The 144,179-nt window shown below is 35.6% G+C and overlaps 1 protein-coding gene across 1 annotated transcript; it reads right to left on the bottom strand.

Annotated features, from left to right (window-relative positions):
* Positions 1-54,801: 54,801 nt before the first annotated feature.
* Positions 54,802-123,105, bottom strand: TACR3 (tachykinin receptor 3; the record flags this gene model as incomplete). Its single annotated transcript, XM_079709502.1, has 5 exons — positions 54,802-55,114; positions 56,538-56,734; positions 95,014-95,164; positions 96,912-97,100; positions 122,561-123,105. The coding sequence occupies 5 exons, from the start codon at positions 123,103-123,105 to the stop codon at positions 54,802-54,804; spliced, it is 1,395 nt and encodes a 464-aa protein (XP_079565628.1).
* Between the last annotated feature and the right edge of the window lie 21,074 nt (positions 123,106-144,179).

Genomic DNA, 144,179 nt, shown 5'->3' with positions numbered 1-144,179 from the left:
TGATTTAAATTACTTGCTTTAATATCTTGGAACACATGGTACTTATGTGGAAGACTACAGAGAATACCAGGGACCTAGGTAATCTGGCCTTGAAGATCCTGCTCTCTTACCTTTAGATTATAGTTCACAACTTCATGAGTTGCTAGCCTCTCTCCAAAGAGCTAATGCCTTTTAAAATTCTGTCCAAGATGCCACACATAGCACTGTGTACGAAGTATCTAGAATCATGTCTAGAGCATATTAAATAGTCAAGAAATATTTGTTGAATGAACGAATGTATGAATAAGTGAATTATTCCTGTGTTATCTTTTAGTACTTTAGAAAGATGCAATCCCATAGTATTAGCATCCTTGAATATAATATTATAGCTCTTGGGATTTTAGATTTTGGATCTATCCTTTTCCAAACGTTTACTTTCTCTTCCTTTATTTTCTCCTTATGTGTATGTCTCTCTTGCTCTCCATATTGCCCTGTTTCTTTATAAAGTGTTTGACAAAATTGTTTATGCTTCTTGCCTATCTTCAACTTAAAAAATTCTACTTTCAAATTTTTCTATATTTCTTCCCAGTCTGTTTTCTAAAATAGATCTGTGTGATAAATATTTTGGAGGAGGTATTCTTTTCCACCATAACAAGGAATAGGAGAATTTAAGTGTTACAATTATAATTTCTATGGAATATGTTTCACTTATTAGTACTCCATTAAAAACCAAACAGTTGTTCCTATTAACTTGATGCTACTTGTTAGTTTAAATGAGGAAATTGACACTGGATATTGGGAAAATCCATGGTAAATCTGTAATACTACTTTCCTGTGCTTTGCCGAAGATTTACTAGGGAACACTTGCTACAGATTGGGCTTCACATGTTTTTCCTTGAGTCCCATAAACATCTTCTTTCTTTCTGAATGTATTTAGATTAGCAAAACACTTGGTGGATTCCCACCATGTAGATCAATGTCAGTAACAAGCACATAAGATTTTCATTTAATCGAGGAGAAAGATGTAAAGTGCTTCAGTGATTTATCTATGTTTCCATAGTTAGTGACAAAAGTAGGGTTAGACTCTGTCTCTTTGGACTCTGAGTACTTTTTCCCACTATATACATGGAAGAAGCTGGGTGTTTTGTAATTGGAGAATATTTGCTTTCCTTTGGCATCCTTGTGGCTTGAACAATAATTCATGGTTCTTTTTCTGTTTTCTTTCTCTCAGTCTGGAATCCCTAAGATCTCAAAAGGTACACTTTGATCATGATGACCTCCAAATCCGAAACTGTGTTTCTCTGAGCTCCGAGTTTTGGGGTAAAAATCTCTATGTATATTAAGGGTAAATTATTTAAAAATTCTCCTTAGTATTTGGAATAAGAATTAAAGTTAAGGAAGTTAGGCCTAATGACATTTGAAGTAAGCTTTAAATTGGATTTGTAATATTTAGAAATATTTTAATTATTTAACCACTGGCTACTAATTTAAAATAAAGTATACATGAATAAACACAACATTAGACCATCAAAAGCCAAGGAACCTAACCATTAAGACAAACTTAGGAGAATCATGGGAAGGTTTGCAGGTACTGAAGATTTTGAATTGAAAAAAATAAATTAGAATATGTGGTATTTGAGTAGATTCTTAGATGTAAGAGAAAATAGTTTTTTCAGATCTTCCAAATTCCAGAAAAAAATTAATACCTGTATATGAGAGAAAACCTTTTCTAAAAGATCTTTTAAATTGATTTCCCCATTGGGAGAATAACTTTTCTAATAGTATATGACTTTGAATAGGTTGTGAGTGTAAGGTGACTTCTGAAAAGTCTACCGAAATTGTATTGTACAAGAGATTTATTTATAGGGTTAAATTTGTGTAAAAATTTTGCTGTCATCTCATATAAATTAATTTTATAAATGGAAATTAAAGTTTTAGTGTTTACTATTGAATAATGATATAACTATTAGAATGGCTAAAGTTAAAAAAAAACCCTGACAACAATAAATATTGGCAATGATGTGGAGGAACTGGAAGCCTCATACATTGAAAACGTTGCAACTATTGTACTTTGGAAAACACTTTGGTAACTAAGAAGTTAAATGGAGTATTTACTATGCCATTTTATTTAAAGGACTTGAGCATCTGTGGATTTTGGTATCCTCGGAGGTCCTGGAACCAACCCTCCATGGATACCAAGGGACAACTGTACTTGAATGAAATAACCTTTGAGGAGAGCAGTATCTAATAAACAATTTTAGGATTTTTATTGAGACCTCATTCTGACCCTTTTATATTTATTAAAGTTCATTTCATGTACATATGTGATTGTGTGAGGTTTTTTTCTATCTTGCATAGGTATGTGTGTGCATATATATATATGTGTGCTTCTGGGCACGCATATGTGTGTGCTCACAAATGTGTGTGTGTGTGCATGCATGTGTGCCCGTGTGTGTAATCCAGTAAAGATTAATGCTCTTGATTAGATAATCTCTTTGAGGGCTAAAGACAGCAAAAGCATAACCATGAGAACTTGTATCCCAGCAATCTATATACATTTTGGTGATATTTGACTTCCTTAGGATGTAAAATATGGTTTCTAGTCCATAATATTTATTAAATATCTTATAAGGATAGTCAACCTTAGCTGCCATCCAGGTTATTATAGCATTAGCATTCTTCAAGGAGACACAACTAGAAACATCTTCATCATCAATTATTCATTTTATCATTTAAAAATATTTATTGTGTGATCTGTTTACTAGTACTGTGTTATTTGTTGAAGATACAGTGGAGAACAAAACAGATATATGTTATTTATTATGCTGTAACAAATCATCCTGAAACCTAGTGGTTTAACAAACAACCATTTCATTTACTTACAATTCTGTGGGTCAGCAGATTGGGTTTGGGAACTAAGCTCAGCTGAATGGTTTTTCTGTTGGTTTTATCTGAGGTTCTTCATGTAACTGTAGTCAGCAGGTGGCTAAGTTGGAAGCTAGTTGATCTAAGGGGTCTCAGGGGAGATAGCTTGTCTCTTCTCCATATGGTCTCATTGTTAAAGAGGCTAGCCTGGCTTCTTTATATGGTGCCAGAAGGATTCCCAATGAACAGCAAGGCAGCCAAGCTGGAGAATGAAAAATATCTTTAAATCCTCTGCTTGTATTACATTTGCTGGTGTCTCATCAGCCAAAACATGTCACACTGCCAATGGCTGAGCTCAGGGTTAATGTGGAGGGGACTTCACAAGAACATGGATACAAGGAGGTGTCATTCATTAAAGGCCATTACTATAATAATCTACCATAATCAGCATGCTCTTTTCCCCACATTAAATGTATAGACCTCAATTCCATCATTCAACTGTTTAATTTTTTCTTTAAAATTATTCATTCCCTTCTTTCCATTCCATATGCCTCTGCCTTAGTTCACATTATTAGTTCACATTTTTACTTTCCTGGACTCTTAGAAACGCCTCCGAATTCATTTCTCTATGTTTATTCTTTTCCTTTCTAAGCCCACCCGACCTTCATTCCACCACTGGAGTTATTTACTTAAAACTGGATTTATTTTAGCATGATGGGTGGTTTGTGCTTTGGACTCAGACTGACTGTGATAGGAATCTCTCCTTGGTCAGTTTGCTGCTTGATCTTGTATGAATCATTTAAACAAGTTTACTTGTGTTTAAAATAGGTATATAATTAGGAATTAATACATAATTAAACAATGAAATGATATATGAAATATCTTAGCACAGTACCTGATGTGTAACAGTCAAGATATTAATTTTAGAAAAATTACAGGGTCAGTTCAGTGAAATTAGATCAAGGCTGAATTCTTCTTTCAAGGAATGAGATGGTTTCCATCTCTGTTACTTTTTGAGGATATAAGACACTTGGTATGGAATGGGGAGGTCAGAAAAGAAGAAGCAGTTGATATTGTATTGCTGATTTAAGGCACACGTAGTTATCAAAGTGATGAGGAAGTTAGAGTAACACAGTCATCTCATACACAGATATACTTTCTGGCTTCCAACTCAAGTATACATTATTTAGGCATATTGACAGAGAGAAACAAAACCCAAAGAAATGTAGTATGGGACCAACTCATGAATAAAATGTATATGATATATCTTTTATGAATTCATTTGATGTAAAAAAAGATTCAGCTTGTTTTTTTAAATAAATTTATTTATTTTATTTATTTATTTTTGGCTGCATTGGGTCTTCGTTGCGGTGAGTGGGCTTCTCATTGTGGTGGCTTCTCTTGTTGCAGAGCACGGGCTCTAGGCATGTGGGCTTCAGTAGTTGTGTCATGCGGGCTCAGTAGTTGTGGCTCGCAGGCTCAGTAGTTGTGGCTCACTGGCTCTAGAGCACAGGCTCAGTAATTGTGGCACACGGGCTTAGTTGCTCTGTGGCATGTGGGATCTTCCCTGACCAGGGATAAAACCTGTGTCCCCTGCATTGGCAGGTGGATTCTCAACCACTGCACCACCAGGGAAGCCCAAGATTCAGCTTTTTAAAATAGCAAAACTAGCAAAACAAAAGCAAAACAAACAAAACCCCACTCAGTATTTAATTCCAAGAGAATTTTAAAATAGATAACCCAAGATGTGGCATATATATACAATGGAATATTAGCCATAAGAAGAAATGAAACTGAGTTATTTGTAGTGAGGTGGATGGACCTAGAGTCTGTCATACAGAGTGAAGTAAGTCAGAAAGAGTAAAACAAATACTGTATGCTAACACATATATACGGAATCTAAAAAAAAAAAAGGTTCTGAAGAACCTAGGGGCAGGACAGGAATAAAGACGCAGATGTAGAGAATGGACTTGAGGACATGGGGAGGGGGAAGGGTAAGCTGAGACGAAGTGAGAGAGTAGCATTGACATATATACACTACCAAATGTAAAATAGATAGCTAGTGGGAAGCAGCTCCCATGTTTGTCATATTATAAGCAAATGCAAACGATTCTCTCCTTGTCCATCCTACTTAATGATTTCAAAATATCAGTTCGAGAACGGTTCCTTCTAATACTTAAGGCTAATCTAATAGATTCTAAACAGAGGTTACAAACTCAAATGCCCCAGGTGCCAGCAGGAGAGATTAGAAACCCACCCCATTGGAGTGGGCACTCTGTCTAGACTGAGTTCATGCCCTTTTTATAGAAGGCAAATGCTTGCTGTTGTCTGGGAATGGCAACAAGTGAATCTCCAATATTATTAAGTAGTCTGATTTTGAAAGAAAAGACAGAAATGTTGATGTCTTTATTTCTACATTGTTAAATTTCAACCATTTACAATTTATAAAAGCACCTTGTAAATTAAATTAAACTGATTGGTAGGCCAGAGTCAGCTGTTGGTCTGCCACTTTGCAACTATAGTAAAATAGAGCAGCTATAACTATTTTTCTGGTTGAGTGCACTCTCTTCTTCCCCTGCCCTGGATTCACTTATTTTTTCAATCACATTTTTTGCTCAGGTCTGTGTTTCCTGTCTGAGAAGCCCTCTGTGACCTTGCCTGACTCTGCCATCCTAGCTTAGCCTGCTTCTCCCATTAAAGTGGCTTTCTTGCAGTCCACTGAACAGCTTTGGCAATGTTTTGCTGTACAGTTTTGCTCCTGAAGTTGCATCTACGACTGTGTCACATAGTGCAAAGAGACTGGATTTGGATTTAAATAAACTTGTGTTTTCACCCTAGCTCAGCCACATTCTCTTTTTGAGCTTCTAGCTATGTTTCTTTACCCCTCTGAATCTTAGAATCCTGACTCTACAATAGTACTAACATTCTGAAGTCTAAATAAAATAATGTAATGAAATACATAACATAGTGCTTGACACATAATATGTGGGCAATAAAATATGCTCCTGCAATTATAGATCCAAGCTCTCATTTTTAATTATCTCACTCACATTCTATCTTCATCTTAATGTCTTCTCTGTCAAGCCACTCCCTCCACTCTGAACTGCTGTAGACCTTATTTTCTCCATGGTATATTTGCCATCTTGAACAATTATGTAACTTCTGCGCCAACTTTTCCCATACTTGTCATCACTCTAACCACAATGTAAACTTCTGAAGACAGAAATAGCAATAAACCATTTTGAGTTTCTTGGAATACTTTATAGTCTTTTATACATCCTCTACATCTAGGTATATGCCAACTAGTTTCTCTAGGTCTTAGAGCCTCCAAATTGTAGGATAGAAAGAAATCTTAGAGATTATTACTCCAACTGATCATTTTATAGCTGAGGAAATTAAGTCCTCCTATCAAGGTGCCATGGATGGGGAGGGACAGCACTGTAGAACTGGAGTTACACATTAAAACATTTCAATTTGTTCACTCTTAGAATAATCTTAGTGTAATGATTCATAGCATTGGCTCTGGAGTGAAATATTCCATTTTAACTCCTCCCCTTACCAGCTATGTGAACTTGGGCAAGTTATATAATATTTATGAGCTTCAGTTTCTTAATTTCTCAAGGGGGATTATTAAAACCTAAGGGTATTTTTTTAGCATAAATGAGGTAAAATATGTAAAGCATTCAGCACAGTGCTGGTATATACCAAACATTCAGTACATTCTTCAATGATGATAAAAATGAGAATGATACCAGTTCTGCTGATGTATTTATGTTTGCTGACTCTGTCATTTAGGGAATTAGAAAATGATTGTTGCCATCCTTTGTTTTAAAGACTCTGCACCTTTACAACATAATAAATTATTTTCAACCATTGGTTCTTCAGGTTGAAAAGTTTCGGCTCACATAATCTTTCCCAAGATATAAGATTTTCAAACCCGTAATATTTTTATAGCTCTCCTATAAACTTTCTTTACAACTTTTTCTCATTCTTTAGAATAAAATACATTATATTTTAAAGCAGGGTTATTGCACTCATTGTTGGTATGTTCTAATTCATTGTTTATAATGATTGTTTTAACTATCTTTGAATATGAATTTTTGGTTTGTATTTATTTTGATTTGTTATTATTATGACCTTTTGATGGTTGTAATACCAACTTGCTGAATACTTCTGCTGAAGAAGTATTAAGTAACCACTAGTCTGTATTCCTATCTTAAAGTGTTACTGGTATAAACATTTCTTGATACTCTGGAATACTGAAGATGCTTTCTGCCAAACATAAATAGATTGTCAGAAAGCTAGACCCTGAGCTCTGCAAGAAAACACAGTAGGCCATTCAGAATAGAGAGAGATCCATTTAGTTCAGAAGTAGTTTTCATTGTCACGTAAATATTGTCAAGTAAACAGTTCATCAGTAGCCTCAAGCATGTACTTCCTGTGTGAAAGTCTGAGACTTTGTAAGTTTGAGGGAATAGATTAGATTTCTCAACCTCCTCCTTTCCAGTGTGATTCCCTTACACTTTTTTTCTACTCTTCCCATTAATAATCCATAACAGTTAGCTCTGTCTATTAAAATACTCAATAAATATTTTTTAATAAATGAATCAATGAATAAATGTATAATATCCTAACAGTTTCTTCACTTCTGTCTCAATTCTGTCTATTCCCATTTTAGACATCAAGGATATTTACACATGTTACTAATGTACAAAATACTATATTTTTTCTGTTAAATGAACCCATACTCTAATTCTTTAGTCTATTGAGATGCTTGAAAAAATATGACATTTCTGGCCTAGACTTTTGTGAAAAATGTGTATTAGCTGCATCCCCCCAAATCTGGCATATTTTGAAAATAATGTGCTCAAAGGGAAGAAATGCCTCAAATCCCCAAAACACAACTTGAAGTACTGTCATTAAATTGTGATTTGCTGGCAGAAGAAGGCAGAGGGAATAGCAGTATGCCATACAGAAAATATAAATGGAACGGACTATTTTCTTAGAAAATAGAGATGGAGTGGACCAGCAAAGTGAAGGCAAGTCTGGAAATCAAAGTGATCAAATGGATGGATCTAGAGGGTAATTTAAGAGCACAGGCTTTGGAATCAGAATGCCTGAATTTGTACTCTCTTTTATACCACTTGCTAGCAATACACTAGCTATGCACAAACTTCTCCTGATTTAGGTTCTGATCAGTATGGTGGGAATAATAGTACTTACCTCATATGGTTGTTTTAAGGATTAAGAAGGCACATAAAGTACATAATAGAATACCTGGCACATACTAAGAATTGTTCTTTTTATAGAGGCTATAAATCAGAGGATTCTCACACTTGAGATTTGTAAGGCTTCTCTGGTGAACTCACGTATATAGAGCAAGATCATTGGAAGCATCTTTGCATATAATTTTGTGAAATGAATATATTATTGATTATAGCTTTCAAGATCACATAGCTATTAAGCCTTAACTAAATTATTCTTACTTGCTCTCCTTTCTCCTCCCTTCTCTCCCTTCTTCCCTTCCTTCCTCCCTTCTTTCCTCCTTCCCACCTTTTCTTCCTGCCTTCCTCCTTCCTTTTTCCCTGTCTTCCTTTCTCCCTTCATTTCTACCAGCATTTATACTTAATGAATATGTTCCAGATTATCCTAGGTACTGAGAATACTTGCTTTCTTTCTGTCATTAATCTCTCTCTTTTTCTATTTGTCATCAGCCTAAATATATGTATGAAAAGGGAGTGGCTGATTCTAATTGAGTCATTAAAAGACTTCATAAAAGAAATAATGCTTAAATTAAGCCTTGATTTTTGTGTTCTCCAGTTGTTTGGTAGACTGAGGAATGGAATGGGGAAAGATGAAAACGGTAGAAGGTGTAGAATTACAAGAGACAGAGGCATGAAATAACACGGTGGTATTTAGTGGTATGGATAGAAAAAAATGACTTCATTGAAGATTTTGGACATTATCTTGAAGATCCTAATGTTTTCAGTGGGAGAGTGACATGATCAGGTTCACCGTCTGGCAACAGTCTAGAAGATGGATTAGAAGCAGGAGGAAGATTTAAGGGTATTATGGTAATAGTTCCAATGAAATACTCTCTAGTCAGAAGTAGTCAGAATGAAGAGAGTAAATAGGTGATGGAAAGGGAAAATAGGTAGGATTTGATAACCAGTTAAACGTACAATAATTATATACCATCTATCAGACTGTGTTTGCCTGTGGGAAGCCAAGAGCTGATTCCCATGTTCACATGCTTGACTCTCCTTGACACGGGGGTGATTCAAGGTCTCTGCCTCCACCTGGTACTGAATAACATCCTTCCCCCGCTGTTGTTCTAATCAATATCACCAGCATTGCTGGGGTCTCATTTGTGGCTTTAGCTGCTCTTGCCCCTTCCCTTGGTCTAATTTTTGTGGCTGTTTCTACTGGTTCTAGTTCAACACCATTATTATTGTTGCTGCTTTTGCTGGCTCCACTGACACCATGGTCACGGGCAGTCCCCAGATTTTCCAGGACTGTTGTGCTGATCATAATTGAAGCCTCCAGCTCATCTGCAGTAGCTGGCCCTGATCTTGTTTTACTATGAACATGGAATATAGAAAAATAATGGGCTTTTCAACCAATAAAATTGAGATTTCATTCTTAACTCTTCCACTTACTAATTTTGTGACACTTTGGGTAAGTTACTCAAACTCTGAGTCTTATTTTCTTTATCCTTAAAATTAGGATAATACTACCTATCATATAGGGTTGTTCTGAGGATTCAATGACTTCATGTAATTAAAATTCCTGACAGGGCTTCCCTGGTGGTGCAGTGGTTGAGAGTCTGCCTGCCGATGCAGGGGACACGGGTTCATGTCCCAGTCCGGGAAGATCCCACATGCTGTGGAGCAGCTAGGCCCGTGAGCCATGGCCACTGAGCCTGAGCATCCGGAGCCTGTGCTCTGCAACGTGAGAGGCCCGTGTACCGCAAAAAAAAAAAAAAAAAAAAAAAAAAAAAAAAAAAAAAAAAAATTCATGACATACTGTTTATATATAGCGTGGCATAGGGTAACTACTTTTTATTACTATCTTAATACTTATCACGGGCCTACTTGAGTTCCATCACCACTTTTACTCTGTTCTGCCTACCAAAGCTGGCTGCAATTTTGTTTCCTCAAAGCTCTTGCTTCCCCAGAGTTCTTCTTGTGGATAACAGGTTAAAGAGATCATTTACATAACTCCAACTAGAACAATATCTGTAATATATGGTTGCCTGATACATGTTAATCTCTCTCCCATCCCTGTTGTAGCACGCTCTCGTTGGGTTGCTTTTCCTTAGGGTGGTTTTCCACAAATTCTGTCCTTTGGTACTGTAATCCATCTATTTGCATTCTCTTGTGGAGGTCTGAACCTCAATGTACAAATTCATCCTGTCATGTAATGCTAACAACCAAGTAGTCATTGATTAAAATTGATTATAATTATAGTTATAGAGGGGAATGGGATGGAAGCCAGGCTGAGCAGAACTGTGGTTGGAGAAATTAAATGGGTTATACCAGCTGAACCTTGAGGCAGTTGAAGGGTTATTCAATGCACTACCCAAAGAGAGTGGCAAGCTCAAATGGGATCTGGACATTTGTTCTAAGCTGGAAGGCTAATATGCTGATTCTAGTCATAAGAAAAATGCAGTCATAGCTGATGCCTCAAATCAAGTGGGCCATAGCATTAAAGTTTAGAGCCAGTACTATACTCATAGAAGAACCCTAGACTGTGACAGACAGCACAGGAACTGCATATGGGAGATCCCTCTCCATCCCAGGTGAGGACAGTTGTTAAGAGGTAATATGGTCTCAGACACCCAAAAAGGCAAGAGTTCAAGGAAGAAGTCATTCCTAATGAGGCACAGTGTAATGCTTAGGAGCGTGGTCCCTAGGGCTAGATTACCTGGGTTCAAATCTCAGTTATACTACTTACAGTGACTTTGGGAAACTTACTTAACCTCTCTGTGCCTCAATATCCTCATCTGTGAGATGGGGATAATGTTACCTGCTTCATAATGTTGTTGTAAGAATTTAATAGATTAATGAATGTTAAATGCTATGGAAAATGCCCAGCATATAGTTGACACTCAACAAATATTTGCTATATTATTGTTACTTCCACTAGGTAGGGAACCAAGATAAAAGAATCCCAAAGATGGATTCAGTAGATTCTTTGAGTGGAAGAAAAAGAAAATTCAGGGCAAATTTGCAGCCTGAAAACTGCTGGAGTGTACTCATGTCTGGCACAATAACAATCACATTATGTTGGTGGGGCAGAGGTTGTTGTTGTACAGTTAGTTGACCTTTGAACAACGTGGGACTGAATTGTATATGTTCAGTCACTCACAGATATTTTTCAGTGAATATATTGGAGATTTGTGACAATCTAAAAAAACTTATAGTCAAATAATATAGCCTAGATGGGACTTCCCTGGTGGTGCAGTGGTTAAGAATCTGCCTGCCAATGCAGGGGACACGGGTTCGAGCCCTGGTCCGGGAAGATCCCACATGCTGTGGAGCAACTAAGCCCATGAGCCACAACTACTGAGCCCCCGTACCACAACTACTGAAGCCCGTGTGCCTAGAGCCCATGCTCCCCCACACAAGAGAAGCCACCGCAATGAGAAGCCCGCGCACGGCAATGAAGAGTAGCCTCTGCTTGCCACAACTAGAGAAAGCCCGCGTGCAGCAACAAAGACCCAATGCACCCAAAAATAAATAAACAAATAAATAAATAATTTTAAAAATTAAAAAAAAGAAGTCATATATCCTGGGAAAATTGCACGAGTTAAGAAAAATTAGGTATGTCATGAACGCATAAAATATATGTAGACATACGTAGCCTTATATAGGCATAAGGTGAGTGATGTTTGGTACAAAATTAATAATGTGTTAGTTTTCTTATGGTTTTATAACTTTGCTTTCAAAGAATTATGTTATTGCACAGGATGCCCCTCTCTCATAATCGTGGAAACTGTGCATAAGCCTATCATCACAGGTAAGTGGCTTTTAAAAAAACTGTAACAATGTTTCTAAAACTATACTATGAATATGACTGTAATACCATATGCCATATAATTTTTATAATGATTCATTCATTAGTATATAGGTTAGGCTATGAAGCAATAGTATCAGTTGCACTAGGGTACCATAAGTAATCATATTGCTGCTTCCTTGTTATCAATGTATGCATGACTGTAAATACACATACATTTCTTTTCACACTATCTTTTCATTTTTGATGTCTAGTGTTAGTAATACATATAGCATCTACAATGCTTTGTATCATATGAGACAATATTGATGTAGATACTGATAGGAAGACTATTCATCTTGTAAACAGATGATGTAAACTTATGGTATTGATAAATACAATACGGTACTGTAAAGGTATTTTCTTTTCTTTATGATTTTCTTAATAACATTTCTTTTCTCTAGCTTACTTTATTATAGAATACAGCATAAAACACATATAAATACATATAACAAATACAAAATACATATAACATAAAATACATATAACAAACAAAATATGTGTTAATCAACTCTTCATTATTGATAAGGCTCCTGGTTAACAGTAGGCTATTAAGTTTGGGGGAGTCAAAATTTATACATGGATTTTCGACTGTGCAGGGTTTGGTACTCCTGATGCCTGTACTCAGATAAATTCACAGTATTTTGTTTCTTGGGAGTATTTTTGGACTGAGCAACAAGTAAACTTTATGTTCTACATAAAAGGGTAATGGTAAATAGTCTAAATTAAGCAATGCGAAGTAAACAGCTTTAGTACAGTCTCAATACAGAAATAATATGTAAAATTCCAATATTTTTTATTATTATAAATATATTTAAGATTCTAGAGTTTATAAACTACCATTGATGATATTATTAAGGTACAACATTGTTTTCTCAAGTGGTTTGACTATTCAAAGGTGTTTAAGTTAGATTATAAGTTGGCAAATGTTATCATACACATTGTTAAAAATGTTTAATATTTTCAAATGTCACAAGAGAACCTGGAACTGTAATATCAAGCATTGCACATTTGGGATTTAGTTTTGTAGTTCTTTGTGACATTTACCTTGCTAATCTTTGTATTAATCTCCTTCTTTTTGGTTTGATTTGCTTTGGGTAAAACTTTAAAACATCTTTTATTTTGTATAAAATCTATAGTTTATATTTGAAACATAGAATTTCTACTTTGGCTTCCCAGTTGTGTATGTATATCAGATCACTGAAGCTTTCAAGCCTGAATTATACATAGAATAAATTTATCTGAAATAAATTTATTGGATAAAGCCAGCTGATATGGTCCAACGATGTGATCTACACTTTCACATACACATTACTGTATTTTTCATTATTTTCTGAATGTTTAACACAGTTACCTAATAGAGTATAAAGAAAATTTTAGTAGTTTTCTTACTAATTTTGCTTTCTTGTACTGTGTGCCCACACTCCAACACAAATTGTGTTTATTTTTTCAGGGAAATTTTAAGATAGAAACTTGAATATTTTGGGCTACCAATTTTAATTTCCTCAGGAAGTACTATCCTCACAGGCATCTCAAATATTTTCAGTTTATAACTATAATATTGGTTTATAATATTTAAGCAATGCTAAAATATTTTCAAATCTCTATGTTGGCATTTTGAAAATTATTTTATTCTTTAGTACCTCTTCATAGATTTTTCTTGGGAAATATTTTATTGAAAAAATTTTCACTTTCAAAAAATCTACAAACAATAAATGCTGGAGAGGGTATGAAGAAGAGGGAACCCCCTTATACTGTTGGTGGGAATGTAAATTGATACAACCACTATGGAGAATAGTATGGAGGTTCCTTTAAAAACTAAAAATAGAACTGCCATATGACCCAGCAATCCCACTACTGGGCATATACCCAGAGAAAACCCAAATTCGAAAAGACATGCACACCCCAATATTCATTGCAGCACTATTTACAATAGCCAGGTCATGGAAGCAACCTAAATGTCCATCAACAGAGGAATGGATAAAGAAGATGTGGTATATATACAATGGAATATTACTCAGCCATAAAAAGGAATGAAATTGGGTCATTTGTAGAGATGTGGATGGACCTAGAGAGTGTCATAAAGAGTGAAGTAAGTCAGAAAGAAAAACAAATACCGTATATTAATGCAGATATGTGGAATCTAGAAAAACGGTATAGATGATCTTATTTGCAAAGCAGAAATAGATACACAGATGTACAACGAACAAATATACGGATACCAAGGGGGAAAGGGGGGAGTGGGAGGAATTGGGAAATTGGAATTGACATATATACACTGTTGATACTATGTATAAAATAGATAACTAATGAGAACATACTGTATAGCACAGGGAACTCTACTTGATGCTCTGTGGTGACCTAAATGGGAAAGAAATCCAAAGAAAACTATATATATATAGCTGATTCATCTTGCTGTGCAGTAGAAACTAACACAACATTGTAAAGCAACTATACTACAATAAAAATTAATTTAAAAAATAAAGTTCACAATATTGTTACATAATAATACATTTGCATATCTCAGTATTTGGAACCACAATGCCTAGGTTAGAATTTGAGCTCCACTACTGGCGTGCACCATCTTGGCAATGTTACTTCATCTATCTAAACTTCAGTTTTGGGGACGGAGGAAGATGGCGGAAGAGTAAGATGCGGAGATCACCTTCCTCCCCACAGATACATCAGAAATTCATCTACATGTGGAACAACTCCAACAGAGCACCTCCTGAACGCTGACAGAAGACCTCAGACCCCCCAAAAGGCAAGAAACTCCCCACATACCTGGGTAGGACAAAAGAAAAAAGAATAAACAGAGACAAAAGGATAGGGACGGGACCTGCACCAATGGGAGGGAGCCGTGAAGGAGGAAAGGTTTCCACACACTAGAAGCCCCTTCGCGGGCGGAGACTGCAGGTGGCGGAGGGGGAAAGCTTCGGAGTAGCGGAGGAGAGCACAGCAACAGGGGTGTGGAGGGCAAAGCGCAGAGATTCCAGCACAGAGAATCGGTGCCCTCAGGCACACACCAGCCCGAGAGGCTTGTCTGCTCTGCCGCCGGGGCGGGCGGGGCTGGGAGCTGAGGCTCGGGTATCGGGTTTCAGTCGGAGCGCAGGGAGAGGACTGGGGCTGGCGGCAGGAAGAGAGCCTGAAGGGGTTAGTGCACCACGGCTAGCCCGGAGGGAGTCCGGGGAAAGGGTCTGGAGCTACCGGAGAGGCAAGAGACTTTTTTCCCTTTTGTTGCCTGGTGCGTGAGGAGAGGGCATTACAAAGATCAACCAAACTAAAAGCTGGTTCTTTGAGAAGATAAACAAAATTGACAAACCATTAGCCAGACTCATCAAGAAAAGAAGGGAGAAGACTCAAATCAGTAGAATTAGAAATGAAAAAGGAGAAGTAACAACTGACACTGCAGAAATACAAAAGATCATGAGAGATTACTATAAGCAACTCTATGCCAATAAAATGGACAACCTGGAAGAAATGGACAAATTCTTAGAAATGCACAACCTACCAAGACTGACTCAGGAAGAAATAGAAAATATGAATAGACCAATCACAAGCACTGAAATTGAAACTGTGATTAAAAATCTTCCAACAAACAAAAGCCCAGGACCAGATGGCTTCACAGGCGAATTCTATCAAACATTTAGAGAAGAGCTAACACCCATCCTTCTCAAACTCTTCCAAACAATATCAGAGGAAGGAACACTCCCAAACTCATTCTACGAGGCCACCATCACCTTGATACCAAAACCAGGCAAGGATGTCACAAAGAAAGAAAACTACAGGCCAATATCACTGATGAACATAGATGCAAAAATCCTCAACAAAATACTAGCAAACAGAATCCAACAGCACATTAAAAGGATCATACACCATGATCAAGTGGGGTTTATTCCAGGAATGCAAGGATTCTTCAATATACACAAATCAATCAATGTGATACACCATATTAACAAATTGAAGGAGAAAAGCCATATGATCATCTCAATAGATGCAGAGAAAGCTTTCGACAAAATTCAACACCCATTTATGATAAAAACCCTGCAGAAAGTAGGCCTAGAGGGAACTTTCCTCAACATAATAAAGGCCATATATGACAAACTCACAGCCAACATTGTCCTCAGTGGTGAAAAACTGAAACCATTTCCACTAAGATCAGGAACAAGACAAGGCTGCCCACTCTCACCACTCTTATTCAACCTAGTTTTGGAAGTTTTAGCCACAGCAATCAGAGAAGAAAAGGAAATAAAAGGAATCCAAATTGGAAAAGAAGAAGTAAAGCTGTCACTGTTTGCAGATGACATAATACTATACATAGAGAATCCTAAAGATGCTACCAGAAAACTACTAGAGCTAATCAATGAATTTGGTAAAGTAGCAGGATACAAAATTAATGCGCAGAAATCTCTAGCATGCCTGTACACTAATGATGAAAAATCTGAAAGTGAAATCAAGAAAACACTCCCATTTACCATTGCAACAAAAAGAATAAAATATCTAGGAATAAACCTATGTAAGGAGACAAAAGACCTGTATGCAGAAAATTATAAGGCAGTGATGAAAGAAATTATAGATGATACAAATAGATGGAGAAATATACCATGCTCCTGCATTGGAAGAATCAATATTGTGAAAATGACTCTACTACCCAAAGCAATCTACAGATTCAATGCAATCCCTATCAAACTACCACTGGCATTTTTCACAGAACTAGAACAAAAAATTTCAGAATTTGTTTGGAAAAACAAAAGACCCCGAATAGCCAAAGCAATCTTGAGAACGAAAAACGGAGCTGGAGGAATCAGGCTCCCTGACTTCAGACTATACTACAAAGCTACAGTAATCAAGACAGTGTGGTACTGGCACAAAAACAGAAAGATAGATCAATGGAACAGGATAGAAAGCCCAGAGATAAACTCACGCACATATGGTCAACTTATCTTTGATAAAGGAGGCAGGAATGTACAGTGGAGAAAGGACAACCTCTTCAGTAAGTGGTGCTGGGAAAACTGGATAGGGACATGTAAAAGTATGAGATTAGATCATTCCCTAACACCATACACAAAAATAAGGTCAAAATGTATTAAAGACCTAAATGTAAGGCCAGAAACTATCAAACTCTTAGAGGAAAACATAGGCAGAACACTCTATGACATAAATGACAGCAAGATCCTTTTGGACCCACCTCCTAGAGAAATGGAAAAAAAAACAAAGATAAACAAATGGGACCTAATGAAACTTCAAAGTTTTTGCACAGCAAAGGAAACCATAAGCAAGACCAAAAGACAACCCTCAGAATGGGAGAAAATATTTGCAAATGAAGCAACTGACAAAGGATTAATCTCCAAAATTTATAAGCAGCTCATGCACCTCAATAGCAAAAAATGAAACAACCCAATCCAAAAATGGGCAGAAGACTTAAATAGGCATTTCTCCAAAGAAGATATACAGACTGCCAACAAACACATGAAAGAATGCTCAACATCATTAATCATTAGAGAAATGCAAATCAAAACTACAATGAGATATCATCTCACACCAGTCAGAATGGCCATCATCAAGAAATCTAGAAACAATAAATGCTGGAGAGGGTGTGGAGAAAAGGGAACCCTCATACACTGTTGGTGGGAATGCAGAATTTTACAGCCACTATGGAGAACAGTATGGAGGTTCCTTAAAAAACTAAAAATAGAACTACCATATGACCCAGCAATCCCACTACTAGGCATATACCCTGAGAAAACCATAATTCAAAAAGAGACATGTACCAAAATGTTCATTGCAGCTCTATTCACAATAGCCCAGAGATGGAAACAACCTAAGTGTCCATCATCGGATGAATGGATAAAGAAGATGTGGCACATATATACAATGGAATATTACTCAGCCCTAAAAAGAAACTAAATTGAGTTATTTGTAGTGAGGTGGATGGGCCTAGAGTCTGTCATACAGAGTGAAGTAAGTCAGAAAGAGAAAAACACATAGTGTATGCTAACTCATATATATGGAATCTAAAAAAACAAAAAAATGGTTCTGAAGAACCTAGGGGCATGACCGGAGTAAAGACGCAGATGTAGAGAATGGACTTGAGGACATCAGAAGGGGGAAGGGTAAGCTGGGAAGTGAGAGAGTGGCATGGACATATATACACCACCAAACGTAAAATAGAGGGATGGGATAGGGAAGGTGGGAGGGAGATGCAAGAGGGAGGGGATATGGGGTTATGGATATGTATATGGATAGCTGATTCACTTTGTTATAATAAGAAACTAACACAACAATGTAAAGCAATTATACTCCAATAAAGATGTTTAAAAAAAAAACAAACCTCTTTGAGATCATTAGCTGCTTTCTGAGTCTCTTAAGACTCAAACAAACTAGAAAAGCCACATTTATTTTCTCTTTAACTGCCAATAAGCTTATGATATTTCTATTCTGGTCTTTCCAGTGTCCTGTGAGCTTGACAACTCTGGGCAATGGACCCCAATTAGGGCTTAATGAAGCTGATTTCTGCATCCATTTAGGATGAGATTTTGACCTGTGTGGGTGTGGGTGTGAACATCAGTTTATTTCTCTTGCATAAAGAGCCAGTAGAGGGATTCTTGAGTCATACAGTGTGTTTTAACTTTATAAGAAACTCCCAACTGTTTTCCAGAGTGACTATGCCTCATGCATATTCTCCTTTACTTGGATTTTTTTCTCTATACCAATCATATGCTGATAACGAGGACCTCACAAGAATAAGAGAATTATGATAATGAGGACAATGCTGTCTGCAGGATAAGATTAGAAGGGACAGAAGCTTTCCAGAGGTGGGTTCCTTGAGCTGCAAGCAGTATAGCAGTGGAAAATATATGCCCCTCATTTCCAGGTTAGTTCAGACTTCAAGCACGGACATAGCCACTGTTTTTTGGCATCCAAAAGTACTCTGCTAAATTTTCTTTTATAATAAGTAGCACAAGAATTATTATCAAGTTATGTACATTGGATTTTTTGTGGTGGAAGACTATATTATTTTTTAACTTAACATCTTTAGGCCTGGTTCAAGATCCTGCAATACACATTTAGCCATAATGAGGGTTTATCTTGGGACTTATTAACTCAAAGTACTCAAAATTCGTAATTATATAAGTATGCTTCATCTATAATAGAGTTCCATTGCATGGAGCTCCTTTAACTCAAATTAATGAACATTTACATAATGCTTAACAGTTTCACCCTTCAAAATAGTCATTTTTGTTATTATCTCTTCTTGTAGGAAAAGTAAAATTTTGTCTCAAGGTAACATCTGCTTGGAAGTCTAGCTGCAGGGGTCTAAGGAGGGTTAAAAGGAGGCCCTGACAAATGAGAGCTAAAGTGTCAATTGTTCACATTGTACTCACATTTATATGATCTTTAAGGGGAAAAGGATGATAATGATTTCTGCTAGATCCAACCAAGGTCATCCATGTAAGACATCAGATTATGGTCTAAGGTACAAAATCAAGGCCATCCCCATGCTTAAATCCTTTACTCAAAGAAAGCAAGCTTTTACTGCAATTTTCTTAAAATTCTCTATGTTCATTTGGGGGTTCAAATCACCTTGTTCTTGCTGTGGTGCTGCCTTCCCCTCTTCTCTCTGGCTAATTCCTTATTTACCATGTTTGATGGCAGAGCCCAAGTTAAGCTTCACGATGAAGCCTTAGCTCCTCTGCAACCTGACCATGTGCTTATTCATATTGTGATGTAACTTTGATTTCTACTTGGTGACATTAAGATTCTGTGTAGTATTGAGCACAAAATAGCTAGTCATTACGTGTACGTTGAGTTCAAGAAAAAAATACCACTTTCAAGACAGTCTCCAGTCTTTCCTCCTTTGCTGAATAACATCAACTTCAAGTTGCAAGAAAACAAACACACAAACAACAACAACAACAAAAGAAAAGGTTGGGGATAAGGTCTATGTCATTTCTACTTCCAAGCTTTGGTGAATGATAAGGGTGTTTAATTTAACAGCTTTCTATAATTTGACTCATTATACTTCATAAATATCCCTATTGTATCTTTGAATATCTATGACTAGTCTAGAAAGGTACTGACTAGAAATGAGATAGTATTTGAATCTTTATTCCAACTTCAGGTTTACTATGGCCCCCTTGGCTGCCTAGTTTTTCTCTCTGCCAAAGACTGCTGGTAAACTATTGAATACATCTTTCCCTCAATCTCTTTAGATTTACACTAAGTTAAAAAATGACAAAAAGTTAATTTCCTTAGCAATTATCTTCTCATCTTAAAATTACAACTTTTGCAGAATGAAGTTATCCAGGGAAGCACAAGGTAATACGTATCAGCTCAGATCAATATGTAGGCTTATTAGTAACTTTACTAAAAGTTTTAATTTCCTAAATTAAAGTAATAACTTTTAGCTTTCTGTGAAGGAAATAATTATTGAATTAAATTCATTAAATACAAAGAAATAATTGTGTCTGCAGTTACTAAAATTTTAATTTTAAAATGTTAATCTCCATGTAGTAAAACTATAATTGACCAAATCTGCTTAAGAGGCTGTCATATAATTCTTTCTCTTTTAGTAGAAATTGCTTTAGTATATATTTATTATAATACTGATCCTAGTGAAATGCAATAAATTAATCTGCAAAAATCATAAAGTCTTAATTCAATTTGGAGGCATCCTCAGTTAGACGACTGATTAATTAGTATCAGCTCATTGGAGTGAGGAGTTCTGGAATTTAATGCTCTGAATTTTACATGCCTATAATTTTGTGAATTTTGAAACACCTATTTTCTCTGAAACTACTTGCTCTAACTTTTATTTCAGATGTTTTTCTGGAGGATAAATTAATTGATATGTTGATAATCTTTGAATATTATTTTCTCCAATAAAACCATTCCCTTGCACTGAAATGTGAGATTGATATTATCATTTTTCCTATTTTAGACATAGATTTCTATCAGAGTTTTCAAAATTTAATGCCCAGATCTCTCAGGAAAGAAAAACAGGAATGGTTGTGTATCACTTATGATACATTTGGCCTCAAATAACAGAGAACCTGATTAGGAGTGTCTTAAAACATAAGGATCATTTTAAGTCTCTTTAATCAGAAGCTCATACATAAATGGTCCTAAGGTTGGTTCAAAGGTGTATTTGTCTGTCTCTGTGTGACTTATTTTCACTAAGCATAATACCCTCTAGCTCCATCCACATTGTTAATGGCAAAATTTCATTCTTTTTTAAAGACTGAGTAATATTTCATTGTATACATATATACCACATCTTCTTTATCCATCAGTGCTCAACCTGCTGATGAGCACTCAGATTGTTTCCATGTCTTGGCTATTGTAAATAATGCTGCTATGAACATTGGGATTCATGTATCTTTTTGAATTAGTGTTTTTGTTTTCTTTGGATATATTCCCAGGAGTAGAATTACTGGATCATATGGTAGTTCTATTTTTAGTTTTTGAGAAGCCTCCATACTGTTTTCCATTGCAGCTGCACCAATTTACATCCCCACCAACAGTATACAAGACTTCCCTTTTCTCTACATCCTCACCAGCATTTGTTATTTGTGTTCTTTTTTATGATAGCCATTCTGACAGGTGGGAAGAGATATCTCATTGTGGTTTTGATTTGCACTTCTCTGATGATTAGTGATGTTGAGCATCTTTTCATATGCCTGTTGGCCATCTGTATGTCTTCTTTGAAAAAATGACTATTCAGGTCTTCTGACCACTTTTTAATGATTTGTTTTTGATATTGACATGTATGAGCTGTTCACATATTAACCCCTTATCAGTCATATCATTTGCAAAGATTTTCTCCCTTTCCCTAGGTTGTCTTTTCATTTTGTCAGGTTTTCTTTGTGGTGCAAGAGCTTTTAAGTTTAATTAGGTTTCACTTGTTTATTTTTGCTTTTGTTTCCTTTTGTCTTAGGAGACAGATCCAAAAGAATATTGCTGTGATTTATGTCAAAGAGTGTTCTGCCATGTTTTCCTTTAGGGGTTTTGAACAAAAGACTCAAGCCAGCATTTCATAAAAGAACAGACAAGTATGACCAATACGTTTTTTAAAAGGTACTCAACTTCATTGGTCATTACTAAAATACAAATGAAAACAATAAAGGAGGGCTTCCCTGGTGGCGCAGTGTCCGCCTGCCGATGCAGGGGACGCAGGTTTGTGCCCCGGTCCGGGAAGATCCCACATGCCGCAGAGCAGCTGGGCCCGTGAGCCATGGCCGCTGAGCCTGCGCGTCCGGAGCCTGTGCTCTGCAACGGGAGAGGCCACAGCAGTGAGAGGCCCGAGTACCGCAAAAAAAAAAAAAAGTAAATAAATTAAAAAAAAAAAAATAAAGGACAGCTAATGTGAAAAACAGACAGTCCCAAAGTGGTTGAGGATGTGGAGCAAATGGGACTTCTGTAGACTGCCAGTGAGAATATAAATTACTGCAACCACTTTTGAAAATTGTTTGGCAATACATACTCAAGCTGAACTTACATATGTCCTACAGCTTTATGATCAAGGTACCTAGAGACAAATATGAGAATATTTCTTTCATTCTTACTCTTTGTAATGTCTCAACACTGGAAATACCCCAATGTTCAACCATAGAACAATGGAGTACTACATATACAGCATTAACCAATTTCAAATCTCATGCAGCAAAAGAAGGTGAGTGGTTGCTTTCAAATGTTACTTAAAGTCTTGAATCCACTGTTGGGTTTTATTTTTGGTGGTGAGCTATTGGACTTGACATAGTCTTATAACATAAAATAGAACACCTTCTGTCATCATATAGTACATCATATGTTATATGTTGGAGGTGGTGTGAAGGAGAATAATTTGGGGGAAAATGCTCAACATCTGACACATGTTTGGTTTAAGTGTTATATATAAAACCATAGAGACAACCATGTTTCATGACAAAATTAATTTCCTTATTAACAAATTTTGTTAAATACATATTATGATCATTTCTCAATAATGTGAAATACATAACATTTGCAGCTCAAAAGAGTGAGGCAAGTTAAATTGTCTTTCAACTTTTTAAAACTGTGTGTTAATTTGCTTCACTCTTGTGATCCCAAGCATCTATATAAATTTTCAATGTGGCACTACAGCACTATGACTTTTGTATATTTCTACACAATTGTACTGAGGCTTAAACATAGTTTGAGAGACATGATTTAAAATAAACAAGATTACAATTCAGTCAAATAAAGTGTAAAGGGAGCACTGCCTCTCTTACATGCTTCTTATTTACAACTTACTTATTTTGCTATAATTTGAAGAACAGATTTTAACTAGAAGCTAAGGAAGTTATACAGTTTCTATTCAATCCTCTTTAAAAAACTGTCTAAAAAAACTGTCTAGTAATTGAGTAATCTGAGTGAATTAGAATTTTGTAATTCTGATTTTACTTCCTTCTTCTGTGTGTTGTCTCAAGATTTGTTAGAAGCTGACTGAAGCAGACCATGTCTGTTTCATAACCGTTTTTATTATTATGTAGGTCCTACATTATAGGAATTGTTTAGAAACACAAAACTCCTGATATCTAATTTAATTCCCAGGAAATCCCTGTGAAACCGTTATTATTCACATTCTACAGAAGAAAACTAAGGTTCAGAAGGATCACACAGCTAGTGGGATTGGAACAATGGCCTGTATTAAGCTGAACTTTATGCTTTAACAACTGCTTTCCTTTGCTTCATTCATTTGTTCTTTTAACCATTATCTATTAATTTCCCATTATGTATCAGGCAAGACCCTGGATACTGGTAAATAAGCCAGTCAAGGTATTTGCTCTCATCAGGTTCCAATCTGGTTCAGGAGACAGATATCAAGTAAATGAGCAAATAAATAAACAAGAAAGATATCAGATAGTAGAGGTATGAAGAAAATTAAAATAAGGTGATATGGTGGAGACTGAGAGATCAGGGAATATATCTAAGAAGAAATGTTTTAACTGAGATCTGATTGACAATAATTAGCCAGCCATGACAAGATCAGAAGGAAACTCATTCCAGGCAGAAAGAACAACTAATTTTATATATATATTTATTTATTTAGGCTGCATTGGGTCTTCGTTGCTGCACGTGGGCTTTCTCTAGTTGCGGTGAGCGGGGGCTATTCTTCATTGTGGTGTGCAGGCTTCTCATTGTGGTGACTTCTATTCTTGTGGAGCACGGGCTCTAGGCACACTGGCTTCAGTAGTTGTGGCACCTGGGCTCAGTAGTTGTGGCTCATGGGCTCTAGGGCACAGGCTCAGTAGTTGTGGCGCACGGGCTTAGTTGCTCCGCGGCATGTGGGATCTTCCTGGACCAGGTCTGGAACCTGTGTCCCTTGCATTGGCAGGCGGATTCTTAACCACTGCGCCACCAGGGGAGCCCAGAACAACTAATTTAAAAGCCCAAAAGCAAGAATTCTAGGGAGAGATGAATAATTTAGTTTTGTGGTTGAAAGAGAGTGGGTGATGCATAGCATAAGACAAGATGAATCAAGGAAGCGAGCAGAATCAAATAATTTAAGACTTTGTAAGCCAGGAAAAGAATTTGTATTTTGTTTTAAGTGTGATGGAAAACTACTAGAATTTTTTTAAACTGGCTATTGTGTAAATAATGAATTTTTCATAGTAAGAGTAAAGGCTAAGAGTCCAGATAGGGGGTCACTGTGGTGTAATAGGTGAGAGATAATATTAGCTAAATATAGGAGGTAATGCAGATGGAAAGAAACAGACAGTTTGGGGATACATTTTTGAGACAGAGTTGACAGGACTTTCAAACTGATTAAATCTGGGTAAGAGGGAAAGAAAGGAGTAAAAGACAGCTTATTGACTTAAGCAACTTGCTGGATGGTAGCACTATATATTGAAATGTAGATCAGAAGGAGTTAAGTTTCGGGGGTATTATGATGACTGCCTATTCATCCTGTGGCTGAAGGAGAGGTCCTATGCCCTAAATCATAGAAGGTAGTCAAATATACAACACTGACACTAGACAGATGACATCGACAAGTTATTAGTCATGTATTCTCACAGCCCAGGGGAAGAGGATAGCACATGCCATGCCAGGCCTAACAGGTGTTTCAGTCAGAGGCACAGTGAACCAGAAGGGAGCGTTTGTCACAGAGATCCGTTCCTTCTTGTAATATGACGAGAGTCTCTGTGGAGTTGTGGGAAATGGAGAGTACATTGGATATTTTTTGTTGGTCCTCATTTAGAGTTTAGTGAAACTGGTAGTGTCTACTGTTCTCTAGCCTCAAGTTATTGTTTAATGTTGACAACAACAACAAATTCCCTGTGGAATCTAAGTCACACAGATACAGTAAATAAGCATGGAGTTTCCTTCCATAGGAAGTTAGTCTCATCTCTCTTTCAGAGATCAATGTAAGAATTTGTGGATTGGGTCTTATCTTATAAGGTAAGTATTTATCACCTGGGGAGTCACAACAGGCAGAGGTATAGCAGCCAGCACATGGCCTTGCTTTCCTTTCATGTCATACTCCCTCAATGTTTACTCTGGAGCCTTGATAACCTTTTAGTTTCACAAGCAAGACAAGTTCCTGCTTCAGAGTGTTTGTATACACTTTTATCTCTGCTTGAAAAAAGAATCTCCCATTTTTTCTAGATAATCTCAACAGGATCACCTTAGGTTTCTGTTTAAATGTCTCCTTTTCGGGAATCCTCCTGCCCCTCTCAAATGAGGTTTCTCTGCTCTGCATTCTCACTGTGAATTTTTCTTTCACAACTCTTCCATGGTAATAGTTAAATTGCATATCCATGTAATTATTTGAGTACTATCTCCTCCACTTGACTCTAAGTTCTATGATGTCCTAGTCTCTGTTTTTTTCTTAATGATATGTCAAGTGCTTGGCACAAGTGCTGGTATAATGTGAATGAAAAATAAGTATTTTGATTATTGTCTTCTCAGTCTTAAGTGGAAATGGAAGAGATTCACTCAACAGTAAGGATAAGGACAAAACCCATTCTAAATATTTTTTTTCATTTCACCTTATGCCTAGGATAACTTTTTAAAAAATTGAAGTATAATTAACAACGTTGTGTTAGTTTCAAGTATACAGCAAAGTGATTCAGTTGTATGTATATATCTATTCTTTTTCAGATTCTATTCCATTATATGTTATTACAAGACATTGAGTATAGTTCCCTGTGCTATACAGTAGGTCTTTGTTGTTTATCTACTTTATGTATAGTAGTGTATATATGTTAATCCCAAACTCCTAATTTTAGGATAGCTTACTGGAATAATTTTATTGAAAATATTAATATGTACTGCTGAACTTCTGTGTTGAACTTCACCCTTTAAAAAAATCTATTTAAAGTGTGAACTGTAATATTGAATTAAAAAATAAAAATTCCAAGGAAGACTACCCTAGTTAATATGTTTCTTTATCAAAGTTATTTTATCTATTTATCTCCCATCTCTCTTTGTAGCTATTTTTATATTACATCTATCTGCTAAATATTAATAAATGACAAATATAAGGAAATTTTATTGGTGATGGAATAGTGCCTCAGAATTATTTCTTTTGTTATTCCATGGACATGAGTATTAGTAATCTACTCTTGAGCAGTAGAAAAGGTTCTGAGGAAGGGCACTTTGACCCTGGGTCCATTACCTTTACTCCATACATTGTCCTCACTCCAAATTTAACTCATTCTGAACTTGATGTCATTCCATTCTTGATCTCTGTACCTTTATTGCCTCCACCTTAAGCCCTTTATCTCTTTATTCATACCTGACTCTCATCTTTTCCTTCAATTCATCCCTGACCTTAAGTAGTTAGTCTCAGACATGGAATAAGCACATCCGTTTTAGATATTAAATGACAATAAAAGAAAGCTGAATATTTTATATTAAAGTCTTCCTGAAACAAAAATGATTGTGTTAATGTTGTTGGGTTAAAATAAAATGTTATGTATCCAGTAGCTCCAACAGCTTGTACAAATAGTGTAAAATAATTAAAACTTTTTTCATTACTTTTATTGATTTAGGAAATACACTGCACACTGAGTTTGAACTAAAATGTTACAGACAGGAAATGCCTTGATCATTTGTAATCAGATTAGTGTCCACTCTTATGACTTTGATGCATGGTTGGAAGAACCTAAGGAGGATGTGAGGAGGGTGCTTTGTGTGAATCTAAATTGATGTTATAAAAGGTAACTGGCTCTGCCTGGCAGAAGTAATTTATTATTTGACATTGTCAAGCCTCAAGATAATTTTAGTGTTGCCTAATGATGTACCATTAGCTTTTTTTACTTTTAACTTTGAAAATAATTTAGCAGTTAGTGGGGGAAAATGTGGATTTTTTAGGTCTCCTTGGCTCTCACACTCTGTTCTCTATGCATGACTTTTTCTTCTCTTTGGAAAAGAGATTTATCCTTCAGGATTCAGTTCAAGCCCCACTTCTCCTGTGAAAGTTATTCTCTATACATTTCTTTTTTCCTCCCAATTTTCCCTGGCAGACAGAGGTGCTCTCCCCAGTCTGTTCCCAAGGCACCTTATACATATATTCTTTAATCATTTGCTATATTGTAGTGAAATTATTTGTTCATAAATGTAACTGGGGCTCAGCATTTTGAGGATTCAACAAGATAGATTCAAAAGAATAGATGCTATATTCATCAACAGTGCCTTAGTCATAGATAAGAATTGTCCAAGGAAAAACATATAGAGAAAACTAATAAAAGAAAATGACTATATTATAACCCTTGTCCAGATTCCATGCTCAATCAATTTCCTGAATAATTGTTTCTCCATGTAGGAAGCTAATATGCTAGTTAGCCAATATTATGATATCTTCTCCAGTTGCCTGTAAGATTTACTAATATTACTTAACTAATCTGATTTAGAGTCAATTCTGGGACACCACGGGCTTAGAATAAGAACCAGGACTGACACTTATTCCTTGGAATAACTAGACCTCAGAAGATGTCTCTCCATCTAACTGGTCAGGATCTTCTCTGAAAATACTACATGTTTTGGTGTTTGGTGGTAGTAGTTCATCTACTTCGAAACCACCAAATGCAATGTATACTATCCACACTTTAAATATTACAATATCAGAATGTGTCAAGATTTTTTGTTTCCTAAGATTGTATCAGCATCAGAGACAGACATACATGGCCTTTACTGTACCAGGTTTATGTGGCTGGATCTCACAAACTACTAGTCAAAGGTGTAGGTAGCTTCTGGAGTCAAATTCCCTGGGCTCAAAGCTTAATTTCACCAACAGCAAGCTGTGTAATTTGGGGAAGATTGCTTAAATATCTGTGTTTTAATTTCTTTACTAAATTAATAAATAAATATGGAGGTACTATTCTACTTCATAAGGCTGTATAAAAAATTAATAAGCTATGCATGATTTAAAAATACAGTCTAAGTGCTTAAATTGGTAATAGAGGGTAAAGCTGATTGAAGATGATGATGAATATTATTTGCTGAAATAAATGTGTTAACTTTAAAACATTTTTTACTAAATTGAACACGATTTTCTCTTGCCTTCACACAAATATTTTCTGTTGAAAACAGACAAAATAAACTGAATAATTTCTAAGTCTACATGGCAAGGAAATCCTTATATCCTTGGTATAATATTATGGGCTATTGTGAATGTTCTATGCCCTAATAGTCTGTATACACTCACATTTTCTGAGGATGATCAAAATGATAAAATGAAAGATTATGGTTGTCTCAACTCTACTCTGAACAATGAAATTTAATATGATCACTGAGGGGTATTAGCAAAGCAGTTATATAATGTTTAGATAATTTTTAGCTGCTTTCACCTCTATCCATACAGGGCTATCCTTAATAGTCAGCACTTCTGTTATCATATGAGGTAGGTGGACTACATTTTATACTTGGCCATGATCTTCATGGACTCTGACAGGCATAAAAGTGAAATGGTTGATTCATGTTTGCTGGAGTTCCTTTGATTCCTGAGAGAAATCACGAGGTGAAATCTAAGAGAAGTTAAGCCATAGAGAGGAAGCAGCTACCTCTTTGAACTTGAGATGGGGTGATAGGTTTTTCAGCCTGAAGAGAACAGCTAGCATGTGTACTTTAGTTGTCATACTCAGGGTCAAAAGAACTTTCAAAGCTGTTGCTTGATTTTGGCTCACTATGAATCTGGAGCTCCAAGTCTGAAAGAAGGTTTCCCATAATCCAAGGACAAAGAAGGATACTTCCTATAAAATCCTTCTTGTATTCATACTTACAAAACCTAAAAACAAAACTTTCTGAAATATTTAAATCTTCTATATTAAAAGTTTTCTTCTTCAACATTTAGACAGGATGTTAAAATATTTGTTAATAACCTAAGAAAGTACAGTACCTTTCAGTATGTAAGCATAAGTGATCGAATTGCAGAACAGAATATTAAAGGAAAACTTCTGCATAGTTGGTGAAAAATAAGTATAATTATTAATTATTTTGTATGCTTATACTCTTAAGGAGTATTTTTACTTATTTTGTGTTTTAACATCTATAGTCAATAGTAAAGGAAGCTAACAATATCTCATTTTTCCATTTGATTCTATACATATGTTTGTGATGCATGTGTTTTCAGATGACAGCCATTAAAATCAGATACTGAAATACTCCACTGCCAGGAACACACAATACTTTTCCTCTAGAAATCCATCATTGCAAGAACCAGTGCCTGCTATGTGCTTCCATTCTTCCCTTTTTTAAATTTAAGTTTGTAGTTATATTTATTCTGTCCCTTCTCCACCACTGTGTGTTGAATGTGGGGTGGGACAAATAGCTTGTCATTTTAGATTGTAGATCACAGTACCAGGAATAACCCCATGCAGGTCAGATGAAGAGGGCTACACACCACCTGGATATCCTGATCTTTGAGCTGGATGCAGTAACTGGGTGCCATTTCGTGATGTCTGCAATGGGGTGTGTGGGGAGTACATTCTGTGTTGAGCACAAATAGTGCTCATAGACATTTAGTGGTCAGATGGGTCATCTGTGTCTGAGACTAGATTTCCATCAAGGAGTTATGCTGTTCTCCCATAGTGCAAAGCTGTTGCTGAGGAGTAGCTGCCTAGCCAAGGTCAATATTTCTCTAGCTCCCTTGCATTTAGGTGGTACCATGTATCTAGCTCTTGTCTGTGGAATATAATTGGGAATCAGACATACCCAAACTTGTTTCCCTCATTCTTTGATTCAAGATAACACACTCACTTTGGAAGCTGAGTTTTGAAGATACCAGTGCCACAGAGGGAAAGAGCTCAGTTCATTGACTCAGCCTGGAGGAGAACCACATCTTCTAAAGTAGGAATTCTATCTTTAAACTTCGTGTGAAAAATAAACTGTTTAAAGATATACATTTTTGGTATCATACATTTAATTGATCATTACGTAAACTAATGCAAATATGTGTTTGACATTTAGAAGTCAAACTCTTCAAATAAATACATTATTTAACTTTTATTTTTTAGTGACTGAATTGACTATGTTTGTGAGGACTATTTTCAATTTTTGTCATTAAATGTATAGCACATCTGATTTTTAAAACGATTGTTCACTTTTAAATTGAGGTAGTTAATCTATCAACTTTAGCAAATTCATCACAGATCTATGTTTTCTATACTATCACCTTGTTCTTTACATTTTAGAGGACTAAGAAACCATTTGTCCCTCATGTTCTTTCTAAAGCTTTTGAGTTTGCAGACAACTATCTCTTTGTCATTCCCACTATTAGTATTGCAGACCCCAGCTTGGGATAGTGTAAAGGTAGGATAAAAGCAGACCACTGACTTGCCCAGGGGTGGTACAGGATGCCTGGGTGGAGGAGATGCAACATGAAATGATGAGGTGGGATGAGATGGAATTCCTATGCAGCGGCAGGGTCTACTTTGGTGAGTAGGGAGATAAATTTCACAAGTTTTTGGAGCACATTAGCCTGAATGACTATTCTTTCTTTTTTTTTTTTTTTTCTGCTGTGCACAATGTTAATCCTAGTGTCTTCCTTTTTTTTTTTTAACATCTTTATTGGAGTATAATTGCTTTACAATGGTGTGTCAGTTTCTGCTTTATAACAAAGTGAATGAATGACTATTCTTAAGTAAAAAAACAATGTTATTCCGACCTGTACTTTCAAGGCCTTGAAATGAAAGGGTAAAGATTACTGGCTGGGAAGTTATATTCTTCTCATGCCTTTATTGTGTATGCAGAAAAAGTTTAATTTCAGTCAAATCCGTTCATTCCTTAGTAAGTATCTGTGTTTGTCAAGATTTGCATTTTAGCATCAATTCTTTGAATATATGAAATATTTTGAAGTACACAAAATTGTTTTTGAGATGCCTGGATTCTTCCCCTAATACCCAACATTTTTGTGTCAGTTTCTCTTGCTTACAACCCTCATACTGCTTTTCACTGATCCAAGGTCCCCACTGGACCCCCACTAGGTCTGTTGCACTTGGTTTCAACTTGCCTAATTCAGGTTCTCAGTATCTTCTTGGGTGCTCAGCATTTGTTGCTATCATCAGTGCATATTTTGAGATCAGTTCATTCATCTGAGCGTCTTGCACACTGTCTCCACCCACTACACTTGTGTATCTAAGTCTTCTTTTTTTTTTTTTTGGCTGTGCTGTGTGGCTTGCGGGATCTTAGTTCCCCGACCAGGGATCGAACCCGTGCCCCCTGCAGTGGAAGCGAGGAGTCCTAACCGCTGGACCGCCAGGGAATTCCCAAGTATCTAAGTCTTAATAGTGCTCTGCTAAAAAAAAGGGCCACGTAATTTGGGGGTCTGCCTTTTAGGAACACAAAGCTGAGGTTTTGCATGTTTCAGTGCTTTCCTTAGCCTAGTGCATAAGCACGTGCTCAGGGGTTGAATCCATTTAAAATGCATTCGTCCTCTCAGGCTAACTAGGACTTACCACACAGATTCACTTTTAGGGTATTTGGAGGTTGGAGGAAGAGGAACCCAATAATTGAGACCTCTGGTACAGTTGACAATTCTAATATAGAACATAGGACAATATTCTGATGCCTTTTGATTCATGCACTAGAATCCTTTTCTACATCCTTTCCAATATATTTTAGAATGAACTGTGGGCATCTTGTTATAAACTGAAAAGAACATTTCATTGGTAATAAAACATAAAGTTAATTAAAAGAGGTCTTCATCTCATCCTGCTGAAATCTCAGACCAGGCAGAAGTTCAAATTCTTTAGGAGGAGATTGGGCCATTCATCACTGCTTGTTTGGCTTGTCAGAGTCACAGGAGTTCCTTTGTAATTTATACAGTGCCTTTATAATGCGACATTATATCTAGACCGTAATTATGTCAATTTCCCCTAATTGTGATATCATTTGACTATCAAAAGCCAAATATTCTAACCTTTAAAAACCTGTAGCAATTGTTTTTCAAGTTTGCAAAGCATGGTAACAATAACCTTGAAAAAATAGAGACATTTCCTGTGAATTCAGTTAAAATAGGAAGTTTCACTCTTTTCCTCAGTATAATACTCTTAAAATTTTTATTACTTGTGCCATGTATGCTTACAAGGGAAAATATGGTTAACACAGAACAATATAACAAAACTCGTAAGCTGTGCTTCTAGTAACCAAGAACATCTACATAATATTTACGTATATTTTACTTACTCAAGGCACTCATAACAGACATCTGCTGTTCTTACTGAACGCCTATCTATGTTTGGGGAATTTCCACCTTATGAAGCAGATCCTGTCTCCTATTTTAGAAACACAAAATCCATTACTCATTTTCAGCTGGCCTTGGAGTTAAGGGCAAGCACATAGCCTAGGCTACACCAATTTAATGCAGCCATCCTGGGCTTTGGATTGAAAGTTATTGAAGCAAAGCAGCAGAGATACAGGAGAACCCACCCTAATGAGGGTGGTACCTCAGTGGCACCAACATCCAATTTCCAGAGGCTGAAGCAGCAGTAGTACTAGCGGCAGCACCGGGTGCCCGGTTTTGGTGATGAAAGTTTTTCAAGTAACAGTGATTGTGCCCAGCAGTTCTGGTGGTAGTGTGGCTACTCTAATGGCTCTGGGATATTATTTTATATATTGCTAGTGACTACATAGGCCCAGGCTTGTTCTTCCAGCTCTCAAAAGAGAGTTTGTGGGTTACCTAATATGTTTTATAAAATTTGTTTTGACTAAGATTACCTGAGTTAGCTTCTATTGCTTGCAACTAAAGACACTGAATCAGTGGATTATTCTTTTTCTATACATATTTATTGGAGTATAATTGCTTCAGATTATTCTTTATTATATGATTGGAATCATATTTCAACATGATCCTGAGTCTGGGGTAAATTCTACTTATGGGCTAGGATTTTTTGAAGGAAATTCTTATGTTCAAGTTCAGAGCCTTTTGGGTTCTTGGATTCATTTCCCATGTGCATGTGTTGGTGGGGGCTGGGTGGGGGTGGGACTTTACACATAACACCAAGCAATTCTCAGACACCAGGAGAGTATCTGAGAATTCAACTTAATTCAACTCCGTCCTGACACTGTCTACCCAAAGATAACGTCACATTCCAGAGGTAAAGGGATCAGTTCTAAAAGACTGATCTCCCCGACCTGAGCACATGCTCCAGCTTCAGTCGCCCCCTGCAAGCCCAAAATGTTACTTGTGCTTCTGATCCACTGGCTACACCCTGGAGGTACCAGCAACCCCCTGCAACTCAGGATGCCAATCACAAGTCCAAGTTGTTTCCTGTCCTTCTAACTGACTAGCTATAAATGAGAAATTCCCATGACCTCCTCCCTTGGTTTTGATTAATTTGCTTGAGCAGCTCACAGAACTCAGAGAAACTTTTTACTTACTAGGTCCCCAGTTTATTATAAAAGGATATAACTCAGGAACAGCCAGATGAAAGAGATGCATACGGAATGTATGGAGAAAGGGCAGGGAGCTTCCATGTTCTCTCCAGGTACTACTCTCCCAGCACCTCCACATGTTCACCAACCAGAAGCTCCTTTTGGGCTTTTTATGGAGAATTCATTACATAAGCATGATTGATGAAATCTTTGGCTATTGGCAATTGATTCAACCTCCAGCCCTTCCCCACTCCCAGGCGATAAGGAGGTGGGACTCAAAGTTCCAATGCTTTTATTACCTGGTTAGTTCTGGCAACCAGCTCCCATCCTTAGGTGGGGTCCAAAAGATAGCTGATTAACATAACAAAATAACTTTTTTCAGTCTCATCACTTTGGAAATTCCAAGGGTTTTAGGAGCTCTGTGCCAGAAACGGGAATGAAGACCAGGTATATATTTATTATAAATCACAGTATCACACAGGGTTATGGCCATAATAGAGCAAACATTATAAAAAAGTCAGTTGCATTTGTAAAAGAGGAACCAATCCTTCCACTGTTTTGTAAGTTGCCTGTTGAGACCTGTTCAATCAACTGTTTTTGTGGCTGATTTGATGGATTTTTAAGGATATAAATATAAATATAAAATATCTTTTAATGATATAAATATTGATTTTCCCATTAGACTTTTTGTCCATGAAATCCCTATCCTTTTCAGTTTTTTTTTTTTTTTTTTTTTTTTTTTTTGCGGTACGCGGGCCTCTCACTGTTGTGGCCTCTCCCGTTGCGGAGCACAGGCTCCGGACGCGCAGGCTCAGTGGCCATGGCTCACAGGCCCAGCTGCTCCACGGCATGTGGGATCTTCCCGGACCGGGGCACGAACCTGTGTCCCCTGCATTGGCAGGTGGACTCTCAACCACTGCGCCACCAGGGAAGCCCCCTTTTCAGTTTTTAAAGCAGTTTTATTGATGTATAATTTATACCTATTTAAAGTGTACAGTACATTGCTTTTTAGTATATTTACAGAATTGTGTGACCAACCCAATAACCTAATTTTAGAACATTCTCATCATTCCCAAAAGAAACCTGTACCTATTAGCAATTGCTAACCATTTCCATCCCTTCCTCTCCCATTTAGCACTAGGCAACCAGGCAACAGACAATCTACTTTCTTTCTCTATAGATTTATCTATTCTGTTCATTTCATATAACTAGCATTATACAATATGTAGTGTTTTGTGACTGGCTTTTTTCACTTAGCATAATGATTTTGAGGTTTGCCCCTGTTTGTAGCACAAATCAATATTTCACTTCATTTTATAGATTACCAAATAATATTTGACTTTATTGAAATACCATGTTTTGTTTATTAATCAGCCAAAAGGCATTTGGGTTGTTTCCACTTTTTGATTATTATGAATAATGCTGCTATGAATATCTATATACAGGTTTTGTGGGGACATATGTTTTCATTTCTTTTGGGTAGATACCTAGAAGTGGAATGGCTGGAATACCATATTTAGGTATTTACCATACCTAAATATGGTAACTCTATATTTAACATTTTGAGGAATTGCCATAATGTCTTCCACCACAGCTGCACCATTTTACTCTTAATTCAATTTCAGTTTATCCACATTCTTGCCAAAATGTGCTATTGTCTATTGCTATTGTTTTTTATTGTTTCCATTGATGGAAGAAATTTTCACATATTGAGGTATGGGGAAGTCATTCTGGCTTATACATGGTATGGCTTGAACTTTATGCTAACTGGGACAGCCTGTCTTATGGCTTGTCAAACGTGCATTGTACATCTGCTTTAACCATTAAAGAAAAGAATGCATTTAAAAATCTCTATGGTTCAGACATTCAAAATGAGTGGCCATTGTGGATGTTGTTGCAGACACATTCTTGCATCACTGAGAACTTGAATTTTCTGAACTGTATCAAACTCAAGGACACTACCAGCCATTTTCAAAAAATATCTGCTAGCATCTGCCAGCTGCAACGTTATGGTCTCAAGCTTACCCCTGTAATGGTGTAACTATTTTGGACCACAACCAATACCTGCTTAACAAGCACCTTTACTTCTTGCCAGCTCCAATCCTAGTTCTTAACAAACAATTTATGTAACTTTGAATTTTTTGCTTATCTAAGCCTCCCCTATTTGGTAGTGTGGCAGAACACAATTCAAGTGAGTATTGGCTTGAATAAAACTCTTCTATTCCTATTATAGATTGTTTATTATTTGCATCTACACCATCCTAGTGGTTGTGAAGTGGTATCTCATTGTGGTTTTGATTTGCATTTCCCTAATGATTAGTGATGTTGAACATCTTTTCATACACTTTTTGCCCACTTTTATATCTTTTTTTGGGAAATGTCTATTCAAACCCTTTATCCATTTATAAACTGTGTTGTCTTTTTGTTGAGTTATAGGAGTTCTTTATATATTCTGGATATTAAACCCTTATCAGACATATAATTTGCAAATATTTCCCCCATTCTGTAAGTTGTCTTTTCACTTTCTTTTTTTATATTTGAATTTTATTTTATTTTATTTTTTTATATAGCAGGTTCTTATTAGTTACTAATTTTATACATATTTGTATGTATATGTCAATCCCAATCTCCCAATTCATCCCACCACCACCGCCACCACTACCACCCCCTTCTTTCCCCGCTTGATGTCTACACATTTGTGCTCTACATCTGTGTCTCTATTTCTGCCTTGCAAACCGGTTCATCTGTACCATTTTTCTAGATTCCACATATATGCGTTAATATACGATATTTGTTTTTCTCTTTCTGACTTACTTCACTCTATATGACAGTCTCTAGGTGTCTTTTCACTTTCTTGATAATGTCCTTTGATGCACAAAAGTATTTAATTTTGCTGAAGTTCATTTTATCTATTTTGTTCCTTTATTGCTCATGTGTTTGGTGTCATATCTAAGAAATCTTTGCTAATTCCAGTGTTATGAAGATTTACCTCTATGTTTTCTTCTAAGAGTTTTATGCTTTTAGTGCTTATATTTGGGTTATTGATTCATTTTGATTTAATTTTTGTGTATGGTGTGAGGTAAGGGTTCAACTTCATTCTTTTGAGCATGGAAATCCAGTTATCCCAGCTCTATTTGTTAACGAGGCTATTCTTTCCTCATTGATTTGTCTTAACATTCTTGTCAAAAATCAACTGGCCATAGATGTATGAGTTTATTTCCGGACTTTTAATTCTATCCCATTGGTCCGAGAAGATATCTATTCTTAGGGCAGTACCACACTTGTTTGGTAACTATTGACTTGCACTAAGTTTTGAAATTGAGAAGTGCGATTGGGGCCCTCCAACTTTGTTCTTTTTCAAGATTGTTTCATCAATGTGAGTCCCCTGCAATTCCATACGGATTTGAGGATTGACTTTGTCATTTCTTCAAAGGAAGGCTGTTTATAATTTTGGTGGGGATTGCATTGACTCTTCATATTGCTTTGGATGTATTATGTTAATATTATGTTTTTCAAGCCATGAACATAGAATGTCTTTTCATTTATTTGTTTGCTTTTAACTTCTTTAAGCAATGTGTTGTAGTTTTCAGTGTACAAAGTTTTCACTTGCTTCATTAATATGCTGCTGGATTCAGTTTGCTAGGATTCTATTGAGGATATTGTGTCTATAATCATAAGGTACATTAGTCTGTAATTTTCTTGTGGTGTCTTTTCTGGCTTTGATATCAGTTTATTGCTGGCCTCATAGGATGAGCTAAGAAATAGTCCTTCCTTTTCTATTTTTTGTAAGAGATTAAGATAAAATGCTATTATTCTTTAAATACTTGGTAGAGTTTACCAGTGAGGCCATCTGGTCCTAGTCTTTTCTTTGTTGAATTTTTTGTTTGTTTTTAAACTGATTCTATCTTTTGTTTGTTATAGGTATGTTGAGATTTTTTTTTTTTTTACTTTTTTACTAAACATACTCTACTTACAAATGTGTACAGTGCAAGGACTTAACACATATTACAGCTAATTTTAATGATACTAATTAACCTTTTGTTCTTAAGAGACCCTAAGATAAGTATAAGCTCTATTTATTTCATTTATTCTTTTCCTATCAAAAGTAATTGATTTTTTTTTATTAGTTTCTGCTTTATAACAAAGTGAATCAGTCATACATATACATCTGTTCCCACATCCCTTCCCTCATGCATCTCCCTCCCTCCCACCCTCCCCATCCCACCCCTCCAGGCGGTCACAAAGCACCGAGCTGATCTCCCTGTGCTCTGCAGCTGCTTCCCACTATCTATCTACCTCACGTTTGGTAGTGTATATATGTCCATGCCTCTCTTTCGCTTTGTCACAGCTTACACTTCCCCCTCCCCATATCCTCAAGTCCATTCTCAAGTAGGTCTGTGTCTTTATTCCCGTTTTACCCCTAGGTTCTTCATGACATTTTGTTTTAATTCCATATATATGTGTTAGCATATGGTATTTGTCTTTCTCTTTCTGACTTACTTCACTCTGTATGACAGACTCTAGGTCTATCCACCTCATTACAAATAGCTCAGTTTCATTTCTTTTTATGGCTGAGTAATATTCCATTGTATATATGTGCCACATCTTCTTTATCCATTCATCCGATGATGGACACTTAGGTTGTTTCCACCTCTGGGCTATTGTGAATAGAGATGCAATGAACATTTTGGTACATGTCTCTTTTTGAATTATGGTTTTCTCAGGGTATATGCCTAGTAGTGGGATTGCTGGGTCATATGGTAGTTCTATTTTTAGTTTTTTAAGGAACCTCCATACTGTTCTCCATAGTGGCTGTACCAATTCAAATTCCCACCAGCAGTGCAAGAGTGTTCCCTTTTCTCCACACCCTCTCCAGCATTTATTGTTTCTAGATTTCTTGATGATGGCCATTCTGACTGGTGTGAGATCATATCTCATTGTAGTTTTGATTTGCATTTCTCTAATGATTAATGATGTTGAGCATTCTTTCATGTGTTTGTTGGCAGTCTGTATATCATCTTTGGAGAAATGCCTATTTAAGTCTTCTGCCCATTTTTGGATTGGGTTATTTGTTTTTTTGCTATTGAGCTGCATGAGATGTTCATAAATTTTGGAGATTAATCCTTTGTCAGTTGCTTCATTTGCAAATATTTTCTCCCATTCTGAGGGTTGTATTTTGGTCTGGTTTATGGTTTCCTTTGCTGTGCAAAAGCTTTGAAGTTTCATTAGGTCCCATTTGTTTATCTTTGTTTTTATTTCCATTTCTCTAGGAGGTGGCTCAAAAAGGATCTTGCTGTGATTTATGTCGTAGAGTGTTCTGCCTATGTTTTATTCTAAGAGTTTGATAGTTTCTGGCCTTACATTTAGGTCTTTAATACATTTTGAGCTTATTTTTGTGTATGGTGTTAGGAAATGATCTAATCTCATACATTTACATGTCCCTATCCAGTTTTCCCAGCACCACTTACTGAAGAGGCTGTCCTTTCTCCACTGTACATTCCTGCCTCCTTTATCAAAGATAAGTTGACCATATGTGCGTGGGTTTATCTCTGGGCTTTCTATCCTGTTCCATTGATCTATCTTTCTGTTTTTGTGCCAGTACCACACTGTCTTGATTACTGTAGCTTTGTAGTATAGTCTGAAGTCAGGGAGCCTGATTCCTCCAGCTCCGTTTTTCGTTCTCAAGATTGCTTTGGCTATTCGGGGTCTTTTGTTTTTCCAAACAAATTCTGAAATTTTTTGTTCTAGTTCTGTGAAAAATGCCAGTGGTAGTTTGATAGGGATTGCATTGAATCTGTAGATTGCTTTGGGTAGTAGAGTCATTTTCACAATATTGATTCTTCCAATCCAGGAGCATGGTATATCTCTCCATCTATTTGTATCATCTTTAATTTCTTTCATCAGTGTCTTATAATTTTCTGCATACAGGTCTTTTGTCTCCTTAGGTAGGTTTATTCCTAGATATTTTATTCTTTTTGTTGCAATGGTAAATGGGAGTGTTTTCTTGATTTCATTTTCAGATTTTTCATCATTAGTGTACAGGAATGCCAGAGATTTCTGTGCATTAATTTTGTATCCTGCTACTTTACCAAATTCATTGATTAGCTCTAGTAGTTTTCTGGTAGCATCTTTAGGATTCTCTATGTATAGTATCATGTCATCTGCAAACAGTGACAGCTTTACTTCTTCTTTTCCAATTTGGATTCCTTTTATTTCCTTTTCTTCTCTGATTGCTGTGGCTAAAACTTCCAAAACTAGGTTGAATAAGAGTGGTGAGAGTGGGCAGCCTTGTCTTGTTCCTGATCTTAGTGGAAATGGTTTCAGTTTTTCACCACTGAGGACAATGTTGGCTGTGAGTTTGTCATATATGGCCTTTATTATGTTGAGGAAAGTTCCCTCTAGGCCTACTTTCTGCAGGGTTTTTATCATAAATGGGTGTTGAATTTTGTCGAAAGCTTTCTCTGCATCTATTGAGATGATCATATGGCTTTTCTCCTTCAATTTGTTAATATGGTGTATCACATTGATTGATTTGCGTATATTGAAGAATCCTTGCATTCCTGGAATAAACCCCACTTGATCATGGTGTATGATCCTTTTAATGTGCTGTTGGATTCTGTTTGCTAGTATTTTGTTGAGGATTTTTGCATCTATGTTCATCAGTGATATTGGCCTGTAGTATTCTTTCTTTGTGACATCCTTGCCTGGTTTTGGTATCAAGGTGATGGTGGCCTCGTAGAATGAGTTTGGGAGTGCTCCTCTCTCTGCTATATTTTGGAACAGTTTGAGAAGGATAGGTGTTAGCTCTTCTCTCAATGTTTGATAGAATTCGCCTGTGAAGCCATCTGGTCCTGGGCTTTTGTTTGTTGGAAGATTTTTAATCACAGTTTCAATTTCAGTGCTTGTGATTGGTCTATTCATATTTTCTATTTCTTCCTGATTCAGTCTTGGCAGGTTGTGCATTTCTAAGAATTTGTCCATTTGTTCCAGTTTGTCCATTTTATTGGCATAGAGTTGCTTGTAGTAATCTCTCGTGATCTTTTGTATTTCTGCAGTGTCAGTTGTTACTTCTTCTTTTTCATTTCTAATTCTATTGATTTGAGTCTTCTCTCTTTTTTTCTTGATGAGTCTGGCTAATGGTTTGTCAATTTTGTTTATCTTCTCAAAGAACCAGCTTTTAGTTTTATTGATCTTTGCTATCATTTCCTTCATTTCTTTTTCATTTATTTCTGATCTGATCTTTATGATTTCTTTCCTTCTGCTAAATTTGGCGTTTTTTTGTTCTTCTTTCTCTAATTGCTTTAGGTGCAGGGTCAGGTTGTTTACTCGAGATGTTTCCTGTTTCTTAAGGTGGGATTGTATTGCTATAAACTTCCCCTTAGAATTGCTTTTGCTGCAGCCCATAGGTTTTGGGTCGTCGTGTCTCCATTGTCATTTGTTTCTAGGTATTTTTTTATTTCCTCTTTGATTTCTTCAGTGATCACTTCGTTATTGAGTAGTGTATTGTTTAGCCTCCATGTGTTTGTATTTTTTACAGATCTTTTCCTGTAATTGATGTCTAGTCTCATAGCATTGTGGTCGGAAAAGATACTTGATACAATTTCAATTTTCTTAAATTGACCAAGGCTTGATTTGTGACCCAAGATATGATCTATCCTGGAGAATGTTCCATGAGCACTTGAGAAAAATGTGTATTCTGTTGTTTTTGGATGGAATGTCCTATAAATATCAATTAAGTCCATCTTGTTTAATGTATCATTTAAAGCTTGTGTTTCCTTATTTATTTTCATTTTGGATGATCTGTCCATTGGTGAAAGTGGCGTGTTAAAGTCTCCTACTATGAATGTGTTACTGTCGATTTCCCCTTTTATGGCTGTTAGTATTTGCCTTATGTATTGAGGTGCTCCTATGTTGGGTGCATAAATATTTACAATTGTTATATCTTCTTCTTGGAATGATCCCTTTATCATTATGTAGTGTCCTTCTTTTTGTCTTCTAATAGTCTTTATTTTAAAGTCTATTTTGTCTGATATAAGTATTGCTACTCCAGCTTTCTTTTGATTTCCATTTGCATGGAATATCATTTTCCATCCTCTTACTTTTAATCTGTATGTGTCTCTAGGTCTGAAGTGGGTCTCTTGTAGACAGCATATATATGGGTCTTGTTTTTGTATCCATTCAGCCAATCTGTGTCTTTTGGTGGGAGTATTTAGTCCATTTACATTTAAGGTAATTATTGAGATGTATGTTCCTATTCCCATTTCCTTATTTGCTTTGGGTTTGTTATTGTAGGTGTATTCCTTCTGTTGTGTTTCTTGCCTAGAAAAATTCCTTTAGCATTTGTTGTAAAGCTGGTTTGGTGGTGCTGAACTCTCTCAGCTTTTCCTTGTCTGTAAACGTTTTAATTTCTCCATCAAATCTGAATGAGATCCTTGCTGGGTAGAGTAATCTTGGTTGCAGGTTTCTCTCCTTCATCACTTTAATTATGTCCTGCCACTCCCTTCTGGCTTGTAGAGTTTCTGCTGAGAGATCAGCTGTTAACCTGATGGGGATTCCCTTGAGTGTTATTTGTTGTTTTTCCCTTGCTGCTTTTAATATGATTGCTTTGTGTTTAATTTTTGACAGTTTGATTAATATGTGTCTTGGCATATTTCTCCTTGGATTTATTCTGTATGGGACTCTCTGTGCCTCCTGGACTTGATTAACTATTTCCTTTTCCTTATTAGGGAAGTTTTCAACTATAATCTCTTCAAATAGTTTCTCAGTCCCTTTCTTTTTCTCTTCTTCTTCTGGAACCCTTATAATTCGAATGTTGGTGCATTTAATTTTGTCCCAGAGGTCTCTGAGACTCTCCTCTGTTCTTTTCATTCTTTTTTCTTTATTTTGCTCTGCATCAGTTATTTCCACTATTTTATCTTCCACCTCAGTTATCCGTTCTTCTGCCTCAGTTATTATGCTATTGATCCCATCTAGAGTATTTTTTATTTCATTTATTGTGTTTTTAATTGATTCTTGATTCATCTTTAGTTCTTCTAGGTCCTTGTTAACTGTTTCTTGCATTTTGTCTATTCTATTTCCAAGATTTTGGATCTTGGAAACAGAATCTTGGATCATCTTTACTATCATTATTCTGAATTCTTTTTCAGGTAGACTGCCTATTACCTCTTCATTTGTTAGGTCTGGTGGGTTTTTATCTTGCTCCTTCACCTGCTGTGTGTTTTTCTCTCTTCTCATTTTGCTTATCTTACTGTGTTTGGGGTCTCCTTTTTGCAGGCTGCAGGTTCGTAGTTCCCGTTGTTCTTGGTGTCTGTCCCCAGTGGCTAAGGTTGTTTTAGTAGGTTATGTAGGCTTCCTGGTGGGGGGACTAGTGCCTGTGTTCTGGTGGTTGAGGCTCGATCTTGTCTTTCTGGTGGACAGGTCCACGTCTGGTGGTGTGTTTTGCGGTGCCTGTGGCCTTATCATGTTTTTAGGCAGCCTCTCTGCTAATGGGTGGGGTTGTGTTCCTTCCTTGCTAGTTGCTTGGCATAGTGTGACCAGCACTGTAGCTTGCTGGTCGTTGAGTGAAGCTGGGTGCTTGTGTTGAGATGGAGATCTCTGGGAGATTTTCGCCACTTGATATTATGTGGAGCTGGGAGTTCTCTTGTGGACCCGTGTCCTGAAGTTGGCTCTCCCACTTCAGAGGCACAGCACTGACTCCTGGCTGCAGCACCAAGAGCCTTTCATCTACCCGGCTCAGAATAAAAGGGAGAAAAAGTAGAAAGAAAAAATTAGTAGAAGAAAGAAAGAGAGGGAGAAAGAAAGGAAGAAGGAAAGAAAGGAAGGAAGGAAGAAAAAGAAAGGAAGGAGGGAGGGAGGAAGGACGGAAAGAAAGAAAGAAAGCAGGGAGGGAGGGAGGAAAGAAAAAAAAGAGTGAATGGAAGAAGCGAGGGAGGGAAGGAGGAAGGACAGAAAGAAAGAAAGAAAGACAGGAGGGAGGGAGGGAGGAAGGAAAGAAAAGGAAAGAGTGAAAGGAAGAAGGGAGGGAGGGAGGAAGGAAAGAAAGAGAGAAAGAAGGAAAGGAGGGGCAGAGGGAGGGAGGGAGGAAAAGAAGGTAGGAAAAAAGGAAAGAGCAGGTAAAGTAAAATAGAATAAATTATAAAATATAGTAGCGTTATTAAAATTAAAAAGTAATTATTGAAAAAAAAACGGAGAGATAGAACCCTGGGACATATGGTGGAAGCAAAGCTATACAGAGAAAATCTCACACAGAAGCATACACATACACATTCACAAAAAGAGAGCAGGGGGAAAAATCGAAAATCTTGCTCTCAAAGTCCACATCCTCAATTTGGGATAATTCGTTGTAAAAAGAGGAAAAGGGGGAAAGGTCTGGAATCTTGCTCTCAAAGTCCACCTCCTTAATTTGGGACAATTCGTTGTAAAAAGAGGAAAAGGGGGAAAAGTCTTAAATCTTGTCCTCAAAGTCCCCCTCCTCAATTTGGGATGATTCGCTGTCCATTCATGCACTCCACAGATGCAGGGCACATCAAGTGGACCGTGGAGCTTTAATCCGCTGCCTCCGAGGCTGCACAGAGAGATTTCCCTGTCTCTTCTCTGCTCTCACAGCTCCCGGGTCTCAGCTTTGGACCTGGCCCTGCCTCTGCGCGTAGGTCGCCGGAGGGCATCCGTTCTTCGCTCAGACAGGACGGGTTTAAAGGAGCCGCTGATTCGGGGGCTCTGGCTCACTCAGGCAGAGGGGAGGGAGGGGCGCGCAGTGTGGGGCGGGCCTGCGGTGGCAGAGGCCGGCGTGACGTTGCACCAGCCCGAGGCGCTCCGTGCGCTTTCCCGTGGAAGCCGTCCCTGGGTCCCGGGACCCCGGCAGTGGCAGGGTGCACAGGCTCTCCGGAAGGCGGGGTGGACAGTGATCTGCGCTCGCACACAGGCCTTGTGGCGGCGCCAGCAGCAGCCCCAGCGTCCCACGCCCGTCTCCGGGGTCCGCGCCTTTAGCCGCGGCTCGCGCCCGTCTCTGGTGCTTCTTTAAGCAGCTCTCTTAATGCCCTCTCCTCGCGCACCAGGAAACAAAAGGGAAGAAAAAGTCTCTTGCCTCTTCGGCAGCTCCAGACTTTTTCCCCGGACTCCCTCCGGGCTAGCCGTGGTGCACTAACCCCTTCAGGCTCTCTTCCTGCCGCCAGCCCCAGTCCTCTCCCTGCGCTCCGACTGAAACCCAATACCCGAGCCTCAGCTCCCAGCCCCGCCCGCCCCGGCGTCCGAGCAGACAAGCCTCTCGGGCTGGTGAGTGCCTGAGGGCACCGATCCTCTGTGTCGGAATCTCTCCGCTTTGCCCTCCACACCCCTGTTGCTGTGCTCTCCTCCGCTACTCCGAAGCTTTCCCCCTCTGCCACCTGCAATCTCCGCCCGCGAAGGGGCTTCTAGTGTGTGGAAACCTTTCCTCCTTCACGGCTCCCTCCCACTGGTACAGGTCCCGTCCCTATCCTTTTGTCTGTTTATTCTTTTTTCTTTTGTCCTACCCAGGTATGTGGGGAGTTTCTTGCCTTTTGGGGGGTCTGAGGTCTTCTGTCAGCGTTCAGTAGGTGTTCTGTAGGAGTTGTTCCACGTGTAGATGAATTTCTGATGTATCTGTGGGGAGGAAGGTCTTACTCCGCGTCTTACTCTTCCGCCATCTTCCTCCGGGGGTATGTTGAGATTTTCTATTTATTCTCGAATAATTTTAGGTAATTTGTGTATTTCCAGGAATTTTTCATTTTAACTAGATTATCAAATTTGTTGATGTGCAATTGTTCATAGTGTTCTCTTATAATCCTTTTTATTTCTGTAAGGTCAGTAGTTATGTCCCTGCCTTCATTCTAATCTTACTTATTTGCATCGTCTCTCTTTTTTCCTTGGCAGTCTAGCTAAAAGTTTTGTCAAATTTATTGATTATTTCAAACAACAAACTTTTGGTTTTGTTGATTCTCTCTGTTGTTTCTCTATTCTCCATTTCATTTATTTCCACTCTAATCTTTATCATTTCTTTCCTCCTGGTAATTTTGGGTTTAGTTTGCTCTTATTTTAATAGTTCCTCAATGTGTAAAGTTGGGTAATTAATTTGAAATATTTCCTCTTTTTTAATGTAGGCATTTATAGCTATAAATTTCCGTCTGAGTACTGCCTTCACTGTACCCCATAAATTTTGAAATTTGTTTTTGTTTTCATTCATCTCAGGTATTTTCTAATTTCCCTTGTGATTTCTTCTTAATCTTTTGGTTGTTTAAGAACATGTTGTTTAATTTTCACATATTTGTGAATTTTCCAGTTTTCCTACTCTTGTTGATTTCTAGCTTCATTCCACTGAGGTTGGAGAAGATGATTTGTATGAGTTCAGTCCCTTTAAATTTTGAGACTTATTTTGTGGCATAATTTAAGGCCTTTCCTGGAGAATGTTCTATGTAAACTTGAGAAGAATATCTATTCTACCACTGTTGGGTGGAGGGTTCTGTACATGTATGTTAGGTCTAGTTGGTTTATAGTGTTTTTCAAGTTCTTTATTTCTTTATTGATTATTTGTCTAGATATTCTGTTTATTATTGAAAGTAAGGTATTAAAGTATCCAACTATTGCTATAGAACTGTTTATTTCTCCCTTCATTTCTGTCAGTTTTTAATTCATATATTTTCGGGCTTTGTTTTTAGGTGCTTATATGTTTATAATTATTATATCTTCTTGATGAGTTGAGCCTTTTATCAATATATAAAATCCTTCTTTGTCTATTGTAACAATTTTTGACGTAAAGTCTATTTTGGTTATTACATACATGAAAGATATTTTTCCATATTGAGTCATTTCTTGTTTTCAAAATTTTCTCTTTATCTGTGGCTTTCAATATTTTCACTTTGCGGTGTCTGCATGTGGATTTTCTTTTGTTTGTACTACTTGCAGTTCACTGATCTCTAATTAATTTATTTTTCAATAAATTAGTAAATAAACTTGGGAAGTTTTAAATCATTATTTCTTCAAAAATATTTTTTGGACCTATTTCTTTCTCTTCTCTCCTTCTGGTACTCCCATAATGTGTATGTAGGTGTGCTTCATGTTATCTCACTTTTTTTCTGAGACTTTTATTTTTCTTCACTTTTTTTGTTTCTATGTTCTTTAGGTTACTTAATCCCTATTGCACTCAGTAAGTTCACTAATTCTGTGTTCTGCCAGCTCAAACATACTGCTGACCCTTCTAGTTAATTTTTCATTTTGTTTATTATACTTTTTAACTATTGAATTTCTATTTGGTTCATAACTTTTATTTCTTTATTGATTTTACCTATCCGTGCTCTTCCTGTCATAATCATCATTACTTGTTCAATTGTAATCCTCAGAATATTTGGGATTTTCTCTTTTGACAGTGCACATTCTTTCTAGTGAAAGGCCACAGGTCCTCTGGGGAAAGGCTTGAAGGAATACTTACAATGTGTACTTGTGGTTGTGTTGCAAGGTTCTTCCTCAAGGGAAACTGTCTTCCTCTTTCAATGAACTGTGAACATAACCGATGTTGTAATTCTGCAACCCACACAGTTAAATTTTAGGAGTAATTTTTAGTCGTATCTGCTCTGTGGTTGCCTAAAATAAGAAGTTATTTTAGGGCCCTCTTATAAGACAGATGGTCTTCCAATAATTACTTGTGATAAAAGTTTAAAGGCCTAAGCTCATCATTTTCACTGTGTATGTTTTCTAGTGTAGATATTATTAGAAATACTACTACCTCCCCTCCTCAGTCATTGTAATTAATAATCCCACAATAAATAAGTACCGCTGCCATTCAACTTCCCAAAGTATTGCCTTCAGTAGGCCTTTCATCCCAAGTAACAAAAGGTGATAATTTAATCACAATGACATTGCATGCTGTTGATTATTAATGCCCAATTTTCCATTGATTGGGGGTTCAGATGGTATTCGAGATCAAAGACATAATTAAACTAAACCAGAATCCAAGAAGTCCAGTAAGGAAAAGGTAAATCACATTAGGTATTTCAAGCAGAGGTTTTGGTTCCATAGATGTTAGAAGTCTGAAAGAGCAAAAATCAGGTCTTGATACAATGCAGAAATTCATACTTGCTGTGGAATCTTGGGATACAACAAAGTAAGAGGAGATATTGCTAGACTCTGAGAACTCAGAAGAGGACCTCAGTGGGCTGGTGCTTGGGACTCTGTGAAAGTCATAGACCTTCTGGTGAGGGAATGTAGTGTGGTTGGTATCTGATCATTAAAGGGGCACAGTACAGTTGCTACTGTTATCTTGGAGTGTGCATGGAAAGCTAGTGCTGGGGGTGTTGAAGAAGGTAGAGGTTTGCTGCTGCTGGAATACCACTGACCAGAATTTCTCTCCTTCTACACTCTGAGTTCATTCTAATGACTCCCATTACAGAACCTAACAGAAAATCAGGCAATAATGGAGTCTGGAGAGTGTATTTTACAAAATACCAGTCCTGGCATCACAGTGAAAAGTGTACACAGGGAGCTTGATGGTATGAGACAGTAGGAAAGTGTCATCTGACATTGAGAAATGATGGCTTTATGAAGAACTTCAATCTCCACTATACCTTGCATCAAAACTTTTTTATTCACTCATTCATTTAATGATTATTTAATGAGCCCATTCCCTTGTAGAGCTTGTACATCTATTCAGGGGAGTAGATGCTAAATATAATGAATAAATTATATGGTATTCTAAAAAATGATTAATACTGTGAAAAAATAAAGAGCAAGATGGAAAATTGGGAGGAATAGTTTGGGGTGGGGGCAAGGATTTGCTATTTTAAATAAAGTAATCAGTATTAGCCTCACTGGGCAAAGATTTGAAGAAAATGATGGAGTTTGTCATGCAGTTATCTTAGTGGACAACATTCTAGATAAAAGGGATAGCCAGTCCCAGAGTCCTGAGGTTGTAGCATGTTTGGCATATGCTAAGAAAGAAGTTGATGTAGATGGATCCATGGATCTCAGTGAGCATGGAAGAGAAAAGCAGAAAAACTAAGAAGGGCCACATCACTAGGCCATTGTAAGGATTTTGGCTTTTATTCTGAGTGAAATGGGAAGCCACGAGAGGGTTTTAAGCAGAGGTGAGAGATGATGTGATGCAGTTTTAAAATAATCTCTCTGGTTGCTTTCTTGAGAATAAACTTTAGGGAGAGCATGGGGTGGAGGCTATTGCAATAATCCAGGCAGTAAATGATGGCAACTTGGACCATGTTTGTAGCAGTTGATATAGTGTGAGTCAGTAGAACATTGGATATCTTTTAAGAGCTTAGAGAATTTCCCAATGCTTCAGATGGGTGGTGGGCTGGTGAAGATCCCTTGCTCTTTTCTCTCCTCCCTGCTTCTTCAATGAGTTGGTAAGATAGGTTAGGGAATGCTTGTATCTAAATGGGGTTGAGGGACTGAATCAAATAAGATGTCCTTGCAGCTGGTGGAAATGGAGAGTCAGTGTGGGTCATTGCTGCCACCTGACCTGGAATTGTCCCTGAGCACTCTTCCTCAGAGCATGGGGGAGGAGGCCCAGAGAGAGCAGTCAGTGATGCTACCAAGGAAACCAGAAAGAAAAATTTCTGCTGTTCCTCCGTCATCTATTATCTTCTGAAGTTCAACATTTTTATTCTTCAACCTAATATGGCTGCACCTTTCCTAAGAAGTGAGTTTAGTTTCACATGTCTGAAGCTACTCGTTCTCTTAATTGGCCATTTCTAACCCTTCACCTGTATAGCTTTCCCTGCTCAGGGCCCATGGCCAGATGGCAAATTTCCAGAACACTTATGCAATCCCTGAGATCTTGTGGGGACTCTGAAAACAGCCCAGGGCTCAGGGATAGGAGACTATAGGCTTCTTATGCCCCTCAAAGAGCTTTGGATGGGGGCAGAATCATATGGGCAGCAAAGGTTTCTTTAATCCCCCCATGCACACAATGATACTAATGATGTTTTTGAACATTTATGTAATGTTTGGCTCTGCCTTATTCATGAAGTAGATCATTCAATCCTCACATTAGCACTTTGAAGAAATTATTATTTTCTCTTTTTTATTGATGAGTGAAATGAAGCTCAGTGCAGAGAATCACTTGCCCCAGGTCCCCCAGCTAGCAGATGGTGGGGCTTGGATTTAAACTGCAGTCTGTCAGTTGTTATAGCTCTGATGCCATGGCTCTAAGATGCTCTGTTCTATACTCAGCTACATGCACTTCTCAGTCTATGTTCCAAGTAACCTGCTGCTGCTTACTACTCAGAATATTCTTCTGCAGTTTGATACCTTTGCTCTCCATAGATGCTTTTTCTGAATCAAGGTAATTTAGGAAAACTGGACATTTGTATGAAGAAAAATAAAGGAGGAAGCACAATATAGTTTTGAGGGATGGTTAGGTGAGTGTGTTTAGACAAGGTAGGACTTTCCATTACATATGTTTTGCTAACCAGTAGGAAAATATTGACTGCTTTTATTTTTAATATTATTTTTAATGCTTTTAAAGGAAAATAAAAAAGAAATCAAATCTGTTACATATTACCGCACATACAAAGGATAATGAATGTATTAAATCTACTCAGTATAATTATCACAACTTGAAAATACTTTATTCACTAACTACAAACATTATATACATTTATTTCTTATGTACACAGAATTTTTGCCAAGCTATTTTACAACACACAGTTACTGAACTTGTTCAGAACTATTGGACATTATTCTCCATTCCTGCTTAGCCCAAAGGAAAATATTACAACCTGGCCAGTGTCATGCTTGAATTTTCTTAACTTTTGGCACACAGACAAAAATAAGTGGGAACTGAAATTGTTACTGGTAAATGTGAGAAATTGTTATAATTTTCCTGCCTTTGTATTTGATGGAGTAATTTACCAGACACTAATCAGAAGTTTTCTGATGAAATTCTGCATTAACAAAAATCAAATTCAGATTCTGAGCTGGCCAGCATTGATTTTTCACATTTATTTTGTTCTTCTGAGGTATGATACTAAGCTTCTTGGCGTTCTGTGTGCATTGTAAGGGTGGAGTTCACTTTGAAGTGTATAGGATCTCTGTTTATAAGAGACTGGCAGGATCTGGAAAAAAATATGAATTTGGCTGCTGGGTCAGAAATGTCATTGTCATGAAGTTGGGAGATAGAAAAATGCAGCAGCATACTGAGCTTGCTAAAAAAATACAAGATGTTTGATTGGATTCTATAGTAATCATATTTGCTTTAATTTTTTCTCATTCAGGGAATTTCAAAAACAATTTGTCCAGATGCAAAATAATGAAAATACAATGTTTATTATTTTTGTCTTTAAAAATAGTATTTAAAATGATGCAAGGTTTTTTGAGTCTTTTAGAATTCTCTCAAAATAGTTTGTATTTTTCTGCTGTTGATCTAAGTACAAAAACACCTAGGATGTTTTGACCATCTTCCTGGTATTTCTAGCCACTGTTTGCCTACAAACAGTGAAAAAGATTCACAGTGAAATTGAACATCAGAGGGTAGAGTGAATTTTGGAGGCAAATTCTTCCAAACCCTGACAAATATGAAAATATACTGGCACAGCTTTATTTAATATGACTCCTACTAAAGCTGGTTTCCATGTATAGTATTCTACAGTTCTCAGTGTCAAAATTCAGACAAAAGGACTAAAATCTTATCTCTTTCATTTTTTCATATTGTATTCATTCATTTTATTACTATTGCTTTTCACATTTTTGAACCTAAAATATTCTGCTTCATAAGGTCTTGGTTTAAGAGTCATGAGTATTGAGTAAATGATGGCAGTTTTCCCTAAAAAGTATTAAAGATACTCTCTGGACCTCAGGTATTTGCCTCATGCCAGAAGGATGATACTTGGCAAGAAAAGCAACAACAACAAAAAGAATACAAACAAAACAGCTGATTGGAGCAATATTTTTCCTTAGATGTCCTGCTAAATTATACTGAGTTTCTGTAATGTGTGAAGGCAGGAGTTATGTTTTTCAGATGTATTAAAGTATTTTTTAACATCTTTATTGGAGTATAATTGCTTTACAATGGTGTGTTAGTTTCTGCTGTATAACACAGTGAATCAGCTATACATATACATATATCCCCATATCTTCTTCCTGTTGCGTCTCCCTCCCACCCTCCCTATCCCACCCCTCTAGGTGGTCACAAAACACCAAGCTGATCTCCCTGTACTATGCGGCTGCTTCCCACTAGCTATCTGTTTTACATTTGGTAGTGTATATATGTCCATGCCACTCTCTCACTTCATCTCAGCTTACCCTTCCCCCTGCCTGTGTCCTCAAGTCCATTCTCGATGTCTGCATCATTATTCCTGTCCTAAAAGACAACCCTCAGAATGGGAGAAAATATTTGCAAGTGAAGCAACAGACAAAGGATTAATCTCCAAATTTTACAAGCAGCTCATGCAGCTCAATATCAAAAAAACAAACAACCCAATCCAAAAATGGGCAGAAGACCTAAATAGACATTTCTCCAATGAAGATATACAGATTGCCAACAAACACATGTAAGAATGCTCAACATCATTAATCATTAGAGAAATGCAAATCAAAACTACAATGAGGTTATCACCTCACACCAGTCAGAATGGCCATGTCAAAAAATCTACAAACAATAAATGCTGGAGAGGGTGTGGAGAAAAGGGAACCCTCTTGCACTGTTGGTGGGAATATAAATTGATAGAGCCACTATGGAGAACAGTATGGAGGTTCCTTAAAAAGCTACAAATAGAACTATCATACGAGCCAGTATTAATGTATTTTGGTGAGGGATGATTACATTGATTTTGGGGGCCAGACTTCACGTTCCTATTCTACAGCTGAATATGGTCCCATGTATCTAGAACATTCATTAATGCTAGTCCCACAATCATTTATAAATTTAAGAAGAAATGTTTGCTTTAAAATATTAGGCTTTTTCTTGACACCTTCACATTATATGATAAGCATTTACATATTTTGGAATGAACACTTAAAAATATTATATTCAATGATTAGGTACTAAATGATAATACATTTGCTTATCTAAAGCATGCATACAAGCTTCACAGGCTTTATTGAACTGTTTGTGGCAACTCTGTAATGGCCGCTACTATTTCAGCATTCAATTTTGAATTTAATTCTTTGAAGTTCTTACATACATTAAACAGACTGTATGTGTATGCACAGTTGCATGTATGTGTATGTATGTATATGTATCTGTTTGTTGGTGTAATCAGAAGAAATTCAGCTTAAACACATATGATGAGGGGTGTGTAGACTTTTTTAACACCTTGTAACAATTTAAATATTTCTGACTTCAGGTCCAAAACAGGGGGTAGGATTGGAAAATTTGATGTTGTAGGAGCAATAGACCATGATATTCTCTTGAAATAATTGCTTTTATCTTGTTCTTAAAAAAAAATAGTCGGTTCTGTATTGATGGAGGCATAAAAATCCATTAAAGTATTATAGGTAATTATTTTAGCTGGATAGCTTTAAAAATCTCACTGACTATTTTAAAGGAGATGTCTGTACTATACAACCACATTCTCAGGAGGTTTCTGCTTTCTTGAGCAGGAGTGACAGTATCCCTAATTCACGAAAAGATGGTTTATAAGCACTGAAGTCTGGAAGATAAATTCTACGCTTAATGGTGTACCTTATTTTGTTATGGGTTTCAGAAATGTGTCAGTATATTTTGGCTTGTAGTAAAACAGATGCTTCTTTAGGACCATTAGCTCATTTCTTTCTGGAGGAACTTCTGAATTATCTAAGCAGACAAAAGGAAGGCTCTCTGTGTGGAAAGGTGTATATTATTCTCATTCGCCTGGTATTAGTTCACATTTATCCAAGTATTGTCCAGCTTTCTATTCTAACAGTTGATTCAGCTTTCTACATCTTACTTGATTTACCTATAGGTACTAATTTACATATAGGCACTACATAAACTTTTTGTCCTAAGGCTTTGTATCTGAATATATTTTCTGATACTTTCCCCTAGTCCTTACTCTTTTTGCAGTGGGGGAAGGGGAGAGAATAAGGGCACTGTACAATTATTAAGTTGACATCCACCTTAAACTTTTTCCTTGGGTTATGGAGGAGAAACGCGTTTCCTTTTGGAGCTAGTAGATGTTCTTGTCCGCCGTCATAACTATGAATTACTATCTTTAATTCTTGCCTAAAAATTGGTAGTCAGAGATTCTTCCCTTCTCCATTAGAAAGCATCTTTAGTGTTTTGTGATCTACCTACCTTTTAAAAATTTTTTAAAATATTTGTGAAAAATAAAATAGGGAGGATCATAAGGATTTGCTTTGTCATTTTAAGGTCCTAACTTTGTTTCTTAGCTTGGCGCTTTAATATATGTAATGGTCAAAAAGTAAATAATTATTTTTTTTTCTTTTGAAGCCACTTTCCCAGATAAAAATGTAAAGAAAAGAATATGTACAGATGCCTAATAATTTGATTAGATTTCTTTTTCAGTTACATTTCTTGGAGAAAATCTTTAAATCTCAATAAAATTTTATGTTTATTAGAACTAATTAGAATTAGTTCTCTTTTGCAAAGATTTTCATTAATTTTTACTCCTGGAGGTTAATTTTCCATCATTCTAGTGGTAAAATTAGTCATATAACTTTTTTTTTCTGTTTTATAGCTATAGATGAAAACGTTTCATTTTATATAGGTTTTGTTTTAATTTATTCACATAATTATATTTTAAAGGTTCTTTAAACTTTTGGAAAAATCATATGTCACCTTAGTGTCACAAATGTATATTGCAGTTTTTCAATGAGAAAAATGGAACACTCTACAAGTATTTTTCAGTATATTTTTCTGTTACATAAAATAATTCAGTTTTCAAAGAATAAATTTAAAGGCCATTTTACTTTTGAGGGGGCAAATATCTGAATAGTGTCTTTGTTACACTTACATGCTACGTTTCTCAGTTGAAATATAGTTGCCTAAAAATTGCCCTTCTATTTTCAGAGAGTATGTAGGACAGGGCTGACCGACAATCAGGAGGGTGTGGGCCTATGGTGGCACCATGATGGCTTCACCCTACTCTTTCAGCTGAGGAAATGGATTCAGGAATATTCATCCACAGAAGTATAGGGTGAGCTTATGAAACTTGAAGTGGTGGAGGCAGATTTGGAATTCCGGCGGGAGCAGCCGTTGAAGCTTGGGTCTCTTGGAGGCTCTCTCTTCTTCCGACTGGATTTGGTCTTATCCACATCATTGGGGTCAAACACCACTGTCATGGACTCCATCCTGGTCACAGTGTACAGACTGCTTTGCCGAGTCGGGTGAAACCTGGTGGTCTTGAGCTCCAGCTCATCATAGCTAGAAACTTTGATGAAAGGACAACAGCGGAATGCTCTCTTGAAGCCAGCTCGAAATCTGAGGAGAAGCAGGCCATGGGAAGAAAAAGTCATGTTTTCAAGTGGAAATTTCCTTCAACTGGTGCAGAAAGCCCTACTTAATGCAGTTAAGCCAATTCAGTTTTTAAATTTAATTTTCTAGTCAAACTCTTAGAATTTATGCCACAGTATTGGTACTAGTCTTCTACGTTCTTCTTGTTTGAATTGAATCTTAATTTTCCATCAATGAGAAGTAAGTCATCATATAGTAAAAACACAGTATCAGTAATCAATATGCCAAAGAAACAGTGTATGTTTCTTCAATAATTTTATACATTTACATAAGTGAATTAAGTTTGCTGGGTAAGGCACTTAAAAATGACATATTTCAAAATGGCTTCTTACAGAAATAATTACACATTTATAAAGTCTCATTTAATATTAAAATTAATTGCTCATCTGGATGGTTTTTATCTAATCATATATGAAAGTGCAAAATCCTTGGCTTTGGAAACCATTAAATGAGGTTGACTAAAAACAGATGTGCTGCTTATGGGGAGGTTTGAATTGATATATGGCTTATGCACTTACTGAAAAAAAGTAAGAATTTAGAAGTTTTTAACAAACTTGAGGAAGGGTGTGGTAGAGGTCCAACTGGAAAGCGAGCTTAGGATTTAGGTCATGTAGTTACTTTCATGAAATTCACTTTCTGCTTGTGCTAAACCACATTGATTTATTAAGGAAATTATTGACCCTATGAAACTTAACCCTTCTCCTCCATGTGCTGACCTTACAACTAAGGTGTTTTTTATCTGGAAACCACAGTTTACCTTTTTATTTCCAGTCTTAAATTTAACTGTGAATATTTCAACTTTTCTTTCCAACTTCACTTTAAAAAATAGCTCCCCCTCCACCAGAGGCTGCACCCTGTCTAACTCGCTGACCTCATTATGCTGGAAGGAGTATTGTCATTCTTTTCCTTAGTGTTGCTTCTGTTGCTCTCACAACACATTCTATTTTGAAGTCTATTTACAAGACATCCTTTTTAATAGAGTCCACTCACATATGCCATCATCTCTCCGTCTGTGCATTTCTATGAAGTGCCTTCATTTCTTCGAGGACTTGAGCACATTTTCAACTCTCCTCCTTTAATAACAGGGCATTTCTTTTTCTTTGGCAAGTATAATTCTAAAGGGTTTGGAGAGAGAATTTGGCCTATATAAAACCCACCCAGTTAGAACCCCTAAAAGCATTGTTTTGAGGAGGTAATTGTTAAGGTGAGTTATTTCATTAAATAGGGAGGAGTCTAGAAAAATATCTAGCTGTGTGCTCCTCTCAGTGAATTTTTCAATTTTTCCTTCCTTTTGAATTTTAAATGTGCATCAGGGAGCTGGAACAGCATTATATGCTTTCACTGAAGTCAGAAGAGAAAAGGAACTTGCATTTGGTAATCTTGTGTTTACCTCTTATTCAGACAGCAGTAGATGATGGGGTTGTACATGGTTGAGCTCATTGCCAGCCAAAAGCTAGCCAGGTAGACCTGCTGAATATATTTCCACCTATTTAGTTGTTGATAGATTGCGGTGAGGATGAAGTAAATATGATAGGGCAGCCAGCAGATGGCAAATGTCACCACGACAATAATCATCATTTTTACAACCTGGGAAGACAGAAAGAGGTCATTTTTGGCAAATATAAAAGTCATTGTATCTATTAGTTCTAATAGCCTACTGCAAATCATATTTTTCTGCCAATACAGTTAAATACATAGCATGCCTAAGAAATAGTCAATATATTAAAAAATGGCAATGTAATATAAGGATAGTTACCTAAGGTAAGTTTCAAGAAAGCGTGCTTGTGTCACCTAGTGAACGGGTGGCAATCACTCAAACAGAACCAAATATATTTTAATTGGCTTGAAGAAAATACGTGTTTATAAAACATCAAAAAGCCTGGGGGAGAAAGAAGCAAGAGCTAGGATTTGGCTGTGCTAGCCTGAACTGTAAAATAGTGAAGACATTATATCTAGAGAACTGACTGTTGAGTCACAGTGGAGGTATATCAGGCTGTAGTGGCTGAGCGTGTTCTTCAGTATTTATTACAGCCTGAGTATAGCTTATGACTATTTAGATTTCTTTACTCTAATACCATTCTCACTAGGAAACCGTCTGAATGTTACCTTGATTTCTTTTCTAATCTGATATTGGTAAAGGTTTCTCTGGATAGTGAAAAAGGATATTCACCTTAGTTTGAGAAAATATCACTACTTTTAAATTTGTAAGTAGGCAATTGGCTTATACAACTGGTTTATATACCAATTTCTTTCAGTTTGGTAAGCATGGGTCATTTCCTCTGTTCTACACTTTTGAACCACAATATGTTGGAAAGCTCTAGTCAAAGTAGAATATCAATCTCTATTTCTCCTCCACTAGTCTTTAAATTCCTAAAAGACATAGAGAATGTCTTGATTATATTAACGTCCCCAGCATCTAGCACAGTCTCTAGTGTATTGCTGGAGATAGATATTTAGATATAAAATGAATGAATAACAAACGACAGTGTACAATTTGTAACAGGAAGTTGAATGGGAGGATGTTTTGTGTGTCTGTAAATAAGATAAAATCTGTTCCATTGTGTCTATAAGAAAGGTAGACTCAAAGTTATTGAACACCGTGAGCAGCTTCGCCTTCTATGTGAAAGGAAATAATAATAACATCCTCGGATAACTTCATTTAATATTTCCCATTATCAATCTGTCGAGTAAATTTGTTCATACTTCTTTTGGGAATTTGTAAAAAGTTTAGAATAATAAACACTAAACAAAATAATTTTGAGGCTTAACCACAGTCATATTAGAACATCAATCAGAGAAAGTCCTGATGTAAACAGCCTATGTAGCATCTTGAAACTATGAAAGTACATTATTTAAGTACTGGACTCATTATTTGATTGCAAGTTGGGATTCAGATGAAAGTTGACAAGATTAAAACTCATGAGAAACATGATTCTAGAAATAGGCAAGGCATGAAATGGATCAATGTAGAAGGCAAAGCTTTCCCAAGGGCCTAATCACAGTTAGCATCCAGGTACTTAGTATTAGCTGATGGTAATTGGCCATCAGAGCTGAAAATCCAGGTCAGTAGCTCACAGAATGTCATCACTGGCCCCACCATGCAGTATTTTGATTTTCTCCATGTTCTGTCTATTGCATTTTTTTCTGAATAACTGTGTTCAGAATTCTGCATTTTATCTCTCCTATTTTTTATTCATGTATTTGTAGAATACAAGTAAGGAGCCTATTTGATTATAATTGTACATTTATACAATGTTTCACACATCTAACAACTTATTAATTGGTTTTCAATTGCACTTTAGGAAGCTGAGGAAATGACCAAAAGATTTGATGACTGTGATTCATGGAATCTAAGTTAAAATTTTTAAAACTCAGCCTCTTAAGTCTGTTTTTTCTGCTTACAATTAATAAGATTTATTGAATGTCTATTGGGTCTAAAAACATAATAGAGAAAAATAATGAGTAGAGAACCAATTCCTTATCCTGAAGAAGATTATAATATAATGAAAATGCAAAAATGTAAATTAAAACTGCATAAGAATGGGGATGCAAATGTGTAAATAAATTGAAAATATTTATGAGAGAATAAGAGAATTCTTATGTAAGAATGAAACTTACTAGTTTATTATAAGCAGGAATGACTCAATGCATGTTACCTGTAGACTCAGGGAAGTTTAGACTGAATGACATGGATTTGGTTGAGTTTTTTCATTCTTGAATATGTGAACATCCTATTGTTCCTTGAACATTGTACACAAGCTCCTGTCCAAGATTATTCTCCCTGGCTTCTCCCTCTCCCTCTTCCCCCAGTTATTCTCACTGGTTAGCAACCTCATCTCATTCAAACGTTTGCACAGTTGTCACTTCTTCTATGAATCATTTTCTGACCAGCCTATTTAAAATTGCAATCTCTCCTTCCAGCACCCCAAGCCCCTTAGCTTGCTCTTTACTTTCAGTGGGTTGTGTTTATTCTTTACTTTGTGTCTCCTTATGCTAGAACACAAAAAAAGCAAGAATGTTCTGCTTGTTTTCTTTACTTATGTATTTCAGGCATGTAGGCTGGATTTCACACATAATTGGTGTTCAAAGTTTTGAAAAATAAGTAAATGAAACTGAATACAAAAACTAAAAGACATTTAATTGGTTAAGTGATGTTCACAATTTTACTCTGTCATGAATCACTGGTATCATTTGTCCTCCAACTTTAAAATGAACATGTGTATATAAAATGAACTATTTCCCTTTTCTAGGCAAACAAATTCAGGTAAAGCATATTAGGGCACAAACAGTATTACTGATATATTATTTTGGATGTGTGAAAGCATTGCGTTTTGTTCTGAATAAATGTTAAGGGTAAGAAAAATATTTATGACAATGTGAACATGGTACAAGCTACCATGTTAAATGTAGAATCAGCAAATGTACATAAAACCTTATTTAATTGCTTTTATACAGACTAACCAGTTTCCCTTTGCATGAAACTGTCTTTCAACAATAGCTAAAGAGCTGAAAAGGCTATCAGAGTCTTGTAATGTGACTTCCTACCATCAATGTGGAAGAAGTCTGGGATGTGGGAAAATTAAAGTGCATGTGTAGAAACAGAGTATCAGATAACTTATAATTCACATATACATGGCCTTAAGGACCCTGTTGCAAAACATTTAGAAACCTATTTGAAGATTTTTAGGAAAAATCTAAAAGAACCTAAAAGAAAGGATCTTTTATTGTGAAACAACAGCTATATTTTATTGATTTATTGCTCTCAAATACATTTTAACCATTACCTTGGGTCTCTGCTCATAAAATCTTCTGTAATGATTTCATATATCAAACTTTCAGGCCCCCAGGTTTGATGTAAATACAAAAGTAGGCTCCTGGGTGGACAAAGTTGCCTTGCTTTGTGAAATGCTGAAATCAAGAAATTGTAATCATCTTCCTCATAAAAAGGCAAAGGAAAGAGCACTTTGAAACACAAACCTTGAGCAATGATAGATGTGCAACTGCTCAGTTCCGCTGTGTCTCATAGCTGGACAATGGCACTAGCTCAGACAGGCTACATATGCTAAGCAGGAAAGTTGGTGGACTTTCTGAAACTCCTGATATGTTCTGGCAAGATAAGAGACTGGGATAGAGATTACTCAAATGTTTCACCATACCTTAACAAATTTTATTGTAACTTGATACAAAGATTGATCGATGTTGGGTATTTCTTGAAGCTGAAAGACATATCCAGCTTCTGAGGTGATTGGATTTACTCTCCATGGCAACATGGATAGTTGTGGCCATCCATTGTCCTTGGCAAAGGGACTTACCAGGTGAGAAAGAAGGGAAGTTGGACAAGGGAGGTAGCTCTTATAGCAACATTGCCTCTTCTTCTTCTTCTTTTTTTTTTTTTTTTTTGTTTGTTTTGCGGTACGCGGGCCTCTCACTGTTGTGGCCTCTCCCGTTGCGGAGCACAGGCTCCGGACACGCAGGCTCAGCGGCCATGGCTCACGGGCCCAGCCGCTCCACGGCACGTGGGATCTTCCCGGACCGGGGCACGAACCCGTGTCCCCTGCATCGGCCGGCGGACTCTCAACCACTGTGCCACCAGAGAAGCCCCATTGCCTCTTCTTAATAGTTTAGAATCCACTTTACTCGTACATAGGCAGGATGGAAATGCACGTCATAAGTTAGTGAGAATAAGCTTTGGGCACCTTTTCTTCAGGTATCAGGGGAAAAAAAATCTTTGGCTTTTTATCCTGTACAGGTTAGACTGGAATGCCTGCAGCTGTTCTTATCTATCATATTAAATTAATGCAGGATGGATGATTTTGAGGTTTTAAGTTGTAAGAGAAAAAAGAATCAGTCTAGGAAATTAATTTGCCAGTCTAGGAAATATTGCCAACCTTAAAAATATCTAGGAATTATATTCTTCAAGGGGGAATCTATTCTTTTTAAATGTCTGAATTGGAAATGGTCAACTGTATGTGAGAAGGAACTTCTTGTTTTAATTAAAACCCCAGAGCATGTTTTGAAGAACCATCCCATGGACTATATACCGTACCACTTCTCTGTACCTTTTATCTGCACAAATGTTCTTAAATAACCATTATATCTCCTTAGGTCAAAATTACAGGCCTGCTTATTCTAACTTCATACTAGCAAATTAAAATAATATTCTCAAGAGTAAGATATGGAAAAAAATTAATGACAAGCATCAAAATCTAAAGTACTACTTCTTGGACTATTTAGGTTGGGCTTTTGCTCTTTCAGTTTAAAAAAACATGCTTAAAAATTTCAGTCCCAAGGGAGAAAAAGAGAACTAAGTAGTAACACTTGTGAAAAAAGCTCAGGATAGTCTAGAAGATGAGTTGAATTTTGCCAGTAATTTCAGAATTAGATGTGATTATAGGTGTATTTTGTTAGTGTCATCCAAGAAATTTGACACTGCTGCCAAATCCAACTAGCATGACTATACAATTAACATTCGCTTAGAGCAATGCCTATAAGGAGTTATGTCAAGGTGAAACAAATGAGAAAACCCTGTGCCTATATACATGGAATGTGGAAAATATTTCTGTGTGAGTGTGTGTGTGTTCAGTATTGTGTTTGGATTCTACTTCTTTACACTTCATTGGTCATGCTTCATTTTTAATGTAATTTCATTTTCCACTGGAAACTTAGAATTTTAAAGTATTGTAAGATTTCAGGTTTATGATGATCTGAAGACATAAAAAGGAATGCAGCCTCAAAAAGGAAGACAGGAGGACATTAGAATAAGAAGTCCATTAAGTCAAGAGGAAATAAAGTTTGATGTTATGGGATCATGGTTAAAGGTAAAAACTTATAGAGGCTTATTATGGACTCAATTATGTCCTCACCACCACATTCTTTAAAGTTTACATGGCTTTTTATTTATTAGAAGTTTTTTTCTAGATTTATTGAGATATAATTGGCATGTAACATTGTGCAAGTTTAAGGTGTACAAAATAATGATTTGATACATGTATCTATTGTGAGATGATCATCCCAGGTGGGTTAGTTAACACCTTCATTACATCACATAATTACCCTTTGTGTGTGTGTGTGTGTGTGTGTTGAGAACATTTAAGATCTACTCTCTTAACATCTGTGAAGCATCCCCAGTGGCTTGTGAGCTGGCTTCCTGATGGAGTCCATGATGGGTTAGTAGGATCCAAGTCCCTTTGATACGTTCAGTTTGGAGCCCTGCCTGCCGTTCTCCCAGCTGCTCTCTGTCCCCTAGTTGTGCAGATCTCCACAGTCCTCTGGATGTAGGGAGACAGAGATGGGTATCTTTGGCAGGGTCGCACACATCCGAGGAAGCCTGGCACTCCCCCGTCACATGCTCTTATTTCCACCCCCCCAGGGAGAAATCACAGCTGAGAAGGCCCTCTTGGCACTGAGCTGTGTCACCTTGGGGAAGAGGTGATGTGTGTAAAGTCAGTTTGTTCCTCTTACTCTTTCCAGTGCATCCAATCTCAGATTTTTTTGTGCTGGAACTTCTCTGCTGGACTCCTGGACTTCCACAAAGGCTCTCTGATCCGTGGGTGACTGTCTAAATTACTTTTTTCAAGGGACTCCTGGTTCACAGCTAAGCGGGGGCAGAGCTGGTTTACGGGCCACTCAGGGGTTCACAGCCAGACAGAGGTCTGTATGTCTATTATCTGTCTTCCTGTGGGCAAGACTCTCCCAGCTATGGTGCTGGTGATGGAACCAAAGCCAGATGGGGCTGTAGCCAAGTCCTCAGAGGTATGGATGGAGCTGTTTCTGGATCTGTAGCTGAGACCGTGGTAGGTGAGTCAGCCGCCAGGGTGCAGGCCACTCTTCAAAGTGACTCTCCTCATTCTTGGACTGCACTGCAGTTTCACAGTCTCCTACCTGGATCTCCCAGTTTCTACAAAGGCACTCTTGCCCGTGGATAGATGCCAAATTGTTGTTGTTGAGTGGGGCTATGATGAGGGACATCTTATTTGGCCATCTTGCTGATGTCACTCCCCCAGATTAATAGATTGAAGTCCTAATCCTCAGTACCTCAAGCACCTCAGCATGTGACTGTATGTGGAGACAGGGTCTTTAAAGAAGTAATTAAGTTAAAATAAGGTCATTAGGGTGGGACCTAGACCAATATGACTGGTGTTCTTAAAAGAAGAGGTGATTAGAATACAGATACACAGAAGGAAGACCATGTGAAGACAGAGGGTTACAGCCATCTGCAACATAGTGGAGTGATCTTAGAAGAACCCAACCCTTGATGACACCTTGAACTCAGACTTCTAGCTTCCAGAATTGTGAGAAAATATTTCTGTTGTTTAAACTACCAGTCTATGTTATTTTGTTATGGCAGCCTGAGTGGATTAATACAGTGTTTGTAATGCTAAGGAGAGTATATTACATATGGCTTAATTCCTGCAAAGTAGGAGGCAAAATACTATACAAGTTCCCAGTGAAAATGGAGACTTCCAGAGAGGTTCTGATTGAATGGAAATTGCTTTCAAGGAAGTAAAGGATAGACCAGGATCTCTATTTCCATCACTTGAGCCTCTCTTAGGTTATATATGGTCCTCCTCACAAGCACTATTTTCCATGATAATTCCTTTGTAACAGAAATGACAAGCACAGAGAAAGCTTACTTGCTGGGCAAGATGATAGATTCTTTGTGGTTGTTATACAAGTCAAAAATCCAATTGAATCTGTCACTTGAGCTTAGACTGAAGAGTGGCTCCTTTGATTAAGGCAAAAGGCTTCTTTGTTATCACACTTAGGTATTCACTTCTGAAGGAGCACATCTGGCTTGTTAGTATTTAGAGGAAGATAGTTAAAATAGAAAATAGCCAGAAAAAAATTTCTATGGTTTATAAAACAATAGAAGCAAATTTATCTACCAGTATTTCAGCTATTCAAATAAATAAGGCCAACTTCAACAAGAATTAACAAAAAACAAATTGTCACATATTATGAATATTGGGGCCAAGTCATGTTTTCGAGGCTTCTTTTATAGTAGAATAGGGAAGAATGTCAAAATATGGTTTAAAAATGTGGTTTACATTAAAGGTATACATCTAGCTAATAACACAAAAAATGTAATAAAATTATAGTATTCAGAACATGTGGACAAAATATATAAATGTATAATTCATAATGAACTACAAGGTGATAGTTTGGTAATGGGACTGGAATTTGAAATTGTTTGGTCAATATCTTCTTCTCTTACTTATTGAGATGACCTGGGTTGTTACACTGTAACTGGACAACAATAGAGAGCCCATTCCTGACTTTACATTTCAAATTTCTCTCTCTTAAATTCTGGAAGGTATAGCACAATTTCTCATTCTGTGCTCTACTTAAGGACTTTCTTATCTTGTCCTTCAAAACTTCTATTTCCTTATCTTTCCCTTTACTACCTTTCTGTGCTAGTTTGTGATGACACAGTTTCTGTGCTACAGAAACAATGCTCAGCTTGCTGGAGTGATGCACTCAGCCAGATAGTTCTAACAGTCATTTTGAGAATCACTAAAGGAAAGTCAAGCTGATAGTTACATTGTCTTTTGAGAGAGGTATGACCAGTGGGTACATTTGAGGGCAGAAGTGGTGTGTGAGTCAGTGGAGTCGTGTCTCTCTTTGATTTTAGTAAAAGGCTTAGTGTTTTTTATATTCATTTTAAAACTTTCAAATATATGAATTTATTTAAACTCCACGACAAACATTAGACCATATAGTTTCTCCATTTTATGGATGAGAGACTTAAAACCAAGGAGGGAGATGATTTCTTAAGATCCCAAAGGCAAGTTCAGAGCTAGAATTACTGGGCCTCTTCATTCTTCATTAGCTAGGGATCATTTTGTATACATTCTGCTTCTCAAGACCCTGAAAAATAGCCTTTGCTTCTTTCCTCACATAGCATTCTCAGGGGATGCTTAAGTGAAGGGTAGTCAAAGAATCTTACTCCACTAAGGGACAGCTCAAATGAGATTTATGTGATATGAGATATTTTTCTAAATCTGGAAGGGGAAAGAGTGAGAAAATAAGTTGGAATGGTGGAGTGGCCCAAGAATTTGAGGTTGGAACCTGGCTGATCTAACATTACATGAATAAGGACAGATTTATCTGTACTAAAACTATGAAATAGGGACTCAATACTTCAAATATTTTATGTGCTCATATGGTACCACTTACTTCCACATTATTTATTTATGTCAAACACAGCTAAAGACAAATGGAAAAAAAGTATAAATCTTTGACAATATCATAGATTCATTATACCTAGAAATCATAAAGCAAGTCTGCTGAAAGGACTGTTTTAGTCTCAAATAAATAGTTACTGTTAGGGTTTAGGATCTTTTGACAGACAGAAGTGGGGGAGAGAGTCAAGAAGATTTATGTCTTAGTTACCCTTCTGGGGAAGAGGGTGTAAAAGAGGAAAGAGCTGCAATCAACTGCCAGGTCATCTCATCCTTCTCTGTTCTAGAAGTTGCAAGGAGGGATCTGGTATCTTGAGAATGTGCCTGGCCAGGTGAAGGGCTGGGCTGACATCATTTGCCAGAACAGCAGATTTTATGCCTTGATATGTGTTTATATATCTTGTCCTTTTAGAAACACAGTGTTGTTAATAAATTGTGGTCTGAAATGTTGAGCCAGCCAGTGTCTTTTGCAGTTGGTTTTTATCTTAAAGGTGTGCATACTTTAATTGTTTTTTGAAACAGCATAAATCTAGAATATTTAACATTACTGTTTTCTATATTTCTATAGAAAATAAGATCAGTCACTGAAAATTAATTTTTTTCTCTACAGTATATGACAAACTAAGAAAACATGGTTTATAAATAAATGTTGTCCTTACTTGTAGTTACCTTGAAATAAATCTACATGATTTGCACATGTTTACATCTGGAATGCCCTAATCCAATTTCTTTCCCTGTAAAATTTTCTCTCCATCCTTTGGGAGAGTACCTCAGGTTCACCTCTTGGAGTAGCTTCCCTCATTTCTTCATGCAGGTAGGGTTAGATACTTCCTAATTAGACTTAGCATATTATACTTATAACACAGATACATGTTACAGTCGAGCATGTTTCTGTTTTCTTCTGTCTGGATATGGGGACATGCATTATTCATCTTTGTGTCTCCAAAACTTAGCATAGTTCTTGACATTCAATAAATACCTATTGACTGAGGATATTTTAATTTTACTACCCATTTTATGAACACTTTAATTGCAAAAAATATCATTTATCTTTGTCTTACCAGTTATTTGCCCTATCATGCACATAATAGAATTTCAAAAATATTATTTCAGTGACTAAAAAAAACCACCTTTATATATTTTAAACCGAAATTAAAATCATTATTATTACCCTTGGCTTTTGTATTTAGCAGGATATTTGGAAAGAATAGCTATGTGAACCATGTGAAGGTACAGCTTTAAGAAAGAAGTTCAGTTATGTTTGCTTACTTAATCTATTATATCCTTAAATTACAATTGTTCTACAATAATGCCACTTTTCTAAAGAAACCAAGGCCCTAGGCTCTCAAGATACAGTGCTAAATTAAAAAAGAAAAAAAGTTGTCTATTTTCACAGAACTTACATCCTATTAAAGATGTAGTCATTAAATAATAAATACACAAATACATATGAAATTACAAATTATGATGAATTCTATGGAGAAAAAGAATTATATCTAGGTTTATGGAATGCAATGGAAGTTATATTTGTGGAAGTAATATTTAAGCTGGAACCTAGAGGATGTACAGAGAGAAGAATGAAGGGCACATCATTCTATGTCCTGATAATAGTGTGAGTGAAGACTGAGAAGTGGGAGAAACTTTGATGTGCTAGAACAGCTGAGAGCAAGTGTCACTGGAACATAGTATGTGAAGAGTGAAGTTTCATAGAGTTAGATTGGCAGAGTAAGTGGTAGCAAGATTCTGCAGGATCTCATAGGTTATTTTGGGGGTTCGCAGTTGCTTTGATCTATTTTCTTAACTATATCGGGGAACCACTGAAAAACTCAGCAGATTGCATGAGTTGATTTAGAATTTAAAAACATCATCTTGTACAGCATGGTGACTATTGTTAATAATACTGTACTGTATATTTAAAAGTTGCTAAGACAGTAGATCTTAAAAGTTCCCATAATAAGAAAAAATTATAACTATGTGTGCTGATGGATGTTAACCAGACTTACTGTGGTAATCATATAGCAATATATACAAATATTAAATCATTATGTTGTATACCTAAAACTAATATAATGTTATATTTTAAATTATATATCAATAAAAAATCTTGGATGCTGAATGGAGAATAAATTTGAAGAGAACAAGTGTAGATCTGGGGAAATGAGTTGGAGAGGTGGTGGTAGTGGACCTAATGGCTGTTGTAATGATAGTATCTTGGAGAATTATTTCAATGGAAGTGGAGAGAAGTACAGAAATGGGTGATGTTTTTAGGGAGGGACTCATTAGGATTTAGTGATGAAATAGATGATAGTGAGAGGGAAAGGGAAGTTTAAAAATGACTCTTTTCAGAATTTATTATCTGGGTGAATGGAAATGCCAACTACTAATATTTGGATGACTGAAGAAAGAGTCTGCTTTTATGACAGACATGGAGACTTAAAGATTAATTTTGTATATTATAGTCTAAAAATACCTCAGAAATAGCCAAAACAAGGACATCAAGTATGCAGCTGATTATTGCATAAACTCAGAGCTCATAGAGGAAGTATTGATTTGGAATATATATTTCAGAGTCAGAGATCTATAGATGATATTTAATGTCATGGAAATGAATGAATATAAGAATGAATATAGAAAGATAGGAATGAATATATTCTGTACTATTGGTTCTGTTTCACTGAAGAACCCTGACTACTGCTATGATATCAATTATACTGCACAACTCCCTATTGTATACTCCATATTTTTGGCCTTCCTAGAAGTAGTCCAATTTCTGAGCACTTTCATTTTTATTATAAAAATATATTTGATCTAGGGGAGAATACATTTTTTTCTGATCATCTAATCTATTCCTCATCAGTTTAGCTAATGGCATTATGACATTACTTCATACATTGTTAATTCATTGATTCAGCAAATATTTATTAAGCGTTTTTTAAATATATGCATATATATGGTACTGGCTCAAACAATTATCAAGGCCGAGAACTTGCACAATTTGCCATCTGCAAGATGGAGACCCAGGAAGGCTGGTGGAGAAAATTGATGTCACAACTTAAGCAGTCAGGCAGAGAGCAAATTCACCCTTCTGCTGCTTTTTTTGTTGTATTTAGGCTCTCAACAGATGAGATGATTCCACCTACATTGGGGAGGACCATCTGCTTTACTTATTCCACCAATTCAAATGCTAATCTCTTCTGGAAATATCCTCACAGACACACCCAGACATAATATTTAACCAGCTATCTGGGTATCTGATGACCCAGTCAAGTTGACACATAAAATTAATCATTACAGTAGCATAGGCTTCATTATGCCATTGAATTGAATTTTAGTGTGTTACTAATAGAGAAAGTTAGACACATGTCTGGATTGTTCATTGCATTCTATTTCAATGGTGGCCAAAGAAACTATTTTCATACACAAACTTATTTTTATGATGTGTGATATTATGTCAGTGTAGGTTTATTTATACCCTAAGGTAAATATAAGTTAAAACACATATTCTAGAAGCTTTTCTTTCTCCCCTTAATTTCAGCAATGATAAAAAGAAAGAATTTGCTCTTTATTGAAAGGAATAACTCAGAAAAGATAACAATATGTAGGTACATTTAATTTTATGACTGTTTAAGAAAGAAGATAATAAATAGATAGATATGTAAATTAATAAATAATAAATAAAATCTCAGAGAGTAAAAGTAAGGGACAAACAGTTGCCTCCTAAGACAGAAGGGAAACTAAAATTTGTTGAGGCCCTGTTATGTGCAAGGTACTGTGCTTGCATTATATGCATTATATGCTCATTTTAATTAATGCTATTGGTATGTATTGGAGGTGCCCAGCTAACTGTGTTTTAATTAAAGTGAAAGGTCTTGTAGGTAAGAATTTATTTTCTAACAGGGAGTGTTGTCAAGAAGTAGAAGAGGCTGATTCTGGAGGTAAAGGTAAATAGAACATCTCTCTGTACATTAAATTCTATTCAAGTGAATGACTCCACATTGCTAAGCTAGACCTCTCCTCTAACCTTCTGTTATTTTTTTCCCTTGTGATCCTTAGGTGTTTTGCATATCTGTTTGTGTTTTGATATATTTCTTCACTTTTCAATGGTGACATCTTCTTTTTCAACAATTGGAGTTTTAAATTTAAAAACGATACATTTAGTCTCATGATTTTCATGCCATAATTAAGAGATCTTATCTTTTGTGTTTTAGTCCATGAAGTACAGATTATTCTAAGTGCTCTGCTTCTCTGTCTTGTTTCTAGCAGCTGGGTTCCCTAAGGTTTGTTTTTATTTCCTTTTGCCAAGTCTAGGCCCTGTCTGTCTCTGCCTGTAAAGATAAACTGAGTGTTCTTTTCAGGACTGCAAATCTGACATGACAGAGGGAGCACAGTCTTCTCTCCAATTGGTCAGCTATGTGTCCTCGGAAGATGGAGAAAGACAGTCTAGTCTGCCCCGTGTGGCCCTAGTGGACATATTAGCACTTTCACAGTCTCCGGAATAATGAGGTTGATGCATAAAACCCTGTGCTCTTCTCTCCTTTATTGCACCACCTCTGGCTTCACACACCCCTCTGAGCTCTGCCCACTCTCCTATCACAGTTACTGCTTCACTCGGAAGACTTAGTATGTGGCAGATGAGAAGGTAGAACTCAGGCCACCATCTTCCCCAGATAGGTAACCTGTCTGAATATCTCAAATTCTTCACTCCCCCTCCCCACCCCCCCTTCCAAGGCTGTTCTTTCTGTGAACTTCCCTATCTCTGTAAGTGGCACCACCACCCACCCAGACATTTAGAAGTCATGCTTATTTCTTTGCATCCCCTCATTTTCACTGCCCCATTCAATACCTAGGCAAATCCTGTTGGCCAAGTCACCAAAATATGTCTAAATCTTTTTGTCTTGTCAGCTCTATTACTATAATCTCTGAGAAAGCATCATTATCTTTCTCCTGGACTAATACAATAACCACCTAATTGGACTTTGCTGTCAAAACTATTGTTATATTTTAATAGCTAATAATAAAATAATAATTGTCTTAATTAGCTCAGGCTGTATAACAAAATGTCATCAACTGAGTGGCTTCAATAACACACATGCATTTTCTCACAGTTCTGGAGACTGGAAGTTTGAGTTCAGGGTACCGGCATGATTGATTTCTGGTGAAGTTCTGCTTCCTGGTGTGTAGGTGGCCACCATGTGTATTTAAGGAGAGGGAGAGTGAGTGACCTCTCTGGTGTGTCTTCTTACAAGAGCACTAATCCTATTGGATCAGGGCCCCATCCTGATGACCACATTTAACTGTAATTATCACTATATAGACCCTATCTTCAAATACAGTCATATTAGAGGTTAGAGCTTCAACATATGAATTTAGCAGAGACACAATTCAGTCTTTAGTAACATTAAATGTAAGACATTATAATATCAAGTTCTTATTTGTCAACGTGTTTAGGTCTATTATTTTCTAGAGTTTCCCTTGAGTTGGTAATTACCTATTGGTATTTTCCAGAAAGTAACATTTTTCTTTTGATATTAGTTTTAATATTTCTATTATATACCATAATTCATTGTTTGGCCTGCGAAGAATAATTCCCAAATTGGAAGAGACACACAACTTATTTAGGGAGTTGTTGAGAGAAATTCTTTCCCTGATATTTTAAAGTATAAGTTTTAAACTTGTTTCTATTTAGTATTGAGGCAAAGAATTTAAATGGCTCATCAAGTGGCTGATCAGTGGTGTACATTTAAGCACATAACTTTATGGAATAGTTAGAAGTGAACTTTGAAGTTCATTACACAGTAGTGTACAGCAGTGTCAAGAGCACTGGACTCAAAGACTTTGATTTAAATCTAGGCCCTGATTGTAAATAGCTATGTAACATTGGGTAAATTAAATCTTTCTGAACATCAGTAGCCTTATTAGTAGAGATAAGAACACTCATCATACAAGGAATTGTGAGGATGAAATGGGAATGAGAATGCCAGTCTCATAAAATACTCAGGGCATGCTGAGATATTCATTTTTACTTCATTCCCAAGATCTGACTAACTTATAAGCATATTTTAAATTATTGGTACTGAGGCCTAAGTTGGTTATGAATGTGCTTTTATAAAGGCAATGGAGGGCTATGGTGGTGGGCTGGGGGACAGTGGGTAAAATGAAAATTGGGTACTGGAGAACAAAGGTCTTCTATCAAATTTTGTGGGAGAAGGTATGCAAACAATAGGTGTTTTAAAAACAGCTCTTTTAAAATCATAATTCCTGCTAATCTGAGTTTGTGTGTTTGTGTGATTGTGAATAGAAATAGAGATAGAGATAGAGAGATATGGCATCACTTCATGTTTTCCATTACAGCTTAAAACATAACAAGCCCAATCATTTTATAGTCACAATGGCTTTGTCACGTCTTCAACACAGCATATTTCTATAAGATAACAACATAACAGATGTTCCTTGAAAATCTTTCCTATAGGAAAAAAATGAAGATTATTACCAGAGGAAGAAAAAGAATAATAATTGTTTTGTTCTTGATTTATATTTTAGTTTTATAACTGGAGAATTAAGAACTTGAAATGTATTTAATAAAATATTAAATGAACAATAAAAATACCATAAATATTTTTACAAAGTTAAAAAATACCTAGACTCTAATGCCCATTTAACTGTTAACTATAATATTTAGAGCATAAAATTAATCCAAGTCATATAATCTCAGTATCTTTTTTATTGGTATTTAAGATCTCAATTTGTTTGCAAAGTTCATCTGAGAAAAATAAAAATAATGTGTCCATATATTTACTCCTTTAGATGCATGAATAATTTCTGGGAAAGAGAAATATCCTTTACTCTGACAATTCCAGAAATATATTTTAAAACATCAAATTTAAGTCCTCCTCATGATATGTCAGGAAAATTGATGGTGTTCCAGAAAATTCAATTTTATGGGTTCAGTTAGACCAGTAATGTCAGTGACTTGTGCTAGAGGAAACTCCTAGAGAGGTTATTGGGAGACTACTGAATTATAAGTGATTATTTATACTAATTTATGCATTAGTATAAATTTGTGGGTCACTACAACACATGAAAGATACAACCAAAGAAAAAGGACAGGATATATTATAACGATCTTTCTAATATCAGAAACATAAACATATTGTATAGTTTGTATATACTGTATAGAGTGTATAGAGTGTATATTGTGTATAATATATACAGAGTAACTTCAGTGTGTATATGTATATCTATATCTATCTATCTATCTATCTATCTTTTTCCCTAAGAACAACTATAAGCTCTGGAAAAAGTATAAATTACAATAACAACTACAAAACTGTTTTATGGCACTGGAGAGTGGTCAAAAGTATGCTGAAACTTGAGACTACATAACCTGGGTGAGATTCATACATATATAAACTTCTCCGAATTCCTTGGCTTCCCCTGCATCTTAGGAGGTGAAAAACAGTTGAAAGGCTGTAAGAGGGGGAGATTTTAGCAGCTACTCCTCATAAGAGAGACAGAGTTTAGAGTTTGAGTCTCTTCAAACTAGAGTCTCAGTAGACAACTTGGGTTTTCCCACAAGGTCTAGGCCTTAAGATTAAATACTATGCCTAGGATTAAGAAATTAACCTTAAAACTAAGGGCAAAACTAAAATAGATTCATCCTAACGAAGTACCAAACCTATGCAAATTTGAATGATCTACCAGCAACTTAACTGCCTGCTCAGAGAAAGCACAGCATTTTTCAGATGAATGGCACCCTGAGTCTTAACATCATATCTCACAATACCCAGTATACAACTCCAAATTGTCGCACATGCAAAGAAATATAAAAATGTGATCCATAATCAAGAAAAACTGAGTCGGTAGGTTTTGCAATTAATAGATAAGGTTTTTAAATAACTATGAAAAATATGTTAAAGTATTTACAGAAACAGATGGCTTAAAAGATGGAGAATTTCAGGAGATATATGAAAATTGTAAAACTGTAAAAAATTCAGATGGAAATTTTAGAACAATATCTGAAGTAATTTAATAAAATATTAGACGTTTCATTTCAATTCTGACTATGTAAATATTTGATAAGTACTTGATAATGCTTGATTCATTTTGTCAGTATCTCTTATCACTTTGCAAGATTATACTCCTAGAATAAGACATTTCTTTTGTTTCTATTACTACTAGAAGAGAAAGATACTTTTTTAGGACCATTAAACTAGCAAAATCATTGAATTGCTGAGTCCACATTAATTGCTTCTGTTTCTGGCTAGAGTCTATTTTTGCTAGCAACTCACAAAACATGAGAACTGGTGTACAATGCCTTATCAAAAATGAAAACCAGATTTGGAGAGCCAAAATGAGTCATGATCTTTTAATATTAATATTTTATTTGAGTCATAAATATTAGAAGATTGTGAGTCATTTGAGTCATGGTTTAAGACAAATAAGCAAACAAAGAAAGAGAAAACGCATTCATTTTGAAATATTCTGCCTTTCATAATAAGTATAAGCTTTCATGTGTAACAATAATCATTTTAAAAGTAATGATTCACTTGAGCCCTTCAGCTTTGCAGTTTGTTGGAAGAGATAGTTAAGCAAATGGATGTTTCTTATGTAAAGTTGTAAGTTGCATGCTAGAGCTTGCTGTGTGATGTAATGGGAGCATATGGACAAACACTGAATGCAGATTGGGGGTGGAAGTTTCAAAGAGTCTTTCTAGTGGAAGAAGTGCCTGTGATACAGCTTTGAAGACAAATAGGAAACATCCAGGTGAGAGGAGTAGAAAAGGAGTGGGTGAGTGGGGGGAAGAGTGTCCTAGTCACATAAATAAAATATGCAAAGCTCATACCTCACTCTAGTACTACAAATAGTTTGACTGACTGGGGATGTAGCACATAATATAAAATATGCTGATGAAGAAAGTAAGAGAGATGGATTGAAGTGAGATTAGAGAGGGCCAGAGAAAACATTAAAGGATTTTAAGGAGAGTATTAATAAATTCAGATTTTAGAGAGATTACTTTGAAAGCAGTGTAGAATCGATTTTATTTGAATCAGATTTAATGGAGGCAGGAGGATCATTAGTTGATGAGTATATTAATCTAGGTAAGAAATTATGTAGTCTAAGCAAATGTAGAGCAGGAGCTTAGGAAAGAAAAAAATATATATTTATATTTGAGTGATTTTAGAGTTAATTTGAAGGACTTTCTCATTGACTGAGTTTCAGTTGAGGAAAGAGAGATGTTACAGATTATTTCCAGTTTCTTTTGTCTGGTCACTCTGTGGATATTAGTAATATTCTATGAAATGGGAAGAAGAATTTCAAAGTCTCGACAAAGACAGTTATTTCATTTTGACACGCTTATTTTGAACTGTCTGTTATACATAGGGTTGGGATGAGAGATGGTTAATAGAATTTTAATCTGGAGCTCAGAGCCTGAGCCTCAGAAGAGAAGTCTAGATATGGGCATAATGTTAATGTCGATTTGGGAGTAATTTTCAAAGATGTTGATGTCATGGAAGTGGATGAAATTATCCAAATAAGACTGTATATGAAAGCTATAAAAATATGAAGAATGGACCTCCAGGGTAAAGAGTAGCACTGAAGTGGTATAGGAAGAAAAGCCAGAAAAGGATACTAAAGAGGAATATCCTGCAGAGAGAAAGGAGGCAAATTCCATGGAAGGAGAGGCTTCTCAAGTGGTGAGTGATGAAAAGGTATCTACTGTGTCAATCTGATCAAGAACTGAATATATCCAATGAATTTACAACAAAGAAGGCACAGGTATCTTTGTCAAGGGTAGTTTCAGCAGGATGATACTGTGTGTTGGAAGTCACATAGCATTAACAAGAGGAGCAAAAGATTGGTAAACAAGAGGAGAAAGCAAATATAAACAACACAAGATGGAAGAGATGTGAGTGTGCTTACATTTTGGAAGAGAATTATAGTGAAGTGAAAGAGGTCATGGTTCAGAAGAGATATGGTTTAATTGAGAGATGGCTACTCTTGAGAAGGAGGTGCCAAGGATCTAGAACACAGTTAATGTATTGATGAAAAACATAAGAAGACAGTGATCAGAGGAAGATAGCAGTAGCTGGATGATGTGTGCAGACAGTGAGCCTAGTCAGCAGTCTGTGGCCACTTGAACCCCCATCCCCACATTGAAGTGAATCCAAATATAATACTGCAGAAGAGCTGTGTTGTTGTGAAAATGTGGAGCTCAGTTGTAAGGAACAATCAGACCTGGAAGAGACCAGTATCAACGTGACTGGGGAAGGATATTCATCAGCTTTAGGGAATCACACTTAAAAAAATAAAATGAAGTGCACATTAAACTTTTAATCAAAATGAATCATAGGGAAAAATGATCGATGGGAATGTTGTGAGGTCATTTGCTAGATCTACCTGCTCTCAAATTGGAGTATACCTACAATTTTCTTGGATAAAGGATTCAAAATGAATAGATTAATTCTCTCTCCTACTACTTAAAGTTAATATAAATAAAGCTATAAGCTTTTTCCCGCTCAACTAGTATAACTTGGTACTTTAGCTGTATGAAAAAACTGATCCATTTCAGAGAAATGAGAATCTGATCTGTACTGTTAAATCACCCAAAGACAGAGATTCTGTGACTTTCCTCTAAAATTTTAAAATACCATTAATAAAGTTATGTGTGGAAAATAGTCCCTTTTGCTTATAACAAAATTTTTTGGTTTGTTATCACAGAATATAACAGAGTAGCCATTGATATGCCTTATATACATTAAGAAATGACATCATTACAGCAAAATGTCCCTGAACTATGCCTCCCATCTCAGGCTATGAGACTTGAAGAAGGTATGGGTATATACATTTACCTTTGAATCATTTGCTCAAAGCTGCCTAAATTCTCAGGTATCTTATAGGAAAAAGATAAGAGAGCAATAGAAATGTAATTGTAAGGCCAAGGATCTCCCATTCATTGTATTATAGATGATCCTTAAGTAAATGTAAGCTGATTTATTTATTGCCTCAAAACACTGGAGTTTGTGCTCACTGTACTGAATACTTCCTAGTGAAAATATGTGGTCTGATAATGAAAGGTTCCAGGAGATGCCTCATGAAATCTTATGTCTAGAAGTTAGATTGTAATGTTCCAGGTATTGTAATGATGGAGACCTGGCTTGTATTCTCAGTCAAGTGAAAGAAAAAGTGTCTTCTAGTTCTCCATGAAGCCTTCTCTAAAATTGAACACTCTCTCTTGTTCAAACTGGATTAAATGTGGCATACAAGCTTATTGTCACCAATCATTAGTTTTCAGTTTCCTTGAGGCACTGTGTATGAAGGGAACTATTATCTAATACTTGATCTTCTGCTTTTTAATCAGCATGGGTAGCATTTGAAGGACCTGTTGTTTATTCTAATTATTACTGGAGTTCCTATTACCTTGGTTTTGCAACTACTATTCTGTCCATTGTTTTCAGTTCTTTTAGGATGCTTTTTTCCTTTACAGATTTAATATGTGAGGCATGTATGTGTTCCTTTAAGGTGTCAGTGAAAATCATTCTTTTCATCTGGGCTTAGGTGGCCGTAGAAAAAGGCTTTAGGAATTTCTATTTCAGGGACTTTATATAATTTTCATTTCAGATCATGTTGGAGAATGATGAAATAATTAGGCAGAAATAATCTGACGCTAATATCTGAGAGTCCAAAGGTAAGAACTATTTACAGTATATTATTTCACCGATCTAAATATTTCCAAATAAAAACAGGTTAAAAACAGGTTTGGCATAAATACAAGTAATTTTAAAAGTCCATAAGTTTGGAAATACACTGCATGAAGCACATAGAAGTACAGAGAATCATAGTCCTTTGGGGGATCTACTACTTAAGCAAAGTAGTAGAGGTGAAAGTCTCTCTGAAATCTTTTCAGAAGTGAAATAAAAATGAAAACAGTAGCAGAAAGACATCTGAAAAGACTTGGAGCAAGTAATTATAATCACATGCATAAAGGGTTCATGTGCAACCTGGTGTGATAGAAACAACAATAACAACAACAACAACAACATTAGTTTTCTATTTATAATCCTCTCCTGACTTGAAGGAGAGTGAAATTGGGTCTATGGAGAATATTGTGTTTGCTGAGAAGGGTAACGGATGTAAACGGGGATTGCAAGTTTGGAATTATTAGAATCATAGGATCTGTGCTACAGTTTGGATTATAGGAACTGTGATGATTTGTCTTGAAAAATAATGGGTGAATAGGCTTTCTGAGGCAGAGACATAGATCAAGGAGAGGCTGCAAGAAGGAAAGGTGAAGAGGGAGAAGGAAAGGGGAAGGAGATGAAGAGGGAGAGAGAGACACATAAAATTGCCTGGGAGCTGACCTGTAAAGAAATGCCAAAAGAGTTTTATGTTCTGAGAGGCAAATTCTCCCTTTGGGCTAATGTACAAAATCCTCAGCAAAATTTACATTTGTCATTCAGGATACATGAAAATGAAAAAAAGTGATATATATGAAGATACTTAAAATCTGGGTCATATGAATAATGGTAAATGAAAACAGTAGGTTATTGGGAACTAGCTATCATACAAAATCAAGAGTCAGAATCACTTATAGAGCACTATGTGGGGGGCAGACAGGTGTCATTCTAGGCACTTTTAAGGACTGCACTGTCCCTTGTTGCAAAGATTATGTGAAGATGGAATGGCAAAATAATTTCAAAAGGAACTGTCTCCTCTAAAGCAGGAATGAAGAAAGAGGAGTAAAGGAGAAAGGGGAAATAGAAGGGCTCTCAAAAGCAAACAGCCAACTGGGGATGAGATAAAGGAGTAAAATGTTCAAGTTGAACAAACAGAAAAACAGTTTCCTCTGTTTTCTTTCTGTTTAAGGTTAAGCCTGTTAGAATAAAGTGGAGAGGAACACTACCCTCATTAAAGAGCTGTCTCACTTGCCAGGAAACTTGCATCTTTATAGCAGAGCAGAAATCTTTCTTGGTGCCCGGAAGCCCTTGACTGTATCAACCCCTGTGTCCTAGCTGTCAAGAAAGAGATTATTCATGTATTCTTTGCATTTTAGAAAGGATTTTTGTTTTTAGGAAAAATATTTTTAGCTGATGTTACCAGCTGAGGGCCTGGGGTAGAATGGGAGGCTCGTGGAAATATTTGCTGGACTAGTAAATCTGTTTTGGAGATATGCACCACTTAAGCCTAAGAATATACTCCCTGCTATCCAACATTCTCTTAACTTAACCTCTCTATTAATTATTTTCTTGACCAGGCAGCTTATATTTGATGTTGATAAAGTTAGTTTTGCAAAACACTGAAGTGTTATTTTCCTCTATGAAAGAAAGGAGGCATTTTTTTTCAGCATAGTTTGATGTTAAGGGAATTTGGAATTTTACAATGAGAAGTATATGCATGGAGGGGCTGTACATCTAAGGAAGAAGAGCTGAAATCTCTCTTCATGGCTCTGCAAACCGCAGAGTTACATCTCCACTGGTGACTTCCTAAATTCAGTGCCTGTGGAACATCTGAAGAGACAAGTGTTCCTGCAGCTGAGACAGGTCTGGCTTTAGCAGCTGTGGGCTTTGTGGGCATGTACATGCAGGGGTTGTGCCAGGCCAGAGCCTGAGCTGCCTCAATAGCTCCCACAGCAGGGCCAGGTGCCTGACTACTGCAGTCCTGGAACCTGACCTCAGTAGATCTGCACTGGTGGCCTGGTGAAAACAACACCTGTGAGTCGCCAGGAACATCTGCCAGCATACCCAAGGTTAAGGTGGGACTGACAGCAGTGCCAACAGCAGTGTACTTTATGAACCTGCACAAAGCATGAAAGGGGACACAACAGAGCACACTCACAGGTGAACAACCCCAGAAGAGGAATACTCAGAGGATTCTCTCCCAGCGGGAGTACTTCAATCCTGCCTACCTCGCATCACAGATCAGAAACACAGCTAAGAAACATATCTCAGGGCCTCTACTTCAACAACTAGGGAACACACCATACTCCTGACAGGGCAGTGACAACCACAGAGCAAAGAGGAGGCCCAGCTCAATATCCAGCTCACCCACCAGAGGACAGAAACCAGAAGCAAGAGGAACTGTGATCCTGCAGGCTGCGGAAAGGAGACCATAAACTCAATAAGTTAGAAAAAATGAGATGACAGAGAAATCAGTTGCAGATGAAGGAGCAAGATTAAAACCTACAGAACAACTAAATGAAGAGGAGATAGGCAATCGACCTGAAAAAGAATTCAGAATAATGATAGTAAAGATGATCCAAGATCTCGGAAAAAGAATGGAGGCATGGACTGAGAAGATGCAACGAATGTTTAATGAAGACCTAGAAGAACTAAAGAACAAACAAACAGAGATGAACAATACAGTAGCTGAAATGAAAAATACTCTAGAAGGAATCAATAGCAGAATAACTGAGGCAGAAGAATGGATAAGTGAGCTGGAAGACAAAATGGTGGAAACCACTGCCATGGAACAGAATAAAGAAAAAAGAATGAAAAGAAATGAGGACAGTCTCAGAGACCTCTGCGACAACATCAAACACAAGAACATTTGAATTACAGCAGTCCCAGAAGAAGAAGAGAAAGAGAAAGGGCCTGGGAAAATATTTTGAAAAGATTATAGTCGAAAACTTCCCTAATGTGGAAAAAGAAATAGTCACCCAAGTCCAGGAAGCACAGAGAGTCCCATACAGGATAAACCCAAGTAGGAACATGCCGAGACACATATTCATCAAACTAACAAAAATTAAATGCAAAGAAAAAATATTAAAAACAACAAGGGAAAGCAACAGATCACATACAAGGGAATCCCCATAAGGTTATCAGATGACTTTTCAGCACAAACTCTGCAAGCCGGGAAGGAGTGTCATGATATGTTTAATGTAATGAAAGGGAAAAACATACAACGAAGAATACTCTACACAGCAAGGTTCTCATTCAGATTCAATGGAGAAATCAAAAGCTTTACAGACAAGCAAAAGCTAAGAGAATTCAGCACCACCAAACCAGCCCTACAACAAATGCTAAAGGAAGTTCTCTAGGCAGGGAAAAAAAAACCTCAAAGAGACCACAACTAGAAACAAGAAAATCACAAATGGGAAAGCTAACTGGTAAAGGCAAACATACAGTCAAGGCAGGAAATCATCCATAAAAAATATAATATTCCAATCAGCAACAGTGAGAAGGGAAGTTGGAAATGGGAATTGCATTTGAAATGAAGAGACCAGCAACTTAAACCAACCTTGTATATATATAGACTGCTTTATCAAAACCTCATGGAAAACACAAACCAAAAAACTGCAATAGATACACACACAAAAAAGAAAAAGCAGCCCAAACACAACACTAAACATGGTCATCAGATCACAAGTGAAGAGAACAAAAGAGGAAAGGAAGAAAAAACACCTACAAAAACAAACCCAAAACAATTAAGAAATTGGCAATAGAACTACATATCAATAATTACCTTAAATGTAAAAGGATTAAATGCTCAAACCAAAAGACTTAGACTGACTGAATGGATACAAAAACAAGGCCATATATAGGCTGTCTACAATAAACCCACTTCAGACCTAGGGATACATACAGACTGAAAATGAAGGGATGGAAAAAGATATTCCATGCAAATGGAAATCAAAAGTAAGCCAGAGTAGCAATATTCATATCAGACAAAATAGACTTTATAATAAAGACTGGGGTCTTCCCTGGTGGTGCAGTGGTTGGGGGTCTGCCTGCCAATGCAGGGGACGAGGGTTCGTGCCCCGGTCCAGGAGGATCCCACATGCCATGGAGCAGCTGGGCCCGTGGGCCATAGCCACTGGGCCTGTGCCTCCAGAGCCTGTGCTCCGCAATGGGAGAGGCCACAACAGTGAGAGGCCCGTGTACCGCAAAATAAAATAAAATAAAATAAAGACTGTTACAAGAGACAAGGAAGTCACTACATAATGATCAAGGGATCAATCCAAGAAGAAGATAGGAAATTGTAAATACTTATGTATGCAACATAGGAGCACCTCAATATATAAGGCAAATGCTAACAGCTGCAAAAGGGGAAATCAACAGTAACACAATAACAGAGGGGGACTTTAACACCCCACTTACACCAATGGACAGATCATCCAGACAGAAAATTAATAAGGAAACACAGCCTTAAATGACACATTAGACCAAATAGACTTAATTGATATTTACAGGGCATTCCATTTGAAAGCATCAGACTACATTTTCTTCTCAAGTGTACATGGAACATTCTCCAGGATAGATCACATCTTGGGTCACAGATCAAGCCTTGATAAATTTAAGAAAATTTGAAATCATATCAAGCACCTTGTCTGACCACAACACTATGAGGTTAGAACTCAATTACAGGAAACAATCTATAAAAAGCACAAACACATGGAGGCTAACCAATATATTATTAAATAACCAATGGGTCACTGAGGAAGTCAAAGAGGAAATCAAAAAACACGTAGAGACAAGTGACAATGAAAATATCGATCCTAGATCTATGCGACACAGCAAAAACAGTTCTAAGAGGGAAGTTTATAGCAATACAATCTTACCTTAAGAAACAAGAAATATCTCAAATAAACGACCTAACCTTATACCTAAAGCTACTAGAAAAAGAAGAACAGAGAGAACCCAAAGGTAGTACAAGGAAAGAAATCATAAAGATCAGAAAAGTTAGTAGAAGGAAAGAAATCATAAAGATCAGAGCAGAAATAAATGAAACAGAGACAAAGAAAACAGTAGCAAAGATCAATGAAACTGAAAGCTGGTTCTTTGAGAAGATAAAGAAAATTGATAAACCTTTAGCGAGACTCATTAAGAAAAAAAGAGAGTGGTCTCAAATCAATAAAATTAGAAATGAAAAAGGAGAAATTACAATGGATACCACAGAAATACAAAGATCATAAGAGACTACTACAAGCAACTATACACTGATAAATGGGCAACCTAGGAGAAATGGACAAATTCCTAAAAAGGAACAACCTTCCAAGACTGAACCAGAAAGAAATAGAAAATATGAACAGACCAGTCACAAATACTCCAATTGAAAGTGTGATTTAAAAACGTTCAACAGACAAAAGCCCAGAACCAGACGGCTCCACAGGCAAATTCTATCAAACATTTAGAGAAGAGTTAACACCTACCCTTCTGAAACTCTTCCAAATATTGCAGAAGCAGAAACACTCCCAAGCTCATTCTACAAGGCCACCATCACCCTGATACCAAAAACAGACAAAGATATCACAAAAAAAGAAAATAACAGGCCGATATCATGGATGAACATAGATGCAAAAATCCTCAACAAAATACTAGCAAACAGAATCCAACAACACATTTAAAGGATCATACACCATGATCAAGTGGGATTTATCCCAGGGATGCAAGTATTCTTCAATATATGCAAATCAATGTGATACACTACATTAACAAACTGAAGAATAAAAACCATATAATCATCTTAATAGATGCAGAAAAAGCTTTTGACAACTTTCAACACCGATTTATGATTAAAACTCTCCAGAAAGTGGGCATAGAGGGAACCTACATCAACATAATAAAGGCCATATGTGACAACCCTACAGCTAACATCATACCCAATGGTGAAAAGCTGAAAGTATTTCCTCTAAGATCAGGAACAAGACAAGGATGTCCACTCACCACTTTTATTTGGCATAGTTTTGGAAGTCCTAGCCATGGCTATCAGAGAACAGAAAGAAATAAAAGGAATCCAAACTGGAAAATAAGAACTAAAACTGTCACTGTTTGCAGATGACATGATACTATACATAGAAAATCTTAAAGATGCTACCAGAAAAATACTATAGCTCATCAAGGAATTTGGTAAAGTTGCAGGATACAAAATTTATACACAGAAATCTCTTGCAGTAGTATATACTAACAACAAAAGATCAGAAAGAGAAATTAAGGAAACAATCCCATTTACCATCACATCAATAAGAATAAAATACCTAGGAATAAACCTACCTAAGGAGGCAAAAGAACTGTACTCAGAAAACTATTAGATACTGATGAAAGAAATCAAAGATGATACAAACAGATGGAGAGATATACCATGTTCTTGGATTGGAAGAATCAATAATGTGGAAATGACTATATTACCCAAAGCAATCTACAGATTCCACACAATCCGTATCAAATTACCAATGGCATTTTTCACAGAATTAGAACAAAAAAATTACAATTTGTTTGGACAAACAGAAGACCCTGAATAACCAAAGCAATCTTGAGAAAGAAGAATGGAGCTGGAGGAATCAGGCTCCCTGACTTCAGACTACACTACAAAGCTACAGTAAATAAAACAGTATGATACTGGCACAAAAACAGAAATATAGATCAATGGAAGAGGATAGAAAATCCAGAGATAAACCCACACACCTATGAACACCTAATCCATGACAAAGGAGGCAAGAATATACAATCGAGAAAAGACAGTCTCTTCAATAAGTGGTGCTGGGAAAACAAGACAGCTAGGTGCAAAAGAATGAAATTAGAACACTCCCTAACACCATATGCAAAAGTAAACTAAAAATGGATTAAAGACCTAAATGTAAGGCTGGATACTATAAAACGCTTAGAGGAAAACATAGCCAGAACACTCTTTGACGTAAATCACAGCAAGATCTTTTTTGATCCACATCCTAGAGTAATGAAACTAAAAACAAAAATAAAATATGGGGCCTAATTAAACTTCAAATTTTTACACAACAAAGGAAACCATAAACAAGATGAAAAGACAACCCTCAGAATGGGAGAAAATATTGGAAAATGAAGCAACCGACAAGGGATTAATCTCCAAAATATACAAGCAGCTCATGCAGCTCAACATCACACACAAAAAAACAACCCAATCAAACAATGGGCAGAAAATCTAAATAAACATTTCTCCAAAGAAGACATACAGATGGTCAAAAAACGTATGAAAAGATGCTCAAGATCACTCATTACTAGAGAAATACAAATCACAACTACGATGAGGTATTACCTCACATCAGTCAGAATGGCCTTCATCAAAAAATCTACAAATAATGAATGATGGAGAGGGTGTGGAGAAAAGGAAACCCTCTTGCACTGTTGGTGGGAATGTAAATTGGTACTGCCACTATGGAGAATAGTATGGAGGTTCCTCAAAAAACTAAAAATAGAACTACCATGTGACCCAGCAATCCCACGCCTGGACATATATGCAGAGAAAACCATAATTCAAAAAGATATATGCACCCCAACGTTTATTGCAGCACTATTTATAATAGCCATGATATGGAACAACCTGAATGTCCATCAATAGAGGAATGGATAATGAAGATGTGGTACATATATACGATGGAATATTACTCAGCCATAAAAAGGAATGAAATAATGCCATTTGCAGTGACGTGGATTGACCTAGAGATTGTCATACAGAGTGAAGTAAGTCAGAAAGAGAAAGACAAATATCGCATAATGTGGCTTATATGTGGAATCTAAAAAAATGGTACAGATGAACTTATTTGCAAAGCAGAAATAGAGTCACAGATGTAGAAATCAAACTTATGGTTACCAAGGGGGGGTGAGGGGAGTGGGATGAATTGTGAGATTGGGATTGACATACACTACTATATATAAAATGGACAACCTACTGTAATGATAACCTACTGTATAGCACAGGGAACTCTACTCAGTGCTCTGTGGTGACCTAAATGGGAAAGGAATCTGAAAAAGAGTGGATATATGTGTATATATAACTGATTCACTTTGCTGTACAGCAGAAACTGACACAACATTGTAAAGCAGCTATACTCCAATAAAATTTTTTTAAATTAATATAATCATTATCACCAATAATTAACACCCGTTTATTGATCACAAAATACATGTGTTAACGTCTAGCAAACTGATATAGAAAACCCTTGTAAAAACAAAAGTATATGCATAGTGTAAATTCTTTTTACTAACATGAATTTTTTGTTTACTGGAATACTATATCAATAATCTATAATGGGGAGAGTTCTATATTATTTTACTAGTGGCAGGGCTAAGAAATATTTTTATTTAACAAAATATGGAAAACTTTCAAGGACAGTTTCACTTATTCAGCAAAAGATAAGTAGACCTCATTTTTGGTCCTGAGGATATAATATAATCCTGAAGACATGAACTTTTTCCTGAAGATTCAGACTAAAATCTTTCCTCTGTGTGCTGGATCTAGGGGCAGAGTATAAGGTTGGAACTCAAGAAGCCTAATTTCCAGAACTAGTTCTCCGTTTAAAGATTTTTGACCTTTAGCAAGTCACATCATATGACTGCATTTGCTTATGTATAAAATGAGAATGCAGCTGATTCACAAAACTTTATTCTTTCAATCATTTATTAATTCACCATCCAGAAATCATTATGCTACGTACTGAGGAAACAATAGCGAGTACAGCACCTCTTTTGTTCAATAGTCTACAACAGAGTTGGGAATTTACCTGTGATAAGATGCCCCACATTTCTTAGGGAAATTACCAATCATCATTTTAATTTAACCTAATTTTTTCCTCCTCTATTTTTTTGTATACTCTAACAGTACTTGAACTTATTTTTAAATGAGGTTTAATTATAAACTGAAGAATTGTAAATGGATATTAAATGATATATTGTTGTTGAGATAAGTGAAATTTCAATTATTCAAACAATCTAGTTAAGACTATTTAAGTCTACATTAAGAACTACTTAAGCAAGGTAAAAGAGCTTGAGTTTCCTGATTTGTTAAAAATGGAAGAAAATAGTTTCCACCAGGCTTACCTCCTGGGGATATTGTGAAGATTAGTACAGTCTATGTATGAGAATACAACTTGTATAATATAAATCCTCAGATGTAAAGTATCATTCTGAAACCTGGTCCTTTGAGCGAGTTCTCTAAAATAACTCAACTCTAAAAACTTTTGTACAGGATTCAAGTCCAAGTTCTGCCACTTATTCATTTTGTGAGTTTTGAGATTCAATTTCATTTTTATGTAAAACAAGAAAAAATCACATAGATACTGTGAGAATTAAATAATATTCATGTGAAAGTTATTTAGAAACTGTGACTCACTGTAAAATGTAGGTCAGTATTATGTTTAAAAAGATAAATGGCCAGTTTTATACCTCTTTACTTTTCTACCACATGATGCTTTCTTTTCTTCACAGTACTGGCATATATATTCACAGTAAACTGCCTAAAGTAACAGGTACCATTTACTGAGAACGGTTCTATGTGCCAGGAACTTTTTGAAGTACTTAACAAGTATTGCCTCATTTAACCCCTATACAACCACATAGTATATGCATTATTATTATTTTCATTTCAGCTTATAGGGATTGTAACCTCTCTGAGGCTCAGATAGGCTATATTCCCCAAGGTATGTGCCAGAATCATCATTTGAACTTGGCACACTGAATAAGAGTCTCTGTTCCCAGTCATTACATTAAATTGTCTAAGAGTAACATAAAAGAATGCCATTTGTTTATCCATTCATCAACCCATTCTATATTTCTCTGAATATGTATTTTCCAATTCTCTCAAAGTTAATAAATATAATCTAATTCCATAAACAAAAAATCATTTTTAACTAAACAAAATTATTTTATGAATTTTTATATGTAAAAATAAACAAGAATTGCTGAGAAAATTCTGGGAAAAAAAGAGTAAATATAGGTGAAGAGTTGCCCTATCAGATATTAAAGTACATATAAAGCTTCATTAATTTAACCAGTATGGTGATAATGCATGAACAGCCAGATAAAACAGAGTAGAAAGGTGACTGAGTCTCAAACACATTGGAGAACTTAGCATATGATAATTTTATCATTTTAAGTTAGTGTTGGAAAAGATGGGTTACTCAATAAATGGAGGTAGATATAACAGGAAAACATCTAGAAAATAATACTGGAGTCTCATTCCACAACTTACATAAATAAACTTCAGGTACATCTAAATTTTACACAACAAACATATTATGAAACCACTAGAAGAGTTTGATTTAATCTAATCTATCCATATAAAGAGTGATTTTATAAAATCGACAATAATTGATATTATTCTCGCAAGAGCATATTCTGAAGTATTGAGAATTGTAAGATAGTGGTCCAGGTTCATTCTTTTATATGTTGCTGTCCAGTTTTCCCAACACCATTTATTGAAGAGACTGTCCTTTCCCCATTGTATATTCTTGGCTCCTTTGTTGTAAATTTCTTGAGCATATATGTGTGGGTTCTTTGCTGGGTTCTATTCTGTTCCATTGATAAATGCATTTGTTTTTATGCCAATACCATACTGTTTTAATTACTGTAGCTCTGTAATATAGTTTGAAATCAGGAAGCATGCTGCCTTCAGCTTGGTTTTTCTTTCTCAAGATTGGTTTGGCTATTCAGTGTTTTTATATGGTTCCATACAAATTTTATAATTATTTGTTCTATTTCTGTGAAAAATGCTATTAGAATTTTGATAGGAATTGCATTGAATCTATAGATCGCTTTAGGTACTATGAGCATTTTAACAATATTAATTCTTCCAATCCATGTACACAAAACATCTTTCCATTTGTTTGTGTCTTCTTCAATTGCTTTCATCACTGTCTCATTGTTTTCAGTGTATGGGTGTTTCACCTCCTTGGTTAAGCTTATTCCTAGATATTTTATTTTTTTGATGCAATTGTAAGTGTTATTGTTTTCTTAATTTCTCTTTCTGATAGTTTGCTATTAGTGTATAGAAATGCAACAAATTTCTCTATGTTGATGGTGTAGCACTTGTTATTGATTTCATATGCTAAACTTAATTTTCCTTTGAGAAATCCACATTGTGTAAACTTGGTTTCAATCTTCCCTGCACCTGTAATTGAAGCATGAGAAATATTAATGGGTAATCCATAGAGGAATCTTTTCAAGTGATTGCCACACACTAAAGGGCTGCAGATATTTCCTCCTAAAGTGCTATCTTTTCTTATATTTTTCAAAAGGAATAAACACTTCCACTTCTCAAGTACTGTAGCAAACTAGAAAGGAATACACAGAAACTTTTCTAGGCTTTTCAAAAGAATTCCTATCCACTGCCACTTAGGGAGAAGATTTAATCAAAGCAAGTGACATTTGTGATCAATGCAAAGCTTAGAGGTAGGTGGTACACCTGATTGCAGGTTGTATCCTCGGTGGGGTAGAATTTAGAGAGAGGGAATGAACAGCTATTAGTTTTCTTTACACTTCACTGCTTCAATTAGAAGTATTTCATGATAATATTATTCATATCTGTTATAAATTTTAGGTGTTTTTTGACTTTGTTTTGATTTTAGTTATTTTCCTTTAAGACAATGGGGTTTTGAAATACCCAGTTGGATAAATTTTCATTAAATCCCGATGAATTAAACTATTTATATAATTTCAGATGTATAATAAGCAGATATGTTCTAATGGTGTTCTTTGATTTATCAGCCAAAATACAAACTTTTCTCCAAATATCTTAATGAAAAATACTTGGTAAAAAATTAGGAACTTCTATGTAAAAGTGCTTACAATATTTATTTTTCTTTGTTGGGGAAATATTGTGTTATACATGACAGAAACTTAAAAATATAATTTCATGGCTTTTGACTTTAATTTCCCTAAAAAATCTACTACTAAAATGTTGGTTTTATACCTGGATGATAATCTACATTTTTAAAAAATATATATTTATTTATTTTTGGCTGCGTTGGGTCTTTATTGCCATGTGCAGGTTTTCTATAGTTGCGGCAAGTGGGGGCTACTCTTCGTTGTGGTGCACAGGCTTCTCATTGCAGTGGCTTCTCTTGTTGTGGAGCACAGGCTCAAGGCGCATGGGCTTCAGTAGTTGTGGCACATGGGCTTAGTTGTTCCGCGGCATGTGGGATCTTCCTGGACCAGGGATCGAAACAATGTCCCCTGCATTGGCAGGCGGATTCTTAACCATTGTGCCATCCAGGGAAGTCCCGATAATATACATTTTTAAAAGAAAGTAGAATACACAAGGTATGTATTTTTAAAATATGGATATACTTTAAAAGGTATATATGGTTTTATGATTAATAATATGATAAATTATTGGATAAAACTGCCTGGAAATAAGTGGTAATGTGTCATGGAGATGTAGAAATGAGAGAAGGACACAGATAGGTGAGCCATACTGCATTGTATATAAGTTTGTACATCTACATAATGTATTACTATTTGAAGTATAAGCCATATGGATAATACTAAGTATTTTTTATTGCAACATAGTAAGCAAAGTACATAGAGATAAAGAAATTGGTTATGGGGAAAATTAGACAGAAAAATTCTAGTTTATTCTCAAGGTCAGTATTTTGGCAGATTCTCAGTTACCCTGACATTTACCACTGCTGATATTGCACAATAAGTGCTCTCTTAGAAAAATATATACATTTTATGTTACTTTATTTGCTACAGCTGGATAGTAAAGGAAGACAACGGTTAAGAAAAAAACTCAGATTAATATCATAACATGTGATGTAAATATTAAAACACAGAAAATATGATATCAAATTCTTGATTCACCTTATTTAAATGGATATTCTCCAAGAGTAAGGGCTTTATAGGCTAAATCTGAAAAATTTGAAAATAACTGTTTTTTTTCCCTCCTATGGTTGAGATGTTTTAACATTAGTTAAATGTCATCACAGGAAAATTGCCATTTGCATCTCTTGTTAAATTAATACATAGAAAAAAACAAGCAACTTTAGGTCACTTGGAAACTGATTTTATCCTTAATGTAATTTACCTTAACTATAAATCTTGATAAAATCTACAGCTGTCTTAAATAAAAATTCTTTATTAATTAAAAGAAGTAAAATGAGAGTCAGATATAAATGTCTGGAAATGAGTTCTACATTCAATTTTACACTGAATTTGATTTTAATTTAAAAATGTTAAAGAAAAGATAATATTGACTTGCAATATAAACAAAGTCCTGTTACTGGTTTGGGATATATATATATATATATATATATATATATATATGTATATATATCCCAGGTCACAAATTTCCTTCATAAGATCATAAAGCAAAACTGCCCACAATCTTGGAATATCCTCATTTCCACAAATCTGATGAATTTTTCAGTTTTTTTTTTAAGTAAAAAATGAGAGAGAAAGAGCACCATGTACAGGATGGAAGCTTTTTGCCAGTTTCTTGACTGTGGCAAGATTTTAATCTGCTGCCTTAAAGAACAGCAGTAAGGCAAGGGGTTCATGAAATTTTAGGTTCTGATCAGATCTACCATTCTAGAATAGGTCTTTTAAAAACTGCAAATGTATTTTAAATCAGCTTGTGAGTTGAACACTATATATTAAAATCTGACTTTTCATATGCCAACATGTGGTATATTACATAAAGAGAGAAGGTTTCAAGTTTTGCTGTATAATTATTATGACTTTAATAGATAGCTTTAATAATAATTTTCATTTATAGTATTTTAGCTAAGGTTTTAATAGGTAGCCAAAATCTGTGACTATATCTGACAATAAGTAAAATAAAATACACAAAGTTCAGTTTCTTTTTCTATGCACTAAATTATTCTCACACTGGAATGTAAGCATTAATACAATAATGCTCAGAAAAGAGGATAATGTTAGAAGAGCATTCTCTCCTAGAAATTTGTAAAAGTATTATAATTTTAATTTTCAATTTGAATTTTATAGCTATGTACTGAATAGTACATATTTCCTGAAGGAGAGCTTTGGCAAGAATATTAACCAATTACCACCAAAAACAACAGAATTAACCTTAACCAAGGCTTTGGGGATTGTGTGACATTAATTGATATTTTATATTTTTCTACTATCTGAAGATACTGTTATTTAAAGTGCAGGGATTCTGAAGTTAAAGAGGCATTATTATTTCAATATACATATTTAAGTAGACATATTTAAAACCAATGGGTACATAGCATACAGGATCTTAAAACTCAGAAAACTTACTGTAAGTTAAGGATACCTTTGGTCCAGTTATGAGGTATACAAAGTGCTTTGAAATTGTAAAATTCATCATATAGGAAAGAGTATATTACTGTGCTTGCTAACTCTTTTGGAAAGACTGGTTCTACATATGGGACTTAAATGTTAGTCCTACAAATTGCCTCCTAGAGTTTAATAAGCCGCTTGCAGCCATAGAATTTTAATACTGATTTTCAGGTTCAACATTCCAATTTTAATGATGAGCACATATTTCTAGAGGTATTACCTTATTTCTCCAAACTAATATTTAGTCTCTTGACCTGGTACTGGCTAGAACCACTGGTATTATTTTCAAACTATTTATATACTTAGGCAGGACAAATGTAAAGTTTGAGTGAGGGCAGTTACTCTTAAATTATCTGAAAGTTTCATATTAGCTTCAATTTTATATGTGCTAGATTCTAAATAACATAGACCTGTAATTTAGTTCTGGCTGTTCTTCAGAGAATTTAATCTACAGGGCTTGAAACTGAACACACTTCCTGAGGATTGTGGGAAAAGAGAAATGGAAGCAATGTTTCTCAATAGTTGTAAAGATCTTTTCAGTGATTTGACTAAAATGTCTTAAGCTTTTCTTTATTCTTGTTCATGTATATGTGGGGCCTCCGTCAACAACTGCTATCCTTTTATTAGTAGTATGCTGGCTTGGAGTTGTTTATGGAGTTATTTTTCCCAACAGTCATGAGGAGTTCATACTCTTGTAACCAATACTCTTTTAACTCTCAAGTCCAATCTGTTAATATCAAAGATGTATTCTCTAGGAGACGGCATATAATTAAATGGCCCATCCAGGGTAAGATGCATATCTTTGACCTAAGTAGTCATACTAAAATATGAAAAGAACATGATTACTTGAAATAACTGTATTCCAATCCATACCAGACCATATTTAAATTTTAGATTAAAAAAGAAATTAAGAGAAGAGCTGTCTTTATTGTGAAATTTTAAATTTTTGAGCAAAATTGGTGTTTTTTCTGAGATACTGATGGTAATATCAATAAGTGACTGTGAAAGAAATACAAGGACAAAGTGATTTATTATGAGAAGTCCATGTCATAAATGTCATTTTATACTATTTCTGCCCAGACAGAACACAATCTGAGAAAAAGAAATATGGACATGAACTTTTAAAGGTCTTAATTTTTGAAATATTCTAGAAGAGTCACAGTCTCAGTTTGAATTGATATTTATACTTTGAAATTATAGAGTAATGAAGTAAAAATGGAATACTTATGCCTTACTCTCATCTGTTATATGGGGGCAAATACAAAAATATTCCCTCTTTCTTTTGTTCCCTCTGGGATTCAACTCAAAAATAAAAAGAAGCACTCAGATTAAATTTTCATTTCTTCCTAGAAAAATATTACATGAATATGAAGGAAAAGGAACTATAATCTATAATTACTGGACTTAATTTTACTAAAATTAAACAGGGGAAAATATTTTAAAAATACTTAAAGTAGTAGGAAAGAAATAAAAGACAAGAAACTAGGTGGGAAATACAGAGACAAATTATTCTGAAAAATAGTACGCAGACCATCACATCAGTTATTTAATGTGATTATGCCTAAAACATAACTGTTAGAAAATACTGCCCCCCCCAAAGAGTATCTTGCAACATGAGTAAGATGTTAGATAATGAGGGTCAAAATGATAAGATGATCATGTTACTGAAGTTCTGCTAGTTCTATGATTTTTTTTTATGTGGTGAAGACATTGTGCACTGCATTTAAAAAATATTTTATTTATTTATTTATTTTTATTTTTATTTTTTTTGTGATACGTGGACCTCTCACTGTTGTGGCCTCTCCCATTGCAGAGCACAGGCTCCGGACCCGCAGGCTCAGCGGCCATGGCTCACGGGCCCAGCCGCTCCACGACACGTGGGATCCTCCCGGACCGGGCACAAACCCACGTCCCCTGCATTGGCAGGCAGACTCTCAACCACCGTGCCACCAGGGAAGCCCTAAAATATTTTGTTTTACTGAAGTATAGTTGATTTACAATGTTGTGTTAATTTCTGCTGTACCACAAACTGATTCAGTTATACATATATATATATATACATTTTTTTCATATTATTTTCCAATACGGTTAATCACAGGATATTAAATATAGTTCCCTGTGCTATACAGTAGGATCTTGTTCTTTATCCATTCTAAATGTAATAGTTTTCATCCACTAACCCCAAACTCCCAGTCCCTCTTCTACCACCCTCCTTGGCAACCACAAGTCTGTTCTCTATGTCTGTGAGTCTGTTTCTGTTTTGTAGATAAGTTCATTTGTGTCATATTTTAGATTCCACACATAAGTGATATCATATGGTATCTGTCTTCCTCTTTCTGACTTTCCTCACTTAGTATGATAATTTCTAAGTCCATCCATGTTGCTGCAAATGGCATTATTTCATTCTTTTTATGGCTGAGTAGTATTCCATTGTATATATGTACCACATCTTCTTTATCCATTTATCTATCAATGGACATTTAAGTTGTTTCCATGTCTTGGCTACTGGAAATAGTGCTACTATGAACATTGGGGTGCATGTATCTTTTCAAATTATAGTTCTCTCCAGATATATGCCCAAGAGTGGGATTATGCACTTCATTTTTAATGAAATAAAATGAAATTATATATATATTTTAGGCTGAAATGACTAAATATATGTGAAAAAATATTTGTTTTCAAATACTGGACATCATGGTAAAATGTTAACCACACATAAGCTTTGTACACTTGTCAATAACAGAGGAAAAACATATTAGTGTTAAAAATAGAATTCATTTTCTATACCATATTTTAAAAACCTGATTGACTGTTGTTAAGTGAGTGTTTGTAGGTAAGTGTCCATGTCATAATTGGAATAAACAGTAATTGCCATATCAGTATGTCTCGCTTATCCTTGGAAAAACTTCTCAGACTTGCACTAGGTACTCATCAATTAGAGAGAGGAAAATGGAATAGATGACTTTAAGATTACTTTCAAATGCACAAATTTATTAGAATATCTCACTCATTGAATCACATAATGATAGTCAGAAAAAAACTAAAAGAAAAAAATAATCCTAGTAAAATATCACTATGATAATTTTTATAGGTTTTCTTATTTAATGTGAATTATTCAAAAATAGGTTTTATCATGTCACCCAATAAGTTGCACAAGGGTTTTAATGTAACTTCATCTCTTAATCAGACACCAGATGAGGGTGAGGAGGTGTGGAGAAGGGAAGGAGGGAGGGATAGATAAATGGATATTACAGAATTATAGCACATACTAAGAAAGGTGCCATTCCTGTGATAAATGAAACTTCTGAGAGACTATATAGTACATCAGAGGCATTCTGTTCAATAAAGGACAAAGATAGCTAGAGCTGCAGGAATACAATCCACTGGGACTCCTACAGCGAAATTTCAGAAGTTTCACGTGGTGTAATTAAGAATACTCTGCAAAAGGTAACAAAAAGTCTTTCTGTAAGGAAGTAAGAATATCCCAAACTGATATTGTACATGGCCAGTGGCTTATAGAAGATAAAAGGAGAGTAAAATTAAAAATTGATAAAAAGAAAAAAACAGGAAAAAAGTAGGAGTCAAGCATCAAATCATATTATATTAAAATGTCATAACTAGGTTGTTTCCCTTCTCTTTACACAAATGCTGGATAAATTATATGAAACAGTACCTTCCTTTTAGCCTTTAGCTGCTCATGATACTTGTCACAGGTGTCCCCTGGGATCTCTCCTCCCCAGAGAGTGATTCCAACAATGGTGTATGTGATACCCATGATGAGCAATGGGAAACAGTACACCAGTATAATAACAATAATATGGTAACTGTAAGAAATAAGAAAAATATATGCTGAAGAGCGTATTGGAATGAAATAGTAAGACTTTGAATTCATTCCATTTTAAGTCATAATTGAACATGCCAAAGATTATTCCCACATTTTCTCTAAGTCCTCATTTCACAAATCCATCACAATACTATGCTATTGTCACTTACAATCGTCCAAATGCTACCAGTTGATCTTTGTCAATCTTTACTTCGTGTATGAAAACTATAGCTGAACTGTAGTGCTCATTTAAACTACACACGTTCTCCCTTGCATAGAAGCTCAGGATGAATGCCTTTTCTCTGCTTGGTAGTCATTGAGCTAATCTAATTAAATGTATAATCGGAGGAAAAGAGATGGGACAGATTAAACTGATCAATTGACATATTTTATCCTATGTAAAACTATTACATATATCCTACAACATCATATTTGAAATAAATCATTATTCATCCAAATGAAGAAAATGTGACTAGATACTCTGAGTCACACTGGTATTTTTCCAAAGTCATGGTACATTTGATTGCATCATTAAATTTGGTAAATAGTATACAGTTGTGTTAGTCACATCAAAATTATTATACTATAAATTATAACTAAATTTTGGGATTTCATAGCTTTCAATAAAAATTATAAGGATGCAATTAGGGAGGACTAGAAGGGCAACCAAATAACATAATAGCCAAATTAGAATTTGTATAAACTTTTGGGTGGCTTCTACTATCTTATGAAGGCTTTAAAGTAATTAAAGAGTTTGGTATGCTAGTCTTCTCAATCCCAGTTTTTTTTTTTTTATTTTGGTAAAGGGAATCTTAAATCTTCTTGACTTCTGTACCCTGATAGCTTATTAAGTATTAACTTAAAGTCAATGGGGGATTAAGTCAACAAATAATTTAATTTTATTATTTTGATTAAATTAATTTTGTTATCATACAACCTAAGAATTATTAATAGTATATAATGGATAGAATGCAGTCCTCAGTTTAATAACTGCTGCCTGCTTTTTCTTTAATAAGTACTTCTTAATGTTTTTCTTTAAAAATCTGGACTCTGAGTAGAGCAGAGTTTGATAAAATGGCTGCTTTAAAAGATGATCACTGTATTTGCATCATTTATTATTTTTAAAGGAAAAAATAGTTCACTAAATAAGAATTTTTTGAAATAAAATTTAAATGGTCAGCATAAAAAACAAAATGCAAACAATTGAACAATTATGTTTTTTTATTTGCTTTCCTTAAGGTGGGTTCAAATTATGAAATGTCAAATTCTATCATATAGCCTTCCTATTTCCTTTCTAACCTAATGCTTAAGTTTCTTTAATGCTAAAACAAAGGAACACAACCAAGAACCTACTAAAACTTCCTTTCCCTTCAGCCAGGCTTCTTAAAAGAGCAATCTGCACCTTTGGGTTTCAGTTCCTCCCTTCTGGCTCGTTTCTCAGTGGATAACAACCTGGCTTTCCTTTGCACTTTCATTTCCAGTGATCTTATCAGCTCCTCCAGAAACTCTCCAGAGCTATCCCACATAGAGGTCTTCACATTTTTCCAGTTAGAAACCTTTGTAACTTATACAAACGAATTGACTGTATCATATTGTAGTATAGTATTTTTACGTGTCTCTTTCCCAAGTAATGTGTGAGCCCTTGAGGGAAATGTCTATGGCTTATCTATATAATTGTTGCTCTCAACCTGTAGTTCATTAAGTGTTCAACACATTTAGTTGAAAATTGTAATAGAGCGTTAACTTACATGAAATGTTGTTTGGGACCTTCTGGCCATTGCACATAGCAAAGAGTACGGCCCGGCATGACTTTGGTTTTGGAGTAAAGACACTGAGGGAAGGCAAGTAGAAATGCTAGAATCCAAATGCCTCCAATGACAAGCTTGGTTGCAGTGGCAGACAGTCTGGGTTTCAAGGGATCAATAATGGCCATATACCTATATAAAAACAAACAAAATCATTTTGTTGGCTACCTTGTTAGTGGATTTTAAAATGAGTTTCAGAGGAGTTTCCAGGGCCAGGGTTATATCTCTTCTGGTAAACAAACTGAAAAAGATTTTGCTTGTATAAAGGCAGCATAGAATAATTATGGCATAGTCTTAGGAATCAGGCAGGTCAAGGTTCAAACCCTATCCTCTCACTTATTTAACTTTTTGAACTCCATTATTTTTAAAATAGAAATAAGAACACCCCTCTCTTAGTGGTGAAGTAACGATCCATAGAAATAATCTAAGTGAAAGGTATTGATTATTTGCTGCTGTGCCTAACACATTATCAGAACTCATATGTCTGCTGGATGGAATTGGAAAGATGCGTATTAAGTGCTTAAAAATATGAATTCTGTACCCCAAGACCTCCATTTTTCTTATGTATGTTTAACTTTTTAAAAAGAAAATTCTAGACAACTAATATGGATAATGTCTACATGATTGACAAAATGAGGAATCCCTCAGAAGGATATTGTCAAGATAGCCATTTAAAAGCATCCATAGACAAGTTCAGGGTTTAGATAAGGATGAATAAATCAAGTTTGACTGAGGCTATGCTTTTCTATTACCTCTAAAATTGAATTCATACTGTATCATATAAATCTCCATAGTATTTATCTATGTAACTATATATAACATAATTGTTATAGGAAAATATGTTTAAGGCTCTAAAATATTTACATAGGTGCAACTTTTTTTTTTTTTTTTTTTTTTTTTTTTTTTTTTTGCGGTACGCGGGCCTCTCACTGTTGTGGCCTCTCCCGTTGCGGAGCACAGGCTCCAGACGCGCAGGTTCAGCAGCCATGGCTCACGGGCCCAGCCGCTCCGAGGCATGTGGGATCCTCCTGGACTGGGGCACGAACTCGTGTCCCCTGCATCGGCAGGCGGACTCTCAACCACTGCGCCACCAGGGAAGCCCTAGAGTGCAACTTTTTGAGAAATTAGAAACTGTTTGAATATGGTAACAGAAGTCAAGCTTTATTCACTTGGTAAAATAGTAAGAATATGTCTGGGAGAATTAAATTCCAGTTTTAAATAGGATAAAATGGCTAATTGTGAAATTATGGCTAATACTCAGAGTAGAAAATAACATACATCAAATGAATTATATTTTGGCATTTCTGTCAATAAAACACATTATTTAATTGTATTATTTTTACTATTGGCCATTTTGTGTTTCTCAAATATATTTTTATGTATGAAAATTTTTCATAGGTAATATTTTTATCAAAGAATGAGTATTACTTAAACCAAAAAAATTAATCTTATGAATGTAACTATTTTTAAAAAAAGGATAATTCATTAACTTGTTTACTGCTCTTTGCTTTTGTAACTATTAGGCACAATTAGATCTTCAGTAGATATATTGGAACTTATCTACCTACTATTCATAATGTTAACTTTAGTTGTAATTTACTTAAAGGAAGTACTCTTAATTTATTATGTATGACAACTATTAGGCAAAAGTGAATGTTAGATATGAAAAAAATAATCATAAAATGGAACCTTGGTTTAGGAAAATAAAGTGAACCATACAAAGAAAATAAAATATACATGTTTGAAACTGAAAACTGTTTAAAATTCACCTCTCATGCTTATATTGGTAAAGATAATAATAGCAACATATATTGATTGATAAACATGACTAGACAACATTGCACACAATATATATACATATATATATATATTTAGTATCCAGAAAAGTTCAATAAATCAACTAATATTATCTCTATTTTACAGAAAAGAAAACTGAGGCTTAAAGATTAAGTAGATTGTTTAAAAATGTCCCAAATGGTAAGAATTGGAATTCTAAACCAGTTCTGCCAATCCTCAAAGTTTACGTAGGTACAGATTATGGCTTTGAATATAACCACTCGTGTAAGGAATTGTGGGGGAGAAAGAAAAATATATAAGGTAGATGCCTTGAAGAGAATCAGAAGTCGCATCTTGTCTCTAAATTCAAAAGCATTTATGTGCAATATTAAAGATGAATGTCAAATATATAAAGGCAGTAATTGTGATTGGTCATTTCTGTTCCCATTGCTATGGACTATAAATCACCATAGCATTTCTCTCATTACATTGAACTGTTGCTCTATGGTGTTTCCAGAGTCAGACATGGTACTTATCAATAAATTTTGTTTTACTGAACTGACTATTCCTCAATCTTATCATAATCTTTGCTTTTTCGCTTGCCTGGAAATTTATGAATGCTATTTGAATATTTAGACAGCTGATTTTTTGAGACTGTAATGAGAAGTTGAGTGATGTGAGCAGGTTTAGAGTCTTGTACAGCTACTACAGCATGGACAATTCAAAATAAACTACAAATTTCTTATTGATTTTTTTGGCAATTAATGTTAGAGAAATTATTTCCTGACAGGTAGAATATTGTTTTATTTGGATTGTATGGAAAAAGTCAATTTATGTTCTCACTAACTAACACTTTAGTGAAAGTAGAAATTTTGAAACTTCAAGCTGACATTTTTGTCATTTCTGGTCTGATCTATTATTCATTCATTCAGCCAACATTTCTTGGATGTCTACTGTAGTATCCCAGATACTGTAGTAATACAACAATGAGAAAAAATGACCTTCACAGAACTCACAGGCTAGTGAAGTAGATAGATACTAATCAAATAATCTCACCAATAAACATAAAATTACAAATATAATAAGTGTTACAAAGGCAATGCTTATGGCTGTGTGAGTGCATTTACTGGGGAAAACATTTAGATTGTGAATCAGTCTTCCCTAAGAAAAGCATTCTGGGTTGAAACTTGAAAGGGTGACTAGGCAAGGTAGCAGAAGGGTGAGCATTGCAAATATTTCTGGGGGAACAAACAACATGCGAAAAACTCCTGTGTTAATGGTGGGGTTTTATGGGTTGAATTGTGTCCCCCTAAAAAAGGTACATTGAAGTCCTAACACCCAATATCACAGAAGGTGACCTTATGTGGAAATAGAGTTTTATATAGGTAATCAAGTTAAAATGAGGTCATTATGATGGGCCCTAATTCAATATAAGATGTAAAGGAGAACTTTGGAAACAGAGAACCACACAGAGATTGCCACATGAAGATGGAGGATTAAGTGATGTATCTACAAGCCAAGGAATGCCAAAGACTGCCAGCAATCCATGAGAACTTAGGAAGGGGCAAGGCAGAATTTCCTCAGAGGTTTCAGACGGAGCATGGCCCTTGCCTACACCTTGATTTCAGACTTCTAGCTTCTAGAAATGTGAGACATAAATTTCTGTTGTTACTCAGTTTGTGCTAGTTTGTTACAGTAGCCCTAGGAAACCAATCTGATGGGTAAGTGTGGGTGCATTGTGCACTTGAGGAACTAAGGGCTAATGTAATTGAAATGCTGAAAGTGAAGGGGGAAAGTGATTTGAGACGAAGTTGTAGTTCAGGTTATAGAATTTTGTCCTTTGGAAAGTAATTGAGGTGATTCAATCAAGAGGGGAGAGTAATCAGATTTTAGTCTGGAGAATGGACTGAAGGAGCGAAAGAATGGAAGGAGGGAGATAAGTTACCTCATTATTGTTTTGGTTTGGGTGAGAGATGATTGCTGCTTGGAATAGAGTATTACCACTGGAGATTGAATTACATTAGTGATTGAGGAAAATAAAGAAATGTTGAAATATTGTAGAAAGGGAGAGCCAGTTGACCAAAGAGGTAACTAGAACTTCCAGGCACTGCTGAAGACCAATTTGAAATTGGTGATTAGGAATTCACTGTGGCATCAACGTTTCCTATTCTGTGACTCTCTCCTGGAATAATAATTTGCTCAACAGTAGGCATGAAGAAAATGGATCCTTAGGGTCAAATAAATACCCTCTGGACCTTGAGAAGAAATGATCAAACCCAGGATACAGTCTCTCTCAAATGAGTGTCAGTACTTTATTCTTCCTTTAAAGAAATATATATCTTTGATATGATCACACTAGATTTTCCTAGGTGTTTGTCTAAGCTTCTCATTACCATTCTTCCCCACCAAATAGATTCTCAAATACGTTAGAGTCTCCTTAGTCTGACTGTTTCACAAAGAATAGCTAAGATTAGATTCTTTACTCTTCCAATTAGCATATCACCTAAACAAGTTTTAAAGTCACTTTTTGTTGTCTTTCATAGAGGAAGAAATTCTCAGGAATATCCATCAGAAGCTCACATTATAATGCCATCTTTTATTAGTTTTCCTTTTCACTCTAATACAGGACCAATGTCCTTTACCATGTACTTCTTTTCCTGACATAATTGAAGGGGTCTTTTTCATCAAAAAGATGATGTCTTTTGCAAGACAGAATTTTTTGACATAACTTTACTACTCTCAGTAAGCCTTTCCATTTTGTAATTGTTCTTGGTACATGGTATAATTTTTCCTTTTGGTAACATTTTTATTAAGCTCTGTTTCTGGATCTTTGCATGCTTATATACATTTAAAATTTTTGGTCTAAAGAGAGAGTTCAGTCTTCAGATGTTTACTTTATTATATTAAGTAATATTTGCCTGAAATAATATAGATTTTACTGTTTTCAAGTTTGCGTCTGGCCACAGTAGACGTTGCTTTAGTCTGTAAATTCAGGATCCTATAATCTGAAGTAAGGAGATGAAGCCCTAGGAAGGAGCACTTGGTAAGAGATATGTATACAGCTGGAGACTTAGCCAATTTGCAGCAATCCTGAAAGGCAAGAATGGTAGATATATCCCAAAGGCACTCTCCTTCTTCCCATCCCCTCCAGAGGTCTCCCATTAGGAAAAGCCAAGAAGAGACCCAAGAGTGAGGGACCCTATTGATACAGTCAGTCTACAGAAGTAGTCAGCCTGGTGGGCAGGGGCAGAAAAAAAAGAGTGGAATAGGTAGTGAGTACATATGAACTGAAAAATGGACATTATCCAGCTCAGATAATAATTTCATGTTTTTCACATACTAGTTTCCTTGCTGAAGTGATTTTTCTTTTGCTTCATATGTTATTCTAAAGTTCTATGACGGGAAAACTTCTAACCATCTTTTAATTTCCACTCAGATTACACATTGATCACTGTAGATTCTTTCCCTCTCTCTGTGCAGAGTTAGTTTTTACTTCCTCAGTGCTGCAACAGCATTATGCTCATAATGATTTTAGCTCATTGGAGATACGATTTATTCTTCTCTATGTTCTGTAGCACCTAACAAAGTATCTATAGTAGTTAACATCATTGTTGAATAGTGACTGCAAATAGTTTTGAATATTTAGACAGATGGATGGGTGAATAATTGTTTACAAATAAAAACTTCAGCGTATACACAATTTTTAAAAGGAAGAGTTTTCTTAACTTTGCTAAATGGGAATAATAAACATGGTGTAGAGTATGATTATGAGGTTAAAATGACATTACATAAGACAATGTTTTCAAGAAGACTTAGGTAATATCAGGCACAGTAGACATTCAACCTAAATCACTCTAAAACTATATTGAATAAAATGAAATTAACACTTGAGAATTTTAAAAAAGTTGCTGTGGTAAGCTCGAGACAAAAATAAACAAAGATAACTTATTTAATGTGGTTCTTAGCTAGTTGTGATCAGAGTAGAAAGAAAAATAAGTTCACACCAAAATTCTGATCTAAGGATTAAAAAAACCCCAAAACTTCTTTTGATATTGTTATAACTTTTCAACAGAAACTGTTCCATCAAGGTAGTGCATTATAGGTTATTTCTCTTTCAAATCTCTCCTTTCAGAAGAATTTCTTGTATGGAGAGTACTAAGGTCTTCTATGTAACATCAGTCAGGGCAACTAGTGCTCAGTGTTTCAGTGATTAAATAGAAATGTTCAATGTTATACTTGGAGACTCTGTAAGTTCTTTGGGTGCACTAGGAATTAATTTCCTTCAATTTTGTTTTATATGGCCTATACCATATTAAACTACTTTTTGAAGTGGCCTGTGGCAGTTCCACTCTGTTATCCTTAAACTCAGAAAGATGATGTTGTCCATCAAGTAGAAGGAGTACCCAATCTTCAGGTATTTAAGTTGTGATGATGTAAATGCTTATTTAACTGTGCAAATGGAAGAAAGAAGGTATAGATAACCTCTAAACTGGGATAATAATATATTCTTGGATATATACTTAGATAATAAATATATTCATAGCATCTAGGAAAATGACTGCACATATTTGGCACCTGATACATATTTATTGTATGACTAAATTAGTGAATGAATGGAGGTGAGTTTTTAAATTGTTTTTCTGTCATTTTCTATCATTGAATAATTTGTGCTCAAATTACCTTAATAAGATATCATGAAAATATAATTAAAGAGAAAAATCAGATATGAAAAAAACAGCAAACAACAGCAACAATAACAACTACAAAACAAGAAAGAAAGAAAAGAAATAAAAGGCATCCAGATTCAACAGGAATACTGTCTTTATTACTGACAGTATTCAACAGGAATACTGTCTTTATTACAACAGGAATATTGTCTTTATTACTAATACTGTTTTTATTAGCAGATGAAATGATCTTCCTAAGGAATCCACAAAACCCCAAACCCATTAGAATTAATAAGTTCAGCAAGATCACAGAATACAAGTTCAATGAATTGTATTTCTATATACTAGTTATGAAGAATCTAAAAATGAACTTCAAAAAAGTCTATTCAGTAGCACCAAAAATAATTTAATAAATATAGGAAGAAATTTAATAAAAGAATTGAGACATACATTGAAAACTACAGTGCATTGTTAAAACAAATTAAAGAAAACCTCAATAAATGGAGAGACAGTCCATGATCATGGATTGGAAGACTCAATATTGTTAAGCTGACAATGCTTTCCAAGTTGACTGAAAAATTCAACAGAATCCTTATAAAACTTCCTATTCTAATTCCAGAATTTAAAAAACTGATCTTAAAAATAATTTGGAAGTACAGACCTTCTAGAATAGTCAAAAAAATTTGAATAATAAAAACAAAGTTGAAGGACTTATACTATCCATATTTCAAAATTTATTACAGGGCTACAGTAATCGAGACAGTGTAGTACTGGCATAAAAATAGACATATAGATCAGTGAGGCAAAAATATCAAGAGTCTGGAAATAAACACTTACATTTATGTTCAATTGATTTTTGACAACTGTGCCAAGGCAATTTAATGGGGGTAAATTGTATTTTTTCAACAAACAGTGCTAGGACAATTAGATATCCACATACAAAAAGATAAATTATTCAGTTATCTCACACCACACATAAAAATAATCTCCAAACGTATCACATATAAATGTGAGATCTAAAACTATAAAACTATCAGAAAAAAAACATAGAAGTGAATTTTCACAACCTTGGGATAGCTAATGATTTTTTAGAACTGACTACAAAAGCACAAGCAATAAAAGAGAAAAATGATATGCTGTAATTCATGAATATTAAAAATTTTTGCTTTTCAAATATGCAATGAAGAAAGTAAAATGACAAACCACAGACAAGGAGGAAATATTTGCAAATAATATGTCCAGTAAAGGACTTGTGTTCAAAATACACAATAACTCTCATTATTTAACAAGAAGACATATAACCCAATTAAAAACAGAGAAAACAATTTGAAGTCTATGCAAAAGACTATATGTGATATAAAATGATTCCATTTATATCAAATTCCAGAAAAGTCAAATCTGTAGCAGGAGAAAATAGCTTAGTGGTTGTCTAGGGCTGCACGTAGAATGGGGAGTGACTACAAAATTGGAAGTGGGGTTCCTTTTTGAGGTAATGGAAATGTTCTAAAATTAAATTGTGTTGATGGTTACATAACTAAAAACTTACTAAATATCATTAAATCATATACCTAAAATGAGTATATTTTATGGTATGTAAATTATAACTCAATAAAGCTGTTAAAAATAAAATCTTAATAGTAAGAAAACAAACAATCCAATTTAAAAATGAGCAAATGGCTTGAATAGGCACTTCATCAAAGAAGATGCATTAATGACAAATAAGCACATGAAACTTGTCTAATATAAATATCCATTAATGAAATGTGAATTAAAAGCACATCAAGATACACATTAAAATGGCTAAAATTAAAACAAAAATACTGACAATACCAATTGCTGATGAAGATCTGGAACAAGTAGAACATTCATACACTGTTGGTATGAATACAACATAGTATAGCCACTGTGGAAAGCAGTTCCACAATTTCTTATAAAGTTAAATATACATTTACCAAATGACCCAGTAATCCCACTCCTACTTATTTACTCTAGAGAAATGAAAACTTGTTTTCACACAAAAATCTTTAATGTATGTTTATGATCTATGAATAGATCATAATTGTTCAAAACTAGAAACAACCAAAATATCCTGCAAAGGGTGGATGAACAAATAAACTTCGGTGCCTCCATACAAAGAATACCCTCAGCAATAAAAAACGAGCAAACTTTTGATACACTCAACAACTTAGATCTCAGAGATGTTATGGTGAGTGAAAATAGCCAGTCTCACAGTTCACATATTGTATGATTACATTAATATGATATTTTCCCGAAAAGACCAGACTACAGTGGAGAAAGATAAATCAGTGCTTCCCAGGTTTTAGGGCAGAGAGCGGGTATGAATACAAAGGTATAGCATGATGGAGTTTGTTTGGAGTAATGAAATTGTTCTGTGTCCTGATGGTGGTGACTGTTGCATGAATAGATTCATGCATTAAAAATCCTAAATCTGTACATCAATTAAAGTCAATTTTAATATATGTTAACTTAAAAAATAAATAAAGTTACGTAATTAAAATTTACATTTCCACACATCATGGGATCAAATTTGTGACTTCTAATCATATTAGACATTCTTGGTGTTAAAATGTTTGTGTGAAAGGCATTACCATGTAAACACTAACCAAAGAAAAGATTGGCTAGAGACTGTCATATAGAGTGAAGTAAGTCAGAAAGAGAAAAACAAATATTGTATATTAATGCATATATGTGGAATCTAGAAAAATGGTACAGATGAACTGGTTTGCAAGGCAGAAATAGAGACACAGATGGTAGAGAACAAACATATGGACAGCAAGGGTGGAAAGCTGGGGGTGGGTGGTGGGATGAATTGGGAGATTGAGATTGACATATATATACTAATATGTATAAAATAGATAACTAATAAGAACCTGCTGTATAAAAATAAAATTCAAAAAACATCACAAAAATTAGGCTTTAAGGCATGAGGTGTTACTAAATGTAAAGAGGGACATTTCATAATGATAAAAGGGATAAATTCATAGGAAGGCATAACAGTCCTAGATTTGTATAAATATTGCTTCAAGATATACAAAGCAAAATGGACAAAACTAAAATGAGAAATACATTCCCAATCATAGTTGGACTATCACACTTTTCTCAATAACTGATAGAAGACAAAACAACAACAACAACAACTAGTAAAGATAAAAAAAGAGTTGAACATAACAAATGTGATGTAATTATAGAGGAGCATTCATTATGTCAACAATTCTTTCCATTTATTTTGAAACGTATATGTTGCTTGTAGTTCTTCATCTTTTTTTGTTTTTACTGAATGAACCCTTTAGAATGTTCTCCCCTAAAAATTAGCAAATGGAAAAATTAACAAATTAAACATATCCAAATAGAAGATAAATGGAAATTACTACTCAAAGGTAATGAAACTCAGGATGAGTTGTATGGAACAGGTTACAGCAAAGGCAGAACGATTGTCCAGGTTTCTACAAGTAAATTAACAACGGAATAAAAGAGTAATGAGGAAGCATACGAACATTTAGATCTTTCTACAAAGTAAATTGTGGAAGAATAATTTTGTCCTGCTTTATAGAATGTTACATTTTCCCCTCAGATTATTAAATACACATTTTGGAAATATAGCAGAGGCCTCTCACAATACTGTGAGTTACTTCCAGGAACTGGACCATGATCCCACTGTATATATCAGAGAAACACCCCCTCATGCTTCTAGCAGGATGAAGGGGAAAAGGACTTTTTAAACACATCAGAGACTATTCTTAACACATATGTTTCTCTCCCTTTAGATGGGACAGATGTCTAGAGTAGGTTAGAGTTGGCTATTTCCCTTCTTCCAAGTGGAAGGCTGATGCAGCTGGACTGGAATATATCCTTCCCTCAGGACAGTTAGACTCCGATAATACCCCAGCAGATTAAACTCTGACCAACTAGTTTCCTCTGAGGGCAGTCATTGTTAAGAAGAAGTAAAAAAATAAACTTATGGTTATCCGGGGGGAAAGAGCAGGGGAGGGATAAATTGGGAGATTGGGATTGATATACATACACTATACTATATGTAAAATAGATAACTAATAAGGACCTACTGTATAACACAGGGAACTCTACTCAATACTCTGTAATGACCTATATAGAAAAAGAATCTAAAAAAGAGTGGATATATGTATATGTATAACTGATTCACTTTGCTGTACAGCAGAAACTAACACAACATTGTAAATCAACTTTACTCCAATAAAATTTTTTAAAAATAAAGGGAGGGAAAAAATGAGAAACACTTGTGAAGTTCACAGAACAGAGGCATAGGCTCACTAAATGACTGAGACCTAATTATAGGACTCTAGAATGCTTCCCCTTCCTCCATACCTCACCACCACATTACTAACATTCTATTTAGAGCAGTTCCTTTTACCCAGAACATCATGTCCAGCTATCAAAAGACAAAACAAAAAACAAAACCTGAAGAGATGAAGCAAGCATCAGAACCAGGCATAGAAGGGATGTTGGAATTATCATACTGGGTTAATATCCTAAGGGCTAACTGGATTAACTGGATTAATATCCTAAGGGCTCTAACTGATAAAGCAGACAGCATGTAAGAATAGCTGGGCGATGTAAGAAGAGAGATGGAAATCCTAAGAGAGAAAGAACCAAAAGAAGTGCTAGAGTTGAAAAACACTGCAACAGAAATGAAGAATGCCTTTGATGGGTTTATTAGTAGATTGAGCATGACTGATGAAAGAACCTCTGAGCTAGAGTATATATAAGTGGAATCCATAAATACTGAAAAGCAGAGAAAACAAAGGCTGAAAAAATGGAAGAGAATATCCAAGGACTGTGGGACAACTACAAAAGATTTAACATATGTATAAGGTTCCCAAAAGGTTCCAAAAACCTTAACAGACACCTCACCAAAGAAGATATGCAGATAGTAAATAAGCATACAAAAAGATGCTCCACATCATACATCACCAGGTAAATGCAAATTAAAACAACAATGACATACCACTACACACCTATAGAATGGTGAAAATCCATAACACCAGGTGCTGGAAAGGATGTGAAGCAACAGAAACTCTCATACATTGCTAGTGGGAATGCAAAATGGTTCAGCCACTTTGGAAGACAGTTTGGCTGCTTCTTAAAAAACTAAACATACTATTACCATATGATCCAGCAACAGATGTGCTCTTTGGTATTTACCAAATAGAGTTGAAGATTCATGTCCACAAAACAAAACAAACAAACAAAAAAACCCCCACAAAAAACCAAAACAACAACAAAAATAAAACAAAACCCTGCACAAAGATGTTTACTGCAGCTTCATTCATAATTACCAAAAACTTGAAAGCAACCAGGATGTTCTTCATTAGATGAATGAATAAATAAACTATGGTATTGGTTTGGCCAAAAAGTTCATTTGGTTTAAAGTAAAAATAAAAGACACATTTTTCATTTTCACGAATAACTTTATTGAACAATGTATTCACTAACCAAACCAAGCGTTTGGCCAACCCAATACATCAGATAATGAAATATTATTCACTGCTAAAAAGAATCTAGTATCAAGCCATGAAAAAACATCAAAAAATCTCAAATCCATATTACTAAGTGAAAGAAGTCAATCTGAAAAGGCTACATACTGTTTGATTCTAACTATGTGATTATGGAAAAGACAAAACTATGGACACAATAAAAAGATCAGTATTTGCTAGGGGTTCAAGGGAATAGGGTTGAATAGGCAAAGCACAGAGAACTTTCAGGGGAGTGAAAATACTCTGGAGGAGACAATAATGATGGTTACATGACATTACATATTTGCCTAAATACATTGAATGTACAACACCAAGAGTGAAGCCTAATGTAAACTATGGACTTTGGGCGATTATGGTGAGTCAGTTAGGTTCATCAGTGGTAAAAAATGTACCACTCTGGTGGGAGATGTTGATAACAGGGAGGCTATGCAAGTGTGGGGTGCAGAGGATATATAGGAAATCTCTGTACCTTCCCTCGATTTTGCTGTTAACCAAAAATTGCTCTAAAAATAAAGTCTTAGAAAAAAATGTAAAGGTATCATGAGTAGTTTGAATAGTGTTTACTTTATTCTTTCATGTAACATATACAGAGCCAACATGTTTTCTATACCTTGGAAAAGCATTGTACTCCTTTGTGAGTTTGAATCAGCTTCCAACATTTTATCCTTGAACTTTGAAAGTGGTGAAATATCTGAGAGTTTTTTTTTTTTTTTTCATATGAAGATTTTTGCCAGTTCTCTTCCTCTGGGACATCTTCATCATTTGTCACTATTATTTTCCTCATTCATGTTGATAAATTCACCTTCACTAATTTCCTCTGGCTGCATACTTAGAGTCTCTTGTAAAGTGACTGTCAACATTCCCTTATTCAGCTATTCTTCTTCATCTTCACCTATACTGGATTTGCATTTCACTTTCAGTGTTATCACATTTTATTTCTTCCTCTTTGTTGGCAAGTCGTTCTCTTGATTAGTCATTTTTCTAAGGTGTCATTTGAGTTTATCATTGAAAGACAATGAGGCAATGCAACTATGTGCTTTGCTGTCTGTGCATGAACTGACTAAGTTAATCAGTGACCAATCAGTAACAGATTTTGAAAAATAGGAATATGATTGGTCACTGACTATGAAGTACATCTGTTATTTGTGGAGTGATTCATGAGAGCTTAAGAGCTAGAAGCTAATTTTTTACTTTATGCAAGTACTCACAGTTAATGTGACATGGTAAGAAAAACTTGAGCCATGCTGTTGAGGGGACTGGTGTTATATAAATAAATAATCTTGGTAACTGAAATTTGTTCAAAGCAAGGATTGCGTGTATTGAATTGTGCATGCATAGAATTGGTTATGTGTGTGTGTGTTCTTTGGCATATGTGTTCTATTTTTGAGCTACTAAAACTTTAAAATGGTGTCCTTTTATATGTTTCTAAGGAGACCTTATTCAGTTTCATTCTTGTTCATTAAAGACAGTCTCATCAGTGGTTTTGTGACTGGTCAATGGGGATTGTCAGTAATTTCTTACATAAGAAAGCACTGTAATCTGTTATTTAAAAAATATTATTACACTAGTTTATTTGTGAAATACCACAGCCTTCAACATGAAATTTAGCTTATGTAAATCTTTGTTGAAGAGATATTGAAAATATTTTTATTTTAGGAGTAAAACATTTTAAGTTAATGAAAACATGATGTAAGTTTAAGAGTTCTGAATTTATTTCATACCATGTAGTTAACTTAATGGAGAAAACGGCCTTCATATATTTATTTAATTTGAAGGTATAAAATCAATACATATGGCACTGTGACGTCTTTTAAATTCAGTAAGTTTATTCATCTAAGAATTCTGAATTGTGATTAATAGTACTTATTCAACATAAACACTCAATTTGTGAGTTTTTAATTCCTTCAAAATTGTTTTCTATGCTTATTTGAAAATCTCCTAATCTTTTTCTTTATAGATGATTCAGTTTAATATGATAATCACATATTAGGTTGCATAGAATATCTTAAATGTTTTGTTTTTATTTAAATAGTAACTACTCATAGCCAATTTATTAGGAGATATTTTCTATACTTCTATAAAATAAGGAACTTAAAAAATGCTTCTACATTTCTGTGTTTTTCTGCTCTAACACTATAAATGTGCTTTCCCCTGCTATGTGTTCCCAGTTACCATAGACTCTATCTATTCTTCATTTACTCAGTTGAGACACAGGTCCTCATGGAACTTGTCCTCATGGAACTTAGAATCCAGTAGGGCAGACATACAAAAAACAATAAACATTGCAGATGAGCTAATTATATAGTATTTTAGAAGGTGATACATGTGGTAAAGAAAAATTTAAAGCAATTTCAAATAAAGTAGTTAGGGTCCAGAAGTAGTACAGGTAATGAACAATGTGTCTGGAGTAAGAGTGTTTCACACAGAGTGTAAGATCCTGAGGTGGAAACACACTTAGTATATTGATGTAACAGAGGAATCCAGTGATGGTGGAGCAGAGCAGTGGAGTGTAAGTAGTAGGAGATAAGGTTGGAGAGTAACAAAGGACCAGTTACTATAAATTCTTATAGACCATTATAGGAACTTTGATTCCTACCCTGAGAGAACTGAGGTGCCATTGGAGGATTTGTAGAGGGGATATATTATCTGACTCATTACAGGATCTCTCTGATTGGTGCATTGAGAACAAACCAAAGGGGAACAAAAGCAGGGGTAGGGAAACCAGTTAGGTGAGAAATGATATTGACTTACACTAGGGAGGCAACAATAGGCATCTTAAGGAGTGATTAGATTCTACATATATTTTGAAAGTAAAAGTGATTAGATTTTCTGATTGATTGGACATAGAGTATGAAAGAAGAGATGAGTGAGAATACTTCCAAGAGTTCTGACCTGAGGTTCAGATTTTTGACCTCAGAAGATTGTAGGAGGAGTAAGTTTCAGAGGAAAATCAGGAAATCAGTTTGGAGCATGTAAATTCTGGGATGCTTATTAAACTTTCAGATGTTGAAGTTCAATAGATTATTGGATTTAGGACTCTGGTGGACTACAGCTGAGGGATTCAAGTGAAGATATTAATTACAGTTTCATTAGGATATGGGACATATTTGTCTTGTTTATTCCAGTGTGCCCCGTATCTATACAATGTTAATACTTGTAAAGTACTTAAGAAATAGCTACTGAGTGAATGACTACAAATATAGTGATTTGTGTGCTGGTAAATGTTTAACCACAAGCACTCTAAGGAAAAAAAAACACAGAAACAAAACAAAACTCATGACTTCTAGCATTTGCAAATTTCTGTGGTGTAAATACTCCTACCATGATTTCAAGCTACCAAAGTAACATCACTAAATGCAGAGTTGAGAAGAAATGTGCACGATTGATTCCCTCTAACAAGTATAAATCAGCTCCAGAACACAATTGAGCCCTTTGTTGCTTAGTGATAAAATCAGATACACATTTTCCTTACTTACAGGTATGCGTAAAAGAAAAATTTAAATAACCTTGATACTTGGGCAGATTTGAAGGTAAAAAAAATCATAGATGATAATACAAACTCAAAATAGGGGACTTCTTAAGCAAATATTTAAAAACTTTTGTCATATACCAGACTAAATAATAGAAATACTGAGCTAATTTATCCCTGTATCTTTAGGCAGTCTTCTAAATTACTCCACATAGGCATGATATCTTTACATAATTCCTGGGAAAAAGATTTCACAGTTTACAAAATAATCCACTGTAATGTTAGGTACTCTTTTGCCAGAGATGTCTTCATGATTTCTAAATTAGCCTAGAAAGTGTGTTTAAAATGTTGCCATAAAACATCTATCACTAAAAATCTATACAAAGTTTAATCAAGTTGTTCTCTCCTTGAGTCCAAGCTCTTTAGCATGTATCTCAGAGTCATTATTAGGTTCTTAAACAGTATTTATTTATTTAATTAATATTTAAAATCTTTTATAGTGATAAAACATACCAAACATAAAATTTACCATTGTAACTATTTTTAAGTGTACAGTTCAGTGGTACATTCACATTATTGTGCAACCATCACCACCATCCATCTTTAGAACTTTAATTAATTAACAATGTATTTTGTTTTGTGTAAAAGAAGTACATTTTGTTGTAGATAATTAGAAAAGGAAAAGTATAAAGGGAAACAAAATTATCCAAAATCTCAGTATTCAGAGAAAATCAAATCTATATCTACCTTATTGCACATATAGAATTATATCAGACTGTTAAATCCATAGTCTAAAAATTCATTGTGTGTTAGAGAGCCTGCTGAGTCTAAAGTCGGATTCAGACTCTGACTGTGTCTAATGAAGTGGTGCGGTTTCAAACCCCAGTTGTATATTTTGCACCATTTATCCAACGTGCCAGTGAGCAAGCCTCAATAAGAATGGTGTATTCTCAAAGCAGTGAGGCATAGGGAAGTAGGGAAACAATTCCTCATCCTGGACATGTGGTTTAGAGCTGAGGCCCAGGGAGAGAGAGTTGCAAGTAGAAGGTGAAGGAACACTGGTCTTGAAGAATTTGTTAATGGAGCAAAGATTAGGGACACGATAATTCCTCCAAATTCTATTTGGAACACAAATAGACATCACAAAAATTTGAGGCAGAGGGCAGTTTGTAATTTATGACTTCTGCAGATTTGGATGCAGTATGCCCAAAACAACTGGAGAAAGGCATGGCTTCTTTCAGAGACACTATTATGTTCTGTACCAAAGTGCTGACATTGCTGTTTCTTTCTTTCTCTCTCTCTCTCTGGCCAGGGTATGGTGAGGAGAATGGAAGTGCTAAGGAGGACTACTGATGAACTCTCATCAGACTTTCCTAGGGATTCTTTGAAATAATTGGAGACTAGCAAGAAATGGTTTATAAGCAAAGGTTATAAAAAGACTTAAAAAATTTGGATATGCATGTTAATGTTAGCACATTTATATACATGTGCCTAGAGACTTGAGAGAGCTGATGTTATATTCAAATGTAATTTTAAAATTTCTACATAGAATTTCATTTTTAGATGCCTCATCATTCATTTCTTTTTGTTGGGCTTTTTAGTTGTTTTCAGTTCTTTGAATTTTGATTTGAAAAATATCTTTGAACATGTTGGAAAATTGAACCCTGAAAGATTTTTGACAATATATACCCAAATGCTAGATTAAACCATATGAAATATTAATTGACATTTTAAACTATTAACAACTGGCAATTACATATGGTTCAATCTAAAATCATGTGTTAAAATGCCATGTTTACTACAACTTAGCAATCTCTGCCGATTTTACTGTAAAAAAGTTATATCTCATCACTTTAATTTTTATTTGATTACTTTTATGATTCTTTTATTCAGGAATCTGGGTTGTGAGCTTACCATGTGCAAAACAGTATGACAGGCATAAGGATGCAATAAAGACTAAGAACAGAGGGAACTTGTCTTTATGATGTTTATAAGTTTATTAGAGGAAATTATTAACCAAGTATTCTTAATTTAATATATAAAAATGCTATGACTAACATGTGCTAAGAGAATCTACAAAGTGACATTTAATTTAAATTGGGAGGCTTATGGAACGTTTCCCTGTGAAATGAGATTCAAGCTGTTATCTAAATGAGGAGTACATTCAACTAATGAGGAATGGGCAGAAGGGAAGTTGAGACAGAAGGAAAACTGCGTTTAAAGGCTTTATGGCAAAAAGATAGCATCACACATTTAGGGACTTGAAAGAGGATCAGAGTGGCTAGAACAAAGATAAGGAAGTTGAGGTATAGTATGAGTTGAAGTTGGACAGGTCAAGGAACCAGGTTATACAAGGTATTATTATCTGGATTAAGAATATTCTTCTTCTCATAACAGCAATGGGAAAACATTGTAGCATTAAGTAGGAGTGCAGAAACATCTTCTTATATATACTAAGGTGGATTAAGATTGGATGTGGGGAGACCAATTAGGAGGTGTTTTTATTAGTCCAGGAAAGATATGATAGTAGCTTGGACTAGGGAAGTGGAGGTAGAGTCAGAAAGAAGGTAATAGATTGGGAGCTATTTGAACAACTGAATGGATGCTTGTACTGTTTATTGAAATGGGGAACACTGGAAGAGGAAGAGGTTTGGAGGTAAGATAATGGGTTTGGAGGAGTTTGAGGAGCTTTTCAGACCCCAAGTGGAAACGTCACGTACACGAGCAGAGCTCAAAGATGGTTTAGAGGATTTTAGGCTGGTGATCCACTTACTTTTTGAGTTTTAAAGCATATGTATTTATTATTTCTATCTTATATGTACTTACTGTAATTTAAACAATTAAAGTAAAAATGTTATAGAGTAAGATAAACATCTATATCTTCATAACATATAATGTCCAAGATTTATAATTTGTTCAGTAAATTTTAATAACCCTGTATGGTAAATTAAAAATGACATGATAATGTGGCACTATTTTAGTAATTAAAAAATATATCTTTATGCATGTACATAATGTAATATGTGAGATATACATATCACAAAAAATGAGGGGAGAGTTGAAATGTGAATGTGAAGATCATAGATAGGCTATATTTGGGGTGTAGGACAATTACAGGTAAGTTTAACTTTCTAATATTTCTATTTTTAATTTTTTTCACTGTGCATATAGGATCCTTATAATGCATGAGGGGAAAATAAGTTTAAATAAGAGACTGGTATAGAGGATGGATCAGGATCAGAGATTGGGGACTGGAATGAGAATGACTTGTAGAGCTTTTACCATATGTTACAACTTTGAATTATCTGATTCTCAAGCTATATCCAAAGTTCAGGTGGAAAAAATACTTTTGGAGGAAATACATTTTATCCTTTTTTGTAGTTTTTTTCAATGCAACAAACCAGACCATCTGGAAACTGTGCTCAGATAGAGGTTTTACCCTGAGAACATCATTCACTGAGTTCTGCTTTGGCATATGTCTTTGGCCTACTCAGAGGAATGCTAAGCAAACACCTATGGGAAATTTTCTTTTGCATTTATGACACTGTGGTTGAGGACACTGTCCTCTTAATTACCCATACAAAGAATTTCTTGAAACTCAAATATCAGAAATGCCTCAGCCCTTAAGGAATGTGTATATATTGTTTGTATGGACGTGTAAACAAATTTACTAATTGTATTTCCTTTTATGTTTGCTCACTAAGAAGCTCAGAGACATATTTAAAGCTTAACTTTCATAAATGATTGGGACTCTTTGACATGAATGTCCATGTTATAACTTCACTCCCATCTTGTTTCTATTTTCTCCCTTTCTATTTTTTTCCAGTTTTAATTTTTCATTCATTTATATTTGTCTACTTTATTGTATGGATTGTTATGTGTCTTCTATAATTCAAAAGAGAACCAATTAGATAATAGAAAAAATGGAAACTGTTCATTCAAAAGTGAAAAATGAAGCTGTGGGTTTGAAAGAGATCACTTAGAAATAGAGAATAAAGTAAAGACAAAATCAGGTCCAGGATTTGGTATTGTGGAACCTTTGCATTTAATTACTACATAGAGGCAGAGAATTAGAAATAATTCTAATTATTGAGAATTAATAATGCCATGGAAGAGAGGCTGAGGGGTAGGAGGTGATCAGGACAGTTGGAAGCCAAGAGGCAATAGCCACCTGTGAGGAATACTACTAAAAGGTCAAGGAAGTCGAGGATTAAAATGCTCACTGGATTTCTCAATAAGGCTCTTTGGGTAGAGTGCTGGAAAAAGAGTTCAGATTTGAATGTCTTGAGAAGCAAATAACAGGTGAAAAATGGAGATATAAAATATAAGCAATCCATAATTTAATGTTTGTTAGACACTTTTATTTCTTCTTTTGTGAATTCTCTGTTTGTTATTTTTGTTCTTTTTATATTAGAGATATATATTTTTATTAGTGTTTAAGAATATGTTATATATTCAGCATTTTTTATACTGTGTCTGTTAAATATGATATAAACTCCTTTTTCTCCTGGTGTTGTTAATGTAACATTGATATCAACTGGAGTTCTGCTAGTTATCTAAGAGACACTTCTGATTTCACCTTACTTTGTGATAATTTTATGTTTCATTCATTCAATTAATACACATTTATTGCTTTCATTATGTACTCAGGATTAATTTTATAAGAATTTTCACTTGAATTTGATAGTTTTAATTGAACTTTCACAGCACACTACAGCAGTAATTTTAGTGGCTGCAAATGGGATATTTTAAAATCCTTGAATAAGAACTACAAATTGTAAAAGGAGCTAAAGATTCATAAAAAATTTTCTAAAATTAATCTTTTCCAAAGCATAGTTTTAGTTACTATTTTGCAAAGAATGCAAATGTAAAGCAGTTTATCTTGGGCTAAGCTCATGCAGTTTATCATCTGGGCTAAATAATGAGTCAAGTCTTATTGTAATAAAGAATATAACTGCATGGGCAGTGGCTCTCCCTAAAGTAGAGAGGAATGAGGAGATTGGCTCAGGCACTAGAATTAAAGACTGATAAAGATGTTTTTAAAAAAAATTTATCGAAGTATTTATAACCATAATGTTTAAAACAATGGTAAAATTTACCACTATACATTTAGATAATTTGTTACCACATTCAGGCCTTATGATTTTTTAAGACTATATATTTTTATCTGTTCATAATAAGCTTCAAAAGAAATAGAGGTTCTATGAATACTTTGCATAACAGCTTTATGAGAAGCAAATTTTTAAAAGTATAGCATATAAGATAAATTTTTATCTATTTGGCTAAACACATAACTTACTTCAGTTAGATTAAATATTTATTTTACTAATTATTTATGTCAGGTGTCCCTGGGTTTGAAGAATATAAAGTATTTTTTGCTGTGTTTGTTAATGCTTTTGAATTATTAAATAAAACATATTAAATTACTTCCTTAAGGTTTCCAGATAAAAAACAGTGACTGTCACTTTAAAAATTATTTAAATATTTTAATCAATACTGGACCCTATGCCCTGAAATTGTCGCTTACAATACGTAAATAAGCCTTCCTAGAATTTCTAACTTAACTTAAAAAATGTGCTTAGAAAATGAAAGAAAATATTTTCTATTTTCTAATATCCCTGTATGTCAAGTGGGATATGCCATAAATTTTTAAAAAGATAATATTTCTGTTATAAACTGTTCTATTAATTTTCTAACACCTGCATTCTCAATTAAAACATAGGTAATATATATGTAAGATGTGTTATATATACATGTAAGACATGTAGCATAAACAAGTGCTACATTCTAATTTAAACCTGTAGTCACCACAACTCCTTAGGAGCTATAAGAGAGTATAGAGGTTAAGAATAGTACAGGTCCTGTAGTGGACTGCGGTGGTTTGAAGCTCTGCTGAATGATCTTGGAAAAGCTGAGCACCTTTTACATAAATGTTATGTTTAAATGTTACATTTCAAAATGGCAAATTTGGGAAGGATGGCGGAGAGAAACAGCGACTCTTCATTGTCAAATAATTCCAGTGTGTGTGTGTGTATGTGTGTGTGTGTGGTGAAGTAGCCTTACAGGCAAAAAGAACTATGTAGAACTTAAAGGTGATTTCTTGGCCTATAAAAACATAGATTTGCAAGAATTTCTAACAAAGCAAAAGGACAGGATGTTTCAGGATAAGATCAGAACCTATGATAGTAGAGTTATCAATATTACATTAAAAATGTGGAATTAGAAAGCAAGCAATTCTCCCAGTGCAGAATGAGTGCAAAACACTTAAAGGAAAATAACGCCTTTACTCAACAAAATGTGTGACTGTTGGCTTGAGTTTCTCCATTTGTAAAATACAGGTGTTCATTAAGGAAGCATCTACAATACTTTCAAGTCTAAGATTTCTGAGGTCATAGGAGGTTGCAAGTATTTTGCTGCAGCTGAAGGAAAGCCATAAGTGCCTGAGTCAAAGCTGAAGTAGTTTTAAACCTCAGAAGACCTTTTTGATTTTAGGCAGGGAGACACAGTGAGTTCAGTACATTTTCCATTTAGGCTGGGAGGATACAACTCAGTTTACATTAAATGGGATTAGAAAACACGCACAATTCAATAATCAAGTGTTAGTATCACAAACTAAATGATGTATTCCTTTATCAGTTAAGACCTAATTAGGGTTTATATAACTTTATGGCTATTTCAATAAAGCATTAATTATATAGGGAAAGATAATTTCTTGAGCATACACTGTTAACTATGGTCTGTATGGGGCAGGGAGTCCATGCAACCATACCCAAAGGCACCATAACTCACCTGAACTTTCTAGGATGGGTCAACCTTGCCAACTTGAATCAATAAAATTACTGCAGATACCACAGGAGTAGTATTTTCAGTTCATGTTTGATAAGACACCAATGCAGAAAGATTCTGTGGACTGGTAAACTATTGAGAATTCTAACTGTTATAGCTGTATACCCTTGGATTCTAAAAATTATCTCTATTTTTGTAATCCATTTTTGTCAGTTGCTCAAAGGAAACTATTTTTTTAAGTTCATTCTTTTTTAAAATTTTTATTTATTTATTTATTTATTTTTGGCCACGTTGGTTCTTCATTGCTACCCGCGGGCTTTCTCTAGTTGCGGTGACTGGGGCTACTCTTTGCTGCTGTGCGCGGGCTTCTTACTGTGGTGGCTTCTCTTGTTGCAGAGCACGGGCTCCAGGCGCACGGGCTTTAGTAGTTGTGGCTCGCAGGCTCAGCAGCTGTGGCTCGGGGGCTCTAGAGTACATGTTCAGTAGATGTGGCACACGGGCTTTGTTGCTCCGTGGCATGTGGGATCTTCCCGGACCAGGGATCAAACACATGTCCCCTGCTTTGGCAGGTGGATTCTCAATCACTGCACCATCAGAGAAGTCCCAGGAAACTAATTTTTTAATTAACAGTTTTAAAAAGTTTTTCAGTATCTGAACTGAGTATGCTTCAGATTTTGTTGCAAATTGTATGCTCCTAAATTTTGAATAGTTTTGGTAATTGAATAATGTTTTCTAGTAAAGAAATAGTAAAGAATAAGTAGTATTCGTTGATTTCAAACCAGTGAGTGTGATGAAATAGCATTACATTATCAATGAAAATAACTCCAAGACCATTTCAGATTTTATATAAATATTGGCAGAAAGTGATTGGGAAAATGACCTTTTTTCCCCTCGCAGACTTGAAATACCAAATTCACAAACTAAATTTTCATCATATTTCATAATGTACCATTAATTTCAGTAACATTGTGAGAATTTTATAACATGATATGCTAATGCCTCTCCTCCAGATCAGAACAAAGAAAAATAAATAAAACAAAAACAAAAAATAAAGATGCTCAAACCAGTTATTTGTAGTGATGTGGATGGACCTAGAGTCTGGTATACATAGTGAAGTAAGTCATAAAGAGAAAAACAAATACCGTATGCTAATGCACATATATGGAATCTATAAAAATGGTACTGATGAACCTAGTGGTAGGCCAGGAATAAAGATGCAGATGTTGAGAACGGACTTGATGACACAGCGGGGGAAGGGGAGACTGGGATGCAGTGAGAGAGTAGCATTGACATATATACACTACCAAATGTAAAATAGATAGCTAGTGGGAAGCAGCCTCATAGCACAGGGAGATCAGCTCTGTGCTTTGTGATGACCTAGAGTGGTGGGATAGGGAGGGTCAGAGGGAGGCTCAAGAGGGAGGAGATATGGTGGTATATGCATACATACAGCTGATTCACTTTGTTGTACAGCAGAAACTAACACAACATTGTAAAGCAATGATACTCCAAAAAAGATGTATTTAAAAAAATGCTCAAACCAAAGAAACATTCCTTTCTATCTTGGTAGAGCAAGATTAGATGCAATTTCACTTGTTCTCCAACTTGGGGCTAATTTTATTTCTTTTTGTACTCACCTCTGTCCCTACAAAAATGAAGGGGTGAGATACTTGTGGAAAAATCAGAGATAAAGGGGAAAGGAAGATTGGCAGTTTCAGAGGCTTTTAAAATGTGGTTTTATGCTTACTTATCCTAGTTAGTGGCAGCTAACCACTGCTCCTTCAATTTAACCCCCTGGGCGTGGCATTTGAAATTTGTTTCTAAAGCTTTATGTCATCAAGACCTCTGTGCTCACTATTTCAAAATAGTAAACACAGAGGATGGACTTATGGGAAAAAAAGTAGTTTTTTCTTATTTTTTCTCATAATGGTGGCTTAATGTAGTAAGAATTAATATTAAGCCTCATTTTATTTTGAACAAGTTCGTTAATATAGAAAAAAAGTGTTTTCTTCTTTTCACAGATGAGGACATTGTTACTTGAAGTTAAAGTGACTTCAATCCCCTCCCTCTGGCCTCCATGCATCCCCCTTGCAAGCTGCCAATCACAAAATGAAGACTAAAATCAACTGGTGTGTTTCTTTTTTAGCATAATATTGAATTAAAATGTAACTATCAGTAACAGGTAGAGGTTTACCATTGTGTTAACACAGTATGCATAGTCCATAATGTTCAATATGAGAAAGAAAATACTCAAAGAAATTTCATAAACTGGAACCTGAGGACAACTGTTGGAGGTCTCTCCAGCTTCTTAAAATTGCTTGAGAATCTCAGAATCCCCACTGTAGATGGGGGGACATTCTAAAAGATTATCTTCAACAGTTATAAAGTGGTGTGCCTCATTTCTTTTTTTTTTTTTTTTTTTTTTGCGGTACGCGGGCCTCTCACTGTTGTGGCCTCTCCCGTTGCGGAGCACAGGCTCTGGACACGCAGGCTCAGTGGCCATGGTTCACAGGCCCAGCCGCTCCGCAGCATGTGGGATCTTCCCAGACCGGGGCACAAACCCGTGTCCCCTGCATCGGCAGGTGGACTCTAAACCACTGCGCCACCAGGGAAGCCCGGTGTGCCTCATTTCTTAACCACTTATTCTTTGGGCTTTTTGTTGCCCATCATCTGAATGATTTGGATGCCATCTTCCAGACACAGGGTTTACCCATCTCATGGCCTTCACAGATTACTGGAAGTGAAATCTACCTGAAACACTGTGGAAACTGCTAGCTGACGGCAATCATTTGGAGGGAGCTTGTTGCCTCTGATGGATCCTCCATAACTGGGAGACCAAACCAGTGTTGGCCTTGGGGCAAGGATGGGGAAGGGGATGGGTGGTGATGAGGACCAGCAAACCAGAGGGAGGAGAAGGGTAACTTATCATTCATTTCTCTGACAGAATAATGACTGACAGAAGGAAGGCCCAAAAGTACATTTTACAGATAACATAATTTTTGTGGCAATTGCTTGAAGCCATCTGAGAAAATGTGCGAGTACTAAGCGTTTCTAGCTGAGTTTGTCCTACTTGGAATGACAGATTTTCCCCATTTCTCTCATTTACCTTCTTCAGTCCTTCTAGATGCCCTTTATGGGGATCAGGGGGATTAGGGTGGGAGTGGGGAGGCCATAGAAGCAGAAACCAGTTCAGCCATTAGAGGACTACCAATGGGTTAGTGACCTCCTTTCTTCAAGAACTTTTAACTGGTCCCTTTCCTTTTATCAAACCCATTTTGTCACCATTTCCTTTGTAACCTTATCCCACCGCCCAGCTCCTATCTCTCCCTCCCCCTCCTTCTCCCTCCCGGGTCTTCTCCTCACCTGTCCACTGCAATGGCCGTCATAGAGTAGATGCTGGCGAACACCGCTGTGATAGGAAAGAAGTTCTGGAAGCGACAGTAGTTGGCGCCGAAGTACCACTCACTGTGAAGCGCATAGATGAAGTTGACCAAGGTGTTGAAGGCGGCCATGGAGGCGTCGGAGAAAGCCAAGTTCACGAGGAAGTAGTTGGTGACGGTCCGCATGCGCTTGTGGGCCAGGATGATCCAGATGACGATGAGATTCCCGAAGACCGCCACGGCCACTACCACGCCGTATGCTAGGGACCAGAGCGCAATGCGCCAAGACGGCTGCACGAACTGGTTGGTGAGGTTGGCCCGGAACTGCGAAGGCGCCGCGGAGGCCGCGGGCAGTCCCAGCGTGGAGGAGGAAGCGGAAAGATTGCCGGCTTGGACTAGCAGTTGCAGCCACTCAGCCTCAGCCTCTCCCTCGGCTGCCCCAGCCTCGAGCGCGGCACTCGGGTTCCCGGCGTCCGCACCCGCTGTTCCCCCGTCCGTCCAGTTCGCGGCTACGGGGAGCGAGACCATAGCGATAGGTCGGCAACCCGGCTCCCCTCACTCATCCACTGCCCGCCCGGGCCGTCTCCCTGGAAGTTCTTCTCTGCTTCCCGGTAGCTTTGCTGCTCAGTGGACCTCAGCCCCGCCCGAAAGCGAGGTAGAAAGGTACCCACAGCCCTTGCTGGTTAAGGGATGCTTTGAACCTGCAGGTGATGGGGAGAAGGGAAGCACTTTCCCCGAGGAGTCTGCGAATCTAGCAGGCTGGAAGGATGAGACAGTCGGAAAAAGAGATGCTAAGGGCTGTCGCCCGCGGAGAACTCCGGGGTCGCCCCTGCGCGAGTTCCCGGGCACTGGCCGGAGCGCTGAGGATCGGGGGCTGCTGCGAGCTTTATAGTTTGTTATAGTGCCCTGCTTCCGTGACGTTGTGCGGAACTGACGAGCCCCTTCTCGGGATAAGATTGCCCTCCTTTCCTCCACCCCCGCCCTTTGGGTTTCATTCATTCGCTACTCGGCGGGTTGATACACTGAAGGAAGAGCTGCCCTTTCTCATACGTAATTAAAATCATTACAAGATTGCTTTTCGTCTTTTAACTTCAAGATATTTTGCTGAGGTCCCTGCTTTCAGACATTTACTGTGGACTATTATTTTCTAAACCAATTAAACCATTCACCCGTAAAGCAAAGGCACGGTCCCCGGAGATTTTTCAGCTAGGGCTAGAGCATGTGTGGGTGCAGCCTGCTGTGGACTGTGGGCACCGAGCGCTTTGTTAGGTGCCACTGGTTTTTGGAATTTCACTCAACTTTCTGCTTGTGTGTTTCTATTCGCCCTTCTCAGATCCCGCTTCTTCTCGTTCCCCCTTCCCAAATCCACCTATTTCCCCTCTTCCTCTAATCTCTATCTCCAGAAATCCGACCCCTCCTCTCCCCCAGGCAGAGAGAGACTATGGTTTTTCTTGGAGGATTCTGCTCAGGTTGGAATGCCATAAAACAATGAGGGTAAATCAGAAATTCCAAAATGTAGATTTTCTTGAAACACAAGGACAAGACTTGAATTTCTTCATTGCTCTGGGATGAAAGTATCCTGTAAGCAATCTAAATACATACACATGGCTATACGGTTTTGGACATTTGGAGCCTTAGTTTTCAGGGCCTGACCATGAGGACACACTGATGAGGATGCAAGAATAACCTTAATTTCCTGGGCAGACAGGCAGGCCTGACTTCTGAGCTTTGGGTGAGAGCAGGTGAGCTGGAGTGTTCTGTGGAGTGCAAGCTGGAGCCTGTGCTTAGGTGGATCTCACAGACAATTTATCAAGATGTTCTGGGGCCAAGACTCTCTTTTATTAGTCTCTTGAGAGGCAGGTGAGAAGAGATTTAGGGTTACACGTATTTTAGTAATCCCCCCAAAACACTTGAACTCTTTTTTTTTTCCCACTTGAACTCTTTGAGCTTTGATTTCCTCACTTGAAAATGAAGATTTTTTAAAAATCTAATTTTCAGGGTAATGATGGGGATGAGTAGTTTCAACAGCCGTTCGACAATACCAGGCAGGAGGGAGACCTCAATAAATGTTAGTGCCCTTCTCTCTTGTTACAATGTGCATTTCATCTAAACATTTTCAGGTAAGATGTATTGGAGAGCAAGTTTTATTTGCTTCAAGAGAAAGTAGCTTGTGATTTCTGAACACTGTATTCTTCAGTTTCCCAGTTAAGTACCTATTCTTTAAAAACCTGGATTATTGCATAAGTGGACTTAGGGTGATTGGTAATGAATAATATTTTCCTTCTTATAGTGTTTATGACAAAAAGGTAGTGTACAGAAGTAAGTTTGAGGCAACCTGATAATAATTCTGTGGACACAACCCTACTTCAAAATAAATGCATGCTGAAAATGATAATTATCAAGGTTATTAGTTGCTATTTCTTCCCAGAAAGACCTGCAAAAACATGTGATAAATCATAAGTTAACAGACTCCACACTTCCTGCTTATTAATTCTAAATTAAATCGTTTTCTTTTGAAAGGCAAATTACTTCTTTCTGTTAATTCACCATGTTGGGAAATGACTTGAGTTACAAGTGAAAGCCTCTTTCTTCCTTAATGAAATCAATGGATAATTGTTAAAAAAAAATTCCTTTGTATGAAACACACCATTTATCAAGATTACAAAATGGGTCATGGTTTGGTAATTATGCATATTTTGATCAAATATTTACAGTTGTAAAATCAGTTGTGTGGAAATCTATTCAGTTTACACTGCTGTTTTACTTATCCATACAGAGCATTATAAGTTGTGATTTTATCCTTATTGGACTTACACATGAGTAGAAGATATGATAAAAATTGATTGGTGATAGAATTAGAAGAAGTTACAATGAAAGGCGTTTAAAGAGTTGTTTTCTTTCAGAGGAAGAGAGGGATCCAGCTCATGGCTTTCCTTTTAGATCTGCCTTACATAGAGAGACTTTCCCTGTGTCCCAGTAGAGTAGTTGTTGTTCATGCGTTGCTTCAGTCATTCCTTCAATGTGTATTGAGTGTCCTTCCTTCCAAATCTGTACCAAATACTAGGGATGTAGCAATGAGACAACCAGGTACGAACCCTGTCTTCATGGAGCCTGTAGTCTAGTAGTGTTTTTGACATTAAAGCAAGTGTTGAGGGTAGTAAAATAGGAAGATGCAGAGAAAAATGGGAGTATGTAACTAAGTAGGAGGATGTGTGCCTACTGGATTCTGTTAACTTCACGTAAAACACTTCTTTGTGAGGATAAAATGAAGTGCCAAAAAGAAAGATAGACTTAGCAGAAACTTATGCCTTGAAAAATGGGAAGGTTTAGGAGATAACGGTTAAGGAGGAAGTTTCCCAACTAAGAGAATCTGGTGAATAATCTGGCCATAGTAGCTCCAGAATCTGAATCTTGCTCTTATCTGAGCCTACTTTTCTGTTTTCCTAATTCTTTCTCATCCTCTTTCACTTACCGTAAGAGCTCCAAAAGCCTTAGCCTTGGACCACTGAGGAAAGGAGCAGGGAGGCTGAGAAAATGTTAACCCACTAGAAGGTAACTTAGAGAGAATTCTATACTCCCACATTTAAAACCTGGGAGTGTGTGTGAGTATGCACCTATGCAAATGTATGAGGACCCTGGAAAATAAGCCAAGCATGGTATCCTAGGAGACATTAATAGGTTTTAGATAATAGTGTGTAAAGCTTGGTTTGACTGAATAATTGTAATACAAATTACGATCATTTATGTGAGTACTTGCAGTTTATTCCTAATGACCAAGAAATGTTTGCCTATTTTATTATGCATAATAGATTACATTTCTTCCAAATATTATTTACTCTCCATATTTTTGCTTAGAGTACATACTGGTGATGTGCCCCAGTAATTTGCTAACAATTTATATTAATAGAATGGATGCTGGTCATATATTATTTTTTCCTCTTTTACAACTCAAGGAAACAATATGGCATATTTCATGCTTGTATTTTTATTTTAACAGGCCTCCTAAAAATAAACATATCAGGGTAGAATTTCAGGTAGTGTTGCTGCCTAGTGAAAGAGTTATTTTCAGAAAGAAAAAGTCAAATTTCCAGATTTCTGTCTCTGACAATAATCTTCCGTGTGACAGTTCTCCCACACTTTTAGCTTCAGTATGTTCATTGTTTCCCACTATGTTGATATATTTTTTTCTTTTCACCAGTGTCAGATCCTGATAGTCCACTCTTTGCTGCTTGCTTTATTTTTTTCCTTTATTATTTCATCGCGCCTGCTTTGCAGTTACACTGGGTCATTTCCACCCTCTGAGTTATGGACTCCAATAATCAGGCTGCTGAGTATTGCTGACAATCAACAATCGATCATCTCCACTTAATTGTGTAGATAGCTACTTAGCAATTCTTGCTGTCTACCAGACCCTCTTTCCATGTGGGCCTGTGATCGGTTCTCAGCTGTTCTGCATTCTCTTTCTTCTCCATCTTCCTCTCTATGCTCAGCAAATTATGTTATTTACAGTTTATCTCATAAAAGTAAGACCACCAGCCAAGAACTTCACATTTCTGTACATTTCATCCATCTTTAAGTCATTTATTATTGTCTCTGTGAAAGTGGTTTATCTTCTTTCATCTGTACTACGTGTTCTTTCAACAATTCTTATCCTCTCTCTCTCTCTTGAACACCTCTTTTTTTAAATAGCCCTTTCCTGACCACATTCCATTTTAGTTACCACTTTTCTCTCTCCTTTTATTTCTAGATGAGCTTTTTAAACAAAATAGCTAAATTTAATATTTCCACTTCCTCACACAATATCTTTAGGTAATAAAATTCTTAATGCTCTTTTGTCAGTGTTCTGTCCTATCAATTACCTGCATGTTAAACAGATTTCCACTTTCCATTCTTAACTTTCTTGACCTCTCTGTAACATTGGCATTTGACATTTGCATTAGTTTCCTAGGGCTGTCATAACACATTACCACAAACTGAACGGCTTAAAACAGAATTTATTCTCTCACAGTTTGGGAGGTTGGAAATCTGAAATCAGAATGTAAGCAAGGCTGTTTTTTTCTGGAAGCTCTGAGAGAGAACCTGTTCCATGTCTCTCTCCTAGTATCTGCTGTTTGCTATCAATCTTCAGTGTTCCTGTGTTTGTAGGTACATTACTCCAATCTCTGCTTGTCATCACATGATATACTTCTTGTGTATCTTTACATCACCTCCCTGTGTGTTTTTATGTGTCCAAATTACCGTTTTCTTATAAAGACATCAGTCATTGGATTAAGGCCAACCACAAACCAGTATACCTCATCTTAACTTGCTTACATCTGCAAAGACCCTATTTCCAAATTCTGTCTTTACCTATATAAAAGATGTTCACTTTATCCCAACACGCTCCAAAGTTTTACATATTCCAATGTCAACTATAAGTCCAAAATCTTATTTAAATATGAACTCAAATGGCCCCAAATCTTATCATCTAAATCAGGTATGCGTTAAAACTCTGGGTATAGTCCGTCCTGTGGCAAAATTCCTCTCCATCTGTGGATCTTTGAAACTAGAAAGCAAGTTATCTATTTCCAAAATACAATCATGGGACAGGCATAGAATAAGCATTCCCATTTGAAAAGGGAGATAATGGATGGAATAAAGGAATCACAGGTTTAAAGCAAGTTCACAGTCGAGCGAGACAAAATCCATTAGATGTAAGGCATGAGAATTATCTTCTGTGGCTTGATACTCTGTACTCTGGGTCTGTGGAGGGTCCATCAGCCCCTGCCTCTGGGGTCACCAAGGCCCTATTGGTTCCTGCCTCTGGGCTCTTGGTGGTGGTCCTGCCATCTTAGCTTGAGGTGGTCACATCCTGTTGGCCCAAGGAGGTGGTAACCCTATTCTCTAGAACTGAGGAGGTGCCATCCCTGCTGGCCTCTCAGCCACCTTTGGAGTTGTTCTTCCCTTTTCCTGAAAGGCAACACACATTTACAGCCTAGTATCTCTAGTAATTCATTTCCTTTTTCCTACCTACAGAATTCCAGAAGTCCAACAGCCCTTCTTCATTTCATCCTGTCTCTGTCTGCTTCAGTCCAGGATAGCAGTGTTTCTGCTAAGATGGTTGTTTGGATCCATCACATGCCTAATCTTTCCAGCAAAAGTCTGTCCAGCCACACTCTTGGTGTTTTCTTCAGAGCACAGTATTCTCATCTTTTGCCATATGGACAGGCTGAGAATTTTACAAACTTTCCCAAGTTTTCTAGTTCCTTTTTGCTTAGCAGTGCCTTCCTCAAGTTATCACTTTCCTCTTGCACTTTATTACAAGCAGCAAGTAGAAACCAAGCCTGACCTTCCATGTTTTGCTTAGAAATCTCCTCAGCTAAATAACCAAGTTCATCAGTTACAAGTTCTACTTTCCAAAAGCAAAACACCATTCAGCCAAGTTTATAACAAAGGTAACATTTCTTCCAGTTTCCAATAACCTATTTCTTATTTTCTTCTGAGATCTCACCAGAATCCCCTTTAACAACCTTATTTCTAACAGTCTCCTCAAGGCAATTTAGGTTTTTACTACCTTACTTTCTTCTGAGGTCTCACCAGAATCCTCTTTTACAACCATATTTCTAATAGTCTCTTAAAGGCAATTTAGGTTTTTACTACTGTGTACCTCAAAATTCTTCCAGCCTCTATTTACTACACAATTTCAAAGCCAATTTCACATTTTTTAGTAATTTTTACAGCCTCACCCCACTTCCTCACAATGTAACCCACAGTATTATTATTAATTTCTTCATTCTTAACTTTCTCTCCCTCTACAACACCGTGGAACAACTGTCTGCTGCTTTCTCCCTCCTCCCTACATCCAAACAATGTATTTTAAGGCTTCATTTACTCTGCCTACCATTTATTCTTAGTGTTTTCAAAGATTACTTTCTTGATCCTTTGCCTTTATTACTCTATATACTCTCCCTGAGATATCTACTGTATGCAAATGCAAATCTTTGCTACCATTAGTCTTGATGTCTACCACATCTACTTCTCCATGCTCATATACTCAGCTACCTACTGAACATTTCCCTTCAGCTGTCCTACAGTCACTTCAGACTCTACAGTACCCAAATTGAACTCACCTTCAAGGTCTTAAACCTGTTCTTTCCATTTTTTCCCCATGTTGATAAGGAAATAAATCTGGCTGAATTTAATTCTCCAAACTAGAAACTGGGGAATTATTCTAGATTTTTTTTGCATCTGTCTTTCTCTCCTTATTCCACAAATCCAATCTCTTACCAACTCCAGTAGAATAGATTCAGCATTCTTAGAAGTTCTTACACCCACAGAAGAAGTAATAGTTATTTAAGTAGGAAAGTGTCCACTGGTGGATTCCTACTTTCAGCCTCTATTACTTCATCTGTGGGTTCTGTGACAGGCTCATAATGGATCACTCTTATGAATGGATCACTGCTGATTTTAGTCAGTGCTCCTCCTGTCAACTATTCTTTACAATGGCTTAGAGAGATCTTTCTAAACATAAATTAGATCAATCAATTCCCTGCCAAAAATCTTTCAGTGGAAAGCAAAAAGGCCCTTTATTATTAGGTCCCTGTTTTTTTTTTTTTTTTTTTTTTTTTTTTTTTTTTTTTTGCGGTATGCAGGCCTCTCACTGTTGTGGCCTCTCCCGTTGCGGAGCACAGGCTCCGGACACGCAGGCTCAGCGGCCATGGCTCACGGGCCCAGCCACTCCGCGGCATGTGGGATCTTCCCGGACCGGGGCACGAACCCATGTCTCCTGCACCGGCAGGTGGACTCTCAACCACTGCACCACCAGGGAAGCCCCCTGTTTGCTTTTTTAACTTCATCTTTTACTTCTCCCTTGCATTGTTCTTCTTTTTAACTATCTAAAACTACTGGCAATTTTTCCAACATATCTTATTCTTTTATACATCATGTTTTCACAGTTTTTGTCCCTCTTCCTAGAATACCTTTTCCCTTCCTATAATTTATCACATGTTTTTTAGATTTCATTTTGATTATTTCCTTTTTCTTGGAGAAGCTTCTTATGATGGGGCAGTCTATCATAGTACCCTGTTTCTGTCATTAGGTTGGCTCTTTTCACAACATCCTGTAATTATTGATTTACCTTTATGTCTTCCCAATTAAACTACAAGACATTTAAGAGCCAAGTATGAACTTTATTCAGATGGCTAGCTTAGAATCTATAACAAGTATATGTTATTGGAATTACTAAATGTTTAATAGACCAGCTCTTCTTTCTATATATTATATTAAGTTAACAACCCTAAATTGAATTATTTATGAGCACATTTGATTTATAAAAATATAAATTACCTTTCCGAAATAAAGTTTATTTTATTGGTTTTTTTATTTATAGGTGAAATTTATGTTGTATTGAAAATGGTAATTTTAGAAGTTAGTCCATGTTTTCAATGATGTTAGGAAGAAGTAATACTGTTTTATGTAGGAAAATACACTGGTACATTTTACTTAAGAAATGATGCACTGGTCTTTTTCCCCCTTATCCCAGAGACTTTGAGGTTAATACTATCTACCATTATCACTAGATTCACAGAAGATCATATTAGATTTTATTTTGATAGTAAGTTCGTAATTGTCTCAAGATACTTACATATTCTTGTGCACTTAATAGAATGGCATAATTTTATGAATTCATTTGATTTACACACATACGCACACAGAGTATTTGAATACCACATTCATTCCTTGTAACAATATATCATATTAAATATTCACAAAACTTCAGTTTTTGTTCCCCTTTTATATAAAATATATATTGAAAATGAGGATTTTCTTCTATTTCTGGGTAACCTCACTAGAAATATTTCTCTCACACCCTCTAATTGCATATTAGTAGAAAGAAAAAACATGTCATCATACAGAGGACTATGTTAATTTTATATCATAATTAACTTTCCTTGAAAACGTACAATTTTCACAAAACAGAACCTTATATTAACTTTCTTGTTTTACTCATTTTTTTTCATTTTGTATAATGATTCAGTTACATAACTCTTATTTCTCTGGTATAATTTTCTTTTTTTTTCTTTTCTTTTCTTTTCTCCCTTCCTTCCCTCCTCCCTCCCTCCCTCCCTCCTTCTCTCTCTCTCCCTCTTTCTTTTTTCTTTCTTTTTCTTTCTAACAGGATACAACAAATGCTCATAAGTTTGGATATTTACAAACATCTTTTTTTATAGGCTTTATCTGGAAAGATGATGTTTTTTTCCTGGGTTTATAAAAGACTTGAAACCTCCAGTGGTGTGGCAAGAAGCTACTCAGCATTCACTCAGTCAGAAAATATTTATTGAGCTTCTATTGTATACTAGGTGCTGTTCTAGGCATAGAAATTGTACAGGACTTATGCTTTGATGCAGCTTGACTGTAGAGTTTTTCTAAATGTACTGTACCTTTTTCTTGGAGACAGATACTATGAAAATATATTACCTTTTAAAGATTGATTTTACATTTAATTTAATTAAAATAACATTTATGGAGCATTTATTCTGCAAGGCACTGTAGTGACATAGATATTACTTCATCCTTAAATACTACTAAAGTACAGGAGGTACCTACTTTACAGATGAGAAAACAGAGACTTCAAGAGGTTAATTTGTGCAAGACCACAGAGATGGTAAGTAGAGGGAGAAACTTCACAGTATCCAGAAATTAACTCACTCACAATGTTTGAACAAATTCAATGTTGAAGGTTTTAACATTTATTTAAGGTTTTATTTAAGAAGAGTTTTAAATTAGAGAGTGACAACTCATCTGCTGTGTATAGATATTACAAAACAAGCACTTGGTGGAAGCAATAAGTAAAAAAACCATGAATCCCTCTCCCCTTCAAATTACCAAGTGCTCTTAATAGCCCTCAAAGCTGGTGTATAAATTATTAAGGAAATAGAATTTGGTATAATATAAAGCAATATATATCAGTAATCTTAATAATAATCTCACTCTTTGAGTTCAATAATTTCACTCCTAGTGATTTGATGTAAGGAAGTAATCAGAAATTCAGACAAAATTACACAAGAATGTATATTGGAGCTATATTTACAAGGTCAAAAATGTAAAAGGCATACATGTAAAATAATTTTAACATGTCCAAAAAATGAATCCTGGTGTTTTCAAAGAGGGGCTTTTATCCTGTCATTTAAGAGCATGTTTTAAATATTCCAAAATTAGAGATGATGGTTACACAACTTTGTGAATGTACTAAATACCACTGAACTGTACACTTTAAAATGATTAAAATGGTGGATTTTATGTTTTGTAAATTTTGCCTAAAATTTTAAAACATAAAATTTTATGTTATGTGAATTTTACTTAAAACAGGAAACTCTTCCTAAAAAAAGCTAGAGTCAGAAAAATTCATTATGTCACAACCAAAATTTATACAAAAGAATCAATTCAAGATGTATTCAAGTGAAATTACTAGACCACTGGATTGGTGGATAAGGAAATAACATTAGACGTAACAGGCAAAATAAACTATCTATAGGTTTAATAAATCATTCTGGTTTCAAAATATTACACAATAACATTGCTTGCTGGAATAGAGTTGAGGTATTCTTAAAAATTCTTAGGGAAGTAAAAGTGTGTTCGAAAAAATTTATCCCATTGATTAATTTCTTTTCAAATATAAAGATAACAGAAAGACAGTTTCAAACATGCAGGGTTTTAAGTATAGCACTGATGAGTGTTTTGTAGAAGACAAACAAAACTCCAACAAATCAACAAACAAACAAGCAAACAGATAATTTCTTTGGAATTAACCCAATGAACAAAGGCAGACTGGAGTAGCCACGATTTAAAGACTGGGACCATGGACTACAGCATGTGGATATGAGCCACAGTGATGACTCAGAAATGATTGATACCCTCACTGCCAATGTTTTTAAACATATACATGTACAACATAGTCACAGATTACATGGGGATTGGCTACTACAATCTGAAGAGGAGGTCACATTATTAAAGTCACCCTTGAGAGTCCTCTATATCACCTATAAAGTATAATATGTACACATACCATATTTCCTAACAAATAAAATAGCTAGTCTTCAAGCTGGAATATATTGCGTCTTCTTCAGTTTAGCACAAAATAAAGTATTAGATTGTATTTAAAGTCCAGATGGTATAAAATGCTCATTTAAACATTAGAATCATACTTGTTTGTACAAAACCTTTACACAGTGAGAGTTGAGAATGACTAAATTGAAGATTCATGTCTCCCATCTCCTCTTCTCCCTGGGATATGCTAACTGAAAGAAATGAGAAGTGTATTATCTGAACAATGTAAATTATTTCTCTCCCTCCTTTCTTTTCTCCCTACATGTCATTCCTTTTTACCTTCTTTATTTTCCAAGTATATTTATTGGAATTTTAGAAAATTAAATGCGTATTCAATATAATTCCATAGAATTATATAGTGATGATAATTTTGCCACCTGCATTTTTACTTTCAAGTAATTTGGAGACAATTTTCCAAAGAAATAAAAACATATTCATACAAATGAATTACAAAATAGTTCTAGTAACATTAGGATTTGTTTACATTTTTGTGTAAGGGGAGAAAGGGTTATATTCAAGTAAGTATGTGTGGTAAGTCAGACATCTGCTGATTATCTGCAGAAACTGGGTTTCCCATGTTTATTCAAGAGATACAGGTGACATAATTAAGAGAAAAATTAATCTTTCAAAACCATTAAAGTATCTATTACTATAAATTTAAGAACTGCTGAATTTGAGGGGGGGTGTAGGGGAATAATTCAGCTTCCTTTTAATACTCAAAATAAGAGCTCCTTGGAGATCTCCTATCTGTTAACTGGATCAGAGTTAATCAGTATAATTATAGGATTGCATGATTGGTATATAATTTCTCTGCCACACATTCATTTAAAGGAGGAATCAGAAATTATTATGTATAGGAGGTGCTGATATCTTTATTCACATATGCTTCATTTATGGCTGGCATAATTTTTCATTTGAAATCTGATCACTGCACAAGCTCCACAAAAATAGAAGTATATTAAGGAGAATATAGGTCAAATTTACTCGTAGTAGTGCACAAAATTTTCTGGATACAAATTTATTCCCAAATGTTCTTAGTGGTCTAAGAAGATTTCTAAGAACATAATCTATAAGCAAATCAGCATTTGACATGGTTTAATCTAAGTATGGTTTAGATTAAAAATTCAAATATAACTAACTCTCTCAGGTACATATTACATTCTAATCTTTGTACTATTATATGCTGACTAGTGTAGTATTCTACAAGTTATTGATCAAGAGGTGAAAAGAAAGCAAATATTGTCAGTTATGTATCTTTATTTATTTACAAATTATATATATTGCATGATTGCATGAATATATTACAAACATTTAAAATATTCAAAAATAAAAAGGAAAGATGAGGCCATTGACAATAGTCTTGAAAATATACATGTAGCATCTTAGCATGTAATCTCTACACAAAGTAGCTTTGTTCATAGATATGAAAATTCTCCTTACTTCCATAATTAATTAAAAATGATATTAATGATGTTGCATAGCCATTTCCCTCGCAACCTCTACAAACTAGTTGTTAGCAACCCTGCTACTTCCATGGCTGCCTATACAGTTGGGAGTCAGCAGGTGTATGCAGAAATGGCTGTCCTAGGTTTTATAGTATTGATATACTTTCTAATTGACTGAAACATAGATATTTTCCCTTTTTTCTTCCCATAAAATTCTATCTTCTTCCATGAGAATGCTTGAAGCTCCTCAGTATTTCAATATCTAAAGATATGATACTTGATACTGAAGTATTTGTAGGTGCTAGTTTTAGTTTATATTTGTAGGAGCTTTTTGTAGATATGAATATTAATTTATGTTGCAAATATTTTCCCACGTGTTCATTTGTCCATTAACTTTTTGCTATCTTTGTTGTAAAGAAAGTTTTAGTGTTTTGGTACTCAAATTTGACAATCTTTCCTCTGATGATATTGAATTTTGTCCTGGGAAGACGTTTTCTGCTTTAAGGTATTTTCCTTGAATGTTTTTATAGATTGTGTGTGTGTGTGTGTGTGTGTGTGTGTGTGTATTTAACATGAATTTGTAGTTTATTTAGAATGTGATAAATGCTTTGAGATAGAAATCTAATATTTTTTTCCAAACGGACAGCTATTTTTTCCACAACCATTTGTAAAATAGTGTCAAATTTCATCTACAAAATAATAAATGACCTATTTCTCTTAAGTTAAATTCTCACATTAACAGAAATCAGTATCTGTATTCACCATTCTGGTCTATTGATCCCATAAGTATTCCTATACCAAAACCATATGTATATGTTTGTAATAACCTAGTAATTACTTTACTGCCCTATTATTGTTAACTTTCTAAATTAGCTGTTCTTGAACAATTCTCTCTTTTTCAAACTAACTTTAGAATTCACTTTCTAGTTCCATGAGGAGTCCTTTGAGGTTTGTTGGAATTCTTTTGAATTCATAGACTGTGTTTTGAGGAAATAATATATTTACAATATCAAATTTGTCCATAGAGAAACATGAGAAATCTCTACATTTATTTGTGACTTCTTTTATATCTTTAAACAAAACTTCATGGTTTTATTTTGGGGGGAATGTTATTTGATCTTAACACATTTAGTAAGTTTATTACTTGTATTTCTATAATTTTATTTTTATGGATTCAGAAAGACAAAAGGAAAACTTCCTGTTTTAGTTAACTAGCTTGAATCAGAAAGACAATTATATGTATTTATCTGTTAAAAAAATGGGATAAAAATATTCACCTTCACAGGACTTTTAAATGATTGAGATGATATATGAAAACACTGTTACCTACCTGAAAGATGAAGTATAAGTTGATTTAACTATGAGGATTCGAAGGACCAGGACTAGGCTTTGGGTGTATGGAAATGTTAAACATTTGGTAGTATATATATATTAATACATGCAATGTAAATTAATTTGTATGATATATATCACTTTAATTTTGGTTGTCCAAATTTCTCTGAAGGACAGATTCTATATGACTTTTAATTATTTCTCTCTTCATTTCCCATATTAAAGATAATAACTAGGAGTCCAAAAGTTCTAAATATTATGTTAACCCTAAAATAAATAATAAGTGTGAATTTAGACTATTTGCTTGTCAGGAAAGTCAACTTTATCGGTTAGAAATATGGCCTGAACTAACAGAAAGACACAAACAATAATTCCTGTTATACTTTTCTCACATGGAAGAAATTTAGGCTTGAGTACTTGGTAATGTTGAACTCTCTACCAGATAATTCCATAAGAAGACCTAGATCATCTCCGTCTTTATGCTCTGCCATTCTTATATGATGATCTCTATTCATGACCACTGGATCTATAGACTTTGTGTTCTCATTCAAGGCAAAAAAAAGTGCAACCTCCCCAAATAAATCAAGCAAAAAGTCAAGTAGCTTCTATATGCGTTTATCAATAAAGTAACAACCTTCTCACTGGAATCCTTCCTTGTGCAAGGCTATGTCACATAGACAACCCTAAGTTTGAAAGGAGACTAAAAAATGAGATTTAGCTTTGCCAACCTCATGGTAGAGACAGGCAATGATAAAGAGGTTTAAAGGGTCTCATAATGTGGTTTTGATCAACCACTCTACGTTTTCAGCCAAGTAAATCTGAGAGGAAATGAGCTATAAAAATAAGATGTTCATTGACTTATGATTTATTATTACAAACGATATTTATTTTCATTATTTTAAATGTACCCTTATTCTTAGTAGGTCAAATGACTACTCACAGAGAGCTTTATGACATTTTTCAAAGAATCACAGATAAATAAAACATTTTTGAAAGGTAGAGGCAACATGGGCCATCATGAATCACATATTAGTACACAATTTCCATAATTTGTTCTTCTCTCAGGTATGACTCATCATCGAAGCTGGGAAATATTTTTTATCTATTAAGAGTAAACTGAATTATATGAAGGATGAAATAAAAAGCACACACATAAATAGATTTTAATGGATAGTTATGAGAGCATTCTAATACTGAGAAACAAGGGAAACTGGAACAAATACTCAGAGTGTCTACTATTTGACAGGCAGTATCCTAGGCACAGTGGATAAACTCTTTAGCAGTAGAGACATGCTCCCTGCTCCTCTATAGCTTATTACTCAATAGAACAAATAGGTGAGTAGCTCGGTTTTAGAAATTTACACCCATGATAAATAATCAAGGCCAAATTGTAATGTAAGCATTATTAATCCCCCCCCCCTTTTTTTTTTTTGCCGACGCGGACCTCTCACCGTTGTGGTCTCTCCCGTTGCGGAGCACAGGCTCCGGAAGCGCAGGCTCAGTGGCCTTGGCTCAACGGGCCTAGCCGCTCCACGGCATGTGGGATCTTCCCGGACTGGGGCGCTAACCCATGTCCCCTGCATCGGCAGGTGGACTCTCAACCACTGCACCACCAGGGAATCCTCCCCTCTTTTTTTAAGGAAAAAAAAATGAGGTTTAGGATTAAAAGTGACTTAGATGATGACATAGAATTTGGAAAGGATCAAATATTAGTCAGATAAACCTGAACACAAATTCACTACCTTCCTCTACACTAGCAACCAGCACTGAGTTTATATTACACTAAAATTTAGTTATTTATATTTTACCCCAGTAAAGTGTTTTTAGTGTTCACTCCATCGATAACAATAGAATACATATTCTTTTAAACTGTGTACAGAATCTTTTTTAAGATGATAGACTATATTTTAAGCCATAACACAAGTTTCAATAAATTTAAAAGAATTCAAGTCATATAGAGTTGTTCTCTGCTCAAAATGGGATTAAAATAGAAGTCAATAACTGAAAGATATGAAAAATTCTAACATATTTATAATTAAATAAGACCGTTAAATAATTCATGATTCCATAAAAGAATCAAACAAGAAATTAGAAAATATTTTCAACTAAATAGAAATTAAGATACAGCATATAAAATTATTTGGGATGCATCTAAAAGAACACTTAGAAATTGGTATCACAAAATGTCGTTACTAGAAAATAAGTTCCAAATACATAAACTCAGCTTCCAGCACAAAAAAGTTTTAGAAGAACAAGAACAAAAACCCCAAACTAAGCATAAGAAATGTTAGACTAAAAAACATAAGCATAAGAAATGTTAGACTAAAAAAACCAGTGAAATAAAAAGAAAAATCTAGTAGAGAAAACCAAAATAACCAAAAGCTGGCTCTTTGAGAATATCAGTAAAGTTGGTAAACCTCCAGCCTAAATGATTTGGGAAAAAGTGACATGACAAAAGTTATCCGCATTAGGAATTAAGGAGGCATCAACACTACAATATCTACAGATATTAAAAAAGAAAATAAGTGAATATTATAGACAACCTTATGCCAAAAGATTCTACCACCCAGCTGAGGTGGACAAATCCTTGAAAAACACAAGCTACTAAATCTCACTCAATATGAAACAGATGATCAGAATAGCACTATATTAAATGAATTGGATTCCCACAAAAAAAACTTCAGGTCCAAATGACTTTACTGGTGAATTATACTTAACATTTAAGGAATAAATTTTACCAATTTTATGCAAATTATTCTAGAATATTGAAGGGAAACAAGTACACTCCAATTTATTTTATGAGGCCTGTGTTACCCTGTTACCAAAGCCATAAAATAACGTTACAAGAAAATAAGCTATAGACCAATAACCCTCAAGAAAGTAAGTGAGATATTTTGTAGGAAAATTTGAGCAAATGGAATCCAACAATATATCAAAAGGCTAAAGCATTAATTGCCAAATGGTAGGTATCACAGAAATTCAAGATTGGTTCGACATTCATAAATCAATAAATGTAGTTAACCATATTAACCAACTGAAGAAGAAAAACCAGATGATCCTCTTAATAGATACATAAAAAAAATTGACAACACCCTATAACCACTCCTCATATAAACATCTTAGCCACTTCCCCAATTTGACAAAGGGAATCTACAAAAAATATACAGATTACCTCATACTTAGTGGTGAAAACCTGAACACTCTTCTTTTAAAATCAGAATCAAGGCACACAGATCCACTCTTATTGCTTCTATTTGATGTTATGCTGGAGGTTCCAACAAAAGGAAAAGAAATAAAAGGCATTGAAATTGGAAAGCAAAAAGACATGATGGCCTATACAGGAAATTTAGTGAAATATATTTTTTAAAAGCTACTAGAATTAAACAAGTTTTGCAAGGAAACTGTATACAAAATAAATATATAAAACAATGACATATCTATATACTAGTAATCAAAAAATCAGAACTCAAGATTAAAAATGTTAAAATAGACTCAAGTATAGAAACACTTCCAGAATTTCAAAGTAAGGACTTCTGAAAATCCACTCTTCAAAAAAAAGCAATGATAACTGGCAAATTTGTTAAAATCAACTTTTTTAGAGCTCTGGAAATTAATTAAAGGCTTACAAAATGCAAGGACCATTTATTCAAGAAAAATGACTGAATTTCATAAAGAACCTTTCTATCTTCTTTGGGAATGGCAGGGAGGGGGAAGGGAATGTCAAGACATTTTGTTATGTTGCTAAAGACTCTGGGATTACAGAATACATATTAGGAGCATTCATAAATGACTGAAGCAGTGTCTTTCAATAAGATATTAACTTATGTGTAATAGAATGCCTTCCTAAAAGATAATTTCAGATTTTATCCTTATCTTTTATAGGGTATAACTACACAAGCTTGAATGTAAGATATTATTAGTAAGGCTAAATTATATTTACATAAATGACAAAATAATTGTTTAAAATTAAAATTATTAACCATATCAATTGTTTTGTTTATATAAGCTGTGACTCATATTTGTTGATATAATAATTGTTTTAGGTAGCTAAGATACTTAAACATCAAGTTATTATTTCACTTGTATTAGCCACATAGATACCTATTTTGTCCTCAAGCAAGATAGTTAAATATTTACTGAAAAATAATATCTTTTATAAAACAGGTAGATGTTTAACTGATATATTTCAGTTTTACCATTTAAAACTTTTTTTATTCCATGGTTAGTCTAGCTAGACACTAAAAATTAAGCCAAATTATTTGATATCATAAAAAGCAGCCTAATTTGAATAATGTTATTTGCAGCGACGTGGATGGACCTAGAGATTACCATACTAAGTGAAGTAAGTCAGACAGAGAAAGACAACTATCATATGATATCACTTATATGTGGAATCTAAGAAAATGATGCAAATGAACTTATCTGCAAAGCAGAAATAGACTCAGGGATGTAGAAAACAAACTTATGGTTACCAAAGGGGAAAGGAGAGGGGGGAAGGATAAATTAGGAGCTTGGGATTAACAGACACACACTACTGTATATAAAAGAGATAAACAACGACTTACTGTATAGCACAGGGAACTATATTCAATAATTTATAATAACCTATAAGGGAAAATAATCTGAAAAAGAACATATATATGTGTGTATAAATATATAAAAGAGAATGACTTTGCTATACACCTGAAACTAACATAATGTTAGTTATACTTTTTAAAAAAGTATACAGAACATAGTAGATGCCAAATAAATGTTAGTTATCAAAAAGAAAAAAAAAGCAGCCTGATTTGGAGACTCTGAACCTAACAATTATTATTATTTTTATTTTAAAATAGCTCCCTATAGGTTTGTATTTCAGATCAGCTATTTGAACTTCTGAATGACATAAGCAGAATAGAGTTTTGATTATGTTTGCTCTCTGAGTTCTTATTGCTACAATCTAAAAAGCTGAAGAAGGATGGTCTCGGTATATTGAATTTGTAACACATTACATTCTAGGAGCTATGAACTTGGAATTAAAACTCAACTTGACATTTCTAAACTTTATTAAATTTACTATCATTTGGAACATTCTTAGAACAGAACGTTTTCACTGAGTCTATGGCAAACTATTTTAGTTTGGCATTTAGGACTCAATTACTTTGGAAGGCCATTTGCCCACAGAAGCTGACTGATTCATTCATATTCTGTAGCCAAAGATATGAAAGCTTTTTAAAAAATGAACTCCATTCTCACTCCTGTTGTTTATTAAATGCTCTTTATCATTAAACTTATATTTCTGAAAAATAACTTCCTTTGAGATTACTTTTACTCTAGAAATATAGCAAATTCTAATGAACTTAATTAAATTAAATTAGTGACACCATAAGAACTCAATTTTAGTGCCTACTAAGCCTTAGGCAGTATTCAAGCGTCCTTAGTGAAATAATTACCCACTTGGTTCCATGTGCTCTATCAATAACTTGATTAGTTATATAGTTGTTTCCATGGCAAGAATTTGGACTATTAAAAGGAAGGATTGGAAAGGCCTAGAGAATGTATGGATAGGAACTGTTTTCTTCGTCTCAGATCTTTGAACAAGTTACTGCCCTTCCGAGCATTACAATGCTTTAATTTCAATTTTCTGTGAAAGCAGTCCAAAATTTTTATGACTCTTCTTCAAAAATAAATGACATCATCACATAAACCAAACTTTATGAAGAAATATAATTGATGTCTAAACTGAAAATTAAACCAAAATAGATATTTTCTCTTTCCTGTGATGTGCAGCCAATCTTGTTTTTCATAAAACTCTCTTCAATTACTTTACCTTCCAGTTTCATCTAACCTGCCACCTATTAAAATAATCTCTTATCCTTGTCACTGCCATACAGAAATCTCTGCACTGGCTCCCTGCAAATCAGATTTACCTCTCTCCTCTCTAGGTTTCTACCTCCTTGATAACACTTTATATTTTCACTACTCTTCACGCTGGTGCTGATGAAAGGAAAAATTTTTATGTCTTATCAATAAAATAATCTTTTGTTACATTTACATAGTCTATATCAGATTTTTTAACTTTTCTTGTGTTATGGACCTCTGAAAGTTTGGTAAGCCTATATCCTTCCTGAAAATATATATTTTTTTGAATTAAGAATTTATTTTTTACAAGCAGTTTTAGGTAAGCAGCAAAATTGAGGGGAAGGTATAGAGATTTACCTATATCCCTTACCCCTACACTTGTATAGCCTCCCGCATTATCATTACCCTCCACCAGAGCGGTACATTTGTTAGAATTGATGAACCTACAGTGACACATCCTAATTACCCGAAGTCAGTGGTTTACATTAGGGTTCACTCTTGGTATTATACATTCTATGGCTTTGGACATATGTATAATGACATGTATCCATTATTATAGTATCATACAGAGTACTTTCACTTCCCTAAAAATTCTCTGTGCTCTACCTATTCATTCCTTTCCCACGCCCTACCCCCAGACAACCACAGATTTTTTTTTTTTTTTTACTGTTTTGCCTTTTCCAAAATATCATATAGTTGGAATCAGACAGTATGTAGCCTTTTCACATTGGCTTCTTTCACTTAGTAATATGCATTTAAGGTTAGTCCATGTCTTTTCATGACTTATTAGCTCATTTCTTTTTAGCACTGAATAATATTCCATTGTCTGAATGGACCACAGTTTATTTATCCATTCACCTACTGAAAGGTATCTTAGTGGCTTCCAGGTTTTTTGGCAATTATGAATAAAGCTGCTATAAATATCTGAGTGCAGTGTAGACATAAGTTTTCAACTCTTTTGGGGGAAATACTAAGGAGTACAATTGCTGGAGCATACTGTAAGACTATGTTTAGTTTTGTTTGAAATAGTCAAACTGTCTTCCAAGGTGGCTGTACTGTTTTGCATTTCCACCGGCAATGTGTGAGACTTTCTGTTGCTCCACATCCTCACCAGCACTTGGTGCTGTCAGTGTTCCAGATTTTGACCATCCTTATAGTTGTGTGGTATCTCATTGCTGTTCTAATTTGCATTTCCCTGATGACATATGATGTGGAGCATCTTTTAATATGCTTATTTGCCATTCGTATATCTTCTTTGGTAAGGTGTCTGTTAATGTCTTGGCCCAATTTTTAACTGGGTTGTTTCTTATTTTTGAGTTTTAATTTTCTTTGTATATTTTGGATAACAGTTCTTTATCAGATGTGACTTTTGCAAATATTTTTTCACAGTCTGTGGTTTGTCTTCTAGTTCTCTTGATATTGTCTCTATGTATTCTGCTATTGTTGGATGAAGTAGTTTATAGATGTCAATTTTATCTAGTTGATTGATGATGTTATTGAGTTCAACTACATCTTTACTGATTCTGTGCCTGCTGGTGCTGTCCATTTCAGAGAGAGAGAGGTGTTGAAGTCTCCAGCTGTGATAGTAGCTATATCTATTTCTCTTTGTATTTTTATTAGTTTTGGCCTCACGTGGTTTGATACTCTTTTGTTAGGTGCATACATGCTAAGATTGTTATGTCCTTTGGAGGATTGATCCATTTATCATTTTTTATTATGTAAAGCCCATTTTTATCCCTGATACCTTTCCCTGCATTGAAGTCTGCTCTATTTGAAATTAATATTGCTCAACCTACTTTGTTTTGATTAGCATTAGGTGTATTTTCCTGCATCCGTTTACTTGAGATCTGTATGTGTCTATATATTTAAAGTGAGTTTCTTAGAGTTGGTTCTTGTTTT

The sequence above is a fragment of the Hyperoodon ampullatus genome (assembly GCF_949752795.1).
Source record: "Hyperoodon ampullatus genome assembly, chromosome: 1".
Taxonomy (NCBI): domain Eukaryota; kingdom Metazoa; phylum Chordata; class Mammalia; order Artiodactyla; family Ziphiidae; genus Hyperoodon; species Hyperoodon ampullatus.
Note: the sequence above shows the minus strand (reverse complement) of the source record. Positions and strands in the feature narration are given on the sequence as shown.